At 50.3% G+C, this 144,179-nt stretch overlaps 1 pseudogene; it reads right to left on the bottom strand.

Annotated features, from left to right (window-relative positions):
- Positions 1–26,561: 26,561 nt before the first annotated feature.
- On the bottom strand, positions 26,562–90,645 carry LOC138570317 (zinc finger protein 615-like; annotated as a pseudogene).
- Positions 90,646–144,179: the final 53,534 nt, after the last annotated feature.

The raw sequence follows: 144,179 nt of genomic DNA, 5'->3' as shown, positions 1-144,179 counted from the left end.
TGGATGGCTCCTCAACGTCTTCCACCGTAGCAGGCCCCTGTGGGGGCTCACGCACCCCTTCCGCTGCAGCCGTGGGGGCATCCCCGCCGCCTTGCTCCACAGCGCCGTCTCCGCCCTCTTCTTCACTAGCCGCTGCGTACAGGGGGACAAAGAACACAAGCATCAGGGTACTGTACAATGGTACCCTAGACAGGAAGCAATAGCAGATGAGTACCACTGTCAAAGTACACTTTCATCATGTCCCTCCACAACACATGGGTCAGTCCAGGCAAAACACACACAGTAACAGGCATGGTGCATGCCATGGACATTTCCATACATGTCCAATGGACTCTTCAAACATACAATGATATGGAACTCACATGCATCATGGGTCATGCCTATCACATGCACACACTTCACCTCAGTCACATCCATCTGGCCCCATACACCTCAAACACAGCGGATACAAGGGTAACTAGGCTGCATCAGTGAATCTGTTCATTGTCACACACATGTGTCATCCATCCATGGCATTCACAAGTCACAGACACGCAGGTCAGGCACACAGACATGGCTACCATATATGTACCTGGCATCAGCACCCATCCCTCACCCCCACCCATGTCCAGGAACAGAGACTGGCATGCTCTCATGTTTAAAATCTGCATAGGGCTCCCCATGTGGCATTTAAACACATGCAACAACCATGTGGTTCACACATCACTGGTCGCACATGCATTACCATGATGTCCCTGCACACATACATGCATACATGGCCTATGTCACACATACAGGCAAGTATCAGAGAACCAGCACACCGCAACATGCCCTGTCTCACACAGCAATGCTTGGACACTTACCGCTCAACTCCAGACGGGTCTCCCTCTCAAGGATCTGGGCGTGGAGTGCTGGGCGTACGCGTTCCAGGACCCTCATCTGGATGGAACTCATGCGGCCCCGGCCCCCCTCCACGCGGCGCCGGGCCTTCACGAAGGTCCTGGACCTCAAGTCCTCCCAGCGCTTCTTGATCTTCTGGACGTCGTGGGTTGCCACCCCCTCCGCGTTGATGGCAACCACACAGTCGGCCCAGATCCTCTCCCGTCCTTCCTTGCTGGCACGGGACGATCCAAAGAGGGCATCATACTGCCCCAGGACATACTCCACCAGGACACCAACTTCGGTGGCAGTGAAGCTGGTGCCCCTCTGCCCCTCTGGCCTGGGGTTGCCACTGGTGCCAGATGTCGAAGTGCCCGACATGGCAACCCCAGAGGCAGGAGTGGGTGGGCAACTGGGTCCTGGGGCTGGGCTGTGGAGCGATGTTATCCCAGTCGGGAGTCTTCTGTTCCAGCAGGGGTGGACACAGCAACTGGACCCCTGCAGATGGCTGATGTGCAGGCACCAAATGGCAGGGCACGGTGGCAGCAGGCAGGCAGGCAGGCAGCAGCAGATGGCACGTGGGAGGCTGCTCGGGGCACTGGGGGGCAGTAATTCGGCCTTCTGGGCAGGAGCGTGGTCTTCCGCGTGTTTTCGCGTGGCCAGCTTGATACGGAGTGATTTGGCACTGTAACGCTCACCTGATTCCCACGGAGGCGCTGGTCTTGGCAGGAAGGTGTCTGTGACTCGAAAAGTGATGTGCAGGACTCGATTGGCTTCTGGGGTCAAACCTCTTTGCACTGTGTGTCGAACTCGTAGGGTGAGGTTTCTGCAGGTGAAAGAATATGGGGGTTAATGGTCTGGGTTGTTTAATGTCCCTCTCTCTCTCTCTCCCTAGCTTCTCCGTAGAGCCCCCAGGTCAACGTGCTCACCTTAGATAGGTGAATGCTGGACTCTCCATCTGCGTCTGGTGCAGGGTGCCATTGCCAGTTTCTTCACTGGTGAAACATAGGCCTCTTGGACTCAGAGGATCGTTACCGTCGTTAACTGCACGAGCGGTGAGTTTCCAGACACCTTTTTAGTCTTTATAGTCTTTAGGTACGTGGCACGTTAATATTGAACAGGACTCCGTATAATGCTTTTCCCCTTTTGTCTTGCAGGACTCTTGAGATGGAAGATGGAGTGAAGCGCCTGGAAATGCGTGAGTAAATGCAAGCGCTCCAACTGTCTTTTCCCTTGCAGCTTAGTTCGTGCTGAAGAGACGCCGGAGTATTTGCAGGCGTTCTATTGCGACGAGCGCGATGGGTGTAAGTAAATACCTGTCTAATGTCTCTTCTTTTGTCTTTCAGAAGTTGGGTTGCAGCGCCGGAGTCCGCGGAATGCCCGTAAGTAATAACAATGCTTTTGTCTTCACAGGCGGCGATGCAGCGTGAAGAAATCCGGAATTCACGGAGTGCCGGTAAGTAATAACAATGCTTTTGTCTTCACAGGCAGAGGTGCAGCGTGAGGAAATGGCCGCAGCCGATGGATCAGGTGAGTAAGCACTGCGAGTAAAGGCTGCCTTGCTAACCTGCTGTTTCTTGTCTTTGCAGGTGCTGCTGTTGACTGGATACAGGAATGGTAAGTATGATTCTTGCAGGTTCAGGATCGAAAGAAAGGATGGAACAGACTCGGTGATCGTTCTGCTGCAGATGCAGAATAACGCGAAGCACGTTTCATCTATCGGTTGTGGTTTAAATAGCCTTGGAGTGATGAGGCGTCTTCCTCCACGGCCCCGCCTAGGTAAGAAAAGAGTTCCAGTTCCAGAAGATTTCCAATGCTGTATCCAGGGAGTGGAGCTTGCCCCACCCAGGTAAGAAAGTAGTTCCTGTTCACAGAGGACTTCTAAGTGGCTGGTAAGTAAGCAGCATGGTCTGCTGCAGGTAAGTCCACCCAAGCATCTGCACACATATTATGAGCCCGGCGCTTCCAGTGCCGGGACCGATGGTTTTGATGAGCCTGGTGCCACCGGCGCCAGGACAAGGTCCAAAAGGTCCCAGTGGGGACCGGCTGGTGCCTAGGATTAGGGTTAGGGGCCTGCTTCCAAGGACGTTGGGCTGGTCCTGGCTCCTTGGAAGCAGTGATCATGACAGGCACGTGAAAATCCTGCACGTCAGCGTGAAATTCGAGGAAAGGCCCTTAGCGCGTAAGCGCGTCAGCACGCATACGCGATTCTATTGGAACAAAGGCCCTCAGCGCGTAAGCGCGTCTGTGACGTGACCCGCACGGGTGTATCCCACACAGCACGTGATGACGGAGCACACGTGGAAAGACTGCACGTCAGAGTGTCATCGCGTGTAATTGGACAAAAGTGCGCGTACACGCGATTGGCCTATGTACGTGTATTTCAGGGGTGCGCGGGCACTTACACACGCAAGTACGTCAGGGCACCTGTATCCCGGGGTGCGCGGGAATTTCCACACGCTATTGGACTGGATACTGGATTTCAGGGGTGCGCAGGTCACACGCTCGCCTACAACATGCGCTATGCATAAATTTGCGCGCTAACAAAATAACAAGCTCAGACCCAGGATGAACATACCGTTCCTAGCAGCAGTGGCCGTGGGCTACCAAAGGAGGAGGAGGAGGATAGTCATGGGCCAGAATATTCACACCCAGAACCAGCCTTTTCGGGATGCCTGATGACCAGGTGTATGGGAGGTACAGGTTTCCACCACACATAATACTGGACCTGGTGAGTGAGTGGGAGGATGACCTCACATCACCCACCCTGTGCTCCCAATCACTCAGCCCCCTGTAGAAGGTCCTCGATGTACTGCACTTCTTAGCCACTGGATCATTTCAGCGGACAAGTGCCATAGTGGGTGGGGTATCAAAGGCCACCCAGTCACGCTGCCTACACCAGGTCTTGAACATCATCACTGCACGCCCATCAGTCCGCAGGCACATATACCTGCCCAGAACACCTGCAGAAAGGCATGCTGCCGCCCTGGATTTTTACGGTGTGGCACGATTCCCCAAAGTGCTAGGTGCCATCGACTGCACCCATGTGGCTCTACGTCCCCCCAGGGCATCTGAGCACATCTATAGGAACCACAAGCACTGGCATTCCGTCAACGTGCAGGTAGTATGTAATGCCAAGGGAATCATCACCTCAGTATATGCCAACTATCCAGGGTCCACCCACGACAGCTTCATTTACCGAATGTCTACCCTAAGCCAGGACCTGGAAGCTGGGCGGCATGGTGACACATGGCTGCTTGGTGAGTATGAATGCCACTGCACATGCATGCATGTCAGATACTGAGCAAGGTCACAACCCCACTAATGATACCCATCACCTCCTCACCAGGGGACAGTGCCTACCCTCTCAGCCCCCACATGATAACGCCAATTCGGAACCCCACCACGCCACCCGATTTAAGATATAACACAGCCCACATTACAACCCGGGGCATAGTGGAGCGCACATTCGGAGTGCTAAAGTCACGCTTTCGCTCCCTTGACCGTTCTGGCGGGCAGCTGTTATACGCTCCCCCAGTAGTGTGCAGGATCATAGTGGCAGCATGTGTCCTGCACAGCGTTGCAACACGCCGGGGCCTGGCCGTGGACACGGTGGTGGCCCCACATCCCCAACCACATGCACAGCCGCTGCGCATGGGAGGCGAAAGGGCACGGGGGAGGCAGCCCGTACACAGCTAGTGGCTAATTACTTCACATAGAAATCACACCCCTGTGGAGTGCACACTGCCCTGGCACATTCCATCTGACAATCAATGATGACTCAACCTGACACTGATCCTGAATGTCTGGAGAATCAACCGTGAAAACCATATCAGCCTGAGATTGTTCACCTGGAAGTGTTACAATGTGTGCATCCCTACCCACACAGACACCACCAATGCAGTTTTGTGAAGAAACACATTCAAGCAGCTAAAATGAATACCCACTTGCAAAATGCAACAAGAGGACAGTGCCATGTCACCCAACCCATCCCCAGCACCGCCACACGACACACCGTGCCATGTCATGCTATTTGCAGGTAAACAAAGTAATCCCCACAACATGACACAAGTGTCACAATGTACAGTGTCCCTAATTGAAACTTGCAACACCTGAAATGCTCACAGTAATGCAGGACCAACAACAAACTTGAGCAGGTACTACAATTAACATGACATCGCAAATGTAATAAATTAGTAGTCTCACCACCTGGAAATACCTGCACTCCCACCACTTCCAACTGTACAGTGTTGGCGCCATGTAGAGTTGTAGGTGCACTGCTGCCAACATGGACCCCATCTCCAAACTAGAGGGCCTTGTGTAGACATGAGGAAGGGACCTGCAAATTGGGAGGTAGACACAGATGACGAGTTACACATCAATGCAACATGCAGTGTACAACACAACAGCAATATGCACTAGGAATGTATACACAGTATTGACTAGACTACCCACACATGTAGTGGGAGTCCAATGTCACCATGTACGTCAATGTCACTTGGGCACACCCTTTGCAAGCCCATGGAAACGGGAAGCAGGAGGGGTGTGTGTGACTCAAACCCAAGCATCTGAACCAAATACATGACAAGCCTGCATGTGCCCAGCCACAATGCAGCGTATGCCCACAGGAACCACGGAAGGCAACAAATTGTCCCAAAAAAATTGGGAAAAATAAAAATAAAAATGAAAATAAAAAAAATCAAAAATGGCCATTGATGGGCCCGGGGGGGTTGGGGAGGCCACCCAGGAGGTCCGAGGACAGGGTGCACACCAAAACCCACCTGTGCGGATCCTGGGGAAAAAAAAACACCTCCATGGGCTCATGGCCCACACGGCTACCCTATTGTGGGAGTATCACTGCTGTCGCTATTATCACCCTGTGCAGCTGCATACGGAGGTGGTTGCACTATGGGAGGCAGCCCACGCAAGGCCCTAGTCTGCTCCTCCATGGCTGCAAGCATGCGGGTGTGGTAGGTCTCGTTCTGGAGGATGAGTGTGCGGAGGTCCCCATGCAACAACTCATGGGATGCCCGGACCTCCGCCCTCGTTGCCTGCATCTCAGCTGAGAGCGTACGGGTGAGACGCTCCAGCTGCTGTTCTGTCCTTTGGTGTGTTGAAGCCTCAAGCTCAACAAGAGTCGTCCTGAGGTGAAGGAGCTCCTGCCTCAGGGCTTCCCTGTGGCCCTGGGACTCTATGGAGATGGCCTCCTGCAGAGTCGCCAGTGCCGCCCGCCTGTCCCTGTTGGACGCCAACATGTCCTCCCTGTGTGACTGGCAGATGGAGTCGGTTGCCTGCTGTAGTCGCTCCATCAGCCTTTCAGGGGGGACAATGGAAGTGGCCACCCTATCCATGGCCTGAGCCATCATCTCGGATGATGCTGCCTGTTGGGTTGCCATACCGTAAATGGATTGCTTCCATGCGGTATTGCCAGGTGGCGTACGGCCACCACGTCGGCGGGCACCACACCTGTCTGGGGCAAGGCGAACTGCGCCTTGCTGTGCCGGCACTGCCTGAGGCTGCAGGACTGCATTCCCCCTCTGATCTGCTGGCCCAGGAATAGGATCAGATGTCGCGGAGTGTGACCCTGCATCCGTAACCACCAAAGGCGTAGCTGCCAACACTGACATCCCCATTGAGGGTTCTGACCCTGGTGCAGGTGGGTGGGACAGAACAGAATCCCTCCCTGGAACACTCACCTGCGACGGCACGTAGGTATCATCATCCGAATCAACACCTGAGTACAGCTCGGGGGAGGTGCAGCCAGAGACACCCCTTGAGAGCACGACCTGCAGCACTTGTGGGTTCTCACCCACCACCACACCATGTCCCTCACTGGTGGTTGGTCGGCCCTCGGACCCCTCCTGGGTATGCACCATCTCCACAACCCCAGCAGTATCAGGTGCGTCTTCCCCTGCAAAGACATAAAAACAAAGAAATGGAAACAGGCATTAGCACCATGGCACACAATGAGGGCTGAGAAGCAAGAGAACCAGTACTTGATTGACACATGTCCCACATGACTAAAACCCTCCCATGCATGCACCCTCACTGCATATGAAGGGCAGGCAAATGGCACACACTGATGACACCAAGATGGAAGATGAACACATTTTCTGCATGCTGCCTGGCAGTGGCATCACACATTGGCCTGTGATTGCCCGGTGAAACACACATGCCATCACACAGATGGCATGTACCATTGCTATTGAATGAAGATGGAGAGGAGGGCAGCACCCATTCATTCAGTCCAGTTCCCGCATGTAATAGCTTTTCTAATTCAAACAGGTCAGATTTTTCACCTGGAGCTGCCAGTCCAAAATGGTCCAATTGCACAGGGACATGTGTGAACAAATGATATCCAGGTAACAAAGTCACTCCACTTTACCATAGCCATGTCAGACATGTGACTAGAGGACTGAGAAATGCCTAGTAAAAGTGGTGGAATGCAAACAATCTGCCTGAATGAACAAAGTAAAATAAGCAACAATGTTGTGGCAAGGTGACACTTCAAGGGCAACTGGCGTGCTGTTGGGCTAGATGTCTACTGTTGGCAGAAGGGATACTGCTATGGCCAAATGCAGCTGCGCAGGATGTATTGCATGAAGCACATGGCTGACCCATACGACTCAGGCGCACACACTCTCACCTGGCACACAAACAGAAGCCCTCACACACACACCATGCACATGGATGACACACACATGCATGTGCACTCACCGGACAATGCCTCGTAATCAGGCAGATCTCCCACGCCTTGGATCTGTTCCTCCGTGACGTAGGTCCCAGCGACTGACTCATGTGGAGTGAGTTCCATGTCTACTACTGGAGACCCACCTCCAGTCACTAGAGTTGCGGCATGACTTGAGGCCAGCTTACTCTTTGCCCTGCGCTTTAGGTCATTCCAGCGCTTATAGCAATCATTGGCTGTGCGCCTCACGATTCCAAGGGCACTTACGATGTCCGCAACGGTCTGCCAGTGTGCCTGGCGTTGTGCAGGTGTGGTCTTGGATCCTGCAACAATGACCATCTCGTTATCATGTCCGGACACATACTCGACAAGTGCATTCAGTTCGTCACCCGTGAAGCTGGGCTTCCTCGACGGGCCGGACTGTGTAGCCGTGTCTGGGGCATCAGTCTGTGCCGGACGAGCACTCTTCCTCTTCCGCTTGGAAGGTGGTGGTGATCCTGAGTGTCCTGCGCCGCTCTGGACACTAGGGGCAGGAGCCCTGGTGGACTCTGTATCAGGAGTGTGGGATTGCACACTCAGCATGGGAGTTGGTGCAGGCATTGGCTCAAGTGTAATGGTGTCAGGGGGAATGTCAGCAGGATGGACTAGGACCGACACTGTCCTGGCTGGGTGTGTGAGAGCTGGGGTGGATGGAGCCGCAGCTGCCCCTGCAGCCTCTCCGCCCTGCCTACTTGGGGCAGCAGATGACCTTGCTGCCCCAGATCCACGTGGCATGATGACATCAACGTGCACCAGCGCACGTGTCATAGGCCCGCTGACCTGGAAGTCAGCCATGGAGTCAGCCAGGTCTGGTGCCACAATGGGCTGGTCCAACAAGGGCTGAGCATGGATGGTGTCAGCCACATCAGCCTCAACGGGAGGGGGGGGTTATGGGTGCCCTTGACTGGTCCTCCACACATGGGGGGACAGGCTCACCCTGCAAGTAACGACCACGTCCCCTAGCGGATCCACCACGGCCACCACTTGTGGCTCTTCCACCTTTGCCACCCTTACGGAATCCTCGCCTCCCAGCCATGGCACTGATGTTAATGTGCGTATGGGAGTGGCTGTAAACTATTGTCCTGGGCAATTGGGGGTCAAAGGGGTTGGGTACCAGATGGTAATTGTACCCTAGTGCTCTAGCAAGGCTGAATGTAACCCCAGAGGAAAGATGACGGGTCACGCTACGCACAGGAGGCCCAAAAAAGGGAGATGACGTGCACGCAACCCCTCCTAGACCACATGTGCAGAAAGAAAAACCTGCACTACGCTGTGGCACCCAGTAACACAAGAATGAACGTATGCGTGTCACACGCAGCCTAGAATGACCTCTGAAGGGGTAGGCTACACACGGGGCAAGCACAGATGTTAGATACGTGCGTGACTCACCGTCTGCCAGGTAAAAGAGCGTGAAAAAGGAGCGTGTTTGGTTCAAAGAAGATTTGTACGCTGTCTGAGGAGACAGGTCTACAGTAGAAGGGAACACTGTTTGAGGGAACAGGCCCAGGTAAACCAGTAAAAGAGAAAAAAGAGAAAAAGCTGTCAGAGGTAACAGGGAGTACAAACTTGAAACGCCGTGAAGTAAATCGTGTGTGAAACGACAAGAAGGACAGAATTCACCCACTGGCTCTCCACGAAAAGCACGTACAAGGAAATGGTGTTCTACACGTACCTTTTATGCAGGCCCACACGTCCAGCGTCACTTACGCGGCGTGTACACGCTAGGGCCATTTCCACCAATTACACGCTTTGTCACTTCTGCGTGTAGGGCCTTTTCCACCAATTACACGCTTTGTCACTTCTGCGTGTAGGGCCATTTCCACCAATTACACACTTTGTCACTTCTGCGTGTAGGTCCATTTTCACCAATTACACGCTTTGTCACTGCCGCATGTACGCGCTAGGCCCATTCCCACCAATTACACGCTTTGACACTCGGACGTGTCTTTCATTTTTTTCACATGCAACATTTTCCAACGTGTGCCCAATTCAACGTGCAAGTGACTTCATAGACGCGCATACGCTGGCGACGCGTTTACGCGCTAAGGGCCTTTCCTCGAATTACACGCAGACGTGTTGGATTTTCACGTGCCAAATCACTCTGTATCAAGCTGGCCACGCGTTCACACACGGAAGACCACGCTCCTGCCCAGAAGGCCAAATTACTGCCCCCCAGAGCCCTGAGCACGCTCCCACCTGCCATCTGCTGCTGCCTGACTGCCTGCTGTCCACGTGCCCTGCCATTTGCTGCCTGCACATCAGCCAGGGGTGATGTTGCTGTGACCACCCCTGCTGGAACCGAAGACTCCCGACTGATTTTCCATCTCCCCACAGCCCAGCCCCAGGACCCAGTTGCCCACCCACTCCTGCCTCTGGGGTTGCCATGTCGTGCACTGCAACATCTGGCACCAGTGGCAACCCCCGGCCAAGGAGGCAGAGGGGCACCAGCTTCACTGCCACCGAAGTTGGTGTCCTGGTGGAGCATGTCCTGGGGCAGTATGATGCCCTCTTCGGAAGGTTGCGCGCCGACAAGGAAGGACGGACTCGGATCTGGATGGACATTGTGACTGCCATCAACGCGGAGGAGGTGGCAGTCCGCGACTACGAACGTGTCAGGAAGCGCTGGGAGGACTTCAGGTCCAGGACCCTCAACAAGGCCCGGCGCCTCCTGAAGGCAGCGGATGCTAAGGGGCACCGCGGCCACTTGTCGGAAGATCAGATGAGGGTCCTGGAATGCATATCCCCAGCGCTCCACATCCAGGTCCTTGAGAAGCAGACCCGTCTGGAGTCGAGCGGTAAGTGTACATGCAAACTGATTGTAAGCTGTGCGTGTGGTGGTGTGCCAGGAGTGTGCAGGTTGAACATGTATTTTTATGTGGCCAAGTAGGGGGGGTGTACAGGGCCGTGAGGGTGACACATGCGAGGGGTCTCATGTGTGACACATGGATGGTGCTTGTGTGTGTGGGCTTGCATGGCACAGGATGTGGAGGAATGATTGTCAGGTGTGACATGGATGTCGATCAAAACACTGTGACAGTTGGCGGAGGTGTACACATGCATGCAAGTTTGGTGTTGTGTGTGCATGTGTAGTGTACTCCCTATGTTGCATGTGATGTGTGGATGACCTTTGGCTGCTCATGCTGTTGTATGTGAATGGATGGTGCTGGCTGTTGCATTATGGTTTTGGTATGGCTCATGTGTGCAAGTTGAAATGACGTGTGTTGGGGATTGTGATGCCATGTCTGAGGTTTACCAATGCCACTCATGTATAACTGTCATGTGTGTATGAGTCCATTTTACAGTGCCCTGATGCCTGTTTTTCTTTCTCTCTGTCTGCAGCGTCAACTGATGAAGAGGGCGGAGAAGGTGCTGTGGAGCACAGCGGCAGGGGTCGCACCACCAGCCGGAGACGCAAGGGCCGGATCCCCTCCCAGGTTGTGATTTCGTCGGGGAGTGAGGAGTCCGGTGCCGCGTCCCAGGCCGCAGCTGCCGAGGGGAGGTCCAAGAGGCGGAGGTTGGAGTTGGACTCCTCGGCAGCAGAAGGGGCAGCTGGGACCCCACAGGGCCCAACGGGGGAAGATGGCACGGAGTCAGCCAGGTTGGTGGGGGGTTTGGTGGAGGAGGAGGCCGTGCAAGCGACAGTGGCGGGGTCTGGAGGTGGGGATTCAACTGGTGCTAGTGGTGCAGTGCAGGATCAGGGACAGGAGGCAGCACAGGCCGCCGCAGAGGTGCCTGTGTGCAATCCTGTCCCTGCTCCTGTCACTGCATCATCTTGCACCAGCGGGGATGCCTACCTCCAGACCCGTTCTCAGGGAGAGGATTGGCTTACGACACCTGGCCTTCCACTCCCTGCGGATGTGGCTATCCTGCACCAGGTTGTGCCTGTCCAGGGTGGGGTGGCGTTGCGTCAACGGGCCATGCGAGCTGACCTGCAGTCTTTTCATGATGAGTCTGCACGTCTTCTTGCATGGCTCGTTGACCGCATTGACCCACTGGGACAGCTCACCAGGGCTGGATTCCTCCGTTTCCTGGACCTTGTTCCGACCCCCTTCTCCACAGAACCCCCTATGCCCCAGTCGTCCTCCATGCCATCTTCCCACCCATGTGTCACCTGGGTGCCCTGTGGAGCTGCCTCCGGCCGTGCGGCCAGGCTGGTGGACAACAGATACCTGCCACAGTCGGGAGTCGGACGTCCAGCAGGGGTGGCCATGTCAACGACTGCACCCCAGCTGGAGGAGGATGTGCAGGCACCATCGGACAGGGCACATGGACAGAAGCAGCTGCAGCAGCAGGAGGCTGTAGGTGGGAGCCACGATAGCTCTGGGCCTTCAACATCGGAGGGGCAGGCATCGGCCAGAGGGCAGGAGGACCCTGGACGGGAAGTGTCTTCCGTGTGGCAGCGGTTGGGCCACGCCATAGATGCGGAGCGGCGGCAGGCAGAAGAGGCGCGGCTCACGATGGTCAGGGCGGAGAACTCCATGCGGAGGGCCCTGATGCGGGCCCAGTGCCTCGAGGCAATCCGCAGGGAGTTGGAGGTGAACATGTCGGCGTCCCTGCGGACCCTCGGGGCCATGGAACAGGACCGCCGACGAGGAGTTCGATGATGCCCTGGCCCGGAACACCACTAAGTGAGCCACTGGACTGGCCCGCCGCCATTGTATATAGTTATTTAGTGATAGGTTTCCTTTGCAGTTTATTTTTCTTTGGAGTCGACGGACACTGCTCCACCTTTTGTATATAGTTCCATTTTAGAAAGGTTTTTTGGTAGGTTTCATTTCTTCTCTTGGGATGATGGACCCTGAATACTTTGTACATAGTTGGACTTTGGATTTGGATATTTTTTTAACTATGAATATTTTTTGCCATGGAGCAATGGTTTTCTATTTCTTTTTTACCTTCATTTACTTTTCATGGACTTCAACTTTGGAAGATATTTTTTCGTATTGTCATTTATTGATTTCATTTTGAAAAGAGACAGCCTGCTTAATTTTTTAATTATTTTACTTGTGTATTTTGGTTGATTTTGATAGCCATTGCTGTTGTTTTTAATACATTATTTTTATTTTTTCATTCTTCAATGTGTGGTTTCAGCTCATTGTTTTCATGCATGTCATGATATGGGTTTTCAGGTTCCCTTGCAACCATTGTGTGTGTGTGAGACACATGTGTTGATTTACATTGTTTCCATTGGAGTAGTATCATGGGCACATGTAATACTTGGTTGTGTCTTTGGGCTGTGGTGGCTGGCCATGAGGCACATGCTTGAGGATTGTCAGGGCCTGTGGACAGGGGGACATGAGTGGGGGCCTGGTGGAGGCTGCCCCTGCACTGCTGGGGGGTGGGGGTGGTGGGAGACATGAGTGGGGGCCTGGTGGAGGCTGCCCCTGGTGGCTGGGGGGTGGGGGTGGGGGTGGTGGTAGACATGAGTGGGGGCCTGGTGGAGGGTGCCCCTGCACTGCTGGGGGGTGGGGGTGGTGGGAGACATGAGTGGGGGCCTGGTGGAGGGTGCCCCTGGTGGCTGGGGGGTGGGGGTGGTGGGAGACATGAGTGGGGGCCTGGTGGAGGCTGCCCCTGGTGGCTGGGGGGTGGGGTGGTGGTAGACATGAGTGGGGGCCTGGTGGAGGGTGCCCCTGCACTGCTGGGGGGTGGGGGTGGTGGGAGACATGAGTGGGGGCCTGGTGGAGGGTGCCCCTGGTGGCTGGGGGGTGGGGGTGGTGGGAGACATGAGTGGGGGCCTGGTGGAGGCTGCCCCTGCACTGCCGGGGGGGTGGGGGTGGTGGGAGACATGAGTGGAGGCCTGGTGGAGGCTGCCCCTGGTGGCTGGGGGGTAGGGGTGGTGGTAGACATGAGTGGGGGCCTGGTGAAGGGTGCCCCTGCACTGCTGGGGGGTGGGGGTGGTGGGAGACATGAGTGGGGGCCTGGTGGAGGGTGCCCCTGGTGGCTGGGGGGTGGGGGTGGTGGGAGACATGAGTGGGGGCCTGGTGGAGCTGCCCCTGGTGCCTGGGGGGTGGGCGTGGTGGTAGACATGAGTGGGGGCCTGGTGGAGGGTGCCCCTGCACTGCTTGGGGGTGGGGGTGGTGGGAGACATGAGTGGGGGCCTGGTGGAGGGTGCCCCTGGTGGCTGGGGGGCAGGGGTGGTGGGAGACATGAGTGGGGGCCTGGTGGAGGCTGCCCCTGCACTGCTGGGGGGTGGGGGTGGTGGGAGACATGAGTGGGGGCCTGGTGGAGGCTGCCCCTGGTGGCTGGGGGGTGGGGGTGGTGGGAGACATGAGTGGGGGCCTGGTGGAGGCTGCCCCTGCACTGCTGGGGCGTGGGGGTGGTGGGAGACATGAGTGGGGGCCTGGTGGAGGCTGCCCCTGGTGGCTGGGGGGTGGGGGTGGTGGTAGACATGAGTGGGGGCCTGGTGGAGGGTGCCCCTGCACTGCTGGGTGGTGGGGGTGGTGGGAGACATGGGTGGGGGCCTGGTGGAGGCTGCCCCTGCACTGCTGGGGGTTGGGGGTGCAGGGGGACATGAACAGGTGTGCAGGGTAGTCCCCTGTTTTGTGGGCTCCCTGCAGGGGCCGTGGAGGGTGTACAGGGATCACCTGTGAGGACCCACCCAGCCTAATCGCGTGTGTAACTTCCCACGCACCCCTGTAATACACGTACCAAGCCAAATCGCGTGTGATAATTCCCGCGCACCCCTGTAATACACGTTCCTGGCCAAATCGCATGTGAAAATTCCCGCGCACCCCTGTAATACACGTACCCAGCCGAATCGCGTGTAAAACTTCCCGTGTACCCCTGTAATACACGTACCCAGCCAAATCGCGTGTGATAATTCCCGCGTACCCCTGTGATACACGTGCCCTGGCTAATCGCGTGTTAAACTTCACGCGTACCCCTGTAATACATGTACCCTGGCCAATCGCGTGTAAAACTTCCCGCGTACCCCTGTAATACACGTACCCTGGCTAATCGCGTGTATAACTTCACGCGTACCCCTGATATGCACGTTACCCGGTTTGCGTTCCTTGTTTGGCAGCCCTGTAAACTGGTCCAGGGTTAGCGCAGCCCTTTCCGATGATTTAGCGATTTTGATGGCTTTTCCTTGCGCGAGGGCGTTCTTGGGGGCGTTACTGGCGCTGCTGCAGGGTCGCTGCGATACTCTGCGCAACGGCTGGTTTGGGAGCCTAAAATCCATGAATACGCTGTGCGCGGAAATCGGTTTTAGCGCACGTGCCTGGCGCAGACAATTGCACGCGGACACTCTGCGCCAGCCGCTTGCGACACTTTTCTGCGAAATTCTATGAATTACCCTGAAAATCTTTACAAAACATATTTCAGAGATATAGTTCATAGTTCCTCGAGATATTGTCACAGACAATGGAACGCAATTTGCATCAGAGAAGATGGTGGGATTTCTGAAAGACAACGAATAAAACATATAACAACCCCTCTTTATTGCCCACAAGCAAACAGTTTAGTAGAGAGGTTTAACTGAGTAATCAAGGACACAGTTCAGTTAAGCACAGCATCATGCTGGAGTTCGAAGAAGACATCAAAAGCATGTTATATGTGAACAGAGTCAGGAAATTCTCAGGCACTGGTAAGACTCCATTTGACATAATGAGGGGAAGGTACCACATAGATGTGAAGTATCCAGTTTAGTTGGATAGCACTGTAAGCAAGAAGAAGGAGAAAGAAAACACAAGCATTGATTATGGGGCAATGGTGGAAAATAAAATTCGAATGAAGGCTAATTATAATGAGCAGAATAGTCCTGTATATGTTAATGTGAGTGTGGGAGATCTGGTCAAAATAAGGTTACCACGTGCTGTGTGTAAATGTGATTGCAGATACTGGAAGCCTGTCGAAGTGGGGAGATGTACGAGAATGAGAGTCATGACATGTGGAGGACATTGGGGACCTTGAATTGAGCTGCTAAATTCAAAGCATCTGGATAAGCATTTTGAAGGGCACGATATACTGGGATATCACCCCATGATCTTATCGAGTGGAACACCACTGGAGAGGAGGATGACTGTGGCAGTACTGCATTGAACAGAGATATGCATTGATGTTGAAGAATAAACAAGACTTTGAAATATATTCACAATTTGTAGCCTCGTACTTCTGAATGCAAATATAATAGAAACAATGGGGCATCTATAGATTGATACATGAAATAATTGTGCCCTTAGCTTACTAATGATACAAGAAACAATGGGACATCAACCCATTTATAGATTAAATTAAAGCAGTGCCAACTACTAGCTACGGGGCCAAAGTGTGGGGCTTCTCTTTTATAGCCCAATTCAATGAAATAGAATAAATAAATAAAGTACAAACATTGTGTTGAAGGGATATAGCCCAGCAGAGGAGGATCCCAGGTGGATAACAGATCACCTAAAACATGGATTACTTGTGAAAGTCTGGAAAAGGAAAAGAACTTTATTGTTTGTTTTCCGCATCAGGCCCTCTTAGTGAAGAGACTTTGAAAGGCAAATAGACTTGGGCACCGGAGGCCCTGACACTAATGCTTGAACTGAACCCTCGTGCTAGAGAAGCCAGAGACTGTGCTGAGCTCGAGTGTACCGCCTTATCCCGGGCTGAAGACGTGGGGAAGGGCGGCCAACGGCCTGAACATCCGGACGTATCTTTCTGTGAACACTTCTTTCTTTTTCATAGCATAGTTTCCCACACTGTTTGTATTTAGAGGTAAGGATTAGCAATAGATGGATTGGTATAGGCCCTTTTATTTTGACAAGACACTATAAAGACTGCGTTATTATTATTTGATGGTCGTAGCTTTCTCCCATCTGTAGATTTAGAATTGGACAGGCATTTTTCAAACCCTTTTTCAAGTTATATAAACACCCTTGAACTGTGGTCGCTTGCGTCTGTGATACCACACCTGATTAGGTTCCAGTGAATAAACACTGGTGCAGGATGGTTTCCATGCTCTTGGAAGAGGAATTATTGGGGATTGTAATACCCAGGTAGAGGGTCCAGCCCAGAGGAGTGGAAATGCAGAACGGTTGCAATGGGCAGTAGTCATTGAAGCAGAGTTCCCATGTCGTCTTCTGGCACAGTTTTTGGCTTCTAATGTTGGGTTGTCGAGAGGAGACCCCTGGAAAGGAAGATTATGGAAGACTTGCTTGTCGAGTCACATGAGAGAGGCAGCAGACAGGGAAGAAAGTCTGGGAGGAATGTTTAGTGGTGTGGTGTCCAGATTAAAGACAGGTGCGATGGAACCAGGGTGCTTATGTCCTGGGATGCAGTTTCTTAGGTTGGTTCAGCAAGTCTCCGACACCTGGCATCGAAGGGGCGCCTGCTTCTGGGTCGAGTGATGAATGCATGGTACTGCTACCAGCTCTTTGATGAGGGGACACAGATTCTACAGGGCCCACAATGTCCACCAGAGGAGGCCCGCGTTAAAGCTCCAGGGCGTGGGCCATGGGATCTCATAGGGATCTGGTCCTAGAATCCACAGCATCTCATCCTCTTTGTTTATGCCTTGTTGCTAAGGGACCGTTCCCTAGCAACTGTTCTGCTCTTTCACTATCAATTGGGTACTGAGTCTCCTCTAGGCTCTTGAAGGTGACCGTTCATCCTTATGCCTCACAGGCATTCAGGAGACATCTCCCTCCACTCATCACCTGGTCTTCCTCAGACCCCTCATCTCCAGGTCCCCTTATGAACACCTCCTTAGCTCAGCCTCTCCACTGTAGCGCCTTCGTTCACCCTCCTCTGTTGGACTTATTACTGCCATCTCCTCCTCTGAACTTATTACCACCTCCTCCTCCTCTTTAGCTCGCCTCCTATTTCACTACCACCTCTCTGTTCACCTCTTCCCCACACCCTCCCCTGAATGTACCACCTCCTCCTCCTCTTTTCAGCACATCCTCTGCTGATGTTCCACCATCCAAGCCCTTTGTTCCTATTTTCAGAACTTCCTCCACCACTTTGTCCCTCTCCAGGTCCCATCTGCGTCTTCTGCTCCTCTATCCTTTCCTCTTTCCCATCTCCTCCACTCTCACTCCTTCACCAAACTCCAACAGCTGTGCTTTCTGAGGCCTAGTATTTATATGCAATCCTTCTATCCCCAGATGCTGGGCTTGTTCAAAGAGGATGCACATGTGGTATGAATCGGATTCATTGCATGATTGGTTTGAATCAAAGGGCTTAATTAATTCTGTTGTTTCTAATTCGTGACTGTGGGCCTCGCTTGCTGTGCAGACCAAGCCTATAGAAATAATGGTCAAAATCTTGAATTATAAGTACTTCTCACACATTTGCTGGAAAGCACAAGCTCCATGTCGGGCAAATAGAGGTCTCTGAAAGGTCTGAAATGTTAGGCGGACAACTTTGTGAAGGTTTTTCAAAAGATGCAATTTTACTAACTCAAAAGGTGGATAAACGCCTCACTATCCCCACCCTGACAAGCATTTCCCTGCTTAAAATAAACTAAAGAAAACACTCTAACAAAGGATTTCTGTACCTCTCACTTGAAAATACACCAAATCAGGCTTTCGTTTAACTGTTAGAAAAGGATAAGGAAATCCTTGTCGACAAAACATTCCACGTTTGTTTTTTTTTCTGTTCCAACAAAAAGTTCCAACTTGGATTCCAAAGATCATTCACAGTTGTTTACCAAAAAGCTTTCCTCATTCCACTTGTATCCAAGTTCTTGAGACAGCTTCTTGTGATCAACAACATGTATTTCAGTAAATATCTTGTAATACATGTCTTTGTCAGGGTATTTTGACACCACTTTTAGTTTTAAAACTACTTCACCAAAACACTTCAGGGTCTTTTTTCAACTGCATCTAAACAAATGTCTTTGTCAGGATATTTTGGCACTTCTTGTAGTTTCAGTGACACTTCAACAAAATATTTCAGTGAATCTTCAACCACTTCTTCACAAGTTTTACCCCACCACAGTACTTCCACAACATTCACCTGGTTTACCCTCATGCTAGGTTTACAACTACTACCAGTCTCTGTTCTGGTGTACTCCAATGCCAGAACAGAACCAATTGTTATTACAGTTCTTGGACCTGGTATACTCTCCTGCCAGCCAAGACATGCTACTGCAATTTCCTGTTCAGGTATACACTCCTGCCCAGACAGGTCTGGTATACTCCCACGGCAGATCAAGCAACTACTTTTTAGTACTTCAGTGATAAGTGCCGACTTTCAAAACGATTTGAACGTCTTATGCTTCACAAAAAGTGTTTTAGAATTATCTTCAGGGGACACAAGAATCACATTGGTGCTGTTTACTACAACCAAGTGTTTGCCATTTGCAAGACAGGCAAGGCTTCCTTACCCCTGAACCTCTTGCATCAGAAGGCAAGCACTTCTGCCACTCACGTTCCACCTTTGTATTATTGGCCAACTGCTGATTATAACTCTCTCTTCTTCACACTTCTTTTGCAATGTGGGTTTGAGATATTCTCTACAACTTGGACAACGTTCCTCATGCACTCTGTTATGATCAGTTATCCTCTTTTGTTTTAGGTCACCCTGGCTGTTTGTCAATTGCCTGAGTGTACATCCCTTTTGATTTTGGCAAGCATGGTTTGGGTTCCACTCTTGAGGTAATGTCCCTTTGTTTGATGGTTCAGTATGATCACTCACTATATAGCAGTCACCTCCTTCAGATGGAATCTTTAGAGTCTCTGCCTACCAACTGCTTTGGTTTATATCAGCTTGGTATAGGTCATAACCAGTACTTAGTTTTACATTAGTTCGGTATTCAATATTGTGGCTGGATGCAGGCAACGAGTAACCATAGAGCACTCCGGGGTCACAAATCAACAGTGAATTCACTGGTCGTGTGCACATCTATGTACCTTGCTTCTATCAGCTTGTCCCATTCACTTCTCCGTCACGGCCCAGCAAACTCTCCTGCATGGTGTCTCGCATCTCAGAGCGTTTGTGGTTCCCACCTTGATCTGAAGCTCTCCTGCCATCACTGACCACTTGACTTCAGGGAAAGTTACAATTAGTGTGCTTTCTGCTGCATGGCCTCTGAAGCTGAAGTCTCTCCAGCACCTCAGTGCTCACATGCCACTGTTGAATGCCTGACTCCATGGAAAATTACAATCATGTGTGCTTTACACTGCACGACCTCCGCAACTGAAATCTCAAGCCCACACGCCTCTTTCAGGACCAGCATCATCTTTTCTCGCCCCTCTGGTCCTAGCCCTTCCGGCTTGTGTACAATTTCGTCGTGGAGAGTGCAATACTCCTCCACCCACTGCAACTACTACTACCCCCTGCTGCTGCTGCTTCAGTTGCTTTGACTTCTTCCAGCTTGAACTTGATCTCAATCTAATGGCCTGCACCTGAGGGGGGCTTTTATGCCTCTCAAGTCTCCCTCGGGTGTGGGTCATTTCTATTAACAAGCTGCACTTTGCAGTCTTGTTCCTCTTCAGCCTTCTTCTTCATCCCAGTACTTCAGGGATTATGGGACTTTAAGTCCCTAACAGCAAAATTAGTTTTCACAATGATATTTTTATCTCAAAGTTCCTTTCTTCTGTTATGTATATTCCTTAAAGGAGTATCACAAGGATCAAGGATTTACATTGGTGGCCTTTGGAGACTAAGGATCAAAGGGTAATGAGACCTTTCAGGATTTACATTGGTGGCCTTTGGAGACTAAGAGCCTCATTACGACCCGTGTGGAATGGGTTAACGGGTTCCGCTAATGGATGCGGACCCGTTAACACCATTCCACACGATTAAGAGGTCCCCTCGCGGGACCCGGTAAGGAAGTCTGGTAAAACCAGGCGTCGTTACCGGGTTCCGCGAGGGGACCAGGGAGCTAACAACGGGCCGGTCGTAATCGGCCCATTGTTAGCTCCCTCTCCCATTCCCATTGAGCCCTATGGGGGCTCAAATGGGAATGGGGAAGGTCCGGGCCCGGGTTCCCTGAGGGAGGAATTACCGGGCCCTCCGAAGTCATGAATGGCCCAGTAATTCCCCATTCAGGGAACCCAGTAATGGAGCCCGGTTTGGCGACAGCCATGGAGCTAATAGCTCCATGGCTACTGCCAAACTCGTAATGAGGCCCTAAGTATCTAAGGGTAATGAGACCTTTCAGGATTTACATTGGAGGCCTTTGGAGACGAAGGATCAAAGGGTAATGAGACCTTTCAGGATTTACATTGGCGGCCTTTGGAGACTAAGGATCAAAGGGTAATGAGACCTTTCAGGATTTACATTGGCGGCCTTTAGAGACTAAGGATCAAAGGGCAATGAGACCTTTCAGGGTTTACATTGGTGGCCTTTAGAGACTAAGGGCCTCATTACACGGATGGCGGAGAACCATGGCGCTATTAGCGCCATGGTTCATGCCGGTAAAATACCGGCACCGCCTTGGTGGAAAGGGGAATTACAGCCCTATTCCAAGGTTGGCGGGCGGTTATTCCCCCTTCCACCATTGCCCTTCCCCATTCCCATTTTTGCCCCATAGGGCTCTATGGGAATGGGGAAGGCGCTAATTATGGTACCGCAAATTGCGGTACCGTAATTAGCTCCCTGGTCCCTTTGCGGGTTGGTTTTTAACGCCTGCAAAAGCAGGCGTTAAATTCCCCATCCCGCGAAGGGACCTCGTAGTAAGGCGGTAAGGATTTACCGGTACCGGTAAAATACTGGTACCGGTAAACCCTTACCGCCATCCGTGTAATGAGGCCCTTAGACATTTGGCACTTTTTTAATATTAAGTTCAATTGTGCTATTTAAAATGCAATATCATTTATAATTGTTGCTACCTGCCTTGGAGGTTTTTTATTTATTCTATAAAAGCACAGTCCTGGCTCAAGAGAAGCAGAGCATGTAGAGTGTGGGTAGCCAGTGCTGGGGCTAGACCTGGCTCGAGAAAAGCAGAGCATGTACAGAGTGTGGGTAGCCAGCAGTTGCGCGGGCATCTTTTAACAGAAGCGCAGTACTGTGAATTGAGGTCTTTGCATCGGTATGTGCACCCTTTGAGATTAGTCCTTAGTGTTGTTGAAAAAAAAACACATTTTGAAGGTAGTCACGTCACTACTCAAAACAAACAAATTACCTCTGTTCCAGGAAGCAGTTTACACCATAGTGAAACCAGAAAAAATGAGGAAATTTAACAGAAGGAGGTACTAACAACAATTGATTTTTAATGACAATACAGTGGGGATCATTACGAGTGTGGCGGTAAGGGGTTAACGGCGCCAGTAAAGGTGCCGGAGCCGTCAACCCCTTACAGCCACATTACGAGTTCTGCTCGCGGGACCCGCTAAGGCCGCCTTTTAAAACAAGGCGTCCTTAGCGGGTCCCGCGAGCAGACCAGGGTGCTAACAACGTGCCCATTATTAACGGGCCCGTTATTAGCACCCTCCCCATTCCCATTGAGCCCTATGGGGGCTCGAATGGGAATGGGGACGGGTTCCTTGAATGAGGAATTACCTGGTCCTCCAAGGTCGGAATGGCCCGGTAATTCCTCATTCAAGGAACCCGGTATCCGGTATGGGGGTAGCCATGCCGCTAATAGCAGCATGGTTACCTCCATACTCGGAATGACCCCCAGTGACATATTGGTTGAAGCTCAATATTCATTGAATCAGCATTTCAATCAGTGTATGAACCCAGGGAGGAGACATTTACATTAGACATGTCAGTTTATCCAGGATCAGTTTGATTTTGTAAACATATTTGTCCTCTATTCCTTCTTGGCATTCAGAGAGAACGGCTACGATATCATTAAACCCACAACACTTTCATTTTAGACAGAAAGGAACCATCCACATTTGCCTGAGTTTTATTGCCTCACAGCCCAGGGAATACTTCTATTCCATTTACCTTTCCTACTCTAGCCACAAAATATACCTTTTTTAAAAAGAAATACATTTCTATATCATTTAATGGAACACTTGCACCTTCTCTAGGCCACTCAAACCAAACCAGCTTCTTATAAAATAGTGCTTTAACAGTGGACATGTACCTCCATATGCAGACCCTGGACCAGGGAACTATATAATCTTAAATGCACCCCCAGAGTTGGGCAATAGTGAAATATACACGAGCGGAGCCCCAGGACAAAAGGAGAACATAGGGCTGTAGAATTTGCTGCAAAAGTGGAAACGCTGCAGCGTTCCGCAAGGACGGGATTTCAGGCGTGGTATTCGTTTCTTGGAAGCTGACTCTGGAGTGATATTGGAAATTCCAGTTTTATGGATTCCATTTCCCATGTTTTCCCTTCGACGTACATTGCCTTTTCACATGTGTTGTGCCAAGCTTAGTCTAATTAACCAAGTAAGAATGCAACTTTCTTATAGCATGGTAAAGGGCTCCAGATAATTTAAATGGGTAATATTTTAATCCCTATGCTTTGAAGTTGAAAGTAAAATTACTTTGTGGGGGTGTAAAAATGTAATTGTCATTCCCAGTAGAGGTATTTTTTGAATTAAGTAATAACATTTCTTTTCATTCTTTTTAATTCATGCTTCTTTGCACCTAGCAATTGATGTAAAATAAAATATCAATTTGTTCTTTAGTTTCTCTACAGATATGGGGCCTCATTACGAGTCCGGCGGTAGCCGTGTTGGAAAAACCGGCAGGCTGCTGCTGGATCTGGAATGAATTACCGCCTCCATGATTGCCGGAATCACCGGGGCATTACAACCCTGGTGACCCGGTAATTCCGGAGGCGTAATTCCGTTAATCCCCATTCCCACATGGGGATGGGGACAATGGAAACACTGGCACTGTAAATAACGGTGCTGGTGTTTCCATTTCCGTTTGCAGGCGGGTGGCTTTACTAACGCCAGGTCAGACCTGGCTGAAGTGACACCACACGCCTGCAGAACTCGCAGTCTGCCGGTCCGGATACAGCGGTGACGGCAGTTTTACCACCACCATTGGTTCCAGACCGGCAGGCTTGTAATGAGGCCCATGATGTTTTATTTATAACGCGCGTAATACCCGGAGGTTTCTTAGCGCGGACTGAACTTGTGGTACCCTGTGTTGTCTTGCTTCCAAGGCAAGCATGTTGCCTCTCAGCTATCCTCCAGAGACAGTAATACCTGTAAAACGCCATCCGGTGGCACTGCATGGCGGGTATTACTGCGCTGAACATATGCGCAAAGCTGAGTGGGTGAAAGCAGGAAGGCTGGCATCTATGTGTCCACTGCTTCCAGTAGCACTGCATGGCTGGTATCACTGGGCTGAGCATATCCATGGAGCAGAGGGGTGAGAGCAGGAAGGCCGGCACCTAGGTGTCCACTGCTTCCAGTGGCACTGCATGGCTGGCATCACTGGGCTGAGCATACCCATGGAGCTGAGGGTAGAGAGCAGGAAGGCCGGCACCTATGTGTCCACTGCTTCCAGTAGCACTGTATGGCTGGCATCACTGGGCTGAGCATATCCATGGAGCCGAGAGGTGAAGGAGGAAGGTCGGTACCTATGTGTCCATTGCTTCCAGTGGCACTGCATGGCTGGCATCACTGGGCTGAGCATATCCATGAAGCAGAGGGGTGAAAGCAGGAAGGCCGGCACCTATGTGCCCATTGCTTCCAGTGGCACTGCATGGCTGGTATCACTGGGCTGAGCATATCCATGGATCTGACGGGTGAGAGCAGGAAGGCCACACCTAGGTGTCCATTGCTTCCAGTTGCACTGCATGGCTGGCATCACTGGGCTGAGCATATCCATGGAGTTGAGGGATGAGAGCAGGAAGGCCAGCACCTAGGTGTCCATTGCTTCCAGTGGCACTGCATGGCTGGTATCACTGGGCTGAGCATATCCATGGAGCTGAGGGGAGAGAGCAGGAATGCTGGCACCTAGGTGTCCATTGCTTCCAGTGGCACTGCATGGCTGGCATCACTGGGCTGAGCATATCCATGGAGCTGAGGGGAGAGAGCAGGAATGCTGGCACCTAGGTGTCCATTGCTTCCAGTGGCACTGCATGGCTGGCCTCACTGGGCTGGACAGATCCATGGAGCTGAGGGTAGAGAGCAGGAAGGCCCGCACCTATGTGTCCACTGCTTCTACTTTTATAATTGAGAGTTTGGTACTCTTTGGATGGAGTATTTGCCAATTCTTGGGGAGTAAATTTGGTCAATACACCATTAATCTTTATGGTTGGTAAAGTTGCACTCTCTGCGGCACTAGTTTCTCCAAAGGTTTATGGGTTCTAACTGGACTGGGTGGGCTTTAAAACATAGCACATTAGAGAATCCAGCAAAATTAAGGAAAGGCAAACCAGAATAGATGGGTCTTCAGCAAGCACGTGAAGGTCAAACAGATAATCTTGGAGTGCATTCCAGGTACAGGGAGCTAAAACCAAACATTATACGCTACCTAGCTACCTTCTGAAACAGGAAATCTGCATTTAGAGGGCTAGAACTAAAGGTACAGGGTGGTCAAGAGTGGACGGATAAACTGCAGACAGGGGGGAATCTGTGCCATGATAGGCACCATCAGCTAAACAGAGCCCCTTCCTCCATTCTAAGAGATTACAGGAAGCCAGATTATAATGAACCAGGGTGAGGGTTCACATTTCTGAACACCTGAAAGAAGCAGCTTGGCACGTTCTGCCACCCGAAGTTAGTCACATACGCCAAGGAGCACAGAATAAAGGGCATTGCCATAGTCAAGTCTGAAAAGAATGAGTGTTATAGCAACTGACATCAGAGTATGAAGGTTAAGAAAAAGGCAGCTTCTCCAAGGCTATATGTCCCGAGGCGGCGGGCCAACCCAGTCGGTAACGACCCACTGCCCAAATTAAGGACCTGAGCAAAACCTTCAACGTTGACATCTTCAACATTGAAAAAGGACTTAACTGCACTGGGTGGAACCAGGCAGCACAGGTATGTTTTTAAAAAAAAACAATCATAAGAAAACACTCTTGGCACCTGCATTGGAAACTTGGCTGGTGCTAAGAGGTGAGTGGGTAGGAGGAGTGGGGTGGGAGGCACTGGCTATCCATACAATATAGCCCACGGTCCGAGCAGCCTGACTGGCCAGTGCCCACTGTTAGGGTACCAATGAACAATTTAATGTGGAAATAAACTTCTGCCAACCGCAGCATCAGAGACAAGTGACAGCTCACAGTCGATATTGACATGTAGACAGATTGCATGAGCACCAGGTTCAGAGGAAGGCAAGGGCAGCCTGCCAAGAGCCCAGTGCAACCCAAAGAACAAATATACAGTTTTGTCAGTCATTGAGAAACCATTAACTCGTTTACAGTTATCAACCCATTCTGAAAGTATAGTGATGTCTTTGCTGAGCTCCCAAATAAGCGTAAGAGGCTCCAAGTGTTGTGACCATAGAATCTGAAGCTCCAGGAGTAGATTAGTCAGGCCAGGAGTAGAGCATAACATGTTAAGGATGGGGGATAAGGCAGAACCCTGGGGTACGCTACCTCCTGTTAAGAATGACATGGAAGGATAGTAAGATGGAGTAGGCTGAGTCCCTAATGCAGGAATCTCCTTGACAAAGGATTTAATGGTCAATGGCATCAAAGGAAAACGAGAATTCAAAGAGAATACTAATGTTTTTGTTGCTCATCAACTTGGAATCACCCCGGTTAATAAGATCTCTGCCCTTTGCCCCGAGCTGAGCTCAGAGAAAGGTTTAGCTCTCGCGACAAAAGAACCTATCAGCCACTGAACTGGAAAGCAGAGGACGTCTCCCCTAGCCCAGTACCGTGCCAATATTACGCTCTTGCTACAATCTTTTAGATTTAGAGTACGTGGGCTTCAAACTGTATTTCCATTCCAAACTCACTGCTATAGCAGTATCAATGTACAACTCTCAAGTCTGATAGCTTACTCGCGGGTCCTGTAACTGTGCCACGTCACTTCTTGTGTCGCTCCCTAATGCACGCATAGAGAGAGGCAAAACAGAAAGACTTTTAGGAGAGAGGACAAAGTGCATAACATAAGACAGTGCTGTTGATTAGCATTTATGTACCAACGTATCCCAGAGTCAAGAACGACCAACAATGTGAAAAAGAGGTATTTTATTTACAAATATAACCCCTCATTTCATTCTTTCTAAACAAACACATTGTTCCAACATGTTTTTCATCTTCAAAAGACCCTGTATTTGTTTTGCTTATTCCATACAGAATCCAAACACATTTGTTTGGTAGGTAACAGTTCACTGCTCTGTAATTATATCAATTTACATCAATCCTCTAATCATGGGGCTTCAGTCACATTTCCAACACATAAAGGCCTGTCCAACCCAACGTGGGTTTGCCAAAAGCGCTGACCAGCCTTATCCTTCCTGCTAAGGAAAATGCCCAACACTTTGAAAGTCAAGATCAAAGTGCTCTGTTCACTAAAGCAACACAGGGCCTCATTCTGAGATTGGAGGTAGCCATGGCTCTATTTGCGCCATGGCTGCCTCTAGTACCAGGTCCGGCACACGTCTGGTTGATTGGGGACTTACCGGGACATTCCGACCTGTGTAGACCCGGTAAGTCACCATTCAAACAACCATTTCTCATTCCCATTTGAGCCCCTGTAGGGCTCAATGGGAATGGGGAAGGGGCTAATAACGGGCCCGCGAATAGCAGGACCATTATTAGTGCCCTGGTCCCTTAGCGGGGCCCGTAAAGGTCATGTGGTCACACCACACGTCCTTTACGGTTCCTCCTAAGGGACCTCGGAATTGGGCGGTAAGGGATTACCGGCACCGGTCTCCTTACCGGTGCCCAGTATCCCTTACAGCCCAACTCATAATGACCCCCACAGTCTGAAGCAAAATTGTGTAAAATGGCATCACATTTCAAGAAGGCTAATCACAATGCTTGAGCGTCTAATGTAATACCTGGTATAGGCACTGCAGCCTTTACTAAATTAAACCAAATCAATAAAGCAATTATACGCATTTCAATATATCGCAATAGTCTACGCAAAGAACAACATAACTGCAGCAGAATACCAAAGGACCAGAAGTGTTGTACGTTATTCAATCAAGCTAAAACCCATTGCATACAAGGGTTTTAAAGGTGTAGCACAGAGCCATACCCCCTGGATCCCTTGACAGGGTCCCAACAAATGCAGCCACAGCCAGCCTTTGTGTAGTGGCTGGCAGCATATTTACAGGGTCTCTAGCTTGGAAATCCCCATACCATAAAATGCTGTCACTTGTTGGGCAAACACCTGCTTCTGATTCTGACCTGTATAACTTGGAAGTCCCTCCCCTCATTTGTGCGATGTTTGTAAAGAATGGGCCTCATTACAAATTTTTCCAGCCCCTGGCAATGGGGAAATACAGGGCCATTACAACCCTGGCAGACCTTGTATTTCCCCATTTCCATGGGCCGGAAACTTTTACTCCCCATTCCCATTGAGCTGACATGCTTTGCTCGCAGGTGCCGTTCCGCCCGCCAGGAACGACCTGGCGGGTGTAAAGGCACCCTCGAGCAGAACTCGTAGTTTGCCGGTCTGGTAACTACGGTCCCGGGAAGCTTACCGGTACCATATTTACCGGACCAGCAAACTTGTAATGAGGCCCAATGAGCGCAACCTCCCTTCAGCATCTTGCTGCTTTATCACCTCTAAGGAAGTTGCTGAAAAACTTAAACGCCAAGTCAAGTACTTTACACGTCGGGGGTTGTTTCATCCTAGCTCTTAAGCAAAATGCAGTTGCTTTGAATCCACGGGCTACCAGTATAGTATGTTGATGTACTGGCCTGCTCAAATCCACATAGGGAAGTGTGGTTGCTGGCATGTATGTATTATATGATCAAGCTATTAAGCTCCCATAAATGTTTACATAAATCAATGCATGAATGGTAACAAACACTTCTCACTGTGCTTTTGACACTGCTATTAAAACTCTCTTGCTATGTAGCTACTTTGCAATACAAGACTAATACAAAAGCATAAAGCGCTTAAAGTATACTTCTGCTGGTTTGTAGCCCTACTGCTGATATTCTAAATATTGAAATACTGCAGTACAGACGGCCCTTTAAGCATGTATCACAACAGTTGCTCTTTCTTCAAGGTACTACTTTCTACTCTGTCTTGTCAAGACGACACTAGTTGGTTGTCAGCGCATACTTGAGGCAGGGACATTTAAGCAACTGAGGCAGCTGACAAAAGGGAGACACTGGCTGGAAGGATCGCGCCTCTCGGTATTGACCTAGGGACGAATGAGTTGCTGTGAATTCTGTGAATCCAACCGGGTCAAGGAGGAGGCAGAGGAGAGCAGACTGCAGGAGCCGTTCCGTTACAAGGACGCCAAGAGACGAAGAGAAGGAAAACCTTCCTGGCATATGCAGGTGCCCAAAGGTAGCCTCCAAGCCGCTTGAGCACAGAGAAAACCAAAGCAGGCAAGTGGAAGCTGCGAGGGATGTGGAAACCAGAGAGCAAGGCAGCAAACCTGGAAAGCAGGAAAGGGATGCAGAAGAGATGCTGCAGCCTTCCCACAGGAGTACCGACGCCAGCCACAGAAAGCCAGTGGTGTCTGCCCGAGGGAAGCTGGGACACCAGTGGACTTCAGCAACCCAACCAAAGGCAAATAAGAGTAAATGAAGTATACGAGAAAGAACGGGAAGCTGAATAGTTCTTAAAGAGACATAACAGAATTAATATAACATTTTGGGCCTCATTACGACCCAGGCGCTAATGGGTTAACGGTGCCGTAAAAGGCTGCAGCGCCGTTAACCTATTAGCGCCTAATTACAAGGTCCCTTTGTGGGACCTGACCTTAATGGCTGGTGTAGACCAGCCGTTAAAGTAGGGACCCGCAAAGGGACCTTGGTGCTAATCACGGTGCCGCACTTTGCGGCACCGTACTTAGCACCTTCCCCATTCCCATTGAGCCCTATGGGGCAAAAGTGGAAATGGGGAAGGGCCATGGAGGAAGGGGGAATTACCGCCCCGCCAACCTTGTAATGGGGTGGTAATTCCCCCTTTCTCCATGGCGGAGTCGGTAACTTACCGGCATGGACCATGGTGCTAATAGCACCATGGTCTTCCACCAGGGTCGTAATGAGGCCCATTGTCAAGCTTCCCAGTGTGTGTAGTGAACATATGACAAAGCCCTGGCAGGAGAGTATACCAGGCAGATTGCAGGTAGTATGGGACTTTTGCATTGAAGTTATGTCATTTCCTTTTTGAACATGTGTACACTTTGTAAGGTCAAAGACATTTCCCTTTTACCATTTCTCAGTGTCCGCATCTCATTCCTAGCTCAATACCTTAACACAGATGGTACAGTCTCCTTTCGAAATATTCCATAAGGGATGCGTTTCAAACAGCAGAGATTTCACTGATCATAATCAGCCACTATTTGGGCCTCATTATGACCCAGACGCTAAGTGTTTAACGGCACCGTAAAAGGCTGCGGCGCCGTTAAACACTTAGCGCCTAATTACGAGGTCCCTTTGCAGGACCCGATCTTAACGGCTGGTTTTATCAGCCGTTAAAGTAGGGACCCGCAAAGGGACCTTGGTGCTAATTATGGTACCGCAATTTGCCATACCGTAATTAGCGCCTTCCCCATTCCCACTGAGCCCTATGGGGCAAAAATGGGAATGGGGAAGGGCCATGGCGGCATGGGGAATTACCGCCCCACCAACCTCGGAATGGGGTGGTAATTCCCCATTCAGCCATGGCAGACTCCGGCATGGACCATGGTGCTAATAGCACCGGAGTCCTAATGAGGCCCCTTGTGTACCAAAGGAAACTAGGAACAGCTGTGGAGGCTGGTTCTTCACAGTTTTAGTCAATAGCCAAACTCTTGCCCATTGAAGAAGCACCGCCTCCTCTCTGAAGGTTGAATTGCAAAGGAGATTTCTCCACCTACATGCCCACTCTCATGGCGAATGAGATCATCCTACGTACTGAAGTACTTCCGCTATTGGGTACATTGAAATGAATACTGAAGTATATGTTAACATTGGTGCCTAATAAGGTTACTGCTCAGACTGAAGCTTTTCCACATTCAGTGCACACATGAGGTTTCCCACCTGTATTTGTTCTCTTGTGGTCAATAAGAGACCCCTTTTGAGCAAACTCTTTGGCACACTCAGTGCACTAATGAGGTTTCTCACTTGTATGTGTTTTCTGGTGGCGAATAAGATCTATCTTCCAAGCAAACCCTTTCTCACATTCAGTGCACTCGTGAGGTTTCTCACCTGTATGTGTTCTCTGGTGGTCAATAAGAGATCCCTTTCGTGCAAACCTTTTCCCACATTCAGTGCACACATGAGGTTTCTCACCTGTATGTGTTCTCTGGTGGTCTATCAGATGTCCCTTCTGAGCAAACCCTTTCCCACATTCAATGCACACATGAGGTTTCTCACCTGTATGTTTTGTCTGGTGGATAGCAAGCTCTCCTTTCCGATTAAAGCCTTTCTGACATTCAGTGCACGTGTAGGGTTTTTCACCTGTATGTGTTATCTTGTGATCAATAAGCTGTTTCTTCCAAACAAATCCTTTTCCACAATCAACACACTTAAAAGGTTTCTCACCTGTATGTGTTCTCTGGTGGTCAATAAGAGATCCCTTTTGAGAAAACCGTTTCCCACATTCCATGCACTCATGAGGTTTCTCACCTGTATGTGTTTTGTGGTGGCGACTAAGATCCCCCTTGCAAGCAAACCCTTTCCCACATTCACTGCACTCATGAGGTTTCTCACCTGTATGTGTTCTCTGGTGGATAGCAAGATTTCCCCTATCAATAAACCCTTTCCCACATTCAGTGCACGTGTAGGGTTTCTCACCTGTATGTGTTCTCTGGTGGCAATTAAGAGCTCCCTTCCGAGCAAACCCTTTCCCACATTCAGTGCACATATGAGGTTTTTCACCTGTATGTGTTCTCTGGTGGCTATCGAAATTTCCCTTCTGAATAAACCCTTTCCGACATTTAGTGCATGTGTAGGGTTTTTCACCTGTATGTGTTCTCTGGTGGATAGTAAGCTTTCTCTTATCAGCAAACCGTTTCCCACATTCAGTGCACGCATGAGGTTTCTGACCTGTATGTGCTCTCTGGTGGTTAACAAGATTTCCCTTCAGAGCAAACCCTTTCCCACAGTCAATGCACACATGCGGTTTCTCACCTGTATGTGTTCTGTGGTGACAAGTAAGTGCTCCCTTCTGAGCAAACCCTTTCCCACATTCAATGCACACATGAGGTTTCTCACCTGTATGTGTTCTCTTGTGGCGAGTAAGATCTCCCTTCTGAGCAAACTCTTTCCCACATTCAGTGCACACATGAGGTTTCTGGCCTGTATGTTCTTGCCTTTGGCAAATAAGTGTATCATGCAAATGGACATTATTCTCATGTGGACAAGAACTGTGTTCTTGAGATGGCAACATTCTCCACATTATGTGCTTGTGGAAGGTTTCTCAGCAGTTTATTTTGTAAGGTGCCTAATAAGAGGACACTACATTGAACCCTTTATCAAATTCAGTGCACAGAAGAGCGTGCTCATTTCTGGTGAGAAACAAGGTTTTTTCCTGCGGCTGAAGCTTTTAACATATTCAGTGCATGGATACTGTTTGTCATTTGAATTTACTGGGGGTTCAAAACCTTATTTAGACTAACTAGCTTTACATTCAGAATGTACCTAAAATAACATTCATATGTGTTCTCTGAGGGATATTAGGCAACACAGAGAGGCTTGTCTTGCTGCACATCAAGCACGGTTTCCATCAGTATATAAAGCACTGTTGCTTTCTTTATCAAGCACTGTTGCCATCATTATATAAGGCACTGTTGCTTTCTTTATCAAGCACTGTTGCCATCATTAGCAAACATTGTTCCCGTCATTATCAAACACTGTTGCCATCATTAGCAAACATTGTTCCCGTCATTATCAAACACTGTTGCCATCATTAGCAAACACTGTTCCCATCATTATCGAACACTGTTGCCATCATTAGCAAACACTGTTCCCATCATTATCGAACACTGTTGCCATCATTAGCAAACACTGTTGCCATCATTATACACTGTTGCCATCATTATCAAGCACTGTTGCTATTCATTATCAAGCAATGTTGTCATCATTATCAAGCACTGTTGGCATCATTATCAAGCACTGTTGGCATCATTATCAAGCAATGTTGCCATCATTAGCAAACACTGTTGCTATCATTATCAAGCACTGTTGGCATCATTATCAAGCACTGTTGTCATCATTATCAAGCACTGTTGGCATCATTATCAAGCACTGTTGCCATCATTAGCAAACACTGTTGCTATCATTATCAAGCACTGTTGGCATCATTATCAAGCACTGTTGGCATCATTATCAAGCACTGTTGCTATCATTATCAAGCACTGTTGGCATCATTATCAAGCACTGTTGGCATCATTATCAAGCACTGTTGCTATTAGTCTAATGCCGGTTTGGAGCTTTGCTCTTCAATAGTACTGAGAATGTAACAATCACTGTCGTATTTTCTGGGCCATCCGTCACCTTGAAATATAGGAAAAGCACAATATTAGTTTCAACACATTCACAATCTCAGGCATCACATGTTACAGGCAGACTGGATCGCAGTACTATTGGTGTGCATTATTTAATTACTAAGGTAGTAGCTACCAAAACTTTGAATACTAGGGTGGCATCTTTTGGGGACGAGCACCTAATAGGTGGAATCAACTTCAAAACCAGATCAACTCCAAAACACAACCCCTTCCCTTAGATCAACAGAAATCACGAGCATGCGTCAGAGAGTGCACGAATTCTATGTTTGGCAATGAGGCAAAGTGTATGGGAGACGCACCCCAACTTCTATCGTCCCATTTGACTTTCTAATTGTTTATACAAATGTAACATTGCCACATACTGAAGATAATTGGGGTACCACTTTTAATGCCCTGCATAAATACCACTGGGTGGATTTCAGGAGGGGACACACTCTTTTTTATTGTTAAGGAGTGTGTGCACGTGGTTATGTTACTTACATACCTCTTCTTTTTGTGGATTCTGATAATTGCACCAAAGGTTCAATCTCAGAAAGCCCCTGAACCCTCTGTGCTGAGACCAAGTACGCACTAAATGTTACCCCGAGAACTGCTCTCAACACATCTCTAGTATCTAGTGGGGATGGCGCCCCATCACTGCCAATACGCAACAACTTGGAAGACAAGACAACGCAGAGCAACATGGGTTTGAAACCGCTGCAGTGCTTAGAGGCTGTACTCCAGCATCAAGCACAATATACAAAGCAAGTTTAATTTATTTTTAATATGTACTACCAAAATGAAAGACTTTTTTCATAAACTGATTTCAACCACAAAAAATCCACGGCTTCCAACTGCAAAGCCATAAATGCAATACTGGTTCATTCTTGGGGGGCTTAGGGCCTCTCTGCTAGGAGAGGAGGCAAGTGGTTATTAAACCCCAGATGCGTGTCATGGCAGCAATTTGTAGGTGTCATTCTGCAACACAGACTCGTAACAGGTCCTCCTCTCCCTTTTCACCCGGTGCCTAAAGGGAAGCGGCCCTCAAGCCATGATGTAATTTCTGGAGCTTTATCAGCAGGCACCGTCCATCTCTGTGAGCAGAGAGCAATGAAAGACTTGCTTACTAGTCCGGTCCACTCCATTGTGTGACCTGTGTTTTGGTGGGTGAACAGGTTTGTGTGTTTCTGGGATTGTTGTTATTGTTAAGAGGTGCAGAAGGATTTTCAGGTGTTGCTTTTACCATATCCTGCCCAAAAGACAAACAATAACACTTGGAGAATAACCTTTTCACTTTGAAAGCACTGTAGTTGGTCATATATCCGCTTATATCCATGCAAACATCCCTTCTCCATATTGTATGATGTTAGGCAAGGCAATGCTTCATCATGCGCCATGGCACAAATTCAGGACCCACAGTTTATATTCAGTTGCCTGCGACCTCCCTTCTGACATCGCAAAGACATTCTATAATGTAGTGCTACTCCTTCTTACATGGGCATATGATACAATGCACCTGGACATGCCCCATGAACTAGCAATTACCAATGCCAACCAGACACCAAACCCCAGCCTCAGGGATACAAAGAGAGGGGTGACGGACCAGAGTAGCAACTCACAAGGCAGCCTAGGCCAAGAGGAGAGATCTTCACCAGGCAGACAAGGACCAGAGGGCGTGATGGACCGGAGTAGCAACTCACAAGGCACCCTAGGCCAAGAGGAGAGATCTTCACCAGGCAGACAAGGACCAGAGGGCGTGATGGACCGGAGTAGCAACTCACAAGGCAGCCTAGGCCAAGAGGAGAGATCTTCACCAGACAGACAAGGACCAGGGGGTGTAATGGACCAGAGTAGCAACTCACAAGGCAGCCTAGGTATATAGAAGAGCTCCTAACCAGGGAGTGAAGCACTAGAGGGGTGACAGACCAGAGTAGCAACTCACAAGGCAGCCTAGGCCAAGAGGAGCACTCCTCGGCACAGACCAGAGTGAGTGATGGACCAGAGTAGCAACTCACAAGGGAGCCTAGTTTTAGAGGAGAGTGCCTTGTCAGGGAGGCAAGGACCAGAGAGGCAAGGACCAGAGTAGCAACTCACAAGGCAGACAAGCACTAGAGGAGAGCTCCTTGCCAGGGAGGCAAGGGCCAGGGGGAGTGACGTGAGGGAGTGATGGACCAGAGGTGAAACTCACAGGGAAGCCAATGGCTAGAGGAGATATGGTGTATTCACAGTCTGGAAAGAGGTTTTCTTAAAAGGCAAGTTAGGGTTTGAAGACTTATTTGCAGAGTTTGAGGTGGTGTTCTCAGGTGTCTTGTAAGGCAAGTCAGATTGGAAATACTTGTATACCGATCATGTGAGAGTGGTTCCATTACCTTTCACAGGTGGAAAGGAGGATCTATGACGATACGCCATTAAGGCATGGGGAATGGCAGGGATATCTTCAAAATGAAAAGTGGGGATACAGTACACCCTCCCAGGTGTCTCCTCCCCATGTGATCCTCCTTCATATAGCCGCCCTCAGGGTTCGGATCAGAGAGCATCTGCCTTACCCTGGCCACATTAGAGAAGCCGCCGCCCCCCCCCCCCACCCTCCAGGAAGCAGTGATGACATTGTCAGATGCATCACATACCCTTCCCCTACAGTCTGAGCTGTCCTTCCGGGACACACAGGACTGTATATTTTTTTGGGGGTTTCTTAATCTGACCCCTATTTGGGCCACATGGGAGAGCCACTGCTTGAACTGGGGCACACTACTCCCGATAATTAATTGAGCCGGTAGGTTGGGGATTACTGCCACCGTGACCCACAGGATTTTTCCTAAAATGGCCAAGTGGACTATGGTAAAGGGGTGGGGGGTGTCTTTCGAAATTACAATGGAATCAATCATTTCCCTACCTATTATTTTCCATCAGCGTGAAGCAATTGTCATTTTATGGGACACTTTTACCCCCACAATCTCTGTGGGCCCAGGTGGTTTTTCTTTCTAGGATGACAGGAACTTTGTAGATCGTGTTGTTTCCTGTGTATAAGGAAGTAGAAGTGGCTTTCTTGTATTTTCTTGCCCTTCATGTGGGCCTTCCCAGATTTTTCTTTCCCTATAGTCATTATTTCCTCAGACTGATCATACATGATGTTTGCATAGGAAAACTCAGTTCAGTCCTTTTAGTTCTCCCTTCTGCTTACATTACTGCTCAGATGGTGAGTTGGAGTTTTACATTTTATTGGAGGAGCAATATCTCGTCGGTTGCCCCACACTTCCACAGAAGCAGCACTCCTGGTCTAGGGGATGGTATCCAGTAGGGAACCCAAATTCCTCCATTGAGGGAGCTGGTTTGTCTCCGATTTCTTCTTCTATCAAGGGAGTATCCGTATCTGAGCCTTTACCACAGGATTGTTTGGGGTTCCTTAGTTCTTGGGTCTTATACAGAGGCTTTAACGGGACTGGTGTTTCTCCGTCCTCATCACGTCTTGGTTCGGGCCCGGGATTGTGTTATACAGGGTATATAGTAAGGCCCCTTTATGTACATAGTTGTATCTTTGTTAGTAGTGGAACTCTACAGCAGCTGATGTCATCAGAGAATCTTATGATGTTGGAGAATGTTATGTTAAGAAACAGTGTCAGTTGGAAGCTGCTCAAGGATGAGGGAGGCTTCAGCCCTTTCATGTGGATCTCAATTAAGATTGTTCACTCACCTGAAGCCTGGTGTTGTGCTACCTCAATTTGGCAATGAGCTGAACTGCTGCCTGGGCTGCAGTAGTGAGAGGCAGCGTGTGTTGAACCTACGTAGAAACACTGCTGACTACAACCCGTTCAGGAACAAAGCATGAAGGAGAAAAGTGTCCGCTGTAACTGCGTCTGTGTACGTGTCCTCCAGAGGGCCATTCTTGTCCTCCAACATAGGTGAGGTGCAGGACACAGGGCACTGTGGGCTGTGCAGAAGAGTGAGTGCCTCTATGGTGTTGACTGAGACCGGCGCAGCACGTTGCCATACATGCAAGGGGGTCTGAGGGAAGGTTTGAGAGCGTGCAGGTCGAGCATGCTGGAAACCGGCAGCAGGCACCAGGGCTGAGGCACCCCCAATACACAAGTTGGCCCTGCAACCGGCGGTACTAGCGGAGTCAAGCAGTGCACAACAAGTGCTTGCATTGAGCAGTGCCGCACAAAGGGATTTAGAGAACCAGCGGCATCAACGGGCATTGAGCTGCGTGGTGTCTCGTGCACAAGACGTGAAACTGGCACTCAGTGGGGCTTTGCAGTGACCTCCGGGATTTCCTCATTGGTGCGCAATCACATGCACGCATTAGAAAAAAGGACCTGTGTGCGTTCTGATACGTGAATCAATTTTGTTTATGTAACCGTGGATACTACAGGGACAATCACGTTCGAGTGTTCAGAGTGAACTGCAACAGGCAAACAACATCCTCCTCGTCCCAGTGCCATTAGAAATTCAGCAGCTGGATTTTATAAGTACAACCTGCCAATGAAAATAAAGAGATTTACTTACATGAATGTTATCAGACAATATCAAACAGGATTAAATACCTTTTCCACCTGGTGTTTTTCTTTCTCTTAATACATGGAAATTAAAATGTGTCAGGCATCAATGAACTCAACAAGCACTTCTATCAGATGGTGAGCATACCTAACCCAGCATATTTCTTGCCTCAAGGTTGTGGCAAACCTGTCAGATGGAAATATTGGAAAGAGGATTTTTTGAAGTTCATTCTTGCAGTATATGATCTCAACTATTCCATGGAGAGGAAAGACGCTCTCCTATACCATTGTCTGGGGCATGGTGTCACGTTTCTCTCACGCCCATGTGAGAAGGACGTGGCGTCTGCCCTGGCGCATGCAGCAACGTTCCCGAGGATCTCCTTAGGGGCACTAGGCTTCCCAACGGGACCCAAACTATATGCGCCTATGGAACGCTGGCTGTCCTGCGTTTCACGCCTCTTTGGTGTATGCTTCCTACTTAGGCCACACCCCCCAAACGCTGTTGCTCCTAAACCGTTGTTACGGCGAGCAGCATTTGTTTTCTGTGTAAATTCCTTGTTTCTTGCTTATCTGGTACTCCTGACTCCCGCCTTGGATTTTGTTCTGCCTTGACGCCTCAGAGTATTATTCTGTTACGTATCTCTGACCTCAGATTGTTATCAAGGACTGCCTTCTGTACGCTGAATGTGTTCTGGTTACTGGCCCCTTTTTCAACTCCCCGACCCTTCCTGCATTTACTCTGGCTCCTCCACCTTCGATATTTAAAGCGCTTCAGCATCCCCGTCTTTCAGCTAATTGGGCTTTTGCTGCAGACGCTTTATTGGTAATGTTCTAAATATATTTTCCCTTTGCACCCCTTTGGTTCCAGACACTGCCCTTTCCTCCCTGGACGCTCTGCTGCTGAGGAAGGGAAGTGTTCCGTACTTTTTGTGCTCCTAGATTTCACTGCCCTTTCCTCCCTGGACGCTCTGCTGCATAGGAAGGGTGGTGCTTTGTTCTGTTGGAACTCATAAACACAGACTCTCTGCATGGATTTTTGCGGATTACTTTCTGTTACCCCCTAGTTGCACCCTTGTCACGCCCGGGTTAGGGATACTCCAGTCCTGCATCAGGAGCAACAGTGGTGCCTGTTTTCTTCCGGATTCCTCCCAGCCTGGGTTGCAACATTGACCCTTTCTACATTTTGTGTTCTTCACAAGTAGGTGCATCACTGGTCAAGGGATTATCATAGGTAAGCTGTAAGGGTGAATGACGTGTTTAACCATAACAGAACAACGGTATGTAATGATTGCCTTGCTTTCCTCCCTCTAGCTCTGCTGTGCATCCCGCCTTTTTGTCTGAGCCCTTGGCCTGACAGGTTTTACAATCCTGCAAGCCGTGCTCTCAGGAAGAAAGTCTATTTTCTTCATTGGCAAAGGGTCTGTTTGGTTTTCCGGACCGTCCAGAGACCAGACGGAGTATGACACATGGAGGTCAGGAAGTATTGAAGTATTGAAGAGACTACCTGAACCAACACTGGAGGAAGGAATAATTTTGAGCTCATTTGATCAGAGTATTTTAAAAATGGATAAGCATTATAAGATCAAAGAGAACAAGATTCTTGCAAGGTATAGATTTTCCACTAGGGAGCAGCGCAAAGAAGAGAGCATTGAGGAATTTCTGACAGCCTTGAGGCGCATGGCTGTTAAATGTCAGTTCAAGTTTCAGGAGGAACAACTGAGTGATCAGTTGATGCTTAAATGTGATGAAGATAAAGTATGTGAAGAGTTGTGGAAAGAAAAAGACCCAGACTTGGACACAATTGTAGAAATAGCTAAAAATGTGGAACATACAGCGACATGCATTAAGGAGTTGGTAAAGGAAAAAAAAGTGGTGCTGGATAATTCTAGAAAGGTTCTTGAACAGATTGAAACTGGTGTAGATCTGCCAGCAAGACTTCAGGAAAAGGAGAGAACGCACAACAGGGAGAAGAAAATGACTGGAGATACGGAGGAAGGGACAATGGGCCTCATTACGACCCTGGCGGAGTGGGTTTACGCCAGCGTTATTCGCGGCGGACCCGTCCGCCCTACTACGAGATTCCGTAGCGCCAAGGAGCGTTTTCCGCCTGGTTTTTCCGGGCGGAGAAATCCATGGCGCTACGGGACCTTGTCGTTAATTACGCCACCGTATTTTGAGGTGGCGTAATTAACGCCTTCCCCACTCCCATTATACCCTATGGGGCAAAAATGGGAATGGGGAAGGGTAAAATGGGGGATGGGGATTTACCGCCCCGCCAAGGTCGGAATGGGGCGGAAAATCCGCCAACCCCCATGGCGCTATCGGCAGCTTTCCGCCGTGCTCCAAGGTGCATTTTGCACCGCGATTTCCGCCAGGGTCGTAATGAGGGCCAATGGCATTGTTAGAAACAGAGGAAGGAGGAAGAGGTTTTTCAAGCCACTGAAGAAGAGACATAGCTGGTGGTCGTGGAGGATCTTGATCTTTTAGGGCCTGTTATAGATGTGGGAGGGGAGAAAATGTTGCAAGAGACAGAATGGGCAGCGCTACATGTTGAATGCAGGCGCTGTGGAAAAAGAGGACACATTTCAAAGTGCTGTAGAGTTTGGGGATGGAAATGTAGGAACTGTGGAGGATGATGTTGATGATTATGACGATGCATACGAATGGTTGAATGTGGTACAGGTGGTGGATGCCGTTCGCGAAGTTAAGATCAAGAAACCCAGAACCTAGATCGCAGTCAATGGAGTATTTATTAAGATGTTAGTTGATAGTGGTGCAGACTACACCTTGAATAGTAAAAAGTCTTCGGAGGAAAGCCTTCTGAAGTGTGTATTGAAGGAGGTGAAAGTAAAAGCAAATGCTTATGGGTAAAACCCCATAACAATAATTGGAGAGTTAGATGCTATGTTATCATTTAAAGGTAAAACCACCATTAGAAAAATATATGTAACCAATGTGTGGGCTGATCTAATGTCGTGGAGCTGTCAGGCAGCTCTTGGAATGAAACTTGATCCCAATGGTAAAGAACAGCTACACAATCGTTGTGCTGCTCAAGAGGAGCGGGCAGGAGCCTCCTCTCCCCATCGTCGGATCGGAGCTTCATTGTTGGAATCACCCTGCAATCGAGGGTGAGATATGGCGCCCACACCTCCCTTTAATTTGCTTGGCCTAATATCCCCAGTTGCACTAGATGGACGACCACTACATATTGCCAACAGTCTGCTATACGGCCTGAACCTTCTCCGACGCCTTAATGAATCCGGACGACATCAGCATACAGGTCCACCATAATCCGAAACGTGGTAATGGCCACCAGCTTATTCGTGACCTGCAGCATTTCAGAGGCCCGGGCTACTCCTCAGCCCTGATTGGGTGCCTGCATCCACTTCCAGCCCCCACCCCAGCCACCAGGTGGAAGCCGCACGCGCAAGCACAGCGCCGAAGGGCCTGTCTGTGCCTGTCTTGGCGTGTCGCGGCATTGCATTGCCCAGAACCTCTGGCCAACCAAGACTGGGTAAGGAACATTTTCAAAAACTCAGTATTTGCATGCCTGCCCATACATAAAGTCACTGAACACAGTTCAAATCATAGGAGTCTCTCACTCACGAACACCTGGCCAATAACATTAACACTTTTTAAATTTTTTATTAACATTTTTTAAAGCGCTCACACAGCCCGCAGGCATTGAGGTGCTGTTACAGGAATTGTTTTTGGTTTTTTTTAGTTGCGTAATTGATTTTTTATTTTGTCTTAGTTGCGTATTTATAACGCGCTTAAACACCCAGAGGTTTCTAAGCACGGATCCGGGGTTCGAACTTGTGTTGCTTTGTGTCGTCTTGCTTGAAAGGAGGCGTGCACGTTGCCACTGAGCTATCCTCCCGGGTACACTATGGCCCTCATTCCGAGTTTGGAGGTAGCCATGGCGCTATTTGCGCCATGGCTGCCTCCAAAACCGGGTCCGACTCCGGTTTGGTGAGATGGGGACTTACCGGTCCATTCCGACCTTGGAGGGACCGGTAAGTCCCTATTTACCAAACCATTCCCCATTCCCATTTGAGCCCCCATAGGGCTCAATGGGAATGGGGAGGGCGCAAATAACGGCCCGGCGCATGCCAAGGCCGTTATTTGCGCCCTGGTCCCCTAACAGGAACCGTAAGGTACGTTTGGTCCGACCAAACGTACCTTACAGGCCCCGTTGGGGGACCTCGGAATAGGGCACAAAGGGATTACCGGCACTGGTGTCCTTACCCGTGCCCGGTATCCCTTTGCGCCCGGGTCGGAATGAGGCCCCATGTACCTATTCTCACTGACATTGTAATCCTATCGGCTTCACAGCTATATTAGTAAACTACTTAAGTCTGTCTCATGTTTGCAATGAAGTGCGCCACTCTGTACCTCTACTGCCGCCCATTCCAGCACCCAGTGACCTCTATCATTACCTTTCTGGATGTCCAGATCACTGCGGCACTGTCTATGGTATAACTCCAAGCTCAACTTACGTTCACCTGCCAACCGCATTATAAACCTATGTCAGACCAGCCTACAAGTCCCTATTGAAGGTAACCATTGTGCTTACTGCATTTTACCGCTCCTATTAGCATTAACTATATGTATCTCGCTAGACTTGCCCACGTTACCTATTGTATTACAAACCAATGCCTGCCTAACAACTGCATCTTTGAATGTGACCTTGTTATTTTCTGTGATTACTGTTTCCGTTAATTGCACATATATATCTGCTAGACGAGCCTACGCTGCCTATTGTGCTACAAATTAATGTGAGACTAGCCTATTGATCCTATTGATGGTGACCAGTGTGATTAACTGCCTTACTAGCCTTAAACAATTGTATTTCCTATTTGCTCTTTTGAATGTGATTACTATATTTATTATTATTACGGTTCCCATGAGCTGAACAGACGTATTTACTAGACTAAACCACACTGCCTATTACGCCTCAAATTAATGTCAGACTAGTCTACTAGTCTCATTGAAGGTGACTATTGTGTGCACTGCAATCCGCTGCTCCTATTAGCCTTAATCATTTGTATCTGCTAAATTAACCTTTACAAATCAATGCATGCCTGCCTAGCCAACTGCGCCGCTGAATGCGACCATGTGAAGGCGACCATGTTACTTATTGTGATTACTGCTCCCATTAGTTGAACCTATGCATCTGCTAGACTAGCCTACACTGCCTATTGTGCTACAAATTAATGTTAGACTAGACTATTGATCCTATTGAAGACTTCTTGTCAAGCCAAGCCTGCATCCTCCCTGTGCTATTTTTTGGGCCACAGATAACCTGCACTAGTACTAACCAGCTAGTAGCCCCATATGATTCTCTTCGAGCTAGTCTTTGATGTACTACTGAGTCTCCCTTTATTGGGACATTGGGCCTCATTACGACCCTGGCGCTAAGGGGTTAACGGCGCCGTAAAAGGCTGCGGCGCCGTTAACCCATTAGCGCCTTACTACGAGGTCCCTTTGCGGGACCCGACCTGAACGACTGGTCTAGACCAGCCGTTAAAGGAGGGACCCGCAAAGGGACCTTGGTGCTAAATACGGTACCGCAATTTGCGGTACCGTACTTAGCGACTTCCCCAGTTCCATTGAGCCCTATGGGGCAAAAATGGGAATGGGGAATGGGGAAGGGCCAATGTTCAATGGGGAATTACCACCCCGCCAACCTTGGAATGGGGTGGTAATTCCCCATTGAACATTGGCAGACTCGTTACGATACCGGCACCAGTATCGTAATGAGGGCCATTATCTATCAGTAGTGCCGCCTGCCCACCTACTCACCAAGAAAATGTTCTATCACAAGACCAAACGGACACCCTTCCTCCCTCTTCTACAAGTAACCTTGCTTTCTAACTCTATCAAACCGACCCCATTCCCACCTAAATTAATTCCTAACTGGGAAAATAGCCAAACAAAACTAAACAGTTCTAACAGCCTCTCTACTCTCACCCCCTTAGAATGGATTGAGCGGTTCACTACCAAGCCCACTCCTAATCAACCCTGCTGTGGCATCCACATAAATGAAAGACTTGCCTCTAGGTTCACCATTGCGACACGACTAGTCAACCTTTATCAAGACAAGTCCACGCAGAGCCGACCAAGCCCTACTACCTCTGGCGCTCCTCCTAAAAAATTGAAACTAAAGCGAGACAAACCGCTGACATCCTCAGCCCAACCTAACGCACCCTATCCACCAGCCCTGACAAGGCCTGGGTTCATCAAAGGCACACTTATTAACGAAAGATCTGTAGTTGCACAGCCAACCGACATAGCCGATTTAATGAAAGACAATGGGCATCATTACGACTGTTGTGGTAAGGCAACAACGGCGCAGTAGTGCTACCGGCACCGTTGTTGCCATGCAGCAACATTACGAGTTTGCTCACGGGTGCCGCCCTGGCCGCCTGGTCAGACCAGGCGTGCAGAGCGGCACCCGCGAGCAGACCAGGATGGTAGCAACGGTACCGTTTTAAATGGTACCGCTGCTACCATCCTCCCCATTCCCATTGAGCCCTATGGGGGCTCAAATGGGAATAGGGACGTACCGGCTCCGGGTCCCGCGAAAGGGAATTACCGGGCCCTCCAAGGTTGGAATGGCCCGGTAAGTCCCCTTTTGGGGGACCCAGAGCCGTACCCGAGTTTAGGGGTAGCCATGCCCTTTTAAGGGCATGGCTACCTCCAAACTCGTAATGAGGCCCAATGACCTTGACTTCCTAGCAGTGCCGGAGACCTGGCTCCATGCCGCCACAGGGCCATCTCTCATGCTAGCCATTCCAGACTCTTACACCATCACCCGAGTAGACAGAGAAAATGTCAAAGGCGGAGGGGTTGCCTTCATAGCTCGCACTAACCTGGCACTCAGACCATCAACCACCCTCTCACCTAAATCATGTGAACTGCTCACAGTCAAAATAACAACCTCCCATTCCAGTACCCTCACTAGCCACCTCATATACCGACCTCCCGGCCCCCCAGGAGACTTTGAGGAGGACATTATCACACTGCGTTCTGATAACACTAAACAAACGTCACAAATCTCAATACTTGGTGACTTTAACTTGGGCCTATCTGACCCGAACGACCAGGCTGCTAAATCCTTAGAAGAATCTTTAAATGAACTGAACTTCACACAGAGAATCAACCAACCTACCCACATGAAAGGACGAACACTGGATTGGTTGGCAAACTACAACTGCCCTATGGTAATTACCGCCATAGAACCACAATCTTGGACTGACCATTCCTTCATCGCTTTTACCATTAACGATAATCGGCCAGCCCCGAAAACCAGGCCTATTGCGCCTCTTCTACTTACTAGAAACAAGCACAACATTACAGCTGAAAAATTAGCCCCTCTACTGATCCCAATACTAAACGCCATTAAATCTGAAGATCCTGAGAAACTAATAAACCCCTTCAATAATACTATGACAATGGCCCTTGACACTATTGCCCCTCAGAAACTACGTAAGAGTAAACCTAAAGATCACCTTAATACCTGGTATACCCCACAACTGAAAGCCTTGAGGGCTGAAAAAATAAAATATGAGACCTGATGGAAAAACTTACAAAAACATAGTCACAGAAATCTCTGCACGTTACAAAGCAGTGATCATCAAAACTAAACAAGAAACATACAATGACAGGATCCAAAATGCCAGTTCCAGCATTAAGGAACTATTTTAAATCCTAAGGGAATTAGAATCACCCATAGCCCCGGATGCCTCTCACCCTAAAGACAAAGCCTGGTGCACAGGCATACAAAACGCCCTGGCCAATAAAATGACCACACTCCAAAAGAAAGTCGCCTTTAAAAGACTCCATATCAATGGTGCAGAACCTAGACACTACTACCCTCTCCAATACTTTACCAGTATTCAAATGTGCTCAAGTTACTACGACTGAGGTCACTAAAATCACCATCAACTCTCTGAAACCTTCATGCTGACAAGGTGACACTTTCCCTGCTCAAATTATAAAAGATGCAGTGAGAGATCTCACTCCTTTTATCACTAGATTAATAAATGCCTCTTTTAAATATTGCCAGGTTCCTACCAACCTAAAAGACGCATGGGTACTACCCTTGCTCAAAAAAGCTTTGCTCGCCCCTACCATCCCAACTAACTATAGGCCAATAACCACTGTCCCCTTCCTCCTCAAAATCATCGATAAGGCAGTCGACCTCCACATTCAGTCCTACCTAGAGATCAACAATCTCTTAGGGCTCAGACAATCTGGATTTAGACCCCTTCATGGGACCGAAACAGCCCTTCTAGACTTGAAAACGCAAATAGTCTTAATAAAAGACAACAGACAATGTGCATTACTTCTGCTATTAGACCTCTCCGCTGCCTTTGATTTGGTCGATCACAATATAGAGGCCGATTCATGGAATAAATGTGCGCCGAAAATTCCGGCGCAGAGGGGCCTATACGTGCGCTGCGCCGAATAATAGCGAAAAGCGCAGGGAAACCAGCGCACGTCGATTCATGGAAGTCCGTGCGTAAGAAAAGCATAGGACGTGTGCTGAAAAAGTGCGCGGCGCACGCCGGCGCACAGGTCAACCAACGGCGTGCGCCACGGCCACTGCGCTATCACTCCGAGCGCAGCGCACAGCTCTAAAGTAGGCGGAACACAGGGCGGGACACTCGGAATGGGGAATAAAATGGGGCACAACACTCGGAATGGGGAAGAATGTGGGCGGCACGGGGAAGTACAGGAGGCAAGTGCACGGAACGCCCACACGCTCTCCGGCAACACGTATTCATGGATTCGAACAGGGCAAAACAGCGCTCGATCAAACCAGCGCACAGGCCCAAAAACGTACGCCACAAGTAAGCAGGCGGTAGCGTCCCGACGCACTCAACGAAAGTGCGCCAAAACCTGCGCCAACAAATACCACCCACATACAGCAATGGGCCATACCGTGACCCCAAAGGACTAATGATGTGCAAAGGTGTACGCCATTTACACGGACACCCACTGTTCAAAAATTCGCGCGTGTGTGTACAACGGGTTGCGCGAGAAGTCACTCGCGCGATTGCCCTGGCCACGTCGATACCAGGGGTGCGTGTGAAGTTCCACACGCGAAAAGCCAGGGTACGTCATTTACAGGGGTGCGCGGGAAGTTTCACACGCGAAAAGCTAGGCTACGGGAATTCCAGGGGTGCGCGTGAAATCCTACACGCGAAAAACTAGGGTACGTCATTTACAGGGGTGCGCGGGAAGTTTCACACGCGAAAAGCTAGGCTACGGGAATTCCAGGGGTGCGCGTGAAATCCTACACGCGAAAAACTAGGGTACGTCATTTACAGGGGTGCGCGGGAAGTTTCACACGCGAAAAGCTAGGCTACGGGAATTCCAGGGGTGCGCGTGAAATCCTACACGCGAAAAACTAGGGTACGTCATTTACAGGGGTGCGCGGGAAGTTTCACACGCGAAAAGCTAGGCTACGGGAATTCCAGGGGTGCGCGTGAAATCCTACACGCGAAAAACTAGGGTACGTCATTTACAGGGGTGCGCGGGAAGTCCCACACGCGATTACAGCAGGGTACGTGTATTTCAGGGGTGCGCGGGAAGTTCCACACGCGAATAGCCTGGCCGCATGTATTTCAGGGGTGCGCGGGAAGTTCCACACGCGAATAGCCTGGGCGCGCGTATTTCAGGGGTGCGCGGGAATTTCCACACGCGAATAGGCTGGGCGCGTGTATTACAGGGGTGCGCGGGAAGTCCCACACGCGATTACAGCAGGGTACGTGTATTTCAGGGGTGCGTGGGAATTTCCACACGCGAATAGCCTGGGCGCGTGTATTTCAGGGGTGCGCGGGAATTATCACACGCGATTTGGCTTGGTACGTGTATTACAGGGGTGCGCGCGAAGTCCCACACGCGATTACAGCAGGGTACGTGTATTTCAGGGGTGCGCGGGAAGTTCCACACGCGAATAGCCTGGCCGCATGTATTTCAGGGGTGCGCGGGAAGTTCCACACGCGAATAGGCTGGGCGCGTGTATTTCAGGGGTGCGCGGGAAGTTCCACACGCGAATAGCCTGGGCGCGTGTATTTCAGGGGTGCGCGGGAAGTTCCACACGCGAATAGCCTGGGCGCGTGTATTTCAGGGGTGCGCGGGAATTTCCACACGCGAATAGGCTGGGCGCGTGTATTTCAGGGGTGCGCGGGAATTTCCACACGCGAATAGGCTGGGCGCGTGTATTTCAGGGGTGCGCGGGAAGTTCCACACGCGAATAGCCTGGGCGCGTGTATTTCAGGGGTGCGCGGGAAGTTCCACACGCGAATAGCCTGGGCGCGTGTATTTCAGGGGTGCGCGGGAATTTCCACACGCGAATAGGCTGGGCGCGTGTATTTCAGGGGTGCGCGGGAATTATCACACGCGATTTGGCTTGGTACGTGTATTACAGGGGTGCGTGCGAAGTTACACACGCGATTAGGCTGGGTGGGTCCTGTCACCCTCGACGGCCCCTGCAGGCAGCCCACAAAACAGGGGAACCCTCCACCAGGCCCCCATTCATGTCTCCCACCACCCCCACCCCCCCAGTCACCAGGGGCACCCTCCACCAGGCCCCCAACCATGTCTCCCACCACCCCCACCCCCCCAGTCACCAGGGGCACCCTCCACCAGGCCCCCAACCATGTCTCCCACCACCCCCACCCCCCACCATCCAGGGGCACCCTCCACCAGGCCCCCACTCATGTCTCCCACCACCCCCACCCCCCACCATCCAGGGGCAACCTCCACCAGGCCCCCACTCATGTCACCCACCACCCCCACCCCCCCAGTCACCAGGGGCACCCTCCACCAGGCCCCCACTCATGTCACCCACCACCCCCACCCCCCCAGTCACCAGGGGCACCCTCCACCAGGCCCCCACTCATGTCTCCCACCACCCCCACCCCCCAGCAGTGCAGGGGCAGCCTCCACCAGGCCCACACTCATGTCTCCCACCACCCCCACCCCCCCAGTCACCAGGGGCACCCTCCACCAGGCCCCCAACCATGTCTCCCACCACCCCCACCCCCCACCATCCAGGGGCACCCTCCACCAGGCCCCCACTCATGTCTCCCACCACCCCCACCCCCCCAGTCACCAGGGGCACCCTCCACCAGGCCCCCACTCATGTCACCCACCACCCCCACCCCCCAGCAGTGCAGGGGCAGCCTCCACCAGGCCCCCAACCATGTCTCCCACCACCCCCACCCCCCAGCAGTGCAGGGGCAGCCTCCACCAGGCCCACACTCATGTCTCCCACCACCCCCACCCCCCCAGTCACCAGGGGCACCCTCCACCAGGCCCCCAACCATGTCTCCCACCACCCCCACCCCCCCAGTCACCAGGGGCACCCTCCACCAGGCCCCCACTCATGTCACCCACCACCCCCACCCCCCCAGTCACCAGGGGCACCCTCCACCAGGCCCCCACTCATGTCTCCCACCACCCCCACCCCCCAGCAGTGCAGGGGCACCCTCCACCAGGCCCCCACTCATGTCCCCCATCACCCCCACCCCCCCGCCACCAGGGGCACCCTCCACCAGGCCCACACTCATGTCTCCCACCACCCCCACCCCCCCAGTCACCAGGGGCACCCTCCACCAGGCCCCCACTCATGTCTCCCACCACCCCCACCCCCCAGCAGTGCAGGGGCAGGCTCCACCAGGCCCCCACCCATGCCTCCCACCACCCCCACCCCCCCACCACCAGGGGCACCCTCCACCAGGCCCCCACTCATGTCTCCCACCACCCCCACCCCCCACCATCCAGGGGCACCCTCCACCAGGCCCCCACTCATGTCACCCACCACCCCCACCCCACCAGTAACCAGGGGCACCCTCCACCAGGCCCCCACTCATGTCTCCCACCACCCCCACCCCCCCAGTCACCAGGGGCACCCTCCACCAGGCCCCCACTCATGTCACCCACCACCCCCACCCCCCCAGTCACCAGGGGCAGCCTCCACCAGGCCCCCAACCATGTCTCCCACCACCCCCACCCCCCAGCAGTGCAGGGGCAGCCTCCACCAGGCCCCCAACCATGTCTCCCACCACCCCCACCCCCCAGCAGTGCAGGGGCAGCCTCCACCAGGCCCACACTCATGTCTCCCACCACCCCCACCCCCCCAGTCACCAGGGGCACCCTCCACCAGGCCCCCAACCATGTCTCCCACCACCCCCACCCCCCCAGTCACCAGGGGCACCCTCCACCAGGCCCCCACTCATGTCACCCACCACCCCCACCCCCCCAGTCACCAGGGGCACCCTCCACCAGGCCCCCACTCATGTCTCCCACCACCCCCCAGCAGTGCAGGGGCACCCTCCACCAGGCCCCCACTCATGTCCCCTATCACCCCCACCCCCCCGCCACCAGGGGCACCCTCCACCAGGCCCCCACTCATGTCTCCCACCACCCCCACCCCCCCAGTCACCAGGGGCACCCTCCACCAGGCCCCCAACCATGTCTCCCACCACCCCCACCCCCCCAGTCACCAGGGGCACCCTCCACCAGGCCCCCACTCATGTCACCCACCACCCCCACCCCCCCAGTCACCAGGGGCACCCTCCACCAGGCCCCCAACCATGTCTCCCACCACCCCCACCCCCCACCATCCAGGGGCACCCTCCACCAGGCCCCCACCCATGCCTCCCACCACCCCCACCCCCCCGCCACCAGGGGCACCCTCCACCAGGCCCCCACTCATGTCACCCACCACCCCCACCCCCCCGCCACCAGGGGCACCCTCCACCAGGCCCCCACCCATGCCTCCCACCACCCCCAGCCCCCACCATCTAGGGGCACCCTCCACCAGGCCCCCACTCATGTCACCCACCACCCCCACCCCCCCAGTCACCAGGGGCACCCTCCACCAGGCCCCCACTCATGTCTCCCACCACCCCCACCCCCCAGCAGTGCAGGGGCAGCCTCCACCAGGCCCACACTCATGTCTCCCACCACCCCCACCCCCCCAGTCACCAGGGGCACCCTCCACCAGGCCCCCACCCATGCCTCCCACCACCCCCACCCCCCCGCCACCAGGGGCACCCTCCACCAGGCCCCCACTCATGTCTCCCACCACCCCCACCCCCCAGCACTGTGGGGAACCTGCCAGCAGGCCCCCACACATGTCCCCAGGTCCTGACGATACACAATCATGGCAGTAATGGCCAGCATACCCAGCACAAACACCCAGGCAAGGATTGCATCCACCCACATAGTGAATGCAATCACATGACACAACCCCAATGCCAAGTATGCAAAAGAACACATGTCCGTCACACACACATACACAATGGGTGCAAGTGAATGTCAAAACCCATATCATGACATGTAACAAACCAATGAGAAAATAACACAAGTGTAAGAAAATATAAAAAATGTATTAAATACCAAAAATAAGTGAACTTTTCAAACATACAACGATGTGGCTAAGTAAATAAATGGTCCATGTCCGAGAACAAAAGTGATAAACAAAAAAACAAAGGAAAAAAAAATTAAAATGAATTTGTCCAAAGCAATATCATGTAATAGGTAATTAATGAAAAACCATTACGTCATGGTGAAAACAATAAGAAATTAAAAAAATGTATCTCCCAAAAAAACAAACTATATACAGGAATGTTCCAGGGTCCATGAGCCCAACACCAAAAATGAAACCTACCACTAACTAATGAAAAATATATGTACAAAAAAGTGGCCATTGTCCGAGCGGTCCAAAAAAATAAAAATAAATAAAGGAAACCTAGCACTAACTAACTAAATAACTATATACAAAGGCAGCGGGCAAGTCCTGCGGCTCACTTGGTGATGTTGCTGGCCAGGGCATCGTCGAACTCCATGTCGATGTCCTGGAGGCGGGACTCTGTCCTGGCCCCGAGGTCTCGCAGGGACAACCCCATGTCCACCTCAAACTCCCTGCGAGCTTCCTCGAGGCACTCAGCCCGCCTCAATGCCCGACGCATGGAGAACTCCGCCCTGACCATGACGAGCCGCTCCTCTTCCGCCCGCTGCCGCTCCGCACCTACCCGCTGGCCAAACTCCTCCCACACGGAACACACCACCATCCCAGGGTTGCCCTGCCCTCCGGCCGATGCCTGCCCCTCGGATCTTGATGGCCCCGAGCCATGATGCCTCCCACGTCGAGCCCGCTGCTGCCTCCGACGCCACTGCCTCTGCCAGCACGACGGCATCCAGGCTGATGGAAACCACCGACGCCGTCGTGCACGTGCCCTGCCCGATGATGCCGTCACACCTTCCATCTGCTGGGGTCCACTTGCTGTGTTGTCCACCCCTGCTGGACCTCCGACTCCCAACTGTGGCAGGGATGGGATCCCCACCGAGCTGGCTGCATTGGTCGGGGCAGGTCCACAGGGGGCCCTGGTGGCATCTGGGCCGGAAGACGGCAAGGAGAACGACCGGTGGATAGCCTGCACAGAGGAGGAGAGGGCCGTCAGATTGGCCAACACATGCAGGAAACCCCCGAACATGGCCGATCCCAATTGGGCCACGTCGGCACGGTGCACTTCGTGATGACGTGCGTGCTCCTCCCGGGAAGCACGCACGTCATCACGAATCACAGCCGTGCGCATCGCGACCCCAATCAGGACCTTCTCCACGCGGCCAGGGGTTACCACGTCCGCAGGTGGAGGGGAGTCAGGTGACATGGACATCCCCTCTACCTGCGGACGGGCCTGGGACGGGGCATCCCTGCTGGTGCATGGTGGTGCACTCACAGGGTCAGGGACAGTGACATGCACAGGCCCCTCCACGGTGACCTGTGCTGCCTCCTGCCCCTGGCCCTGGACTGCACCACTTGCACCAGCAGGGATGCTCCCACCAGGCCCCATGTGTGCACCAGTGTCGGCCTCCTCCTCCTCCGTGCAAACCACCAACCTGGATGGCTCCTCACCGTCTCCCGCCGTAGCAGGCCCCTGTGGGGGCTCACCCACCCCTTCCGCTGCAGCCGTGGGGGCATCCCCGCCGCCTTGCTCCACAGCGCCGTCTCCGCCCTCTTCTTCACTAGCCGCTGCGTAGAGGGAGACAAAGGACACAAGCATCAGGCTACTGTACAATGGTCCCCTAGACAGGAAGCAATAGCAGATGAGCACCACTGTCAAAGTACACTTCCATCATGTCCCTCCACAACACATGGGTCAGTCCAGGCAAAACACACACAGTAACAGGCATGGTGCATGCCATGGACATTTCCATGCATGTCCAATGGACTCTAGAAACATTCAATGATATGTAACTCACATGCATCATGGCTCATGCATATCACATGCACACACTTCACCTCAGTCACATCCATCTGGCCCCAAACACACCGAACACAGGCGAAACAAGGGTAAGTTGGGTGCGTCACTGAATCTGTGCATTGTCACACACATGTGTCATGCATCCATGGCATGCACAAGTCACAGACACGCAGGTCAGGCACACAGACATGGCTACCATATATGTACCTGGCATCAGCACCCATCCTTCACCCCCATCCATGTCCAGGTACAGAGACTGGCATGCTCTCATGTCCAAAATCTGCATAGGGCTCCCCATGCCGCATTTCAACACATGCAACAACCATGTGGGTCACACATCACTGGTCGCACATGCATTACCATGATGTCCCTGCACACATACATGCATACATGGCCCATGGCACACATACAGGCAAGTATCATAGAACCAGCACACCGCAAGTAATGCTTGGACACATACCGCTCAACTCCAGACGGGCCTCCCTCTCAAGGACCTGGGCGTGGAGCGCTGGGCGTACGCGTTCCAGGACCCTCTTCTGGATGGAACTCATGCGGCCCCGGCCCCCCTCCACGAGGCGCCGGGCCTTCACAAGGGTCCTGGACCTCAAGTCCTCCCAGCGCTTCTTGATCTTCTGGACGTTGCGGGTTGCCACCCCCTCCGCGTTGATGGCAACCACACAGTCGGCCCAGATCCTCTCCCGTCCTTCCTTGCTGGCGCGGGACGATCCAAAGAGGGCATCATACTGCCCCAGGACATGCTCCACCAGGACACCAACTTCGGTGGCAGTGAAGCTGGTGCCCCTCTGCCCCTCTGGCCTGGGGTTGCCACTGGTGCCAGATGTGGAAGTGCCCGACATGGCAACCCCAGAGGCAGGTGTGGGTGGGCAACTGGGTCCTGGGGCTGGGCTGTGGAGCGATGTAATCCCAGTTGGGAGTCTTCAGTTCCAGCAGGGGTGGACACAGCAACTGGACCCCTGCAGATGGCTGATGTGCAGGCACCAAATGGCAGGGCACGGTGGCAGCAGGCAGGCAGGCAGCAGCAGATAGCACGTGGGAGGCTGCTCGGGGCACTGGGGGGCAGTAACTCGGCCTTCTGGGCAGGAGCGTGGTGTTCCGTGTGTTTTCGGGTGGCCAGCTTGATACGGTGTGATTTGGCACGTGAAAATCCTGCACGTCAGCGTGAAATCCGAGGAAAGGCCCTTAGCGCGTAAGCGCGTCAGCACGCATACGCGATTCTATTGGACCAGAGTCCCTCAGCGCGTAAGCGCGTCTGACGTGACCCGCACGGGCGTTCCCCACTCAGCACGTGATGATGGAACACACGTGGAAATACTGCACGTCAGAGTGTCATCGCGTGATTGGCCTATGTACGTGTATTTCATTGCGTGTAATTGGACAAAAGTGCGCGTACACGCGATTGGCCTATGTACGTGTATTTAATGGGTGCGCGGCCACTTACACACGCAAGTACGTCAGCGAACCTGTATCCCGTGGTGCGTGTGAATTTCCACACGCTATTGGACTGGGAACTGGATTCCAGGGGTGCGCGGGTCACACGCTGTATCCCGTGGTGCGTGTGAATTTCCACACGCTATTGGACTGGGAACTGGATTCCAGGGGTGCGCGGGTCACACGCTGTATCCCGTGGTGCGTGTGAATTTCCACACGCTATTGGACTGGGAACTGGATTCCAGGGGTGCGCGGGTCACACGCTGTATCCCGTGGTGCGTGTGAATTTCCACACGCTATTGGACTGGGAACTGGATTCCAGGGGTGCGCGGGTCACACGCTCGCCTAGAACACGCGCAAAGCATAAAATTGCGGACTTTAACAATAACAAGCTCAGACGCCAGGATGAACATACCGTTCCTAGCAGCAGTGGCAGTGGGCTACCAAAGGAGGAGGAGGAGCATAGTCAGGGCCAGAATATTCACACCCAGAACCAGCCTTTTCGGGATGCCTGATGACCAGGTGTATGGGAGGTACAGGTTTCCACCACACATCATACTGGACCTGGTGACTGAGTGGGAGGATGACCTCACATCACCCACCCTGTGCTCCCAAGCACTCAGCCCCCTGGAGAAGGTCCTCAATGTACTGCACTTCTTAGCCACTGGATCATTTCAGCGGACAAGTGCCATAGTGGGTAGGGTGTCACAGGCCACCCAGTCACGCTGCCTACACCAGGTCTTGAACATCATGACTGCACGCCCATCAGTCCGCAGGCACATATACCTGCCCAGAACACCTGCAGAAAGGCATGCTGCCGCCCTGGATTTTTACGGAGTGGCACGATTCCCCAAAGTGCTAGGTGCCATCGACTGCACCCATGTGGCTCTACGTCCCCCCAGGGCATCAGAGCACATCTATAGGAACCGCAAGCACTGGCATTCCATCAATGTGCAGGTAGTATGTAATGCCAAGGGAATCATCACCTCAGTATATGCCAACTATCCCGGGTCCACCCACGACAGCTTCATTTACCGAATGTCCACCCTATGCCGGGACATAGATGCTGGGCGGCATGGCGATACATGGCTGCTTGGTGAGTATGTATGCCACTGCACATGCATGCATGCTGGATACTGAGCAAGGTCACAACCCCACCAATGATACCAATCACCACCTCCACAGGGGACAGTGCCTACCCTCTCAGCCCCCACATGATGACGCCAATTCGGAACCCCACCACGCCACCCCAGGTAAGATATAACACAGCCCACATTACAACCAGGGGCATAGTGGAGCGCACATTCGGAGTGCTAAAGTCACGCTTTCGCTCCCTTGACCGTTCTGGCGGGCAGCTGTTATACGCTCCCCCAGTAGTGTGCAGGATCATAGTGGCAGCATGTGTCCTGCACAACGTTGCAACACGCCGGGGCCTGGCCGTGGACATGGTGGTGGCCCCACATCCCCAACCACATGCACAGCCGCTGCGCATGGGAGGGGAAAGGGCACCGGGGGAGGCAGCCCGTACACAGCTAGTGGCTAATTACTTCACATAGAAATCACACCCCTGTGGAGTGCACACTGCCCTGGCACATTCCATCTGACAATCAATGATGACTCAACCTGACACTGATCCTGAATGTCTGGAGAATGAACCGGGAATACCATGTCAGCCTGAGATTGTTCACCTGGAAGTGTCACAATGTGTGCATCCCTACCCACACAGACACCACCAATGCAGTTTTGTGAAGTTACACATTGAAGCAGCTAAAATGAATACCCACTTGCAAAATGCAACAAGAGGACAGTGCCATGTCAGCCAACCCAACCCCAGCACCGCCACACGACACACCGTGCCATGTCATGCTAATTGCAGGTAAACAAAGTAATCCCCACAACATGACATCAGTCTCACTATGTACAGTGGCACTATTAGAAACCTGCAACACCTGAAATGCTCACAGCAATGCCGGACCAACAACATACTTGAGCACGTAGTACCATTAACATGACATCACAAATGTTACATATTAGTAGTCTCACCACCTGGAAATGCCTGCACTCCCACCACTACCAACTGTGCAGTGTTGTCGCCATGTAGAGTTGTAGGTGCACTGCTGCCAACATGGTCCCCATCTCCAGACTAGAGGTCCTTGTGTGGACATGAGGAAGGGACCTGCAAATTGGGAGGTAGACACAGAAGAAGAGTTACACATCAATGCAACATGCAGTGTACAACACAACAGCAATATGCACTATGAATGTTTGCACAGTATTGACTACAGACTGGCCACACAGCTCATGGGAGTCCAACGTCACTGTGTAATTCACTGTCACTTGGGCACACCCTTTGCAAGCCCATGGAAACGGGAAGCAGGAGGGGTGTGTGTGACTCAAACCCAAGCATCTGAACCAAATACATTACAAGCCTGCATGTGCCCAGCCACAATGCAGCGTATGCCCACAGGAACCACGGAAGCCAACAGATCGAAGCCAACAGATCGAAGCCAACAGATCGAAGCCAACAGATTGTCCCAAAAAATTGGGAATAAAAGAAATCAAAATAAAAATAAAAATAAGAAACAATCAAAAATGGCCATTGATGGGCCCGGGGGGGTTGGGGAGGCCACCCAGGCGGTCCGAGGACAGGATGCACACCAGAACCCACCTGCGTGGATCCTGGGAAGATAAAACACCTCCATGGGCTCATGGCCCACACGGCTACCCTATTGTGGGAGTATCACTGCTGTCGTTATTATCACCCTGTGCAGCTGCATCCGGAGGTGGTTGCACTATGGGAGGCAGCCCACGCAAGGCCCTAGTCTGCTCCTCCATGGCTGCAAGCATGCGGGTGTGGTAGGTCTGGTTCTGGAGGATGAGTGTGCGGAGGTCCCCATGCAACAACTCACGGGATGCCCGGACCTCCGCCCTCGTTGCCTGCATCTCAGCTGAGAGCGTACGGGTGAGACGCTCCAGCTGCTGTTCTGTCCTTTGGTGTGTTGAAGCCTCAAGCTCAACAAGAGTCGTCCTGAGGTGAAGGAGCTCCTGCCTCAGGGCTTCCCTGTGGCCCTGGGACTCAATGGAGATGGCCTCCTGCAGAGTCGCCAGTGCCGCCCGCCTGTCCCTGTTGGACCCCAACATGTCCTCCCTGTGTGACTGGCAGATGGAGTCGGTTGCCTGCTCTAGTCGCTCCATCAGCCTTTCTGGGGGGACAATGGAAGTGGCCACCCTATCCATGGCCTGAGCCATCATCTCGGATGATGCAGCCTGTTGGGTAGCCATACCGTAAATGGATTGCTCCCATGCGGTATTGCCGGGTGGCGTACGGCCACCACGTCGGCGGGCACCACACCTGTCTGGGGCAAGGCGAACTGCGCCTTGCTGTGCCGGCACTGCCTGAGGCTGCAGGACTGCATTCCCCCTCTGATCTGCTGGCCCAGGAACAGGATCAGATGTCGCGGAGTGTGACCCTGCATCCGTAACCACCGAAGGCGTAGCTGCCAACACTGACATCCCCATGGAGGGTACTGACCCTGGTGCAGGTGGGTGAGACAGAACAGAATCCCTCCCTGGAACACTCACCTGCGACGGCACGTAGGTCTCATCCGAATCAACACCTGAGTACAGCTCGGGGGAGGTGCAGCCAGAGACACCCCTTGAGAGCACGACCTGCAGCACTTGTGGGTTCTCCCCCACCACCACACCACGTCCCTCACTGGTGGTTGGTCGGCCCTGGGACACCTCCTGGGTCTGCACCATCTCCACAACCCCAGCAGTATCAGGTGCGTCTTCCTCTGCAAAGACATGAAAACAAAGAAATGGAAACAGGCATTAGCACCATGGCACACATTGAGGGCTGAGAAGCAAGAGAACCAGTACTTGATTGACACATGTCCCACATGACTAAAACCCTCCCATGCATGCACCCTCACTGCGTATGAAGTGCAGGCAAATGGCACACACTGATGACACCAAGATGGAAGATGAACAAATTTTCTGCATGCTGCCTGGCAGTGGCATCACACATTGGCCTGTGATTGGCAGGTGAAACACACATACCATCACACAGATGGCATGTACCATTGCTATTGAGTGAAGATGGAGAGGAGGGCAGCACATATTCATTCAGTCCAGTTCCCGCATGTAATAGCTTTTCTAATTCTGACAGGTCAGATTTTTCACCTGGAGCTGCCAGTCTGAAATGGTCAAATTGCACAGGGACATGTGTGTACAAATGATATCCAGGTAACAAAGTCACTCCACTTTACCATACCCATGTCAGACATGTGACTAGTGGACAGCGACATGCCTAGTGAAAGTGGTGGAATGCAAACAAACTGACTGAATGAACAGTGAAAAAGAAGCAAATATGTTGTGTCAAGGTGACACTTCAAGGGCAACTGGCGTGCAGTTGTGCTAGATGTCTACTGTTGGCAGAAGGGATACTGCTATGGCCAAATGCAGCTGCGCAGGAAGGATTGCATGAAGCACATGGCTGACCCATACGACTCAGGCGCACACACTCTCACCTGGCACCCGAACAGAAGCCCTCACACACACACCATGCACATGGATGACACACACATGCATGTGCACTCACCGGACAATGCCTCGTAATCAGCCAGATCTCCCACGCCTTGGATCTGTTCCTCCGTGACGTAGGTCCCAGCGACTGACTCATGTGGAGTGAGTTCCATGTCTACTACTGGAGACCCACCTCCAGTCACTAGAGTTGCGGCATGACTTGAGGCCAGCTTACTCTTTGCCCTGCGCTTTAGGTCATTCCAGCGCTTATAGCAATCATTGGCTGTGCGCCTCACGATTCCAAGGGCACTTACGATGTCCGCAACGGTCTGCCAGTGTGCCTGGCGTTGTGCAGGTGTGGTCTTGGATCCTGCAACAATGACCATCTCGTTGTCATGTCCGGACACATACTCGACAAGTGCATTCAGTTCGTCATCCGTGAAGCTGGGCTTCCTGGACGGGCCGGACTGTGTAGCCGTGTCTGGGACATCAGCCAGTGCGGGACGAGCACTCTTCCTCTTCCGCTTGGAAGGTGGTGGTGATCCTGAGTGTCCTGCGCCGCTCTGGACACTAGGGGCAGGAGCCCTGGTGGACTCTGTATCAGGAGTGTGGGATTGCACACTCAGCATGGGAGTTGGTGCAGGCATTGGCTCTAGTGTGATGGTGTCAGGGGGAATGTCAGCAGCATGGACTAGGACCGACACTGTCCTGGCTGGGTGTGTGAGGGCTGGGGTGGATGGAGCCGCAGCTGCCCCTGCAGCCTCTCCGCCCTGCCTCCTTGGTGCAGCAGATGACCTTGCTGCCCCAGATCCACGTGGCATGATGGCATCAACGTGCACCAGCGCACGTGTCGTAGCCCTGCTGACCTGGAAGTCAGCCATGGAGTCAGCCAGGTCTGGTGCCACAATGGGCTGGTCCAACAAGGGCTGAGCATGGATGGTGTCAGCCACTTCAGCCTCAACGGGAGGGGGGGAGGGGGGGAGGAGGGGGGGGGATGATGGGTGCCCTTGACTGGTCCTCCACACATGGGGGGACAGGCTCACCCTGCAAGTTACGACCACGTCCCCTACCGGATCCACCACGGCCACCACTTGTGGCTCTTCCACCTTTGCCACCCTTACGGAATCCTCGCCTCCCAGCCATGGCACTGATATTAATGTGCGTATGGGAGTGGCTGTAGACAATTGTCCTGGGCAATTGGGGGTCAAAGGGGTTGGGTACCAGATGGTAATTGTACCCTAGTGCTCTAGCACGGCTGATTGTAACCCCTGGGGAAAGATGACGGGTCACGCAACGCACAGGAGGCCCAAAAAAGGGAGATGACGTGCACGCAACCCCTCCTAGACCACGTGTGCAGAAAGAAAAACCTGCACTACGCTGTGGCACCCAGTAACACAAGAATGAACGTATGCATGTCACACGCAGCCTAGAATGACCTCTGAAGGGGTAGGCTACACACGGGGCAAGCACAGAAGTTGGATACGTGCGTGACTCACCGTCTGCCAGGTAAAAGAGCGTGAAAAATGAGCGCGTTTGGCTGGCTAAACCCCCGCCAAAAGAAGATGTGTACGCTGTCTGAGAAGACAGGACAACAGTAGAAGGGGACACTGTTTGAGGGAACAGGCCCAGGTAAACCAGTAAAAGAGAAAAAAGAGAAAAAGCTGTCAGAGGTAACAGGGAATACGAACTGGAAACGCTGTGAAGTAAATCGCGTGTGAAACGACAAGAAGTACAGAATTCACCCACTCGCTCTCCACGAAAAGCACGTACAAGGAAATGGTGTTCTACATGTACCTTATATACAGGCCCACACGTACAGCGTCACTTACGCGGCGTGTACGTTCACCAATCACACGCTTTGTCACTCCTGCGTGTAGATCCATTTTCACCAATCACACGCTTTGTCACTTCTGCGTGTAGATCCATTTTCACCAATCACACGCTTTGTCACTTCTACGTGTAGATCCATTTTCACCAATCACACGCTTTGACACTGGGACGTGTCACGCAACAATTTCCTGCACGTGCAGGTGACTATAGGCGCGCATATGCTGTTGACGGGTTTACGCGCTAAGGGCCTTTGCTGACGTGTGGGATTTCACTCCCTATCAGGCTGTCCACGCGTTCACACACGAGAGACCACGCTCCTGGCCAGGAGGCCAAATTACTGCCCCCCAGAGCCCTGAGCATGCTCCCACCTGCCATCTGCTGCTGCCTGACTGCCTGCTGGCCACGTGCCCCACAGTGCTGGTGGGTGGGGGTGTTGGGAGACATGGGTGGGGGCCTGGTGGAGGGTGCCCCTGCACTGGTGGGGGTGGTGGGAGACATGGGTGGGGGCCTGGTGGAGGGTGCCCCTGGTGGCAGGGGGGTGGGGGTGGTGGGAGACATGGGTGGGGGCCTGGTGGAGAGTGCCCCTGGTGGCGGGAGGGTGGGGGTGGTGGGAGACATGGGTGGGGGCCTGGTGGAGGCTGCCCCTGCACTGCTGGGGTTGGGGGTGGTGGGAGGCATGGGTGGGGGCCTGGTGGAGGCTGCCCCTGCACTGCTGGGGGTTGGGGGTGGTGGGAGGCATGGGTGGGGGCCTGGTGGAGGCTGCCCCTGGTGGCGGGAGGGTGGGGGTGGTGGGAGACATGAGTGGGGGCCTGGTGGAGGGTGCCCCTGGATGGTGGGGGTTGGGGGTGGTGGGAGGCATGGGTGGGGGCCTGGTGGAGGCTGCCCCTGGTGGCGGGGGGGTGGGGGTGGTGGGAGACATGAGTGGGGGCCTGGTGGAGGGTGCCCCTGGATGGTGGGGGCTGGGGGTGGTGGGAGACATGAGTGGGGGCCTGGTGGAGGCTGCCCCTGGTGGCGGGGGGGGTGGGGGTGGTGGGAGACATGGGTGGGGGCCTGGTGGAGAGTGCCCCTGGTGGCGGGGGGGTGGGGGTGGTGGGAGACATGGGTGGGGGCCTGGTGGAGGCTGCCCCTGCACTGCTGGGGGTTGGGGGTGGTGGGAGGCATGGGTGGGGGCCTGGTGGAGGCTGCCCCTGCACTGCTGGGGGTTGGGGGTGGTGGGAGGCATGGGTGGGGGCCTGGTGGAGGCTGCCCCTGGTGGCGGGAGGGTGGGGGTGGTGGGAGACATGGGTGGGGGCCTGGTGGAGAGTGCCCCTGGTGGCGGGGGGGTGGGGGTGGTGGGAGACATGGGTGGGGGCCTGGTGGAGGCTGCCCCTGCACTGCTGGGGGTTGGGGGTGGTGGGAGGCATGGGTGGGGGCCTGGTGGAGGCTGCCCCTGGTGGCGGGGGGGTGGGGGTGGTGGGAGACATGGGTGGGGGCCTGGTGGAGGCTGCCCCTGCACTGCTGGGGGTTGGGGGTGGTGGGAGGCATGGGTGGGGGCCTGGTGGAGGCTGCCCCTGGTGGCGGGGGGGTGGGGGTGGTGGGAGACATGGGTGGGGGCCTGGTGGAGGCTGCCCCTGGTGGCGGGGGGGTGGGGGTGGTGGGAGACATGGGTGGGGGCGTGGTGGAGGCTGCCCCTGCACTGCTGGGGGTTGGGGGTGGTGGGAGGCATGGGTGGGGGCCTGGTGGAGGCTGCCCCTGCACTGCTGGGGGTTGGGGGTGGTGGGAGGCATGGGTGGGGGCCTGGTGGAGGCTGCCCCTGGTGGCGGGAGGGTGGGGGTGGTGGGAGACATGGGTGGGGGCCTGGTGGAGGCTGCCCCTGGTGGCGGGGGGGTGGGGGTGGTGGGAGACATGGGTGGGGGCCTGGTGGAGGCTGCCCGTGCACTGCTGGGGGTTGGGGGTGGTGGGAGACATGGGTGGGGGCCTGGTGGAGAGTGCCCCTGGTGGCGGGGGGGTGGGGGTGGTGGGAGACATGGGTGGGGGCCTGGTGGAGGCTGCCCCTGCACTGCTGGGGGTTGGGGGTGGTGGGAGACATGGGTGGGGGCCTGGTGGAGGCTGCCCCTGCACTGCTGGGGGTTGGGGGTGGTGGGAGGCATGGGTGGGGGCCTGGTGGAGGCTGCCCCTGGTGGCGGGAGGGTGGGGGTGGTGGGAGACATGGGTGGGGGCCTGGTGGAGAGTGCCCCTGGTGGCGGGGGGGTGGGGGTGGTGGGAGACATGGGTGGGGGCCTGGTGGAGGCTGCCCCTGCACTGCTGGGGGTTGGGGGTGGTGGGAGGCATGGGTGGGGGCCTGGTGGAGGCTGCCCCTGGTGGCGGGGGTGGTGGGAGACATGGGTGGGGGCCTGGTGGAGGCTGCCCCTGCACTGCTGGGGGTTGGGGGTGGTGGGAGGCATGGGTGGGGGCCTGGTGGAGAGTGCCCCTGGTGGCGGGGGGGTGGGGGTGGTGGGAGACATGGGTGGGGGCCTGGTGGAGGCTGCCCCTGCACTGCTGGGGGTTGGGGGTGGTGGGAGGCATGGGTGGGGGCCTGGTGGAGGCTGCCCCTGGTGGCGGGGGTGGTGGGAGACATGGGTGGGGGCCTGGTGGAGGCTGCCCCTGCACTGCTGGGGGTTGGGGGTGGTGGGAGGCATGGGTGGGGGCCTGGTGGAGGCTGCCCCTGGTGGCGGGGGGGGTGGGGGTGGTGGGAGACATGGGTGGGGGCCTGGTGGAGGCTGCCCCTGGTGGCGGGGGGGTGGGGGTGGTGGGAGACATGGGTGGGGGCGTGGTGGAGGCTGCCCCTGCACTGCTGGGGGTTGGGGGTGGTGGGAGGCATGGGTGGGGGCCTGGTGGAGGCTGCCCCTGCACTGCTGGGGGTTGGGGGTGGTGGGAGGCATGGGTGGGGGCCTGGTGGAGGGTGCCCCTGGATGGTGGGGGCTGGGGGTGGTGGGAGACATGAGTGGGGGCCTGGTGGAGGCTGCCCCTGGTGGCGGGGGGGGGTGGGGGTGGTGGGAGACATGGGTGGGGGCCTGGTGGAGAGTGCCCCTGGTGGCGGGGGGGTGGGGGTGGTGGGAGACATGGGTGGGGGCCTGGTGGAGGCTGCCCCTGCACTGCTGGGGGTTGGGGGTGGTGGGAGGCATGGGTGGGGGCCTGGTGGAGGCTGCCCCTGCACTGCTGGGGGTTGGGGGTGGTGGGAGGCATGGGTGGGGGCCTGGTGGAGGCTGCCCCTGGTGGCGGGAGGGTGGGGGTGGTGGGAGACATGGGTGGGGGCCTGGTGGAGAGTGCCCCTGGTGGCGGGGGGGTGGGGGTGGTGGGAGACATGGGTGGGGGCCTGGTGGAGGCTGCCCCTGCACTGCTGGGGGTTGGGGGTGGTGGGAGGCATGGGTGGGGGCCTGGTGGAGGCTGCCCCTGGTGGCGGGGGGGTGGGGGTGGTGGGAGACATGGGTGGGGGCCTGGTGGAGGCTGCCCCTGCACTGCTGGGGGTTGGGGGTGGTGGGAGGCATGGGTGGGGGCCTGGTGGAGGCTGCCCCTGGTGGCGGGGGGGTGGGGGTGGTGGGAGACATGGGTGGGGGCCTGGTGGAGGCTGCCCCTGGTGGCGGGGGGGTGGGGGTGGTGGGAGACATGGGTGGGGGCGTGGTGGAGGCTGCCCCTGCACTGCTGGGGGTTGGGGGTGGTGGGAGGCATGGGTGGGGGCCTGGTGGAGGCTGCCCCTGCACTGCTGGGGGTTGGGGGTGGTGGGAGGCATGGGTGGGGGCCTGGTGGAGGCTGCCCCTGGTGGCGGGAGGGTGGGGGTGGTGGGAGACATGGGTGGGGGCCTGGTGGAGGCTGCCCCTGGTGGCGGGGGGGTGGGGGTGGTGGGAGACATGGGTGGGGGCCTGGTGGAGGCTGCCCGTGCACTGCTGGGGGTTGGGGGTGGTGGGAGACATGGGTGGGGGCCTGGTGGAGAGTGCCCCTGGTGGCGGGGGGGTGGGGGTGGTGGGAGACATGGGTGGGGGCCTGGTGGAGGCTGCCCCTGCACTGCTGGGGGTTGGGGGTGGTGGGAGACATGGGTGGGGGCCTGGTGGAGGCTGCCCCTGCACTGCTGGGGGTTGGGGGTGGTGGGAGGCATGGGTGGGGGCCTGGTGGAGGCTGCCCCTGGTGGCGGGAGGGTGGGGGTGGTGGGAGACATGGGTGGGGGCCTGGTGGAGAGTGCCCCTGGTGGCGGGGGGGTGGGGGTGGTGGGAGACATGGGTGGGGGCCTGGTGGAGGCTGCCCCTGCACTGCTGGGGGTTGGGGGTGGTGGGAGGTGTAGGGGAGGAATGGCCACGAGGCCCTCCTCACCTACAGCTCCCTCCCCAGGTGAGGACCATGGCTCGGTGGGAGCACCCTCATGCCACCCGGGCCCAGGTGGAGGGGGGTTCACCCGCCGACGACATTGCCCACACGCACCCTGTCTTTGCATTTACCGAAACTTAAGTTAGGCCTAGACGCCATCGTGCACAGCAAACATGGTGTGAGTTCAGCACACTGTAACGAGGCCCCCACCTTTGGAGGGCCTTTCATGCATCTCTGCCGCCTCAGCAGCCCTGGCAGATCCGCTGCGAGCGCGTTCCCATGAGAAAGTCGGAGATGAGCTAAACCCGAGATGCCAACACGGCAACATTATATTAGTAACAATGTGATATTGCACCCCGTATGACCCAGACCGCAAGGCCGGGGCAACGGGGAAAAAAGCTGAAGCATCACTATCTGAAGAAGGTAGAAAATAGTTCAAGTATTGGTGTTAATGAACTACCTCTGTTTAAAATGTGAACGAACCATAAAAATGTAACGTTATATGATATCCCTCCAGGTCTGGACTAATGCTGCTATAACCACGGAGAAAGATGTTGACCAAACGTGTAACCTCTATCTGTAAAAGTGTTTTTCAATAGTATGTAGAAACTTGAACTCATATATGTTTTCTGAATCACCCAAAGCGGCGAGCATCAATCTCTGTAGGCCATAACCTAGATATCCCTCGTATAACGTCTAATGTACATACAATACGCACACAATGTAGTGAACATAATGTTAGGTAATGAAAAGGTACTGGAACCGACTGTATTAAAGAAATGTGTAACGAAAATGAAATATATATATATGTATATGTGTGTCTGAATAACGTTAAAATGAGGCAGAACAGTATAAAACTTCTGCATTCACTGATCAGCAACGCACGAGGAAAATACCTTTGTGAGTATATGCAAGGTCATTCCCTCTCCCACCCCACCAAGCCTGCCAGATAAAAAAGCTAAGACTTGTGCTGCGCTCCCTCACCTCCCCCAACCAAGCTGGCGTTACTTCAGAGAGTCAGAGGCCCCGGCGCCGCAACCAAGGCCACAGCCCGCCACCTGTGTTATTTACAGCACGGTAATAAACCCACGGATGAACCCACTGATCTACCAGCACCCTCTCATAAATCCCCACGAACCCCCCCAAGAATCCTGACCCCGTGTAAGGACGACCCCCATCATTGGGACAAGACACAGAGACCCATCTATATAATAACTTCTAACGCAGCAGACAGACATGTATCACTCGGCCCAGGTCCCAGAGCCCCGTCCCGCGACCTAAAATACCGGTCAATAAGACTCAGGTAAATCTCACCCCAACCAACAACCACCAGACCTCTCACGAGGTGCATTCCTCATGTGTTGCGTTTATTTTATAAGATAAGCTACGGAACAATTTATTAGTGAACGTAAATGTCATTTTCTGAATAACTGCAGTGTGCATGGCCTAGGGCAACTAAGACAGGAAAGGTATTCATCATTGTCACAGGCTGCCCCAGCGCACCAACACCGCACGGATGACCTCAAGCCGGCCTGCCAGGCCCAACCCAACCCACGAGGCTGACCAGTGACGTCGTCTTGCCAAGACCAACCATGCTGCAGCAACACCTATAGTTAGTCGACGATACCCAATCCCAATTAACTTGTGCCCCCTATAGTGTTTAGGTGTTGATGACGTTTTCTGTATTAGAAATACGCCTGTCTTTGCTATTGTCAGACAGAGCGCTCTCGTAGGTTGCAGAGTTCTTTGCATGCCTTATCCTTGGATAAACTCCCACTTACGCTCACCCGCACTCTGTCTTGGTCTTATTCCCACTACGGGAGAGTCCCTTATTGTCTCTCATTGCGGGGAGGATCGTGCTGAATTGGGGGCGCTTCCTTTCAGTGGTGACCCCGATAGCGTGATATCTCCAAACTATTTTTCCTAACTCCTTCTTAAACGACCCCCTTGTGGCACGAGAATCTCCGGTCGAGAAGGGATACGCACGGTGAGCCGTCTCCGGGAGGCCGCCCGCCAACGGCGACCGGCACAATAAGAAGTGCGCACTCAATGAGAAAGGGTACGGGATCCCGATTGGAAAAAAATCCCCTTTGAGTGCCGCTCGCCGGAGCCAGGGGCTGACCGTTGAGTTACCGGTGACGCCGCCTGGACGGACCCAGTTTCGGAGAGTATCGGTTCAAGACGGGCACGTGAGTACCGAGTGCGAGTGATCGTCAAGGGGAAAAGAAAGGGAATTGGGAATAACAGAACGGGGACAGGTAGAGGAGAAGAATATCGGGGGTCTACTACAGACGGGTCTTGAAATTTTCTTTATTCTTTCTTTTGCATATGGCCATTAGGAGTAAGAAATAAGTGACGTGGTAGAAGTGACGGAAACCTAGCTCCGAGAGGGGGTGGAAGGCGGCGCCGCATAGTACTATCTAAATTAGTACTGGGAATATATGAAGAAGTGAGAAATAAGTTATTGGTGTCTAGCAAAAGGAGACACCGGGAATATTTTTTAGTGATTGTGCTCTCTCTCTCTCTATTTCTTTTTTTTTCCATTTCCACGGGGTAGGGGGTGAAAATGAGAAGGGTATGAAGTAGTTAGAACATCTTAAAAAGTGGGGACTCAGTAGTGGCACGTACAGACGTGAACACAGTAACCTTAGTAGGGAAACAGGGACAGCTGGCTAGGGAGGAAAGGGAGGAGAAAGACAAAGAGTGTGAGTGGAAAGCATTGTGAAGGGTGCGCGCACCGTACGAGTGTTAGAGACGAACAGGTGGCCGTGAGGTGGTGCCAAAGAGTGTGGACATAACCAGTACTAGATCGATTGCCAGTGAAATCACATAAGTGTGCCTGAGAATGAGAAAGAGATGAGATATGGTGAGTGAGAAGAGATTTGTGCACTGAATTACAGTGGGTGACAATTTTGAGAGGTCCGCTCTTGTCTGTGCCATAAAGGTATACGTACGCATATTTACACCTATTTAAAAGTTACGAAGGCGAACGCGGTAGCGCTGACGATTTAGAGGATGGGGGCTGAAACTCCCTTGTCACACATTTGTAAGAGCTTGCCGGGATATGCTGAACGCATAAATAAATATCATGATCAATGGTTAACAGAATTGAAAGGGGAGGGGTTGCCCCAGATTTGGCCAGAAGGAGGGTCTTTTGACAAAAGCGTTCTCGATATGGTATGTACCTGTATTCGCCTCAAGTATAAGGGGAAAAAATGGCAGACTAGGAAGGAGATATTAGATCTCTGGAGATTGTTTGAGGAAGTACCCCCACCCAAAGCCCCAGCACCAAATATTGATTTACCCTCCACCACAGACAATCCACTAATGATCCCGCGAGAGGAAAAGGAACAGTTAAGTACAGAACAGCCTGCGGAAGTGGTTATGTTGTACCCAATATTACCTAAACCAGCCCCTGCAACAGGATATAGCGACCCGATTTATGTGCCTCCCCCTTCAACCAGCACGCCACAAAGACCAACTGCACCCCCACCATACGAAAACACTAGAGAGCACACCCAGGGAGGCACACAGAGAGTGGACATAGAGAAGTTAACGAGTGACTTAGAGTCGAGGCTTACAGTGGCACGAGATGAGCTCTCAAGAATAAAAGACATATGTGAACGCACAGCGTGCGCCCCCACACAATCTGGACGCACGTCTAGAGCGTCGAGCGAAAGTAGACAAATTGAGGAAGGATGGAAAAAGGGGGAAATACTGTTCAGAATTGAGGAAGAACCGACCAGGATAATAGAAGTAGGGACAGCAGAAGGAAGCATTGGTGATGTCTCGAGAGAGAGAGGGATCAGAGAGGATTTGTTATGTGATGTCAGAGGAGGGGGGGATGAGAGTGATAGATTGAGCATGGCAGTAGGCGGAGAAGGCGAGGAGCTAGATGGGGCATGTTCACTGGGGACTATAGAGGATGAATGGATAGGACGACTAAGAAATAGGGTGGGGAAGATGGCGTCATTAGAGTCAGCAGTGACCAAGGAAAAGGAAGCTGCAACGGCAAAAGGGAAATTACAACTACCATTACTCCACAGGGGAGGTGGGAGGCCGAACTATATACCGTGGGCTCAGATGGACAAGGCTAACTTAATGAAATTACTACCACAGCTGTCAGGAGGGGCAAGCAAGTGGATATATGCATTTGAAAAACATACCGCGGGTATACCGCTGGCAGTAGGCGATGTGAAAAGCCTACTAGTGTCCTCAGTAGGGGATCAGGCAGACAGAGTGTGGGCTAAAGCGGGTTTTCCAGCTGTAACTTTGGAGTGTGATCGCCATGATGGGGCTTCTTTTAACACCGTGCGAGCAAGGGTGTGGGACGCACTGCGGGAAACTTTCCCAGATACCCCTGATCTGCAGTCAGTAATGCAATGTACCATGAATGATGGGGAGGACGCTATGGATTACATTCTCCGGGTGCAGGAGATGTGGAGAGCGGAAACGGGTACGCCCTGGCACCAATCCACGTCTCTATTTTACTTCATCATTAAAAGAGGGCTCCCAAAGGAAGTGCAAAAGGCACTAGATAAAATAGCAGGTGTTGAGGCAAAAGGCTGGCCGGAGATCCAAAGCATAATAGTACACCATTGTAAAAGGATCAAAGAAAGAGAGAGGGAAATAGCACAGAAAAGGTTGGCGGACGAGGCGAAGTTGGTGCAATCAAAATTGGTGAAGGTCGCAGCAGCGGTAGCGGGACTCCCACTCATACGGGAGGGAGAGGAAGGAGAGGAGGGGCAAATAGCAATACAAGGAAGAATAGCAGCGAATTGGGCAGGACAAGGGCAACGACAGTGGACAGAGCAGGAGCAGAACGGAGGTCCAACGTGGCAAGAGTGGGCCCCAAGAGGAGGAAGAGGTGGGTACAGGGGGCGAAGAGGAGGACAAGGGTATGGAGGAATGGGAGGAAATGGGTGGCAGGGTCCCAGAGGTCCACAGGGGAGCTGTTGGAATTGTGGGAGATGGGGGCATTACTCAAGGGAATGTAGGAGCAGACAAAACAACGGTTTCCAAGAGATAGAACAGTACGGACACCCCCATCCAGGAAGCCCCTACGGCCTCCCCATGGGACAATACCAGCAACCAGACAATGTAGTACAAAGGAGTAACGCACAACTACACGGACATCAATACCGAACACAAACCAGCCCACAGAATAATGACAATGTGCACTACACGCCTGGTAATACTTTCGCCACAGGAGCTAATGGGGCACCAGCCCCCGCACCTTACAGTGGAGTGTCAGTAGTTTCGGGGAATATTTTCGATCAAGGGGGGGCAATGAGACACCCCGCATAGGACAGCCCACAGAGAGCACTTGCGTGTCCAGTACTGTCTACGACCCACAATGCATCAGAGGAACCATTGATAGGAGCGCAGATAGGAGACAAGCAATTCATATTCATGGTGGATTCGGGAGCGGAGAAATCATGCATTAGAGAGGGCCGGTTCCCGTTATCTAATAGAACGTTAGAGACGCAGGGGTTCTCTGGGGCTGTAATTGAAGTTCCTTACACAGAGGTATTGGATGTGACAGTGGGGGGTAAAACAGTGAAAGCACCCTTACTGTACTATGAAAACTCTCCCATCAACTTACTGGGGAGAGATCTCTTGAGCAAACTAAACATGACCATATCATTCACAGGGAGCGGCATCGTATGTTCAACGCCAGGCATATGCCCCCTCCGTATATTAGCAGTAATACACGGCCACACAACAATAAAAGAGATCAGAGGGGTACCAAGAAATGAGGAGATGCTTGTTGAAGGCATGAGAACATTGGCTCTCATAGTACCAGAACTAAAAAGGGTGGAGTGGAGAATACCAGCAGAATTCCTTTTTCGTCCCATAGCAAGCCCTGACACTGCTCTTGGGGAAGTACTATCATTGGATTTGCATGCAATACATGTATCAGCAAACAGAATATGCGTGATTGGTATTGACATGGAAGGGTGTGAGTGGCGGACAGTATTGTGTACAAATGCAAATATCCCCCTGAGAGAGCTCTCGGACGAGGAGCTATTTTCTGACACTGAGGGAGATGGTGAAGTAGTGATGGAACTGGCAATGCCCTGCGACATCGTAGTTACAGCCAGACAAACTAAAGTTGAACTAATGGCGGTAGTAGGAGCACCGCATACATTTTTTGATGAAGACATGAGTTCAGTACCCGCTAACTTATGGACTAATGGCCCCCACGATGTAGGGTTGCTACATGAAGTTCAGCCTGTGGTGATAAAAGTAAAACAAGGAGCAATACTGCCCCGGGTGAAACAATATCCACTGTCGCGAGAAGCAGAAGAAGGGATCAGAGAGACAATAGAAGCACTGCTAGCACAGGGTATAATAGTGCCCTCAAACTCCCCATGCAACACATGCATTTACCCAATCAAAAAAGCGAAGGGGGGTTCATGGAGGATGATACAAGATTTACGCCCATTGAACGATGTGGTAATGAAGGAGTTCCCTTTAGTCCCGAACCCGGCGACAATACTGTGCAACATTCCAAAAATAGCATCACACTTCACAGTAATTGACTTAAAAAATGCATTCTTTTCGATTCCCTTGGCAGAAGAGAGCAGGTACTTGACAGCATTTACATTGGGAGGAAGGAGGTTCGAACACTGCAGACTACCACAAGGATATTGCGAAAGCCCAAGCATATTTAACAGGGTACTACATGAAGATCTGGGGAATTTGTCTGTAGAAAGCACAGTGATTCAGTACGTTGATGATTTATTGGTTTGTGCACAGGCTGAGGAAGAATGCAGACAGGACTCGATAACACTATTGACATTATTGGCAAATAAGGGGTACAAGGTGGACAAGGGGAAGTTACAATACTGTCTGACGGAGGTCCTATACTTGGGTCAGTTGATATCAAAGGATGGCAAGCGAATTATACCAGACAGGGCACAGGCGATTAGAACAATTGGGGAGCCCAAAACAGTAAAAGAGATGCAGAAATTTCTGGGTATGTGTAACTATTGCCGAGCATGGATATTGGACTATGCAGCGTACACAAGGCCCTTGCTACAGGCACTGAAAGAAGCACAACAGGAACACAAACACATAGAATGGACAGAGGTGATGAACACAGCATTTAACTCACTAAAAGAGCTGATATCAAGCGCTCCAGTACTAGCAAACCCAGATTATGGGCGCGAATTCTTCTTATTTTCACACTGCAAAGGAACATTGATGACAGCAGTACTGACACAGAAAACATCTTTAGGGCACAAACCACTCGCTTACTATAGCGGCACCCTAGACGCAGTAATGCAAGGTCATTTCGCGTGCGAGCAATCCCTAGCTGCAGCCGCGTTCGCAATTGAAAAAAGTGCCACGATAGTAATGGGCTGCCCGGTGACACTGTTCGTGGAACACTCACTTTTTGCAATATTAGAGCGAACAAAGAGCACATTGACAACACAACGCGCCACAGCATATGAGATAATACTGTCCAGCGCTAACATCCATATAGTAAGATGTAAAACAGTGAACCCAGCCACATTCATCACAGAGGCATGCACCATAGAGGACATGCAAAACCACAACTGCGCCACGTACATAGGTGACGAAAGTAAGGATCAAGTGATTTTTGAAAATGCCCTGACCGAGGGTGAGGTGTATTTTGTGGACGGGTCAGCATCAATAGACATGGAGACAGGAGAAAAGCATGTGGGTATGGCAGTGGTACGATTAGAGGAAGATGAATATGAGATACTAGTACAACACCGCCTCCCATCACACTATTCAGCGCAAGCAGCAGAACTAATAGCGCTAATAGAAGCATTGCATGCCGCCAAGGGGTGCGCAGTGACCATATATACAGACTCAGCATACATGACAACAACAGTTCACGGTGGGTTGGCCCGGTGGGGGCGGAGAGGGTTCCGACGAGCAGACGGAACGCCAGTCCAGCATGCAGAATTATTGAAAGAACTGATTGAGGCCCTGCAAGACCCCACGGCAGTGGCCATCGTAAAATGTCAAGCTCATACCACCAATACAGATTTTGTATCTTTGGGGAACGCGGCAGCAGACGCCGCTGCCAAAGCAGCTTCATATCTACAAAAAGGTGAAATAGGAGAGTACATGTTGCACCACACAGCAAGCCAAGAAGTCCCCACAGGATACAACATGATGTCCACACAGGAGATAATAGAGCTGCAAGAGGGAGCTAGTGCAGAGGAAAAATTGCTGTGGACTAAGAGAGGATGCAGCAAATCACCGACTGATTTATTGTGGCGACAAGAGAGTTCAGGAAAAGTGGTAATGCCAATCACGCTGTTAGAAATAGCATTTCAACAACTACACTTTCCTGCACACAACACAAAGAAACACATAATGGCAGAGATACAAGAAGATTGGTTTACACCTTGCCTCCAGGAACATGTCACAAGGTTAGCTCTAGAATGCACGACATGTCAAATTTACAACTCAGGTATGACATTGCGTACACTAAGGGGTACGATACCAAAACCAAGTGGCCCATTCAGAGAGCTCCACATTGATTATGTAGACATGGGAGAAAGGTGTAACGGGGCTCGATACATGATTGTGGTTGTATGTCCATTTTCGAGGTGGGTGGAGGCAGGCCCTTGTGCCCGCCCTGACGCGAAGGGCGCCGCGAAGTTCCTAGTGCGGGAAGTGTTTCCGCGCTGGGGAATTTGCGACGTTATTCGCTCAGATAACGGGACGCATTTTGTTAATGAACTCTTTAAAGAAGTGACTACATTATTGGGAATAAAGCACAAATTATGTTCGATTTATCATCCTCAAAGTAATGGCGTCGTAGAAAAGATAAACGGCCTGTTAAAAAGCAGATTATCAAAACTTTGTTTTTCCCTTAAAAAGACTTGGATGTACTGCCTGCCTTTGGCCTTGTTTGAGCTACGAAACCAGCCAAGTAAGGATCACCATTTGTCCCCGCACGAGATCGTCACGGGAAGAAGAATGCACACAGCGCATTCGCCTCTCCGTGAGCGTTCTGATGCACACAGAAGCGCAGCCATATTGGGGGAGGAGTTCACAGAATACCTGCGAAAATTGACAAGGGCAGCGCGCGTAATTTCAAAGCAACTAGCCCCCCCCTCGACAAGAGAGGAGGGGAACGCGACTGAACCAAACGGTTTGCCTGAAAACCCACTACAGCTAATGCCTGGGGACCTTATATATGTTAGAAGTTTTGTGCGGAGGTGGAACGCACCACGCTTCCATGGCCCCTATGAGGTAGTGTTTTGCACGCCTACAGCAGTAAAGGTTAAGGGCCTGCGATATTGGGTGCATTTGACAGATGTACGTAAAGCTTACAGCGCTGCGGAGAGTGAGGTGCAGGATGAGGCACAGGCAACAGCGGACGATGAAGTTGTGCGGAATGAATGATTTGAATTTCGTGTGCTTCATGAGATGAACAGTGAACACAATTAGCGCGCAACAAATGTCCTGGACTAAAACATGTACACATGTATATGTAAATTTTCTTTTTACAATTTTTGAAAGTTTTGCGTGGGGTTCTTTTTTTTTTCCCCTTCCTGTACTATTTAAGATGTTTTTTATTATTGTTGTTTTTAGAAATGTCATGTTTTTTTTTATTATTTATATATATATATAGTAAGTTACAAATAATATTGACTGAAAGCTACCTTGTCTGTCAACAAACCCCCTTCCTCACCCAACCCTATATTTTATCACCGAAACGTTACAATGTGGAAATGCTTACATGTTTGTATTTAATGAACTTTTGTGTCTCAAACAGGATTTATCATGGCATCGAATGGGCAGCCTGCAACTAATAGATATGTTAGATTTAGAGAAATGTTAGTGGCTAGATTAACATATTCATTTGAATGTGGTTTATCAATGTGTGCTATCGTGTTCTTCATCTCAATGTTTTGTCTGGTGTTACACTGGATTATAGCGTTCATCTCTACCGAGATGAACGAGGGGGGAGGGGGGAACAACACCACCCTTGCTCCTGGAACGAAAACAATTCCGACTGTAGGTATCAAAGAAGGTGATTTCTTGATCTGGGATGGAGCACACTTTGTGTGGGGATACTATACTACACCACCCACTGCTGTCCTCTCACAATGGAGAACCAAAAATGTAGATAATGACACAATGTCCCAACCTGGAACATACAACAACCACACGATCCCTCCCGCCCCAATTTCAAACAACGATCTCTTGTTTATTAATGAGGATGGAAAAGTGATTATGATGGCAGAACACACGCCCCTATATGAAGAATTAGAAAAGGGGGGTGGGAGGGAGGAAGGGGGGCCTGGTTCTTCACCTCCTATAACGAGAAGGTACAGAAGAAGGGAGAAAAGTAGGCGGAGAAGAGAGACTGGTGGAAAAGGGTATGATGAGTATTATGGGCTAGGGTTAGACAAAATGGAAGACCCACGACACCCTCACCAAGCAAATAAATGGTATGCAGATATGAGCACAACAGCTAAACAAACAACCAATGAGAGCTGTTATGTCTGCTCACTTATCCCCCATGCATCAGGCACACCTAAAGTATTGTTGCCACGAGAATTGCCCATTGTGGATGCCCAATGTCTCCTTCATCTCACGCTGTGTAGAATAAAGAACACTTTCCAAGCACACGATGTCTCTTTCAGAATGGTACAGAACAACAAAACGTGCTATTCGCAAGCGTCTGGAGTGATCTGCCTTAAAGAACCTTTCTTTGCAATACAAGGGACACTGTTTTCCGAAAACAAATGGAAAGACGAAGAAGTGCTGTGCAAGGCAGAAGCGCTGAAAGGTGTCCAACCGGACAAGTTGCGGTGGATGGAAAGAACGTGCTTGCCAATATGGAAAGAACACATCCTTAAACTAACATGGGTAACAGCGATGGAGAAACCCTTCAAGCTACAAAGTGAAATACAAAACGAACTATGTTTCAAGGGAGAAGGAAAAATGGCAATGGGAACGAACACGAACTGTAACAAAACTCTCACCATCCCGGATATGAAAAAAGGGACAGCAGCATTAATGGACACCTACTGGGTATGCGGAAACCAGGCGTACCTGCACCTTCCCCAATCATGGAGTGGTAGCTGCTCAATGGCCACCTTGCACTCGACACTAATGGTGATTCCAGAAAGCCATATTGACAGAAGTAACATGATGAAAGGAGGCTTGAACCAGAATGCAGCTTCTCCAACTACACAAGCGCACCTTTATGTCCTGTCCTCCGGGGGGAAGGAAGAAAAGCTCTCAAGAAACAAGCGAGCCTCGAACTACATATCACAAGCATCATCTGATTTATTGGCACAGATCCCAGACAAGTATCGCCTGTTCAGCTCCGTGGAAACATTCTTTGCTTCACTAGTGTCCAGTGTCCAAGCAAGAGCAAATGCAAAATGGCTCCAGATCACACGGTGGGAACTGATCCAGTTGGCCAATGACACTGAAGAAGGGTTCAACATAATAAAGGTGGAACTACGAGCTCTGCGACTAATGACCATGCAGAACAGGTATGTTCTAGACCTGTTGACAGCTATCGATGGAGGTGTTTGCCGAAAAATAGGAAGTGCGTGCTGCACGTTCGTACCTTCTGAAGACGCAGAAAATGGGTCCCTGTCCCACGTTATTGAAGCAGTACATAACCTGGGCGAGAAGATGAAAATGGAAGGTGGAGCTGAGGATAGCTCGTGGTTCGACAATATCTTCTCCTGGGTTCCCTCATGGCTTGGAGTGACAATGAAGTTCCTGATACCAATAGTGGTGATCATCCTTGTGATGTTCTGCCTGTGCCAGGTGGGCCTCCGATGTTGTGCTAATGCAGTCCCTAACGGTGCAATGATGATGGTTACAATGGGCAACTCCGGTGGTACAATTAAAGCAACACAAGAAGTACACGTGCAGACAGGAACAGACAACACCCCCAGGTACCAGTTAGTGCCTATGTGCCGTGACAAGTACATAGTAGATAAGCTATGGCACACCACGATTAAAGAACCACGAGACGTAGAACTGGAATGGTATGAGGAGGTCTGGGTAGATCTGGAAGAGACCGGCGACTGTATATATTTGACATGTACACCAGACGAGTATGCTAGGAGAGGTGAGAGCTTAAGGGGGGTGTGCAGAGCATGGATGCCTATAAAAGGAACCCCTGCATGGGATGGTGCAGTGTTAGAAGAACAAGAATGTAGAAGATTAGAAGAGCTAAAGAAATTCGTTACTTTAAGTAACGAAAGGGGGGAAATGTAGGGGAGGAATGGCCACGAGGCCCTCCTCACCTACAGCTCCCTCCCCAGGTGAGGACCATGGCTCGGTGGGAGCACCCTCATGCCACCCGGGCCCAGGTGGAGGGGGGTTCACCCGCCGACGACATTGCCCACACGCACCCTGTCTTTGCATTTACCGAAACTTAAGTTAGGCCTAGACGCCATCGTGCACAGCAAACATGGTGTGAGTTCAGCACACTGTAACGAGGCCCCCACCTTTGGAGGGCCTTTCATGCATCTCTGCCGCCTCAGCAGCCCTGGCAGATCCGCTGCGAGCGCGTTCCCATGAGAAAGTCGGAGATGAGCTAAACCCGAGATGCCAACACGGCAACATTATATTAGTAACAATGTGATATTGCACCCCGTATGACCCAGACCGCAAGGCCGGGGCAACGGGGAAAAAAGCTGAAGCATCACTATCTGAAGAAGGTAGAAAATAGTTCAAGTATTGGTGTTAATGAACTACCTCTGTTTAAAATGTGAACGAACCATAAAAATGTAACGTTATATGATATCCCTCCAGGTCTGGACTAATGCTGCTATAACCACGGAGAAAGATGTTGACCAAACGTGTAACCTCTATCTGTAAAAGTGTTTTTCAATAGTATGTAGAAACTTGAACTCATATATGTTTTCTGAATCACCCAAAGCGGCGAGCATCAATCTCTGTAGGCCATAACCTAGATATCCCTCGTATAACGTCTAATGTACATACAATACGCACACAATGTAGTGAACATAATGTTAGGTAATGAAAAGGTACTGGAACCGACTGTATTAAAGAAATGTGTAACGAAAATGAAATATATATATATGTATATGTGTGTCTGAATAACGTTAAAATGAGGCAGAACAGTATAAAACTTCTGCATTCACTGATCAGCAACGCACGAGGAAAATACCTTTGTGAGTATATGCAAGGTCATTCCCTCTCCCACCCCACCAAGCCTGCCAGATAAAAAAGCTAAGACTTGTGCTGCGCTCCCTCACCTCCCCCAACCAAGCTGGCGTTACTTCAGAGAGTCAGAGGCCCCGGCGCCGCAACCAAGGCCACAGCCCGCCACCTGTGTTATTTACAGCACGGTAATAAACCCACGGATGAACCCACTGATCTACCAGCACCCTCTCATAAATCCCCACGAACCCCCCCAAGAATCCTGACCCCGTGTAAGGACGACCCCCATCATTGGGACAAGACACAGAGACCCATCTATATAATAACTTCTAACGCAGCAGACAGACATGTATCACTCGGCCCAGGTCCCAGAGCCCCGTCCCGCGACCTAAAATACCGGTCAATAAGACTCAGGTAAATCTCACCCCAACCAACAACCACCAGACCTCTCACGAGGTGCATTCCTCATGTGTTGCGTTTATTTTATAAGATAAGCTACGGAACAATTTATTAGTGAACGTAAATGTCATTTTCTGAATAACTGCAGTGTGCATGGCCTAGGGCAACTAAGACAGGAAAGGTATTCATCATTGTCACAGGCTGCCCCAGCGCACCAACACCGCACGGATGACCTCAAGCCGGCCTGCCAGGCCCAACCCAACCCACGAGGCTGACCAGTGACGTCGTCTTGCCAAGACCAACCATGCTGCAGCAACACCTATAGTTAGTCGACGATACCCAATCCCAATTAACTTGTGCCCCCTATAGTGTTTAGGTGTTGATGACGTTTTCTGTATTAGAAATACGCCTGTCTTTGCTATTGTCAGACAGAGCGCTCTCGTAGGTTGCAGAGTTCTTTGCATGCCTTATCCTTGGATAAACTCCCACTTACGCTCACCCGCACTCTGTCTTGGTCTTATTCCCACTACGGGAGAGTCCCTTATTGTCTCTCATTGCGGGGAGGATCGTGCTGAATTGGGGGCGCTTCCTTTCAGAGGCATGGGTGGGGGCCTGGTGGAGGCTGCCCCTGGTGGCGGGGGTGGTGGGAGACATGGGTGGGGGCCTGGTGGAGGCTGCCCCTGCACTGCTGGGGGTTGGGGGTGGTGGGAGGCATGGGTGGGGGCCTGGTGGAGAGTGCCCCTGGTGGCGGGGGGGTGGGGGTGGTGGGAGACATGGGTGGGGGCCTGGTGGAGGCTGCCCCTGCACTGCTGGGGGTTGGGGGTGGTGGGAGGCATGGGTGGGGGCCTGGTGGAGGCTGCCCCTGGTGGCGGGGGTGGTGGGAGACATGGGTGGGGGCCTGGTGGAGGCTGCCCCTGCACTGCTGGGGGTTGGGGGTGGTGGGAGGCATGGGTGGGGGCCTGGTGGAGGCTGCCCCTGGTGGCGGGGGGGTGGGGGTGGTGGGAGACATGGGTGGGGGCCTGGTGGAGGCTGCCCCTGGTGGCGGGGGGGTGGGGGTGGTGGGAGACATGGGTGGGGGCGTGGTGGAGGCTGCCCCTGCACTGCTGGGAGTTGGGGGTGGTGGGAGGCATGGGTGGGGGCCTGGTGGAGGCTGCCCCTGCACTGCTGGGGGTTGGGGGTGGTGGGAGGCATGGGTGGGGGCCTGGTGGAGGCTGCCCCTGGTGGCGGGAGGGTGGGGGTGGTGGGAGACATGGGTGGGGGCCTGGTGGAGGCTGCCCCTGGTGGCGGGGGGGTGGGGGTGGTGGGAGACATGGGTGGGGGCCTGGTGGAGGCTGCCCGTGCACTGCTGGGGGTTGGGGGTGGTGGGAGACATGGGTGGGGGCCTGGTGGAGGGTGCCCCTGGTGGCGGGGGGGTGGGGGTGGTGGGAGAAATGGGTGGGGGCCTGGTGGAGGCTGCCCCTGCACTGCTGGGGGTTGGGGGTGGTGGGAGGCATGGGTGGGGGCCTGGTGGAGGCTGCCCCTGCACTGCTGGGGGTTGGGGGTGGTGGGAGGCATGGGTGGGGGCCTGGTGGAGGCTGCCCCTGGTGGCGGGGGGGTGGGGGTGGTGGGAGACATGGGTGGGGGCCTGGTGGAGGCTGCCCCTGCACTGCTGGGGGTTGGGGGTGGTGGGAGGCATGGGTGGGGGCCTGGTGGAGGCTGCCCCTGCACTGCTGGGGGTTGGGGGTGGTGGGAGGCATGGGTGGGGGCCTGGTGGAGGCTGCCCCTGCACTGCTGGGGGGTGGGGGTGCAGGGGGACATGAGCAGGTGTGCAGGGTAGTCCCCTGTTTTGTAGGCTGCCTGCAGGGGCCGTGGAGGGTGTACAGGGAACACCTGTGAGGACCCACCCAGCCTAATCGCGTGTGACTTCCCACGCACCCCTGTAATACACGTACCCAGCCAAATCGCGTGTGATGATTCCCACGCACCCCTGTAATACACGTACCCAGCCAAATCGCGTGTGATAATTCCTGCGCACCCCTGTAATACACGTACCCTGGCTAATCACGTGTTAAACTTCCCGCATACCCCTGTAATACACGTACCCTGGCCAATCGCGTGTTAAACTTCCCGCGTACCCCTGTAATACACGTACCCTGGCTAATCGCGTGTTAAACTTCCCGCGTACCCCTGTAATACACGTACCCTGGCTAATCGCATGTTAAACTTCCCGCATACCCCTGTAATACACGTACCCTGGCTAATCGCGTGTTAAACTTACCGCATACCCCTGTAATACACGTACCCTGGCTAATCGCGTGTTATACTTCCCGCGTACCCCTGTAATACACGTACCCTGGCTAATCGCGTGTATAACTTCACGCGTACCCCTGATATGCACGTTACCCGCTTTGCGTTCCTTGTTTGGCAGCCCTGTAAACTGGTCCAGGGTTAGCGCAGCCCTTTGCGATGATTTAGCGATTTTGATGGCTTTTCCTTGCGCGAGGGCGTTCTTGGGGGCGTTACTGGCGCTGCTGCAGGGTCGCTGCGATACTCTGCGCCACGGCTGGTTTGGGAGCCTAAAATCCATGAATACGCTGTGCGCCGGATTCGGTTTTGGCGCACGCGGCTGGCGCAGACTATCGCACGCGCACGCTGTGCGCCAGCCGCGTGCGCTACTTGTGCGCTGAATTCTATGAATTACCCTGATAGTGTGTGAACATCTATTATCAGCAGCTAACACTTCCCCGGAGGCCACAACTTGGATTAAATCCTTCTTAAATAACAGAACGATGAGAGTATTCTCTCCGTCAGGTGCAGCCGACCCCATCCCTATCACCTGCGATGTGCCGCAAGGATCCTGCGTTTCCCCTCCATTATCTAATGTGTTTACCAAACCTTTATCAAATATATTGAACCGTCTCGGTGTCATCTACACCAACTTTGCAGACACCCAGATACTGATCCCACGTTCTGGTAACTACGACGCTGACAACGACAGACTAAATCAAATCTACCTCGTCATTCAGGCATGGATGACCACCCATAGCCTGTGCCTGAATGACGATAAGACTGAAATTCTTATACTAGGAGGCCCTATTTACCTCAATAAACGTATTCCTAAATACATCTCACTCAACATAGACGGGAACTTGATCACCACGGCTAAGGAAACTAAAACCTTAGGCTTCCATCTCGATTCTGCCCTGAAGTTCAAGAAACAAGCTAACCCCACTGCCACAGCTACCGCCTATACGTGCAAACGTATCCATGCATGTAAAAACTGTCTCTCCACCAATAGCTGCATGATCTTGGCTCGAGCACTAATCTTGTCCAAACTTGATTACTGCAATGCCCTCTATGCAGGCGCAAATAAACATGTACTAAACAAACTCCAAACCTTGCAAAATAATGCACTAAGAACCACCTTGAGTATCCCAAGAAAAGTCCACATTTCCGAAACAAGAAGAAGCCACAAATGGCTTTCCATAAAGGATAGAATTTTCTTTAAACTTGTCTCCATCTCCCACAACGCTGCCCCTAAATACTTAATTGACAAAATTGTCCCTAAAACTTCATCTAGACCTACGGGATCAGCCAACTCCTACTGCATTATTGCGCCTTGTTACAACCTAAAAAGAGCTGGAGGTACCAGCTTCCCAATGCAAGCAGATTTAGTCTGAAATGCCCTCCCTCTTAACCCATGCTCTGACTGTAACCTCCATAGCTTCAGGACCAATACCAAATAATGGCTCCTCACTAAGGACACTGCACTCACTGCTTGAGTCTATAATTTAGACTCCACTGCCCCTATACCTACACTTGGTCACCCGCAACTAATACTATTAGGCATACTCCCTTCACTGACAAATGTAATGATGTACACTTATTCTGCGTCAGCTACCTTGATTCTATTGTTATTTCTCTGCTCTTAATTCATTGCATTTCAATTGCTCTTAATTCACTGCAATCTGTATCAATACTGTCTCATATGTATGTATGTATACTAAGCTGTCTTAAAAAGCACCCAAATACCTCATGATGTAGCACGCTGTATAAACAATAAACAAACAAACAAACAATGAAAGTAATTTGATGATGATGGACTCCATTGAATGGGTGACAACAGAGTGCAAGGTATTAGATGAAAAGGAGGTGGCAAAATTGTCTCCCAATGTCTTTAAGCCTGGTGTTGGCTGTTAAAAAGGATTAATTAAAAAAATCATATTTGAAAATAATGCTGTTCCTTTTGGTCCCAAACTTAGACTGGTTCGACTAGCATGTTAAAAGATGTGGAATTAGAAATTGAAAGAATGCTCAAAGAGGGCATCATTTAGAGATCAGAAGCCTCTGAATGGGTATGTCCGATTGTGATGGTTAAGAAACCAAATGTATCAATAAGGTTGTGAATAGATTTCAGGTAAGTCAACAAAAAAATGGTTACGGACAGATTCCCATTACCTATGATCCATTAAATTATTACGTATTCAAGAGGTTCCAAAGTGTATTCATTATTATATCTCAAATCTGCCTATCATCAGATTGGAATGCCTCATGCTTATGACATGCATAGCTTCTTCGAGCATGTAAGTTTATTCAAATGTGTCAGTTTATCAACATCTACCTGGCCATTTAGCCAATTTGATCTCTACCTTCTCTCCTAACTTCCTGCTTCCAGTGTTATGAGGATGACCGGCAGCTCTCCTTCAAGCTTCCCTTCTCTACCTCCTCCTTCAACTAATCCAGAATAGGACTGGGAGACTTATCCTTGGCTTCAAGCCCAGGGACCACATCTCTCCAGCCCTAAACTCTCTCAACTGGATCCTGGTGACCGCAAGGATCAAATTCAAGTCCATTTGCATCATCCACAGGGCTGTCTGGGGCCTAGGACCTCATTACATCCAGCTTTCCCTCTCTAAATAACTCCCGGCCAAAGTCCTTCGGTCCCCTGGCTCCAACTCTCTGCAGGTCAAAGGTTTCTCCAAGCAGAGAGTGGGTGGTAGATCCTTTTCCTCTGCTGGCTCCTCCCTCTGGAATGGCCTCCCTCAGACTTGAGCCGGATCCTCTCAAGTTCTGGAAACCTCTCAAGACTTTCCTTTTCTCCTCTTCCTTCCCTCTCCCGTGCTAAGTCTCCCTTTGCCGCTGCGTCTGCGGCCTGGTGCCTTCAGAGTAATACAGGTGCCAGACCACCCCCTACCAGGGCCCCAGCATCCTTTGCCAGCATTTTGCCCTTGGTCTCCCTTTCCCTGACTAGCCCAACTGGGTCCTCCCTGTACACCGCACTCATCCTCCCTTTCCCCTTTCCCCTGGCACTTGCCACCTAGGCCTGCCCAGCACTTGTCCACACCCTTCCCTGGGAGCACCCCCACTCCTGCACTTCTTCCTCTGCCCCTACCCTCTTGCACTTACCACCTTGTCAAGCACTTGCATGGTAGGATTGTCACAAGGCCAATATAAATATTTTTTGTTGCTCTACTTTCGTTATTCCCATGTCCTCACACCCACCCTCTTGTCTTGTTGCGCTTGGAAACACTTGTGTAAAGGTGCCATACAAATGTCCTATAACAAAAATAAAAGGTATCAACTTATCTACCCAAAAAAATTCCTTAATCCCTTCAAATGTCAAAAGGTCAAGATTATCACTCTCTTTCAGGTGATGCCCCTACAGCCACTACATTATCCTTGCCCTGCACATGTTCTACCACAAATTCCAAACCCTGTAAACTTGTAATCCATTTGGAAATTCTCCTTGATATTCCGTCTAAACCTTTTCTGTTAACAATAGCCACCAAGGGCTTGTGGTTGGTTGAAACAGTAAAATCTCTACCATACAAATATGCCTTAAATGTTGTTATCGCCCACAACACCACTGGGCCTCTTGTTCAATCACTGAGTAGCGTCTTTCCACCTCCTCGAGTGCCCTAGAGGCATATGCTATGGTATGTAATCCATTCTATCTTCTTGCATTAGCACACACCACCAGACTGAGGCATCTGTGTAGCATCTATTAGCGCCATAGCTACCCCCTTACCGCATACCGGGTCCGGGTTCCCTGAATGGGGAATTACCGGGCCATTCCAACCTTGGAGGACCCGGTATTTCCCCATTCAGGGAACCCATCCCCATTCCCATTCGAGCCCCCATGCTGGTCCTTTAGCGGCTCCCACTAAGGGCGCCTGGTAAAACTAGCCGCCCTTAGCGGGACCCGCTAAAAGACCTCGTAATGCGGCGGTAAGGGGTTAACGGCACCAGCACCTTTACTGGCACCATTAACACCTTACCGCCAACCTTGTAATGACCCCCACAGTGTCTTTGGTGCCCTGGCAGTCGAATAGGTGGATGCTCTTGCCTTCACTCGACGGGACACCTTGAGGATGGACCCCCTTTGCAAGAAGGAATCGCTGGGATGTTGATGTCAAGAGAGAAAAGGAAGCAAGCAGCATCGGAAAGGCACCACTTGCAGTCTTCACGTTGGTCATCGTTGGCCGGTCGTTACTCTGGCTGTGGATGTGCCACAAAGGAAAACCTTGCTGTGGACCCTGGCAAGGCTTGGCTGAAGAAGTTAAGATCCTTGGGGACCTTGGATGCTTTTCAGTGACAATAAGTGCAGTGGCAGAAGTAGGTGTCGGGTTTCAAGATTAAGCAGTTTACCGACTTTCAGTTCTTCGGTGCTGCAGCCATAGCATGGATATCTGGATGGTTTCCGGTGACCTGGACTCGATCACTGGACTCGACTGAGGACCCTTAAGAAGTCTAGACCCTCAGGACACATTCTTTGGATTTGGTGGTGGGAAACCGGCTGCCGGATACCCCCCTGCACAAAGCAAACATGGATCTTCTCCGGAGGGAAAAGTGGTCAGAACCCTTAAAGGATTCTTTCATCAGGTGCCTCTTCTTCTGGGCAAAACGTCGCAAACTGGCTTTCATCGGACACAAACACTCCTCGGTACCCTAGGCGACACAAATGGATCTCTTCGGATCAAGATGTCCAATAACTTCTCTTCTGGACTCACAAAGATCCCTTCTCCGGACGGCAGAAACTCAGATCTGGCTTCCAGGGTTCTTTGGAAGAAGAGCAGCAGGTGCACGCTGGTCCCTTGTAGCTTGGTAAGAGTTCAGCTATCCAAGTCCTCTCTGGAATCCGACTTTGGGTCAGCTCAGCAGTCTTCGGATTCCTGGACGAAATGCAGCTGCAGACTCCTTCCTCCAACTGCACCCAGGATTCAAACTTCAGGTTTCAGCTTCAGCTCCAGAACACATTTTGAGTGAAGGGGTCTCTAGTTATACACTCAGGCTGAGCGAGGCTTGGTCAGCCAATCATTCACAAGTGCATGCATGCAGGCAACCAATCAGGCTCACAGGCATTCAGGCCTTCACTCAAATCCAGACGCCCATAACACAGAATGTGGATTGGAGTAAGCACCCAGTCTTTCAGAGCACTACACTGCATTCACTTCAGTTTCAGTCGGGGCTGGCCCAGGCATTGTTTCACACAACCAAAACCAGACACTCACAACACAGAATGTGATTTGCCTTCATACAGGTCCCACCCCAAGGGTGTACCCACAACAAGCAGCCCCTGGGAAGGCTCCAGCCAGTCTGGCAGGAGGCCGCCCCAGAGCCATACATGGTCTTTCCAGCCAACAGCCATTCACGGGAAGGGAACAGGGCCAGGGCGTCTCAGGACTTTGAGAAGCAAGGGGTAAGGCAATGGAAACCATGAGGCCACCAGTGGCCATCTTGCCTTTGTTTAGTAATCCATTGATTCCTATTGCAGGGCCTGGGTATCCCAGAAATGGAGGATACCTAGAGGCACTGTGAAGTCAGCATGTAGCTGACAACAGCCCATACTCTGCTCTGTGGGCAACACATATGTGCGCAACAACATACCCAAGGAGGACAGGGTTGTACCCCTACCCAGGGGTGCCCTAGGAGTAACCATTGCTACTTTTCATTTGTGGATATATAAGTAAGTGCCTCTGATGAAATCGAAGTGGGGTGGGAGGTGGCCGATTTCATGGACAGACAGCCCCCGTGCCTGCTGTGCTCCATTTGTCTTAATTGTCATAGTAAGCATTTGTTTTTTTAAAGGGCTATATGTGCCAGGGCCATGTTTTTTCCAATAAGCCCCCAGCAAGATTGGTGGCATCACAAAAAAACCAAGCATAGACTGGCACTACCAATAAAGCACATTTGGGCTGTTTGCACATGAATTAAACATGACATGGTAATAAGAATTGTGCCCCTGTACCTGAGTCCATCATACACGGGATAGTGCTTTCCTCACTATCCAAATAGTTTTCATAATGTTTTCCAAAATTAAACGAGGCAGTTCTAGTGCATTTCTTCTGTTTAAGTATAAACTTCACTTCTTAGCCCACATGCAGGGTGTGGGAGCCAGCACTCCTTTCCTGGGCTAAGTGGACTCATACACCCACTATATGATCTGTTAAGACTTCATGGCCATGGGTTCAAATCCGTCGGGTCCGCTCCACCCTTCATCCTTCCTAGGCCGATAAAATAAGTAGCATTGAGTTGGCTAATGGACATCAAATTCTGCTGCTAGAGACATCATGGTCACAGTGAAGGTATACCTTTTACGTCTGCTACCACCATAGACATGAGGGTAATCATGTCACACGTGGCTCCACTGCTGTTTAGTATGATGTCCTCGCTCGGGGGCGGGATTGATCATGATAAACATGATGGTAGATTGGTGCAGCCTGAAGAACATGATGGTAGATTGGTGCAGCCGGGAGGAGATGAAGCCTGCAGGGCACTCTGCTCATTTTGTGACAGTGAACAAGCACAATCTTCCCCCATCTTTAGGACTTGGATCACCTTGTGTGGCTTAGGCGCCTGGCGCAGGTGGCTTCCTTTTATGTTGGGGGACAAGTTCTCTGGTTGTGTGCGAGTTTGTGTACAGCAGTACTCCTGGAGGGTACTCCAGGGCCAGAGTCACACACTTTGGGCCTCATTACGACCCTGGCACTAAGTGTTTAACGGTGCCGTAAAAGGCTGCGGTGCCGTTAAACACTTAGCGCCTTACTACGAGGTCCCTTTGCGGGACCCGACCTTAACGGCTGGTCTACACCAGCCATTAAAGTAGGGACCCGCAAGGGGACCTTGGTGCTAAGTACGGTACCGCAATTTGCGGTACTGTACTTGGCGCCTTCCCCATTCCCATAGAGCCCTATGGGGCGAAAATGGCAATGGGGAAGGGCCATGGTTCAATGGGGAATTACCGCCCGCCAATCTTGGAATGGGCAGGTAATTCCCCATTGAACCATGGCGGACCCGTTACAACACCGGCACCAATAATGGTGCTAATAGCGCCATGGTTTAGCGCCAGTGTTGTAATGAGGGCCTTTGTCTCTGTGAAGAGAACCAGCTACCTCCGCCTCCATGTCTGTGGCAGGTAAGCACTGCAGAAGCAGCCCTGCATTTGTTTTCATGATGAACCCAAATGTCTGCAACACCAGCCCAAGCCCCAAACATACACAAGAGGAAGTGGATTTTACAATTGATTTATATTCTGTTGGGAGAATTGATTGAATATCAGGGATCGAAATTAAAGGATACAATGTAGCTACCCTTCTAGCCTAAAACAGCCTGGTTAACTTGACATCACAAGCTCCCAGGAACTACACTTGGGTGCCAATGTCAACTGGTGCCTAACATGATCACTTGTGACAGTAATGTTTGGAAATCTGTATAAAGGAGCCTCACAGCAAATAGAAGAAAATCAAAACATAACAGGTCATTTACGGGACAAAACAATTTGCTTCTGATGTCGAAGTTGGCACACTAGCGCCACAATTCGTGGTACCTCTACTGCGTGATGCAACGCAACTGATGAGTATTTATTGATGTCTTGTTGCAATTAACTTTGGGCCCCACTGAAAAATGTTACAAGAAAAATTGCTAATCATTTAGGTTGGATTGCTAATTAAAAATATTTTCATTAGCAATTTAGACTAATCAATTTTAAAAAACTAATTTATGCCTTGGAACTGTATATATTTCCCATTGTAGATTTACTGAGCACAAAGTGAGTTATTGTGATTGTGTAAATAACCTTGAACCTTAATTATTTAAAGACTGTGGGCCTCATTACGAATGAGGCAGAACGGGTTAACGGGCTCCGCCAAAGGAGGCAGACCGATTAAACCCGTACGGCTCATTACAAGCTCCCCAAGTAACGCCAGGTCAAACCAGGCATCCTTACCGGGTCCTGCGAGAGGAAGAGGGAGCAAACAACGGGCCGCTCGTAATCACCCGTTGTTTGCTCCCTCTCCCATTCCCATTGAGCTCTATGGGGAAGGTCCGGGCCCGGGTTCCTGGAGGGAGGAATTACTGGGCCCTCCGAACTCGGAATGGCCCGGTAATTCCCCATTCAGGGAACCCAGACCCGATTTTGGCGGCAGCCATGCTACCGCCAAAGTCGTAATGAGGCCCTGTGTTTTAACTAATACAGTGTGTGTACATTCCTTTGTGGGGGCTTGGGGACTACACTGTACTTAAGAACCAGCCTGCATCACCTCCTGAGAAGCTAGGCCTTGATTGCTCGACTACGTTACCAATAATAGAGGATCTTGGCTGGGGTTCTCTGTGCCTCTCCTCTACCATGTAGAGAGCGGAAGTACAGATCTCCCTCCAGTCTTTACACCCACTATGCCTTAGCTGCCAAAATTAGAAGTCTGTACAATGTATTCAGCTCTCTACTACTTCAAAAAATGCCCCACTCCTGATATTGCCACATAGGTAAATGTTAATATTAACCAATTCATATACTGGGCATCACAGTGTATTTGTCTACTACCTTACGCATGGCAACATGATTTTAATGTAACTTTCCATGATAACTTTGCGTACTAAAGACTAATTCTGTGATATCACTGATGTCACTATTTAGGCCAATAAGGGGGCCCTCACATTGTTTGAAGCCCAGGGCCCCGAAACTCATAGGGCTGGCCTTGGATTCTTGGGGACAAAATATCAAGCTATGGGTTGTGATGGAGAAGGGTTTGGAAGGTACATATTCTGGTGGTCAATATATCAAGCTATGGGTAATAATGGGGAGACGCGAGAGAGGGCACAAAGATTCTTGGGGTCAACATATCAAGGTATGGTTGGTGATGAGATCGGTGTGAAGGTGGCGGGGCAGAATTTTGTCATGTGATAAGGGGTCAGGGAATAGCGGGGAGGGAGAGGGCAGAGATTCTTGGAGCTCTACCTTTCTTTTGATTGGGTGTAAAGGCAAATTTGTAATTTGTCTGCACAGGGCCCCTAAAATAAATTGAATATATTCAAAATATACCTTTTTATGGATAAATGTGCTTTAAAATGCACCAGTTTACCTGCATCCATACTCTCTGTTGGAGTTGGGATTGCTTGTTATGCTTCTTTGCTCGGTGCGACATGGGGCCCACTAATTTTCCAGGGCCACTTTTTGCTCCAAGGGCACTCACAGGGCACAATGGGGGTGGGGTGACTGTACAGAAAGGGGTGGGAGGGCGAGAGTGCACAGGCAGGAGACAGAAGCACAGAGAGGCAGACGTACATCACAGCAGGTATTTACCTTTGCAGTCTGTGCTCCAGGCCTTTTGCTGAACACGAGGACACGCCAATAAAGTGCTCAGGTCTGGAGAAAGCAAACATCACATGATTAATACATGCACAATAAGAATTACTTACTTACATGACATCCAGAGAAAATATATAGGGCCTCATCACGAGTTGGGCGGTTACGCCGGCGCTATTACCGCTGGCGCTATTAGCCCTACCGCCAAACCCTGCGGCACTATTAGCGCCGGATCACGGGTTTGGCGGAACGGTTAGTGCCCATTCCCCATCGGACCCATACAGGATTTCATCATTCCCCATTGGGCCCAATGGGGAAAATTTGCGCTATTACCGCCGGCGGATTTCCTGCCGGTGGTAATAGCGCCAAAAATCAGCAAATTTGCAGCAGATTTCCCCCCACCAGCACCATCACAACCAGCCCCCACCCCCCATCATAAACCACCCCCATCACATGGGCAGGGGAAGGGGTTAATGGAAGGTTTATGATGGAAAAGCAGAGACATTTCTCCATAAAGAGACTTCACTGACCCGGGAAAGGGTGGCATTACCCGCCTGCAGTAACTGATGCTACAACGGCTGCTTCATCGCCAGCGCTGCATTCCCAGCATTGAGGTGAGAATGAGCGAGAGACAGGGAGGGGTAACAGAGCACCGCCCCCACCATCATAACCTACCCCCACCCCCAGCCCCTCCATCATAATCCACCCCAGCATCAGCCCCACCTCTACCCCCACCATCATAGCTCGCCCCTCACCCCCACCATCATAACCCAACCCCACCCCCACCATCATAGCCCGCCCCTACCAGCACCATCGTAACCCGCCCCCACCATCATAGCCCACCCCCACCCTCAGCCACACCCCCACCATCATAACCCACCCGCCCCCACCATCATAACTCACCCACCCTCACCATCATAACCCGCCCCCACTATCATAACCCACCCACCCCCACCATCATAATCCGCCCCCACTATCATAACCCACCCACCCCCACCATCATAACCCACCCACCCCACCATCATAACCCACCCCCACCATCATAACCCACCCACCCTCACCATCATAACCCACCCAGACCCCCACCACCATAACCCACCCACCCCCACCATCATAGCCCACCCACCCCACCATCATAACCCACCCTCACCATCATAACCCACCCACCCTACCATCATAACCCACCCTCACCATCATAACCCACCCAGACCCCCACCAACATAACCCACCCCCATCATAACCCACCCACCCCCACCATCATAACCCACCCTCACCATCATCACCCACCCACCCCCACCATCATAACCCACCCACCCCCACCATCATAACCCGCCCACCCCCACAAACATAACCCACCCACCCCCCCATCATAACCCACCCTCACCATCATAACCTACCCCCACCATCATAACCCACCCACCCCCACCAACATAACCCACCCACCCCCACCATCATAACCCACCCCCACCATCATAACCCACCCACCCCCACCATAATAACCCGCCCACCCCCACCAACATAACCCACCCACCCCCCCATCATAACCCACCCCCACCATCATAACCCACCCACCCCACCATCATAATCCACCCACCACACCATCATAACCCACCCACCCCCACCAACATAACCCACCCACCCCCCCATCATAACCCACCCCCACCATCATAACCCACCCACCCCCACCATCATAACCCACCCACCCCCACCGTCATAACCCACCCCCACCATCATAACCCACCCACCCCACCATCATCATAATCCACCCACCCCCACCATCATAACCCGCCCAGACCCTCACCATCATAACCCACCCTCACCATCATCACCATCATAACCCACCCTCACCATCATAACCCACCCTCACCATCATAACCCACCCCCACCATCATAACCCACCCACACCATCATCACCCACCCTCACCATCATAACCCACCCACACCATCATAACCCACCCTCACCATCATAACCCACCCACACCATCATAACCCACCCTCACCATCATAACCCACCCACACCATCATCACCCACCCACCCCCACCATCATAACCCACCCACCCCCACCATCATAACCCACCCACACCATCATCACCCACCCACCCCCACCATCATAACCCACCCACCCCCACCATCATAACCCACCCTCACCATCATAACCCACCCTCACCATCATAACCCACCCTCACCATCATAACCCACCCACACCATCATCACCCACCCACCCCCACCATCATAACCCACCCTCACCATCATAACCCACCCACCCTCACCATCATAACCCACCCTCACCATCATAACCCACCCTCACCATCATAATCCACCCGCCCCCACCATCATAACCCACCCACCCCCACCATCATAATCCACCCGCCCCCACCATCATAACCCACCCACCCCCACCATCATAACCCACCCTCACCATCATAACCCACCCTCACCATCATAACCCACCCGCCCCCACCATCATAACCCACCCACCCCCACCATCATAATCCACCCGCCCCCACCATCATAACCCACCCACACCATCATAACCCACCCCCACCATCATAACCCACCCACCCCCACCATCATCACCCACCCACCCCCACCATCATAACCCACCCACCCCCACCATCATAACCCACCCTCACCATCATAACCCACCCACACCATCATAACCCACCCACACCATCATCACCCACCCACCCCCACCATCATAACCCACCCACCCCCACCATCATAACCCACCCACCCCCACCATCATAACCCACCCTCACCATCATAACCCACCCACACCATCATAAACCCACCCTCACCATCATAACCCACCCACACCATCATCACCCACCCACCCCCACCATCATAACCCACCCTCACCATCATAACCCACCCACCCTCACCATCATAACCCGCCCACCCCCACCATCATAACCCACCCCCACCATCACCCACCCTCACCATCATCACCCACCCACCCCCACCATCATAACCCACCCACCCTCACCATCATCACCCACCCACCCTCACCATCATAACCCACCCCCACCATCATAACCCACCCGCCCCCACCATCATAACCCACCCTCACCATCATCACCCACCCCCACCATCATAACCCACCCGCCCCCACCATCATAACCCACCCTCACCATCATCACCCACCCACCCCCACCATCATAACCCACCCACCCCCACCATCATAACCCACCCCCACCATCATAACCCACCCACACCATCATCACCCACCCACCCTCACCATCATAACCCACCCCCACCATCATAACCCACCCGCCCCCACCATCATAACCCACCCTCACCATCATCACCCACCCCCACCATCATAACCCACCCGCCCCCACCATCATAACCCACCCGCCCCCACCATCATAACCCACCCTCACCATCATCACCCACCCACCCCCACCATCATAACCCACCCACCCCCACCATCATAACCCGCCCCCGCCATCATAACCCACCCCCACCATCATAACCCACCCACCCCCACCATCATAACCCGCCCCCGCCATCATAACCCACCCACCCCCACCATCATAACCCACCCCCACCATCATAACCCACCCACCCCCACCATCATAACCCACCCCACCATCATAACCCACCCTCACCATCATCACCCACCCACCCTCACCATCATAACCCACCCCCACCATCATAACCCACCCGCCCCCACCATCATAACCCACCCTCACCATCATCACCCACCCCCACCATCATAACCCACCCGCCCCCACCATCATAACCCACCCTCACCATCATCACCCACCCACCCCCACCATCATAACCCACCCACCCCCACCATCATAACCCACCCCCACCATCATCACCCACCCACCCTCACCATCATAACCCACCCCCACCATCATAACCCACCCGCCCCCACCATCATAACCCACCCTCACCATCATCACCCACCCCCACCATCATAACCCACCCGCCCCCACCATCATAACCCACCCACCCCCACCATCATAACCCACCCACCCCCACCATCATAACCCGCCCCCGCCATCATAACCCACCCACCCCCACCATCATAACCCGCCCCCGCCATCATGACCCACCCCCACCATCATAACCCACCCACCCCCACCATCATAACCCGCCCCCGCCATCATAACCCACCCACCCCCACCATCATAACCCACCCACCCCCACCATCATAACCCGCCCCCGCCATCATAACCCACCCCCACCATCATAACCCACCCACCCCCACCATCATAACCCGCCCCCGCCATCATAACCCACCCACCCCCACCATCATAACCCGCCCCCGCCATCATAACCCACCCGCCCCCACCATCATAACCCACCCACCCCCACCATCATAACCCGCCCCCGCCATCATAACCCACCCACCCCCACCATCATAACCCACCCACCCCCACCATCATAACCCACCCCCACCATCATAACCCACCCACCCCCACCATCATAACCCACCCACCCCCACCATAATAGCCCACCCCCACCCTTAGCCCCGCCCCATGACGTGGGCAGGGAAGGGGTTAATGGAAGGTGTATGACTCTCCCTGGAAAGGCTGGCATTACCCGCCTGCAGTAACTGATGCTATAATGGCTGCTTCATCGCCTGCGCTGCATTCCCAGCATTGAGGTGTGAATGAAGGAGAGACGGGGGGGGGCTGGAGGGCGTCACAGAGCCCCGCCCCCGAAGATCCAGCGCCCAGAAGCCCGCGGAGCTGCCGATGACCCCTGGACTAACGCCTCAGCAGCAGAACAGAGCATGCGCACTGAGGGAGCACGTTACAGTACAGGGCATGCGCGGTGACAGATCACTTCACAGAGCATGCGCAGTGCTGAGAGAGATTACGAAAGAGCAAATGGGAAGAGGAAGAACGCGCGGGTGTAAAACGGATTGTCTGAGCATGCGCATTGCTGAGATACGTCACAGCACGGTCAGTGCCCTGGAGGATAATCAGAGCATGCGTAGTAGCAAAAGATCGATTATTGAAGCATGCGCACTGCAGAGACACTAATCACACATGCGCAACGCGGAGAACAAAATCGCAATATAGCGAGAGAATGACGCGCAGGACTGAGACGGCCTCATCCGAGCATGCGCATTAAACACATCTATTATGCGAGCCTCATAGAGTGACCAACGATACCCCAGATGCCATCTTCAGCAAATGACCTAATGTGCGCCGCGCACAGCACCACTGCTCTGAGCATGCGCAGAAGGGGGTGACCCCAGACGCATATGGATCCAGAGAGCATGCGCAGGACGGGATACTGAGTGAATCACGTATCGTGCCTACGCACATATCTCCTGAGCATGCGCATTGATACTCTGCTAGGGTAATCCAGGAAAAGTGCATAGCAAGGGCAAGCCAAGGAGAGACATTGATAGAATAATAGCACAGTTATCATTTGAACTCTATCCACTTTTTTCATTAAAGTTTCCTGTATGTATTTTGATGTTTTGTATTGGTACAGATCCTAGATATTCAGCCACTTTTTCTACTGCTTTAGAAATTTAGGGCCTCATTACACGGATGGCGGTAAGGATTTACCGGTACCGGTAAACCCTTACCGCCTTACTACGAGGTCCCTTTGCGGGTTGGGGAATTTAACGCCTGCTTTTTGCAGGCGTTAAAAACCAACCCGCAAAGGGACCCAGGGAGCTAATTACGGTACCGCAATTTGCAGTACCGTGATTAGCACCTTCCCCATTCCCATTATGCCCTATGGGGCAAAAATGGGAATGGGGAAGGGCAATGGTGGAAGGGGGAATTACCGCCCCACCAACCTTGGAATGGGGTGGTAATTCCCCTTTCTGCCAAGGCGGTGCCGATATTTTACCAGCATGGACCAAGGTGCTAATAGCACCATGGTTCTCCGCCATCCGTGTAATGAGGCCCTTAATCTGATAGAATTACATTTTCTGTTTAGCTCTTTGCACCTGGGAGAGAGAATTCACCACAGAAAGTGGGAACAATTAATGTTCCTGTGACATTGGGCCTCATTACACGGATGGCAGTAGCCATGGAGCTATAAGCTCCATGGCTGCCGCCAAACCCTTACCAACCCCGCCATGGTGAATGGCGGAATTACCGCCACATTCGAAAGTGTGTGGGGCGGTAATTCCCCATTCACCATGGCACTTCCCCATTCCCATTTGACCCCCCATAGGGCTCAATGGGAATGGGGAAGGAGCAAATAACAGTACTGCTATTAGTGGTACCGTTATTTGCTCTGAAGTCCCTCAGTGGGTCCCTTCCTTAATATGTGTGTTGTGGAGTTCCCCGTGCCTCGGGGAACCGTCATGCACGCATACACCCATGCACACGCACACCGCACAGGAAGACACGGGACGCGCTAGTGATCTGTACGCGTCCCGGCGCGAACTGCCGCACGGGCGCGGTTTATTACAACTGCGCATGCGTGGCCGAGAACGAGGCCCACGCATGCGCGATAGTGGCGCTGGGACGTCACATCCCTTCTTTTTTTTAACAACAGAACAAAAACAAAACTTTGGTGTATGGAACCCTTATAGTGGAACAGAACAGTAACAAAACCATAATAACCGGCGGCCACAAGTGTAATTCACCCCTCGCTCAGTCCCCTGAGTCCATGACATAGTCTTTCAGATGAGCCGGAGGTCTCCGGCTCCCACGCACAGGATATCTCGATGTGACCGTAGGCAAAAGGCGGTCCGCCTCTGGTGCGGGTCCAGGATCCGATGAGGGGACGCCCTCCTGGGCCTCCGATGTTCCTTCCTGGCCCGAAGGGTCATTCAAGACCTGAGGTTCCGCCGGGACATCCACTTTCTTGAAAAAGGATCGATTGCGGGTAACGGTACCCCGTTCACTGGCTGCGGTCACCATCGTGCCCTTCACATGAGTCACTGTCCATGGGCGTGGTTCAAACGGTAAGGACAACTTTCCTTCCGGATGTCTATTCTTTACTAGTACGGAGTCTCCAATTCTCACTTCCTTTTCTTGTAATCCTCTGCGTTCACTCTCCTTCCGGTTGCGCACCGCTCGGTCTTCACAAACTTTATCATTGTCTATGACCCCCGGCCTCCTGTCCTCCATTTCTGGTAACATCCCCCTCGGGCACCGCCCGAAGAGCGCCTCAGCTGGGGCAACCCCTGTGGATTGATGGGGAGTTGAGCGATACACTCGAAGAAACTCCACAACTCTTTGGACAAGATCCTCACCTCTGGTGGCCGAGATCCGCATTACCTTGTTGAGCGTTCTCATCATCCTTTCGGCTTCGCCATTGGCTCACGGCCATAGCGGGGAGACTCTTCTGTGTTTTATCCCCCTTTCTCGTAGATACTGCGCAAACTGGCTGCCAGTGAACGGTGGCCCATTGTCTGAGCAGATGATCTCCGGGAATCCATGCGCTACGAACATTTTGTCCAACGCCGCCGTGGTGAACTCAGTCGCGGTCGACTCAACCACCTCTACTTCCGGGTACCGTGACCATTGATCGACGGCCACCAAAAAGTACCGTCCCCGACCTGTCGACCCAAAGTCCACATGGACCGTACCCCACGGCTTCTCACTGCGCTCCATCGAGCTAATGGGTGGCGATTTGTCACCCGGTGTCGCCGCCTGGCAGACCAGACATCTCTTCACAAAGCTTTCAACTCGCGCCTCTAGATCGGGAAACCAGACTTTTGGCCTTAACCTGGCCTTCGTCTTGACGACACCCTGGTGTCCAATGTGTGCCAGCTCCAGCACCCGCATCCTTAGCTCCCTCGGGATGACGATCTGCTGGCCCCTGAGAAGCAGTCCATCCTCGGAAATCGACAACTCATCTCTCACCCTCCAGAGCGCTTGTAAGTCCGTCTGTGCTTCCTCCTGGCGCCTTGAGTTGTTCCGTAACACTTCTCTCCAGTCCCCGCTCCTCACTGCTGCCTTGATGATGCCGAAGACTTCATCATTGGCGGACTCCGTCGCTACGGTGAGCCTCGATAGCGCCATGGGAAGCGCACCTTCTACCACTTGACATAGCAGACCCTTACAGTCCACTTCCCTGTTTTCCACTTCTGCGTTCTCTTTGTTAGGGTGACGCGACAAATAGTCTGCAGGGTTGTTGGTCCCCGGCCTGTATACAAGCTTTACCCCATATTCCATTAAGGCCAGCATCCACCTCTCGATTCGGGGCGGCGGCTTCGATGATGCGCCCGCCAGTATCGGCAGCAACGGCTTGTGGTCGGTGACCACCACAACCGGCTTGCCCAAAATGTACAGGCGGAAGTGCCGACAGCCCCATAGTATGGCCAGTGCTTCGCTTTCTATCTGTGAGTATCTCATCTCTGTACTAGAAAGTGCTTTGCTGGCATAGGCAATGGGTCTCATCTCGCCGCGCTCATCCGGTTGCAGCAACACTGCACCTACACCAACGGGGCTGGCATCTACTACCACTTCTGACTCCACGGCCGGGTTGAAGTACGCCATGGTGTCTGCATCTGACAGAGCATTCTTGAGGGCCTGAAATGCCTCTTGTTCTCGGGACTCCCATTTCCACACCGCGTCATTTCTTGTCAGAGCCCTGAGAGGCTCCGCCATCGAAGCTAGTCCCCTAATAAAACGCCCACAATAAGCCACCATCCCCAAGAAGCTCCTTACCTCCGTGGGGGATTGTGGTGCCGCTGCCTCCTTTATGTCTCTGACCTTTGCCGGGTCTGGTGACACTCCTGCAGCCTGAAAGATGAAGCCGAAGAACCCTATCCGGTCTTTAAAAAAATAGCATTTTTGGCGATGTAAAGTGAGACCCAGTTCTTTCAAACTCCTTAGAGTGCCTTCCAACCTTCTCAGGTGTTCCGCCTCAGAGTCCGCGAACACTAAGATGTCATCACTCATGTTTATAACGCCTTGAAGGCCGGCTAGTGCCCCCCTAATAGTGTTCTGGAAAACTTCAGCCGCCGACGAGATGCCAAAACTCAGGCGCTTAAATTGGTAGAGGCCTTCGTGTGTTGTGAAGGTTGTAATAAATCTGGAGTCCGGGTGGAGTTCCAATTGGTGATAGCCGGCCCGTAGATCCAGCTTTGAGAACACACGTGCCCCTTGAAGTTCCCCCACAATGTCATCCAGTGTTGGCGTTAAATGTCTCTCCCTCTTAATCGCGGCATTGGGAAGGCGCATATCAACGCAGATCCTTACCGCTCCTGGCTGCTTAGGTTTGGGAGCGACCACTATAGGTGAAACCCAGGGTGTGGGTCCCTCCACCCTTTCAATAATATCCATGCTGATGAGCGACCTCAGCTCTCCCTCAACCTTCTCCCTGAGATGAAACGGGATCCTCCTATGCTTGAGGGCAACTGGTCTGATGGTGTCGTCAATGTGTAGCCTTATCGGGGGCGCCTTCAACTTCCCGACCCCTTCAAAGATGCCCGCATACTTGTCGAGCAAGCTCACAATGTCCACTTGATAGACCTCCAATGCAAAATGCACCAAGTCGAGGGCTTCTGACGCGGCACAGCTGAGCAACGAATGGGGACTCACGTCCGTGACAAAGAATCGCGCTCTAATGATTCGGTCTCCCTTGGCGACTGGCGTGGTAAACACCCCTTTGATAGGCAGTGGGGCATCCCCTCCAAAGGTGAATATCTTTGCTGTCGAACAGTCTAGTGGGAGAGGACCTGGCAACCTCTGATAATGGTCCTCGGCCAACACACATACTGAGGCGCCTGTATCAATCAAGACCTGTGTCGGCACACCTTGAATGGCCACCATGCATTTGGGCTGTCTCTTCTTTCTAGCCCTAGAGGCCAGGTTTGAGATGAAGAATACCTCTTCCTCGTCCTCCTCCTCCTCTTCGGCCAGCTGCAGCCGCTGTATTTCTTGTTCAAGTGCCGCAATGCTCCTTTGCCTTCTGGGTCCACTACTACTACTCCTTGCTGGGCCTCTCGGCACTGAAATGGGAGCTGGAGCACGACACATCCGGGCGTAGTGCCCCGGCTTGCCGCACCGGCCGCACGACCTCGACACGGCTGGGCATTCTTCTGCGTGGGGTAGGTCGTACCTGCAGGATGAACATATCCACCCCGACTCAGGAGGAAGACGAGTCTCTTGCCTTCTTTGCCCCCACTGTCCTTTATTCCGGGTCGTTTACTTATGGCGAATGCATCTTCGGACGTGCCTGGATGCCTTGCAGCATCCATTTTGGCTCCTCTCACCTCCGCCAGCTCATATATTCTGCCACTGTCCAGGATTTGCAGCAGAGTCCACCCCGGTTCCCTTAGCACTTGCCTTCTTAACTTTCCGGAGTTACAGCCTTGGATGATTTGGTTCCGTATCATTAACTCATCATTGTCCCACCGACACATGGTGGCCATCAACCTCAACCTGGCGCAGAACTGATCAAGGGATTCTCCTTCTCTCTGCTTCTCGCCACAAAACAGAAACCTCTCGTAGTCAACATTTGAGAGAGGAATGAAATGGTTCTCCAGCGCAGTCTTGACAGTGCTGTACGTCACCACCTGTAGGTTGCATGATTCGAAAATCCGTAAGACGTCCAGCCCCGCAGAGTATAGCAGCGTGGCCCTCTTCGCATTATCATCGGTGATGCCAGTTGCTGTAAAGTACATCTCGAGTTTCTTAATCCACAGCAGCCACCTAGGCCCCAATTTGGATGGGGGACCAGACACATCAAACTCTTGCATTGGTAGCAGAGACCCTTGTTGTGGCATCACTGTACCTGTCGCAGTTCCTTCCTCCCCATCGCTGTCCGCCATGATTTCAGGCCGCAAAGGCACCTCCTGGTGTTGTAGATGCCGCAAACCTTACTTGGGGCTCTCTTGGGTTGTTGAAGCTGCTGCCAGACGGTTGCCCACTGTGTCTTGTCTTGGGTTCCTTTCCTGGAAGCGTCAGTCGTCCAGGGAAAAGAAGAGTCGTCCCCGGGTTCTGGGGGACAACCAAAGGTCCAAAAATTGAATGTATTATCTGTGCAGCGGCGCACGAGCACCTATTCAGGCCGCTACCGCTGCACAAGCATCACGGGATCATTCGCGTCGGGTCCGTGTCTCGCTACGACACGTAGCACTGCCGATTTTTTTTTTTTCCTCGCCTGCCGTGCGTTCGTGCCAACGTTGCCGTGGCGATCGTTCCCCTCGTCGCCAGTTGTTGTGGAGTTCCCCGTGCCTCAGTGAACCGTCATGCACGCATACACCCATGCACACGCACACCGCACAGGAAGACACGGGACGCGCTGGTGATCTGTACGCGTCCCGGCGCGAACTGCCGCACGGGCGCGGTTTATTGCAACTGCGCATGCGTGGCCGAGAACGAGGCCCATGCATGCGCGATAGTGGCGCTGGGACGTCACATCGTGGTCTGAGCACACGTTAAGGACGGGACCCGCAGAGGGACCTCGTAGTAGGGCGGTAGGGGATTTACCGGCACCGATGCCCTTACCGATGCCGGTAATCCCCTACCGCCATCCGTGTAATGAGGCCCATTGTATTGGGGTTAGATTTTTTTAGGCATCAGAAAGTAAAATATAGCAAATATTTCAATTTGTCTCCCATCTAAATTTGGACGGTGGCATGTCTACCCTTTTATAGTGCATCTGCACAGCAGGCCTGTCAGTCAGCAGCTGCGGGTGCAATGCAATAGGACTCTTATTTAGGGTGTCTCACAGATTAGCTGCCACTTGCCAGCCACTTTTATTCCGATTCATGGGAAATGTATGTATATGACCACCTCCCCGACCAGGGAGGGTGACATATAGATACATTTCCCGTGAACAGTACCATACACTTTCTGTAACTAGTGCCCTGATACCCCTGGGTCTTGGCGCTATCAACAAATGTAATAAATAAATATGTGGGAGTCGGAAGGATAGGAGCGTGTCAGCTGGAAGCCGTGTCTATAAGCCCTCTAGCAGGTGTGAGACACCTAAGGGTATTCTCATTGCTCCACTGGGAACCTCTTTGCAGGTGGCCAGGGAAAGGCCATTGCTTTAGGATCCTGACCCTGGGGGCGGAGACGCGAGAGAGGATCACCTGAGTGGAGGTCCTTGGGGATTGGGAGTGGGGAGCCCTTGGGCGAGACATGGTATCCCCCTTTCCCTGTTGACGACCAACCTAACCCCTCCCTAATATTTATGGGCTATTATAAGCCAACTCCCTTAATTTCCCCATGTTACATTTGGCAGTACTGAGAAGAGGAAGAGGAGACTCAGGGTAATGCACACTATACCAAATTACCACTTTAGTGCTGGGATGAGGAAGATATCTGCAAAGTGTAGTGAAGGTCAGGCATGCCGTCTTAATCATGGTCAGGCACACCAAATTGGTAGTCTACACCTGCAGCCTATCGACAGGTAGCAGATATATAAAAAGAGACAAAATGTGCAATACAGGGAGAAACAGGGAGGCCTGTGGGAAGCTGGTGCATCACCGGCATCCCAGGGTGAGTACCACCTAACAGCATAGCTCTCAACTCACCCGCCTTTGGCGGGTGTCACCCGCCTTCAAAGCAGACGAAACACCCGCCAAGTCCCTCATACGCCCATTCACTTCAATGGGCCTCTAACCCGCCAAAAAGAAAATCGGGTGTTTTCACCCGCCTAGGTGACAAAAAAGGTTGGGAGCTATGCCTAACAGGGACAGGGTGTGCTTCCATGTAAGGATAGTATTAGTGTGACAACAGATTGACTCTGAAGTGAATTATGCAATACAACAAATATGGTCTCCATACCCATTAGTGTGTGCTAACAGCTCTTTGATTTAGATGGGTGGAGTTTAAAACCAGAGAGGTCTCCTTAAATAAGTTCTAGTCCCTGACTGTGAATTTGGTAATTTCCTGTGGGATGGAAACCAGCAGAGGACCCGTTTTGGGAAGAAGCAGCCATGGTGGGACCTGTGGAGGAGCCAGAACACCGGCGAGAAGCCAAGAAAGCCAGTTAAGCCCAAGACGAGTGGGGCTTTTAGGCTCTTGCAGGAGCCCCATTGTTATGCTTTTTAGAACTAGTGAAATGTTGCCGGATACAAATATGGAACAATTGCAAAGACTGACTAACTTAGTCAGAAGCAGCACAGAGTTGCAGCGATAAAAGTCACCCAAATGATCTCAACCACTACCTCCTTCGTAAAGTAAACAAGAAGGGGAGGAGCCAAACTCATAGAGAAACCATCTTGGGGAGGAAAAACCTAGTTGGCAAGTTCAGCCGGTCTTGATGTCAGACAATATGTGTGTAACGGTGAAGACCTCTAAGCTTTTCCTGGAGTGAAAGCAGCGCGGAATTCAGTGCAAGCTGCCTATCAATGCCGCGTTATGTGAGAGAAAGAAAGAGTGAAACAGGTAAGATACGGCAAGCAGTAGCGAGTGTTCAGAACTCAAGGAAACTGTACGTACTGGTTAAAGCTAGAGTAATAGCTTGTGCAAGCGGGGTAAGCAGGGTTCACAGATGCATTCTGTGTTGGGTCTGAAGTAAAATCAAAGAGCGGACAGAGTCAGATAGAACAAGATGTGTTTGTCGATTGATAGGTACATACTTACGAACATCTGAAAGGAGAGTAGAGATGCACTGAAGAGTCCCTGTTGACTGCTTAAAACATTTTCTGTCACTGACACCACCAGGAACAGGAATTTGTTTTGCTAGGGAACACGTACGGTTAGTGACTGGTTTATGCAATATACCATCTGATCGGATGTTAATGTAATGATTGCAGATTCATGGTTACTTATGCCATCGGCGCCCAGACACGATTAAGTTTGTTTGGTGCGTGTTTATAAATTAATCAAATCAAATCAAATCAAATCTGAAGCACAACACAAGGCTAGAGCCGTACATGGCACAACGGGCACCATCTTGGGTAGGGAAATGAAAGTACCATTTATGTTCCGCCACCTGTGCCAAGCAGAGGGCTGGTGGAACCAAGGTGTGACAGTATGCCCCCCCCCCTCCAAGTGAAGAATGACCTGGTTTGCAGGGATAGAGCCTATGAAACCAGCGAACCAGCCTCAGAGCAAGGACAGAAGCGGCAGGTTCCCAACTCCGGTCGGCAGGGGAGTACCCCATTCAATCCACCAAGTATTGAAGGCGACCATGTCGGTAGCATGGGTCACAGATGACGGACACCTTGTACTCGGGACCTGACACTGTGTCCACTGGAGTGGGACGAGAAGCAGCGTTCCGGCAGAATCGATCAGAAACATCTGGTTTCAATTGGGACACATGAACACGGATGAATCCGGGACCACGAGGGTGGAAGCTGTAGTGCCTAAGCCTCTGGACCCTTGGCAGCCAGAACCTTAAATGAACCAAACTACCTGGGTGACAATTTAGAGGGAACCAAATATCGAGGCAAAAATGGGAGGCATGCCAGACCATATGGCCCACCACGATAACAGGAGCCAGTGTTTGGTGTCTATCAGCGGATCACTTGAACAGGTCCTTTGCTTCATTCAGAGCAATGCCAGTTATCTCATATGTGAGGAAAAAAGGGGTGTTGCATGTAAAGAAACCTTGTTTATAGGGCTTGTGTGTGTAGAAAGTTGGAAAGACTACACTAGGTGCAGCCAACTGCTATTTAAGGACTCCCCGGCCCGTGCTGCCTGCTGGTGATTGATGGCGTGACACGGGCCAGAGGAAGCAGAGTGCTGCAGATGGAGAATGTGGAGATTCTACATATGCGCACCAGGGCTGACGGTGATTCCTTTCAGTCACAGGCCCGGTGGTGAAACTTTGCAGCTTGGCTTCATGAGTGGAGCTGTTCACGGCAGGAAGCCGTTCAATGCAGTTTATTCCCTGCCTGGGGTGGTGCTGGTGAACCCCCCACAGTCTTTAGATAAGTGCTCACATTGAATGTCCTTTGTGTTAGTGATTCCGCATTCTCAGGCGGAGCCATTGAGAACGCTTGCTAACGTTTCTTATGAACATTGCACAATTGTGTGGAGTATTTGAGAAACGCACATATTGGGTTGTTCAGTAATTCCAAACACACGTGTGAAGGCAACACAGGTGTTTTCAGGACTGAGATGAATTTGGGGAGTATGGACGTCAGGGGCTAGGCACATCATGAAGTAATGCTATGTTGTCCGTAGCTGCATTTTGTCTCCTGTTTCATGTTGAATCATTAATCATGTTCAAATGGGTGTTGCATATGTTCAGTAAGTTCAGATATCATGAAAGTAGCGTAGAAGCACACGTTTGTGGGGAATTACTAAACAAGAAGTACTGCCTCCATGATTAAGAGTATACAAGGGTCCAGTGGGATGTTCCATTCATGTGTTATATTCCAGTCATACTTATGTGCTTGTGTTTGTGGCTTCTTGAGGGAAGTACAATGCAGGGTGGTGAGTTGGTATTCTAATTTAGAAGGATACTGACAATAGGTAGAGTGAGGCAAGCCTGGTATAGTTTTGTTCGTGTTTGTAATTACTCCAATTCCCCTTTTCTGGTTACCCTAAACACCCGGTCCCTATCCATAACTCCTCCCTAATCCTCTTCCCCCCTTAGGTTGCCTCGGGGCACCTGTGTTCATACAATCAGGAGCCTCAGTCAACCAAGGTGAGAGGGGTCACTACATTTGGCTTCTGTGGCTAGGAAAGAGTTTTGTATACGTCAGGGGTGTGACATCATGAACCCGCTGGATGCCAGAAATCAAGGCGTCCACATCCGGAATGCAAGTGGAAGATGGAGTTAAGTTGTAAAACAGGAGGTATGATAACCATGGGTACATGAAAAAAGGTATGGGATCCTAGGGCAGAATGCCTCATGTTGTTGTAGGCGAATTCGGCCAAAGACAACAGCTCCACCCGGTTGTACTGAGCGGTGGAAACAAAAACAATGCAACTACCCCTTCAAAGTCTGATGTAGACGTTCTGTCTGAACATTGGTTTGAGTATGAGGCCCTCTCAGTCTGAAGAATAGAGCAGACCTGTTGACAATAGTGTGATGTGTACTGGGGACCGCGATCAGAAACAATGACATCAGGCAAACCATGATGGGAAAAAATGGAATCAATGAAAATCCCTGCCATCTGAGGCGTAGATGGAAACTAAGGTAAGCATGAAAGTGAGCCAACTTTGTGAAGTAATCCATAGCTCTCAACCATTTTTGTTTTACAGGCGGATGAAATCACCCGATTTTGTTTTTGGCGGGTGAGACGCCCATTGGAATGAATGGGCGTGCAGGAGGCTTGGCGGGTGAGTCTGCCCTTTACAAGGCAGGTGACACCCACCAAAAGCGTGTGAGTTGGGAGCTATGAGTAATCTATGGTTATCAGGATTTCAGTAGCACCCTCTGAAGAGGGCAAATCCACCAAGACATCCATGGAAATGATCTGCTACGGTCTGTTGAGTATCAACATTTTCACCAGATGCTTCAGAGGAGCTTTCTTTTGAGTCTTGGCCGGTAAACAAGTGGAACATGATGAGATGTAGGACCATACATCCTGTCCCATCATGGGCCACCAGAAATGTCTCTGTAAAAGATCCTGGGTTCCAGCAACAACCCGAGGACTGGCTGCAGTCGAGTCATGGCACATACGCAGGGCATTATGGTGAAGAGTTGGAGTGGGTCGAAAGAGCTGAGCACCATGGAAGAAGTATGCCTCATCCTGGAGCAGACCATGAACAATGGCCATCGAGCAGCATAAAGCCATAGGGCCTCATTACACGGAATGCGGTAAGGGTTTACCGGTACCGGTAAGGGCACCGGTACCGGTAAACCCTTACCGCCTTTCTGCGAGGTCCCTTTGCGGGACATGACCTTAGCGGCTGGTCTAGACTAGCCGTTAAAGTAGGGGCCCGCAAAGGGACCTTGGTGCCAATTACAGTACTGCAATTTGCGGTACTGTAATTAGCTCCTTCCCCATTCCCATTGAGCCCTATGGGGGCAAAAATGGGAATGGGGAAATGCCTTGTTCTAAGGAAAATACACCTATCCGTACCATTCGCAACCAAGATGGAACTGTTCTTAGAACACACCAGCAGTCCAAGATGTCCGTAAATCAACAGAATGGGGGCATCCTAAGGACATTCTACCTCTCCGTACTGTTCACAACCAAGATGAAACTGTTCTTAGAACACACCAGGTGTCCGGGATGTCCGTAAATGAACAAAATGGGAGTGTCCTAAGGACACTATACCTGTCCTTACCATCCGCAGCCAAGATGGAACTGTCCGTAGAACAGGCATGGTGTCCGGCATGTCCGTAGTCAAACAAAATGGAGGTGTCCTAAGGACACTGTACCTGGCCGTACAGTCAGCAGAACATCTACGCACATGCGCACCACACCCGTAAGTCTTGCAAACATTGCACCTGTCCATAACTGTCGGTCTCACTTGTGTTGCACTTTTAATTAGTTTCATGACCCGAACACTGTCCGTAGAACACCTGCGCGCTTGCACACAACCGTTCCTGTGCATTTGGTGTCATGTGGGCACCCATTTCCTTTGCAGATGTGTTCACAACGTCATCATGTGACCGCACGTACGCTGAGCGTGTGTCCTAATTTGTGCACATTGTCCGCTTCCGCAACATTTCAAAAGAACTTATGCAGACATTCCAAATTATTTTACAATACAAAATCACCATTTCACATGCCCCATACTGAAAGGGGCCCCTAGTCGACCCTGACGTCTATGGAAACAAGGCGAGTCACCACACACGATAGAGACCCCAGACATGAGGTTGTATTCCCAAAGCTAGGGTTTTATTGCAAAGCAAAAGTCTCAGTTGGCCAACTCGGTCTCACGCCCCGCAACGTGTATCTCTAGACCTCGAGGGACGCAAGAGAGCGAATTACGTACATCAGTTACATATATACAAAATGCATATCAAACAATCAGCTATAACATGTTTAAAACCCTCCTTTATTGGGTTTCTTTGAACTTGGTGTGATGATGGACATCTCCGACCACTATGACACCTTCAAACATCTATTCTAGTAACAATTTGCAATTTGTGAGTGTGAAGGCATCTTTCGGTTATTGAATAGAACACGGCGCTTCTGTTCTTGGAAGCGAACTACATACGCAGGGAAGTTGCATTCCGCACCTTGCTATCTATCAGGTGCTATTCGCGTCCTGGGAGCCGACATGCTCTAGCGGGCTCAGCAAAGGGGGGGGGGGCGTAAGAAAAGCATAATTCAAGCCTTTAGCAGTATTATTCTAACATATTCTACCATGTAACGAGACTGGCTGGCAGCTGTGAAATGATTAAATGCCCTGCAGCTCTGCTTCAAGGCTACATTCGGGAGGGAGCCGGGCATTCTTCCTGGCGCTGCCTACGTTTGTGTTTCAACAAACTCTTGTTATCCTCACGGCCCTGCGGCCTTGTCCTTTTCACATACAGACAACAATGTTTCACAGTCGAGCAGTGTAAGCGGAAAATATACTGCAAAGCAATAGGAACAGAAAGCAATGAGCAATGGTTAGAAAACAAAATGGCGATTCTTGTTACATCAAAATGGTTCATTGGCAAACGCGAAAACCTATATTTTGTCATAGCGTGCATGAGACGGTTGGCCCACGGCCACCAAAATGCGTTTGCGGTCTCAAAGTAGAGGTATCTGTATTTTTAAACTGACAATACAATGGCCCTAGCTTTCAACATGTTGTTTGGAACTTTTTCAACGCTTTTGAGTGATCGATATGGTCACAAGGCACACCCCTCCACCCTATAAAAGGCCACACCCCCAAGCTCATCTTCATTTTACTTCTGGCGATTGTAGATTGAGTTTTGCTGCCTTTAGTGCTGTAGGTGAGATTATCTCACCAACCCTAGTGGCATCCATGGCTGCTGTTGCTACATCAGCCTCAACACCACCCCCAAACCCTCCACCGCCACCACCTCTCAAGGACCTGCAGAGGGAAATACGTGTGAGGATGTAGAGAGCAAGGAAGAAGAGGATGAAGAGAATGAGGTGGAGGAACTCCCTACTACCAGCACTCACCAGGAGTCGTGGGTGTGGCAGTTGTTTACCGTTTTTGGTAACGTACCAAAAGCACGTGAAAACCTGGTCACCTGTAAACAGTGCAACTTGGTGCTGAGTCATGCGAGACCTGGTGCGTACAGCTTTGGTACGACAACCATGAAGCGACACCTAACTTCGTTCCACGGTGCGGACATTCGCAAGGTGATACCATGTAAAGAACATAGTAGGTTGAGTTCCTCCGCAGCATCCTCCGTGTCCGATCCTCTCACCACAAGAGACACTCCTGTTGGAGAGCGCATTCCTCCAGCTGCCTCACAGGCCATTCGCAATGCTGTTGACCCTTACCCTTTGATGGTCACAATATTGTGTATGTACTGCGATGCAGTACTCTGCAGGAGGGAGAGTCTTTGAAGTGCTTTCGAGACTATGGTCACGGAGCACCAGAAGAACTGCTACCTACCTAAATAAGGCCCACCCTACATCTTTCTCTCTCCACCTGCCCTTTCTTATCCCCGTGGTTGGTGTCCCTTCCTTACCCTCCTTTCCCCTCCTCTCCTAGTGTGTCGTGTGTAAAAAATCAAAAAAATATAAAACAACAAAAGAGCTGCCTTTCTCAGTTTAAAAATGGAACTATCAAGTAAAAGGTGTAGGCCCCCGCGCATTTTTCAAAAAGTCTGCGGACAGTCCTAGGACGCTCAAAACTTTAGGGTGCAACCGTAGCAAAACCAATGCACTTTTCTCTGGGAGTAAGTGGTGGCTCTGAAAAGAGCCTTTTGGTGGTGTTTTGTGTGTTTGAAAAACTTGGAATCATCAAAATGTAATGCAAAATAGGTGACTATGGGCCTCATTACACGGATGGCGGAGAACCATGGCGCTATTAGCGCCATGGTTCATGCCGGTAAAATACCGGCACCGCCTTGGTGGAAAGGGGAATTACCGCCCCATTCCAAGGTTGGCGGGGCGGTAATTCCCCCTTCCACCATTGCCCTTCCCCATTCCCATTTTTGCCCCATAGGGCTCTATGGGAATGGGGAAGGCGCTAATTACGGTACCGCAAATTGCGGTACCGTAATTAGCTCCCTGGGTCCCTTTGCGGGTTGGTTTTTAACACCTGCATAAAGCAGGCGTTAAATCCCCCAGCCCGCAAAGGGACCTCGTAGTAAGGTGGTAAGGATTTACCGGTACCAGTATTTTACCGGTACCGGTAAATCCTTACCGCCATCCATGTAATGAGGCCCTATGAATCCAAAAAAGCTTGCAATGCATTTTGTACATTTCGAAGAAAAATCTGATTGCCAGCATATGTAAGATGGACTCCATCTCTGCAAAAAATGAATGTGCTACGAAACAAAATATTTTCATTGTGGAAAGAGGACATGCCAACATCTCTTAGAAAGGCACAAACAGCATTATTGACATTGCGCCTCACTTTCTCCATTTGTGGACCAAATAAAGCAGAATGCAGCCACATTTGTCTTTGTGCAATACGAGAAAAAATTACTTGGCAATTTGGAAACATGTCCATGACCTTCTCAAGTCCTTCCTTCATTGCAAATTGCAAAGAAATTCCAGAGACATGCCCTAAACTGTTTCCTCCACAATGAATGATAATTATATCAGGATGACGCCCTGTCTGTAAAGTAGCACAGAGAGGTACCAAGTCCAGCCACTTCATTCCACGCACTCCATACCAGTGCACTTCCACATGAGGGAATCCAAGATCTGCAGATATACCGCAACATTCTGATTGCACCTTCAACCAATGTATCCATGAGTCTCCCAAAATCCAGATAATCCGTTTTCGAGCACACACAGCCATAACGGTCTGTTCTCCTCTCAGGAAAAAGACGTTCTCACTAAATCTCTCAGTTCAGAACACACCCACTGAACTTTACTGACCAATCCCTAGCTTCGCTCATTCTCATTTGCATACCTCTCCACCCCAGAATCCCCATATGTAACATGCAATGCCTGCAGACTACCGCCATGGCCGCGCACATGTAGAGGATCTGAGCATGACGACTGTACATTTAAATAGTAGTCCCCTTTTCTCCTTTAAGGTGGGCTCTGAAAAGAGCTGTTTTTTTTGTTTTTATTGCAGATGCCTGACAGACACCTGTTATTTTGTATTTATTTGTTTTTTTTTTTCTTCTTAGTTTACTCCTACAATCAGCACATAACCTTCTCCAAAGCAAGCCTTACATTCCGAAAGAATATGGCATTTCCCAAAACAGATAAAGAAACACCATCTGCTTCAAAATAAGCCGCATTACTGGAAACAATGTTCTTGTGGCTGCAGAAAAACATTCCAGCTCTTAACCTGAAAGCACACATGCCGCGATTGATGGCACACCTATAAAACTTTGATCAGGACAAAAAACAGAACTGTTGTCCCATTTTGCTCTAGGGAGTAGGCCAGAAATAATTACTTTCGCAGTTGGAAATATGTTAATGACTGCTTGAACCAACTGTTCCAAATCTCCCAACAAAGTAGGTGAACTCATGTAGCCCAAATGGCAAGCACCATAGTGCAAAACTACCACATGGGGACTGGTCATCCTACGCATATCTCTGCAAACTTGGAGAATTGCTGCTACATTGCAATCAGTCATCAGCGCTCCACACCACCTCCACTCTTCTGACATCGAAATTGTTTGCCACATGCCTACATTCTGAATAGTGCTGTGAACCATGGACAAAAATACCTCCGAGCACCAACACCCTGACTGTCTCCACCTCTGCCATCTTCACTACACACACTCTCTTTCTACACAAATCAACAATGTCAACATCTGATTGGCTGATGCCTACAGTCCCCATTCCATGCTGGATTTGCTGTAAAACCATGTATGTGGCACACCCTACCCGTGGACAAGCGCAGTGTTCGTGCGGCACATAACTCTTAGCTAGTCCTTCTACCCTTTACACATCACTCACGAATCCATTCCCTCATTGGACACAGCTAAGCAGTCACACAACCATCCACCAATCACATCCAAGACCTCTACATCTAACTCCGTCATCAGAGTTCCGCACTTCAAATGTACTGTTGATCACTCTGAATGCAAGTTGCATATCATCTCTACCAGAGTTTGTAGAAAACGTTGAAACAAAACAGCTAATACAGTCATTTAGCGAAACAAAGGAAGCTTCAACTACAGAAACTTTGCGGCCTCTATTAAAATGTGGCACAAAACAGAAAATGCTTTACAAGAATTCGGCTACCACTACTGCTAGCAATGCTCCTATAAATCCTGATATACTAGCATGAAAACATAGTAAAAAAAAGTATTTTTGCAACAATGTTCTGCCACAGAATCCTTCAGAATCTAATAAGAAGGGGAGCGAAATCATCCTCAACCCTAAATACTTACCGTAGAAAATTAATCCTACAAGCTCTCGTAGACAGTGCAATCCTTCTCAAAAGGAAGTAATTTATTTTAGAGTTAAATAGGATGAAACCACTAACAAAACTAAGTACTAAACTACAAAAGAAACTTCTCAATAAACGGAATGTCAACAAAAATAACTTCTTAAATATGTGTGGAGGTGAATGGAATCACACAACTACCACAGAACCCTATTTTAATGAAGAAGCATACAAACAAAATCAAACAAACACAATTGCCATCCATAGCAGTGGACGAGGATATGAAAAAATCAATAATACCATCATGGAACAAGAAACACTGCTTACAAAAGTATCCCCGGAAAACTCAGAATTACCTCTCCATTCGACTGAACCAGACCGTCCAGCATACAAATGGTCATGCACGTCAATGTGTAACATTCCTAACAAATCTTTCGAATCTTTACGCCAGTTCCTCAATCAGTATGTGAAAGGTAAAGACAAAATGAAAATGAAAGTGCTGCAAAATATGGATACCTGTCCACTGTGCAAATACACAGGACTACAAGGACATTCATTAGCCTGCATTTCAGGACTTATTAGCAAAAGCACCTTCCATGATATCAAAATGATATCAACACATCATTCAAATGTAAGAAATCTAGTGTATAAACTGTAATATGCTAAAAGTCCAGCTTTAGAACTTGCCAATTTAAATAACACTCTTCTGCATGGTACACCCAAATACCTACAAGAAGAAATCAACCGTATCCAGAGAAAATATTTTGGAAGTGAAAGCCACTTACAAAATGCAATAGTTTTAGAACAGACTAGCAGCAATTCTGTACATAGCAACCTTCTATTACACACATTCAAAAAATAAATACTAAAATTTAAAAGTACATTGGCTGAAGTACCAAACCATGTGTGTGTGTGTTGCCGCAGAACTTTTTACAAAAGTAACACAAAAACTATAGACGTAACATACAAAATAGAAGACAATGAAGATTCTAAAGGGTTTGAATTAGCTCACTACCTTTTAGCAGAAAACAAATACGAAATAAGTCAACCCCTTATATGTTGCAGTTATTGCACTACAAAACTTGACAATAACCAAACTCCTTCACGTGCTATCACACATAATTTGGAATTATTCCCACTACCAAAACCCCTGCAACAACTCAATTTGTATGAGAGCATCATAATTCAAACAGTACACCCATGTCAAGCAATAATACACCTTCAACCAAAAACAGCAAAATTACCTCCCTCTGAATTGGTGAAAGACATTTGTGGCAAAGTAGTTTATTTGCCATTAGATCTGACAGAAAATGTGCACACTCTAGGAGTGCAACGTCCAATAGAGCATTCTTTAATTGGCTTAGTAAATGGTGTACCAAAAAAAGACGAAAGAATTTGGCAACAACTCGTGGATTTACATAAAGTTAGAGAAGACTTGCAATATCTAAAAGACAATAACGAATACTGCAAGGAAATAAATATTGAAGAAAGCTTAAGGGAAACAACTGAAATAATTCAAGAGTCATCAGAAACTGGTCAATTTGAACTTCTGCATCCTGCTGTAGTATCCACTCTTTTGGACCATTATACAATTCATCCATTGCACTTTAATGAGAGCATAGACAATGCACTAGGAACTTACCTAATGCGACAAACCAAAGGGTCACCAATGAGCATATGGGAAAAACGTATAGAAGCACATGCTTTTCCACTGCTATTTCCTACTGGCAAAGGAGGAAGATACGATGATAGACCCACTCAGATAACAGCATCAGAATTAGACAAAAAGTGGAATACATATTCCACCTACTCTTTGAAAGTGAACTAGCAACCCTATGTTATGGAGTTGCACACACATTGAAATCAGGATCACACTTTCAAAATATGTCAGCTACGCAATTAATACAAAAAGTGCAAGAAAAAGATGAGGTTTTACAATCAAGCATAACAAATCTGTTTGTAAACATGCGTGGTACGAAAGAATACTGGTTCCAACAGCACAGAGATGTACGTTGTATGATCAGAAACCTTGGACCACCCACTTGGTTTGTTACATTAAGTGGTGCAGAATATGCATGGGAAGATTTACATGATTTCCTACGCATATCAAACAACAACAAAGCCAACATAGATATACTAACACTTGGAGAACTTTGCTCTCTAGATCCTGTTAATGTTTCAAGATATTTCCACCATTGTTTCATTGCTATGTTACACTGTATTTGTAATAAAACTGTTCCTCCCCTCGGAGAAGTGCAACACTTCTTTTGGAGAAAAGAATACCAAGCCAGAGGAGCACCACATATCCACATGCTTTTATGGATTAAAGGTGCACCTAAATTTGGTCAGGACAGTGATGCCACTGTTTTGCAGTTCATCCAAAAATATGTCACTTGTGAAATCCCTTCACAAAGGACACATAGGGCCTCATTACAACCCAGGTGTTAAGGGGTTAACGGCACCGTAAATGGTGTCGGCGCCGTTAAACCCTTAATGCCTGATTACGAGGTCCCTTTGCGGGTTGCACTTTAACGCCTGCTTTTAGCAGGCGTTAAAAAACCAACCCGCAAAGGGACCTAGGAGCTAATTACGGCACCGTGATTTATGGTGACGTAATTAGCGCCTTCCCCATTCCCATTGAGCCCTATGGGCTGAAAATGGGACTGGGGAAGGGCCATGGCGGCATGGGGAATTACCGCCCCGCCAACCTCGGAATGGGGTGGTAATTCCGTAAGTTATAATTCGGTAAGTTACCGGCATGGACCATGGTTCTGTTAGCACCATGGTCCAACGCCTGGGTCGTAATGAGGCCCATAGTGACCTTCATGGACAGATTGTACAATTTCAAAGACACAAATGTGGCAAATATTGTTGTCACAAATACAAAAGCAAAGGGAAATACTACACCAAATGCCGCTTTGGTTTCCCTAAATCAGTTACAGAAACAGGTGAAGTGAACAACTTCATGTCTTCAGTTCAACATAGTGTTAAAGGTAAATCACCTAAGAACATGTATTACATAAAAAGAACAGAAGAATCAAAATATATCAATGATTACAATGCAATCATTGCCCTCTTATGGAATGCAAACATAGATGTGCAGTACATTGGAGACAATTCCACTGCAGTTGCACGATATGTTACAGCCTACTTAACAAAAGCAGAAAAAATAGAGCGTCAAGACCTCTGCAATGACCTATCGTCAGACAAAACACTATCTCAGAAATTGCACAGCCTAGGCATAAAAATGCTCTCTCCTAGAGAATGTGGCACCTATGAAGCTGCACATTGTTTAACCGGTACTGTTTGTATGGAAAATCTGAAAATATAGTATGGCTAAGTCTTGGTCCTGCTAAATCTAGAAAAAGAGTTCTCAAATCATATGAGGACATAGAAACAATTGCCAAAAATGATCCCAACAGCCAAGACATTTTAAAAAACAATTCACTAGACACATACTACCCGAACAGGAGTACCACTTTGGAAACCATGGTCCTCATTACAAGGTGGGCGAAAAGGGATACCGGGCACCGTTAAGGACATCGGTGACGGTAATCCCTTTGTGCCCTATTCCAAGGTCCCTTAGCTGATCCCTTACTTAACGCCTGGTTTTAGCTGCCTACAACATAGGCGGTGTCACTTTACACCGATTACTACTCCTTCCAGTAGAGCATCAGAATAAATTAGACTACTACAAACTTTCTGCAGAAGCTGCAATGGAACTACGCAGAGTATTAAAACAAATTAAAATGCTACTAATAGATGAAGTGAGCATGGTCTCCAACCTAATGTTGGCTTTGATTCACCTCAGATTGCAAGAAGTACTTAAAACAAACTACGAGGAACTCTTTGCAGGGAAACACATTATCGTTTTTGGAGATCTTCTACAATTGACACCAGTGAACGGTGAACCTATTTTTAAAACCTTAGGACACAAACTCTTCCATACAACTGTTGGCAGCATAGGAAATGTGAACCTTTGGCAACATTTCCAATACAGAGAATTAACAGAAAATATGCGTCAATCTGCAGACCTCACTTACGCCAACATTTTAAAAAGTATTAGAAATGGTGTACTATCACAAGAAGCACAAGCAATATTTAAAAACCGGCACATCCATGCACTTCATGGCGATAATACATGTGCTACTGATGTTATGGAACAATTAATGCACACAAATGTCAATTGTATGGCCTTAATTCCAACTCTTGCAAGCTGTTTCAAATTCAATTAAACAATGTTAAAAAAAGAAATGCAACCAATTATTGAAATTTGCTCCACAGACAAACTGGACGTCCATGGTATGACACTACCCATGTGTCAGCAAGCCACAACAAGACTAAATACCTTAGAAAATTCAATCTCCAACACAGCTGGGTTGGAAAAAATATTAAAATTATCCTTAAATTGTAGAGTAATGCTTAAACGTAACCTTGACGTGGAGCAAGGACTAATTAATGTGGCACTGGGTACAGTTGTTGGCTTTCAATTATACCCACGTGACAACAACATTCAATGGGCCTCATTACGACCCAGGCGGTAAGTTACCGCCTGGGCCGTGACTTTACCACCATGGCGTAAACTACGTTTACGCCATGGTGGTTGGCGGATTTACCGCCCCATTCCAACCTTGGCGGGGCGGTAAATCCCCATTTTCCCATTTTCCCTTCCCCATTCCCATTTTGCCCCATAGGACATAATGGGAGTGGGGAAGGCGTTAATTACGCCACCGTAAATTACGGTGGCGTAATTAACTCCATGGTCCCTTAGCGCCATGGATTTTAACACCTGGTGTTAAAACCTCCATGGCGCTAAGGGACCTCGTACTCAGGCGGTAAGGGTCTGCGCTGTTTACGCCGCCGTAAAACCCTTACCGCCTGAGTTGTAATGAGGCCCAGTTTGTCAATATTCTCTTTGACAAACTTTCAGAAGTAAAAAGGATAGGGCGCTCAACTGCTCGATTCCTTCTCTTCAAAGACATGTATGTACGTAGAGAACAATTTTCTCTAACTCTAGCATATGCAGTCACCATTCATAAATTTCAAGGTCTTACCCTAGACAAAGCATTGATAGATATAGGAAACACAGTCTTTAAAGAAGGCATGAGCTACGTAGCACTATCACGCTTACGTACACTTGACGGTCTATTTCTAATCAACCTTTATGCAAGTAAAGTGAACGCTGATATTCCTTGCATTTTAGAATACAATAGACTGCGTTCACTGTACACCCCCCATCTGAAATCATACCCTGTTCCAGAAAAAGGAAAACGTTATAAAAGAAAACTAATTCAAACAGAAATGCAACAGGATCTCACTGCAAATCCTTCAAAGAAAACAAAAGAAGCTAATACTTCATAAATTACCACAAGCAAAGAAGAACCTATTAGTGAAAGTAAATCAGGTACTTCTTCAAAGAAGGAACAGAAACTCCGAAAAAATCACTCTGACACAGAACTATCTGGTCCATTCAAATTTTCAAATGAAACTGGTGTAAGTTGCTACGCAAATGTAGCAATGAATGGCCTTTGGCCATGCACCCAAGACTCTAGGTCCTGGCCACAACCACCACAGCATATCACACCCATTGTGGCTTGTAACTTCACTACGTATAAATTTGGTCTTGGGTGCATGCACCCAAGTCTCTAGGCCCTCCCCACAACCACCTGATCGATGTTCGATACTACGGGTGTATCTATAGCTGTGATATGCTGCGGTGGTTGTGGCCAGGGCCTAGAGTCTTGGGTGTATGGCCATAGATATTTGAATGTATGGGTGTGCAGTATATAAAACCCAGGGTGGCTTATAACTCCAGTGCTTATAACTTTGTTCTTGGGTGCATGACCTTGAGTCATGCACCCAAGACTCTAGGTCCTCACCACAACCACCTGATCGATATGCGATACTACGGGTGTATCTATTGCTGTGATATGCTGCGGTGGCTGTGGCCAGGGCCTAGAGTCTTGGGAGTATGGCCTACGGCCATGTACCCAAGACTCTATGCCCTGGCCACAACCACTGCAGCATATCACACCCATGATGGCTTATAAATCATTAGCACCCCCATAGGATGAAACATTTTAATTGCAGCATATCCTCAATTTGCACCCAGGACTCTAGGCCCTGCCCACACCTACCAGATAGATATTCAATTGTATGGGTGTGATGTATGAATGTGATATGCTGCGGTGGTTGTGGGCAGGGCCTAGAGTCTTGGGTGTATGGCCTACGGCCTGCAGCCATGCACCCAAAACTCTACGTCCTGCCCACAACCACCGCACTATATAAAACCCATGGTGCCTTATAACTGCAGTTCTTATAACTTTGTTCTTGGATGCATGGCCTTTGGCCATGCACCCAAGACTCTAGGCCCTCCCCACAACCACCTGATCGATATGCGATACTACGGGTGTATCGATTGCTGTGATATGCTGTGGTGGTTGTGGCCAGGGCCTAGAGTCTTGGGAGTATGGCCTATGGCCTACGGCCATGCACCCAAGACTCTAGGCCCTGGCCACAACCACTGCAGTATATCACACCCATGGCGGCTTATAAGTCAGTACCACACCCATACAAACAAAATGTTAACTAAGGTACTGAATTTTAATATTCGCTAACACCACGCATGTCCTGTTGAACAGTTTCAAGTTGCCTGTGCACAGCACGGACGGAAGTACTATCCTTATGAAACCCCTCATTTTCAGAAATTACAAACATCCCGGACAGGGCGGGCATGGCGAATACATCATTAGCACCTGCCGCCTAAACAAATACAGTATTTCACCCATCTCTTACTCTCTGAACCTCCCCAAGCACTCTGACACACCAAAACACTTTCCGAAACAGCATTTCGCCTCTGGTCACCGCCGTGTTGTCGGCGGATCCAAGATGTCGGGTGCATCCAAACAATCTGATACACATTGCGCCTCACTCCAGCCAATCGGCGGACACGTCGCGTGTCCGCGGTCATGACGCGAGCCCCTTAGCCAATCCGTATCTTGTCCGCGGAGCGAACAGGGAAGTGTGACTGCAGAGCGGACATAGATATCACTAATTTTTTGAGACATACTTTTTGGTCCTTTTAAAGAAAACTACTGGACGGATTGGCACCAAACTTATAATTCACTCTATGGGAAAAAAGATGTTTTGGGACCCTGTGATATTCCACACGTGTTGTGTTAAAAAAAACGAGATCTTAGCCAATAAGTAGTTTGTTTGGACTAAAGTAGAGTCAAATTATTTTATTGTTCATAAATATGGGGGGGGGGAAACTGTTTCTTTAGGTAACTTAGAAAAAAAAGGATACGTCTTCTTCAGCTTTCCCGGAATTTCAGGACATAACTCGTCAGCGTGGTATCAAGCTTGTTGCAAACAGGTAAGTCCTTAGGGTAAGACTGTTCCTTTAAATTATGCTCTCTCTCTCTCTTTTGACTCTTTTGTCGTATTTCTTCTCAATGAATAGTTCTAGTTCTTCACTTGCTTGATATTTGGTTCCCAGCTGTCTTTACTGTCTTTAAAGTATATTTGGTACTTCACTTGTCTTTACCTTTCTTTCTTCTCTTAATCTTTCTTAATACAGAAATCTAACCTTTCTACTCTTTTCTACTATGACCAAGAAAATGTTCAGGTTTTAAGGTGTTTGGTCGCTCTTATCCTCATCATCTAGATGTTGTTGTTTATTTCTACACTTTCTTCTTAGTTAACAGTATATCTGGGACCACCTCTTTGGCTTGGCACTCCTCCTGTCAAGTCTTTCACTCCGTTAGTATTACTTCTCACTTCTACCTTTCTCTAAAAACGTCTCTCTCTGGCTGTGCTCTCAGCCTTTCTCTCCACAGGTGCTAAATTCAAACTATCTCATTCAGGCACGTACCACCACTCCGCCGGGGCCCACTCAGCCTCTCTATTTCGCCTCTAGGTGGTGTTGGAAGGAAATACTTTACTGTTCTCTGCGGCGCGGCAGCTGGTTCATTTCCCTTCTTACGTCCGACGACTGCCAATGGTTCTATCTGCCTTTCCTGAGATCGCGTTTTCCCTTTTTACAGCACACCTCGTTCTTACGTCGGATGTCGTCTCCGTTCTCGGGTTTCACTCGCTCACCTCGATAACAGCCTCCGTACTAGTCAGGTGTGTATCTCGCTCCCCTTCGGTACTCACGACAACGGTCGCCTTCTCCTCAGCACCTCTTGGAGCGTAACGGTACTGTTTGCTTCGTTCCTTTCATCAGCTTCACCCGACTGCTAATATTAACTCTTTTAAACACGAACTTCAGTGTTAACGGATGTGCAACGGCACAACAACAGCCCAACAGCGGCCTTCGTTTCTCAGCTGCTCAGTATGCCCAGCTGTAACCGTTGGGTTCCCCCTCCTCGTCATCACCCTTCGTTTCCTAGGAAACCAAAAACATCGACCTCGTTAGAGGAAAGTACATACACGAACAACTTCCTGGTTCCATCTGAGATTTGCTATCGTGCTCCCCTATCATACAGTAAATGTATGATTTACATGTAATAATCAACCCAGCATTGTCACACCCCCTCTACTAAGCCCTTACGCTCGGGAAGGGTTTCTGCTCGAGACAGGTAATCCGCTTGGGTTAATAACTTCCCAGGTTTATGTATGGTTTTAAAAGAGAAGGGCTGGAGAGAAAGAAACCACCTAAGTATTCTCTGATTTGAATCTTTGTTGCGAGCCAGCCAAACTAACGGAGCATGGTCGGTCACTAAGGTGAATTCTCGCCCCAACAGATAATATCTTAAAGCATCAATGGCCCATTTTACTGCCAAACATTCCTTCTCTATTGTTGGATAACTCAGTTCGTGGGGTAGTAATTTCCGACTGATGAATAGTATTGGTCTCTCCTCCTCTCCTTGATTCTGGAATAGCACTGCTCCTATACCTGTACCTGAGACATCCGTGTGAAGGTAAAATGGAGCGCTAAAGTCAGGGCAGTGTAACACGGCCCTATCGGTTAACGCCTCTTTTAGAGATTCGAAGGCCTGCAATGTTTCTGTAGTCTTCCAAATTTTCTTCACTGATGAACTCTTTCTTAACAGATCTGTTAATGGAGCCGCTAATGTGGAAAAATGTGGTATAAATCTTCTGTAATATCCGACGAATCCCAAAAAAGCTCTTACTTGCTTTGGTGTTTCTGGGAACTTTAACTGTCTGACTGCCTTGATCTTTTCCTCCTGGGGTCTGATGATCCCTTGTCCGACATAGTACCCCAAATACTTCGTATGAAAGGTTGCCACATGAGTTTTCTTGGGATTTATATGTAATCCTGCCTCTTCCAAGGTTTCCAGTATTTTACCAATATGTTGTAGGTGTTCTGTCCAGGTATTGCTATAGACTATGATGTCATCAAGGTATGCGCCTATATACTGTTCATGACCCTTTATAACATGGTTCATTAGCCGCTGAAAGGTTGCAGGCGCCCCATGTAACCCAAAGGGCAGCACGGTAAACTGATACAAACCAGTAGGTGTGGCAAACGCTGTCTTCTCCTTATCTGAGAGTCGCAAGGGAATCTGCCAGTAACCTTTAGTTAAGTCAATGGTGGTCAAAAATCTTGCCTTCCCTAAATTATTCAGTAGATCCTCGATTCTTGGCATGGGGTACGCGTCGAACTTAGAAACTTCGTTCAGCTTCCGGAAATCCATGCAGAACCTTACACTTCCATCCGGTTTCGGCACCAGGACCACGGGAGAACACCATTCACTGTGTGATGGTTCTATAATTCCCAACTCCAACATCTCCTGTACCTCTTGGTTGAAGGCCTTGATTTTTGATTCAGGAATCCGATAGGGTCGTAGTCTTACAGTTGTTCCAGGTTTAGTGACTATACGATGGTCAGTCAAGTGGGTTTTCCCTGGTAAGGAGGAGAATATATGTGAGAACTTTTGTAACAACTTTGACAACTCACTCAGTTGGAGAGGCGTCAAATTTGAGTTGATGTTTAAGCCTTCTAGACCTGATTTCTCCTGTAACTGTGGAAAATGTTCTTCTGAAGTTGTACTTAGGCTTATCATAGCCACAGTTCGGTCTGGCGGTACCCACTTTTTAAGTAAATTGACATGGTACGTTTGAAAAGGAACTTTACTGCCTGTCTGTTTTACTCTGTATGTTAATGGACCCAATACTTCTTGAATCTCATACGGGCCTTTCCAGGTAGCTAACATTTTATTGTCCGATGTAGGAACCAGAACTAACACTTGATCTCCTTTCTTGAAAGTTCGTAACTGAGCTTTCTGATTGTAGTATCTTTCTTGTCTTATTTGAGCTTCGAGGAGATTATTCCGAGCAACACTGTGTAGTTTTTCCACTCTTTCTCGTAGCTGAGAGGCATACTCTGTTAAGGTTACTTCATGATCTGGTTGCTCCTCCCAATTTTCTTTTAGAATATCTAACAGAGTACGAACGGGTCGTCCAAACAATAGTTCAAAGGGCGAAAATCCTGTTGACGACTGAGGAGTGTTCCGGAGGGTCATTAAGATCCATGGTAAGATTCTATCCCAATCTTTATTCTCTGGGGAAGTTGTTTTCTTCAACATTTGCTTGATGGTTTGATTATAGCGTTCTACTAACCCATCGGTTTGGGGGTGGTATACAGCTGTTTTTAGATGTTCTATTTTTAACATTTCACAAACCTGTTGGAGAACTTTGGACATGAAATTTGACCCACGGTCAGTGACAATCTCTCTGGGTATCCCAACTCGTCCAATAAACGGTATTAGAACGTCACAAATCTGTTGTGTATTGGTTGCTTTTAATGGGAAGGCCTCTGGATATCTAGTGGCATAGTCTACCACTACCAGAATGTACTTGTGACCCCTCCTGGTTGGCTCCAAGGGCCCAACCATATCAATTCCTATTCTGCTAAACGGTTCCAAGACTAGAGGCATAGGCTGGAGGGGTGCTTTTCTTACGTTGGCTCGGTTCTTTAACTGACAGTCCTCACATGATTGACAGAATTGCACCACTTGTTGGTATATTCCTGGCCAGTAGAACCTGTCTAGAATCTTTTTAGTTGTCTTCTCGGTTCCCAAGTGACCTTCACCTACTTGAAGGTGAGCAATTTCTAATACAGTCTTATAGTATTTCTTGGGTATCAGTAATTGTCTCAGATCTTCTCCACTCCTGGACTTGCTTATTCTGTAGTATAATCCATTCTCTTTTACGAAGCGTGGTCCCTGTCCTGTCGTCTGTTCTAAGGCACGTTCTCTGGCATATTGTAGCAAGGGATCTAATTCTTGAGCCGACCTAAAGCTATCTCCGCCTTCCTCCAACCTCCAATCGACTGCTACCGGGAAAACGTTTTTAGCTCTCCATTCTTTCTTCAATGCTCGCTTGAACTTTCTACTTTTCCGTGTTTTAGGGATCGGGCTTTGTATTTCTTCTCTATGAAAAGGGGCCGTTTCTAACCAGCTCTTCTCAATTTTATGAACTATTTCAGAGAATTTTGGTATGTCTGACCCAATTAGAAGTGGTTTAGGTAAACGGGGTAAGACTGCTGCTGTCACTCCCATTGTCTCCCCGACTATCTTAATTTGTACTTCCTTCGAGGGATAAACCCTTACATGCCCATGGACGCATCGGATAGGAATTTCCCTTGGAGAATCATAATCTTCACCTACCAGTTCCGATGTCACTGCCGTCTGTAGGCTTCCGGAGTCTATCAATGCCGTAGTGGGTTTTCCATCCACCTCTGCCTCACATGTATATAGGTATTGCGACGGTCTCCCCGACATTTGTTCAGGGATCTCAATTTCTTTAGGGGATTCGAAAATTCCCACATCCATTGGTTCAGCTTTTGGTTTCTTCGGACAAAACCTCGCGAGATGGCCCCAATCGCCACAGTCGAAACATTGCGGACCTCTCGTCGCCGGTGACGTTTGTCGGTAATTCATAGGACCCTCACTGTTGGGTCGGGAACGTATGTTTTCCCCTTCTGTCTTCCTTAACATTGAATGTGGCCATCTAGACTGATTTGTCGACTTGTTCAACAAGAGAGGTGGTTTATAACTCATAGAATAGTTCAACAGCTTGCCTTGTCCAGCTTTCTGATAAGCTGATGCTACTTCGATAGCCTCGCTCAGAGACAGTTTGGGATGTTGTTTGACCCATCTCTGTATGGGCCCAGGGAGAGCTTCGATGAATTGTTCCAAAATGACCTTTTCTGTTATCTCTGCAGGGTTGGACGTACTAGGTTGTAACCATTTCTCCGCCAACTCCTTTACTCTATAAAATAGCTGCCTCGGTGTCTCTTCTCCCTTCAATTTGACTTCTCTAAACTTGACTCGGTATGTTTCCTCGTCATGTCCCATTCTCTCCAACACTACCTTCTTCATGTCCCCATAGTTGGTATCGCCTGCCGGGTTTGCAGCCTGATATGCACATTGCATTTCACCGGTCATCAATGGTGCGATGTAATGACACCATCTCTCGGCGGGCCACTGTGCATTCCGAGCGACTCTTTCGAAATTCACGAAAAAGTGTCCTGGGTCCTCGCCGGCTGAATACTTTTGTAACACCGAGGTAGGTACCTGAGGATTATTCCGTACATTCGTCACTTCAAGTAATTGAGCCTGCTGCATTTGTAACGCCTGTTGAAAGGCTAACCTGTCAGCTTGAGCTTGCTGTGACTGCATTTGCAACGCTTGTTGTAGAAGTTGTTGTCCTTCGCTCAGGGTCTTAATGAGGTCCTCCATGGCGTTCTCACTATCCCACTTCTGACACCAAACTGTGATATTCCACACGTGTTGTGTTAAAAAAAACGAGATCTTAGCCAATAAGTAGTTTGTTTGGACTAAAGTAGAGTCCAATTATTTTATTGTTCATAAATATGGGGGGGGGGGAACTGTTTCTTTAGGTAACTTAGAAAAAAAAGGATACGTCTTCTTCAGCTTTCCCGGAATTTCAGGACATAACTCGTCAGCGTGGTATCAAGCTTGTTGCAAACAGGTAAGTCCTTAGGGTAAGACTGTTCCTTTAAATTATGCTCTCTCTCTTTTGACTCTTTTGTCGTATTTCTTCTCAATGAATAGTTCTAGTTCTTCACTTGCTTGATATTTGGTTCCCAGCTGTCTTTACTGTCTTTAAAGTATATTTGGTACTTCACTTGTCTTTACCTTTCTTTCTTCTCTTAATCTTTCTTAATACAGAAATCTAACCTTTCTACTCTTTTCTACTATGACCAAGAAAATGTTCAGGTTTTAAGGTGTTTGGTCGCTCTTATCCTCATCATCTAGATGTTGTTGTTTATTTCTACACTTTCTTCTTAGTTAACAGTATATCTGGGACCACCTCTTTGGCTTGGCACTCCTCCTGTCAAGTCTTTCACTCCGTTAGTATTACTTCTCACTTCTACCTTTCTCTAAAAACGTCTCTCTCTGGCTGTGCTCTCAGCCTTTCTCTCCACAGGTGCTAAATTCAAACTATCTCATTCAGGCACGTACCACCACTCCGCCGGGGCCCACTCAGCCTCTCTATTTCGCCTCTAGGTAGTGTTGGAAGGAAATACTTTACTGTTCTCTGCGGCGCGGCAGCTGGTTCATTTCCCTTCTTACGTCCGACGACTGCCAATGGTTCTATCTGCCTTTCCTGAGATCGCGTTTTCCCTTTTTACAGCACACCTCGTTCTTACGTCGGATGTCGTCTCCGTTCTCGGGTTTCACTCGCTCACCTCGATAACAGCCTCCGTACTAGTCAGGTGTGTATCTCGCTCCCCTTCGGTACTCACGACAACGGTCGCCTTCTCCTCAGCACCTCTTGGAGCGTAACGGCACTGTTTGCTTCGTTCCTTTCATCAGCTTCACCCGACTGCTAATATTAACTCTTTTAAACACGAACTTCAGTGTTAACGGATGTGCAACGGCACAACAACAGCCCAACAGCGGCCTTCGTTTCTCAGCTGCTCAGTATGCCCAGCTGTAACCGTTGGGTTCCCCCTCCTCGTCATCACCCTTCGTTTCCTAGGAAACCAAAAACATCGACCTCGTTAGAGGAAAGTACATACACGAACAACTTCCTGGTTCCATCTGAGATTTGCTATCGTGCTCCCCTATCATACAGTAAATGTATGATTTACATGTAATAATCAACCCAGCATTGTCACAGACCCCCCCTAAAAATTCCCCCCCCCGGACCAAACATCACCAAACTTTGCACAACTATTCAGAGTGGCCCATATAAAGTTTGGTGAGGATTCGTCCAGGGGGAGCGAAGTTATAAGTCGCCCAAAAAGTGCTCTTCCTATGGAAGCAGCAACTTAACCATAACTTCACAGCCACTAGCGTGGCTGTGTAATAATAAAGCTTTGTAATACATAATTCATATGGGCACATTTACGCTAGTGTTCTACTCTCCTTAAAAGGGACATAGCATGGAGGCAACGAGATTCTTAAGTTAAGAAGTTATCGCATGCAGGTAATTGGGGATGAATTTCGGGGTCATTGAAGCTTTCCCCAATGTCTTTCTAGTGTTTTTGCCATGTGTGGGGATGAGCAAGTTCCCTGGGTTCTTTCCAGGTGAAAGGAAGGAAAGGAATCCAAAACCTGGTCAAGGAAAAAACAATCCAAAAGGTCAAATAATCACAGCACATCTTTGCAAGGGAAAAGAAGGTTTGTTACTTGCAAAAGGATCTCAGATAGTCCCGTGGGACCAAACTGACACCAAGTTCGACTTTTTGCCATGGGTTACAGCTTTTTATTGGCTGATAAACCTTAATTAACAATACTATCTTGATAATGAAAATGCAAAAGAAGGTCTGGGAGTCCCTCTTCCGGCACAAACACATCCCATTGACCTGTTCTTGGGTGGATGGCCCCCGGAACAGTCTCAACCACGCTTTAGCTGACTGCGCTTTTCACAGAGTATTTTCCATATGCATATCAGTCTTTGTCCAACCCAAAGTACAGCACCGAAATGCTAGGCAAATCTCATCTGAACAAGAGTACCAAGAGCAACCCCAGCCACGTGTACTGGCCTAGTCAGGCTTAATCAGTGAGGTAGAGCGGTGCCTCTCTGAGCACAGTGAGCAAGGGGTCCACGTCTGGATTACCCTGGTAACTTTGGGTGAGACCCCAAGTACCTCAAAATAAGCAAAAGAAGGTCTGGGAGTCCCTCTACTAGCACAAACACAGCCCATTGACCTGTTCTTGTGGGATGGCCTCCGGGAGAGTCTCAGCCATGCTTTAGCACACTGTGCTTTTCACAGAGGAGACGTTTCCATATGCATATCAATCTTTGTCCCACCTAATGGCAGCCCAGCACCAAAATGCTACGCAAATCTCCTGTGAACAAGAGTACCAACAGCAACCCCAGACACATGCTTCGGCCTACTCAGGTTTCATCAGTCAGGTGGAGCTGTGCCAGTGAGGGGAACGTCGATTTCCTTTCCCTGTTTCCCTGTGAAAATGATGTGGCTACATCGCATGGGGGAAGAGTATGTGAAAACCAGAGGGTGTCTCACCCGCTAGTCCACAGGGATCTCTCTCTCAGGTGGCCAGGGCATGGCATCGGCTTTGGATCCAGACCCTGGGGGTGGGCCAGTGCGGGAGGATCACCTGGTTGAAGGGACTTTGGGGAGTGGGGTGTGAGGCAGCCGATGGTGAGACACGGTATCCCCCCCCTTTTTTGTTCATCTACGCCATTCCTATCTTTTCAGATACTCCGAGGTCCCAACTCCCCCCTCTTTTTACACAAACACTGGGCCAAGGAAGTGGGTGACTGAGAATAACAAGACTAACTCTCATACATCGTACTGGACACATCCCATTATTCAGGTCAGGCGAAGTCAGGCACTTGACTTTAAGTGCATACAGCGAATACCAATTAGGTCTCCTCACACGGATAAAAGGCAACATATAAAGACACACTCTGAGCAAGGCGGAACACGAGTACAAGCAGAACTTCCAGGACGAAGGCAAACCTACTGGAGCAGAGCGACAGACCAAGGGACGAGAGCTGCGGGTCGAACACCCCAAGAGTTCCCTACTGGAGGTCGTTGCCTCTGACACGCCACAAAAGACATGTTGAGAAGGGCAGATCCCACAAGTGAAAACTGCATTGTGTATCAAGGATGCCAGCGACCCTCCCGGGTGAATGGCAGAGTTGGGTAGGCGAGGACAAGCCTGTGGTACTAACCTTGACTCGTGAATTTGAAATTGCAAAACCCAGAAAAAGACGCACACAGCCTATGAGTTGGCAGGTGACCTGAGAGACCGGTGTGTGTTAAAGTTTGAAATAGAAACATTATATCACAAGTGAAGGCTGCACGCATGTGGATGAGACACAAAGAAAGGCAAACCTGTGAGTGAATTTTGATGTAAAGGACAGCTGTGAAATCAGCGATACTAAGGAATGTAATGGTCCAGTTAAAGGAAGTAGCCCACTCGAAAGTCTCCATGAAAGGTACTTTGTTTAAAGCAAGAAAGCGAAAGAACAGCAAAGGTGAAATAAAGAAGATTAATTCCTAGAGAAGGGAAGAAAGAAAGTTAAACCGTGAACTTTGAGTCGAAGTGGTGCTGGGGTGGTCTGTAAAGAAAGCCACTCACATTCGAAAGTCTTCAACATCAGAAAGTGGTCTGAGGCTGAATGAGGGAGACCTTAAGTATAATAGGCTTGGGGAAGGGAGCCCCCTTGCTAGTTTGTGTTAAACTTTATTTTGAGATGTCTGACAGAAGGGGATCTTTTTGAACGTTTATGTTGAAACATTATTTTGGAATTCAGGAAAGACTTTAATGTGGAAGGACAGGCAGGCCTTGATCCGTGGTTTTGAACTGTGTATTTGTTGTCTGGTGTGAGTATTCCACCAAAGGCAGTTGGAAACCATGTAGCCAGGGTGGTGGGAGCCAGAGGGCTTTTTCACTGCTCCTACCTTGTCCTGTCAACTTGTCTACCTGTTTGATGTCACTTAATAAATATCAAGTACTGCCTTACCTCAGTTGTCTTGAAGAACTTCTTAACATAACAGTTTTGTGTTGGAAGCAGAGCCAGAGTGTGTCATCCTGTCTACAGGGACTGCCTTACTCCGCGAGGTCTAATGTGGGGAGGAGAGCTGGTTCAACAAAATCCAACCAATCAACAAATCAGCCTCACACAGCACTCTTCTGTGCCCCCTGACCATTTGAACCAAATGCTGCCCCTGTTCCCTCCTAAAAAACAATTGCTTCCATCAAACTCACTCCTACTCTGACGATATCATTCCAGCTGCCATAATTAAACCATTGAACCATTGATGGGCCTGGTGCTCAATGCACTCCTCTGCATAATTAATGTCTCCCTCACAGAAGGGACATTCCCAGACACCCTCTTGACTGGTCTCATACAACCTCTTTTTTAAAAAAACAACCCTAGAACCAGATGACTTGGCCAAAAAAGTAGTCGCTACACAAATACTCTTATGAATTGAACAACTACACCTCAACGACTATCAATAGGGATTCCGCCCCAAGTGTAGCATTGAGACAGCCTCCAAATAATGGATAAGAGCGACTCACACACCCTCAAATTGAACATCATCAACCACCACATTCCCCTCTCCCTCCTCACTGACAAGATGGGATTCTCTGGCACTGTCTTGAATTGGTTTACCTCCAACCTTTCAGGCAGACACCAGGCCGTCCAGATGAATACTTTGAATTCTAACAGACTCACACTCTCTTGTGGAGTCCCCTAAGGCTACATCCTCCTGCCAATCCTTTTTAACATTTACATAAAGCCTCTGGGAACTCTCCTCAAAGATCCCAAAATTGCCATCCATTAATACATGGTGATACTCAGTTGTACATTAGAGTAAAAAGCCCACAGGATATCGATTACCTAGCAATTGACCAATCCTGGATATGAACGACCTACCACAAACTTAACCCAGTTAAGACAACATTTGTCCTCATCTGCCTCCTGCTATACAACAAATTGTCCAACGGTGGCTCAATGATAAGCACCTAGAAGCCTGACATGGCTCATTGAAGGGGGCAGAGGGTTCACATATTGCCATCCACAACATACACTCATTTGATGTGTACAGCTACTGAGGAGATCCACAGGGTGTTCAATTCCCTTCATAGAAAGCTATATGCTAATATCAATTTGGTATCTGGTGATGTTATATCATACTTGTCCAGTATCTCCTTGTAGTCCCAGACCATGGCAGGATTTGTTTAATTAAATACCTCGGTAACTGTGCATTGGAGCCCTTTCAGCCTCCAGGATTAACAAGTCTGATGGACTGTCACAACTGGAACGTTGTTTCCATAGACTAGGGAACCAAACCCTACCATCCCAATAAACCCTAGAGCTCCTGGATGAATTACACTCTAGTGTTCCTCTGGCAAGAAGAAAGCGGGAGAGCAAACATAGGAATGTCTGGAGCAGGCTCTTCACAAGATCGCTATGAAGCACCAATGAACACACGTTCTCTGTCGGCATAAATCAGCACGGGCCAACAGCGAAGAAGATGTAGCTAGAGGACTTGCCTGGTAGAGGGCTTATGGACACCCTCCTACCCCTCCTTCTCCCACATATAACAAATAGTATTAAAAAAACCTGGAGCTCCAATGAAAAGCTGCTCGAGATATAGAATATTCACAGGGGTAGGGGGTAGACGTTCCAGGAAGAAGCATTTAGTAAGTATTCATTCAGATAACGTAGGACTGTGCGAGCAAAGAGGGCAAAAGCAGGGAGCCATGGAAGACATTGCATGTAGGACTGGGAGACTCGCTGGATTGGTGCAGTAGAGCAGCACAGGATGTGCTTAGGGGGAGCTGTGGGCTGTTTGCATCTGAATTTGGGAAAGAGAGCCATTGCGGAGGGAAACCACAGAAAAGTGGAATACTGCAGCGATGAGAAACATAACTGTTGTATAAAGATCAGACCTTCTGTAGAGTTGTAACCTTGGCTTTAATTGCAAGAACTGGTGGCAACATGTATACAATAATTTACAAGACACGTTTAACTTAACTGCTTTATATTGTCCTAGTCTCTGGGGCTTTATTGCAGTCTCTGTGTGCTTGGGTACGTTTCTGGCTCCAAATGCAGTGGAAACGCCACAAGCTGCTTTTCCTCTGTAGCTCTGAAGCCCTCTCGAATGTGGCTACTACTTCCTGCAGCTTCCACACTTCACATATCAAGTCCCTCAAGAACTCGGCATTGCAGAGTCTCGCAAGTAATCCTACATACTTCCATTTGATAACAAAGACAAATGTTTTATTCCATAATATTGGGCCTCATTACAAATCAGGCGGTCCGGAAATAACGGAGGCGGTAAACCCACCGCCACCCTTGTTTCCGGACCGCCTGATCCCGACTCCTGCAGACGGGAGGTGATGTTCCCGCCAGGTCTGATCTGGCGGGTTTAACACCGCCTGCCCGCCTGCAGGCGGACGAGGAAACACCGGCAGCATTACGAGATGCTGCCGGTGTTTCCATGATCCCCATTCCCATCGAGTCCCATAGGACTCAATGGAAATGGGGATTAACACCATTCCGCCTCTGTGATTCCCCGAAAACCGGGGTTGTAATGCCCCGGTAATTCCGGGAATCACGGAGGCCTAATGATAATACGAGTCCGGCAGTACCGAGGCGGTTTTACCACCTCGGTTACCGCCAGACTCGTCATGAGGCCCATAGCCTTTATACTTCACAGGTCTTCTGTGCGCTCTCCTCGGCCAAGCCTCCTTCTCGCACTCACCAACCGGCATGTGGATTGCTTTTTATGTCACATCCGTCATCTCGTTCTTGGTCCTACTTCCTTGAGCAGTGACCTCTGTGCCACAGACTCCTGTTCTACAGCTGTCTCCTGGTTCTCGAATGCTTGACTCCTCTTGTGTTCTCTCAGTTGGCTGATGCCTCTCAAACATTGCCACACATTCCATATTCCATGTGCGGCCGTCTTGGGTGCGGACATGGTTGGTCCCTCTGTGTACCAATTTGATAGTTTGACTGACCTGGATCCCGTCACTTGATCTTGAGCGATAGGCACATTTTGATCCAGTCGCCCTCTTACTTCACGACTTTGGGTCGCTCTCCACACATCATTCCATTTCTTCATTTGGGCCTTGCTTTTCTTTATCCTCCAAAACACATGTTCCATATTCACCCATTCGTCTTCCCTTACACTAGCCAACCATGGAGGTACCAGCATGGATGCTGCTCTTCTCCTCCTCAGCATGTGGAGTTGGGGGTCAAGCGTTGAGCTGCTACAGCTTCTGTGACCATTTTCAGTGGATCCATTCCAGATGTTATTGCTAACTATATTGCTCACTTGATGAACCGGTTTGCTCTTTACACCAGCCCATTGGCCTGGGGGTGGTACAGCGATGCTTTTATTTGTCTTATGTTGTGCTTTTCATGAAAGTCTCTATTTCTCGTTAGACTAATTGGACTCAGGGCCGGTCTTAGCCCAGATTTCACCCCAGGCGAAAAGCATCCTTGGCGCCCTAACCCCAAAAATGACAACAAAAATTGCATGTTACAAATGCTGTGAATATGGCACTCAAATGACTAGATATAAATGCAATAGAAAATGCATACCTTAGGTCATAGGTCACAGTCCTAGAATGTTACCTGCATTATGTTTTCATAAAGTAACTTTTCTTGACTTTGCCCTTTAAAACGGAAGCCCGGCATCAGATAGAATCAGAGACTGGCCAATATCATTTTCAATTGATAAAACAGCCAGCTTTGTCAGGCTTTCATTGTTCATTGTTGATGGGAGGTATGTTTTAATGAGCTTCTATTTGGCAAAGCTGCACTCACCACTTTCAGCTGTGATGGGCAATATGTAGGCATGGATTTGTCGTGTTGCACTTTTTTGATTCATTTCTATAAAACAGAGTATTCTTAAAATCAAGACGCAACCACATATTTCTACCAATTAAACATGAGCATAGATGTGCTTAAGTGTCGAAGTTACATAATGGTCTCAAATGCCAGTTTCCCCACAAAGTGCTTGATCCTGGACTCATGATATGATCTGCCAACATTAGAAGAGCCTAGAAGTTATTCAGTTCATGCTGTACCATACATGGCAACATTATCCATTCTATTAGGGAGATGCAAGTCCAGTCCTGCTTTTAACTTTGCAATCTGGGACTTGTAGTCCTGGAATTATAATGGGGAAAACCAGGACTTCAAGTCCCAGAATGCGAAGTTAAACCAGGACTGGACTAGCATCTGTTGAATGGAATAGATATGTAGGCATGTATGGTGTATGACATTAAAAAAAAAGGCTTAGGGCCTCATTACACAGATGGCGGAGAACCATGGCGCTATTAGCGTCATGGTTCATGCCGGTAAAATACTGGCACCGCCTTGGCGGAAAGGGGAATTACCGCCCCATTCCAAGGTTGGCGGGGCAGTAATTCCCCCTTCCACCATTGCCCTTCCCCATTCCCATTTTTGCCCCATAGGGCATAATGGGAATGGGGAAGGCGCTAATTACGGTACCTCAATTTGCGGTACCGTAATTAGCTCCCTGGGTTCCTTTGCGGGTTGCTTTTTAACGCCTGCAAAAAGCAGGCGTTAAATTCCCCAACCCGCAAAGGGACCTCGTAGTAAGGCGGTAAGGATTTACCGGTACCAGTAAAATACCGGTACCAGTAAATCCTTACCGCCATCCGTGTAATGAGGCCCTTAATCATGGTATTGTGTTTCATGTATAGGTCAGTGGCCCGAGTTGTTGCTGGAAGGTGGGGGGGCTGAAGGGGCTATATAGCTCGGTTTTTTGGTTGTAACCCCAGATAGAAGCTCAGGGGCTACATCAAAAGGCTAGCTAGCCCAGAGTCTCGACAATCCGAACATTAGCATAGTCCCAGTTCTTTTCCAGACCTAGCAACACCCCTTGTCAGGGCAATTTATAAATGCACATCAAAAGGTTATGTGGTTCTTAGTATACTGATGACATCTTGCATGCAATGTGACTGACTTCCTCTGTTGCTTCTAGTATGAAAGAATTAGCTCACTCATTGGCCCTCATTACGACCCTGGCGGAGTGGGTTTACGCCAGCGGTATTCACGGCGGACCCGTCCGCCCTACTACGAGTTCCCGTAGCGCCATGGAACGTTTTCCGCCTGGTTTTTCCGGGCGGAGAAATCCATGGCGCTACGGGACCTTGATGTTAATTACGCCACCGTATTTTACGGTGGCGCAATTAACGCCTTCCCCACTCCCATTATACCCTATGGGGCAAAAATGGGAATGGGGAAGGGAAAAATGGGGATTGGGGATTTACCGCCCCGCCAAGGTCGGCATGGGGCGGAAAATCTGCCAACCTCCATGGCGCTATCGGCAGCTTTCCGCCGTGCTCCGCGGTGCATTTAGCACCGCGATTTCCGCCAGGGTCGTAATGAGGGCCATTGTAAGATAGTTTTCTGTGATGTCAATACATATGCAAAATAGGGCAACCTGAATGTCCTTTGCCGCACAGCACTTGACAATACCTAGAACCACCCCTGTATATTTCAGTGAAGATTGACATCATTTGTTATCCTTAAACTAATAGTAACAGCCAAGAAATGTTTAAAAGCCACATTTAATTCCATTCCATGTACTGCAAACTATCAGAAACTGAAACCACTGCACTTTCATTGTGTTCTTTTGATAAGTGTATAACAGGACACTGACCATAAAGAAGGGTCATTAGTTAGTGTGGGTTTTTATATTACAAGTAGGATAAAGTGTCAATGAGGTATCACCACGCTCCCAGCAAAGGTGACAGACCATAGACCCTGGTTGTGCGTGATGGGTGGCAATGTTTTATTTCCGTAGGACTGAAATTCCACAATGCACCAAACAGTAATTTTGGACCCTCCTGTTTTTTCAGGTTAAAAGTAGCAAACATTTTATGCAGTTTGGCATGACACAAGGTACAAATGCATTTTTTTAAATGCTAAAAGCAGTTGTGAGATTTTCATTTCCAATGTACAAAACGTCCTGTGAGCAAAATGTCTTTTCGGTGCTTGGTGAAGGTCCTCTTCAACCACCGCCCCTTCCCATATAATTACACAGGCTCTTCCTGGCTGTGGTTTATACAAAGAAAGCAGAGTACCGTTAATATGTATGCTGTCCTCGTAAATATTAACAAAGGGTGTTGGTGCTGGGGGCATGGCAGAGCACTGCCTCCAAAAACATTTCACAAGCTGGAAGCCTTTCTCTTATCTACATGTAAAAAGCCTAAACATATATATGCGTTGATATTTTGCTTTATAATAACTAGGGCTGGCTGGGAAACGTGCAGAGTTTAATGCTGAGCCAAGGTTTACATACAGTTAAACCCTTTGAAGGAGACGTGGCCTAGCCTTACATTACTGACCTACTGTGCATCTAGGCACTCTATATCTCAGCGCCCCCACTTGATCAACATGTGTGATCTGGGCAACATCACATCAGACTTCAAGAGGGGCAGCAGAGAGACTCGGAGAGGGGCAGCTCATTGGCTCAGAGGGACATTGTGCTGGCATAAAAAAGCCCTTATCAGTCTCAGAAAGGGGCTGCTTGCAGTTTCTTAAAGGGACAGCATGCAGGCTCACAAAGGCAATGGGCCTCATTACGACCCTGGCGGTACGGGGTAAACGGCGCCGTAAAAGGTGCCGGCGCCGTTTACCCCGTACCGCCTCATTACGAGGTCCCCTCGCGGGACCCAGGAAGTAACGCCTGGTCAAACCAGGCGTGCTTATCGGGTCTCGCGAGGGGAAGAGGGGGCAAACAACGGGCTAACTCGTAATGGCCCGTTGTTTGCTCCCTCGCCCATTCCCATTCAGCCCTATGGGGGCTGAAAAATGAATGGGGAAGGACCGGGTCCGGGTCCTTGGAGGGAGGAATTACCGGGCCTTCCCAAATAGGAATGGCTGGGTAATTCCTCATTCTGAGGACCCGGATTCGATTTCGGCGGCAGCCATGCCGCCAATAGCGGCATGGCTACCGCCGAGGTCGTAATGAGGCCCAATGGCATTACTTCATATATTAAATTATAACTCAGAGCTGATTTACTGAGAGCAGAGCCTCTTGAGTGGCCGGCCTGATATCATCTTCGTGCTCGATAGTTCAGATGCATGTGGTGGGTGGGCTTCGCAGTGGCTTGCCTGCTGCCTGGTCCTCGTTGATCTTCTGGAGCCCCACCTGAACTCTACACTGCGCATGTTCTGAGGCCTCGGGAGGTAAAGGCGGTCAGGCCAGGCCTGGGAACTGCCTGAGAAGCAACAAATGTTTCTTTTAAGATAAAATCAATGGGCCTCATTACGACCCTGGCGGAGGACCATGGTGCAATTTGCACCATGGTCCATGGCGCAGAGCTGCCAACTCCGCCATGGGGGTTGGCGGACTCACCGCCCCATTCCGACCTTGGCGGGGCGGTTAGTCCCCAATCCCCATTTACCCTTCCCCATTCCCATTTTTGCCCCATAGGGTATAATGGGAGTGGGGAAGGCGTTAATTACGCCACCGTAGATTACGGTGGCGTAATTAACAAGAGGTCCCGTAGCGCCATGGATTTTTCCGCCCGGAAAATCCGGGCGTAAAAATCACCATGGCGCTACGGAAAGTTTTAATCTGGCGGAGAGGTACGCCATGCATTACGCTGGCGTAAACCCCTCTCCGCCAGGGTCGTAATGAGGCCCAATGTCTGGGGCCTGCAGAGATCAGGATCCGCATCACTGCTGACAGATGCAGCAGCACCTTGACTGGCCTTTTGTGCTACTGGTCACTGCTACAGTGCTCAGAGTGCGAGATTTCATACCTCTATTTTTGTACAATTACAAATAAATGATGCATGATTGGAGTCGTTCTGGCGCCCCTCACCAGCTGGCACCACAGGCAGCTGCCTGCACTGCCTGATGCAAAGACCGGCCCTGCATGGGCCTCATTACGAGGAGTGCGGTACAGGGTTAACGGCGCCGGTAGAGCTGTGGGCACCATTAACCCTCTGCCACCTCATTACGAGGTCTGCTCGCAGGTCCCGCAAGCAGACCAGGATGCTAACAACAGGCCCGTCATTAATGGGCCCGTTGTTAGCATCTTCCCCCTTTCCATTGAGCCATATGGGGGCTCAAATGGGAATGGGGATGTACCGGGTCCGGGTTCCTGGAATGAGGGAATACCGGGCCCTCCAAGGTCAGAATGTCCAAGTATTTCCCCATTTCAGGAACCCGGACCCAGTCCCCGGTATGGGGGTAGCCATGCCGCTAAAAGCGGCATGGCTACCTCCATACTCGTAATGAGGCCCAATGTCCTTGGGTAGCCCTTCCCTCTAGAATACCGATGGCAGTGTTCTATGAAGGTTGATGTGGTGATATTTGGTACAAATTCGTCTTCCACCCACTTTGATAAATAGTCGACCATGACCACTCCATAGCGATGTTCAGGGGACATCGCTTCCTGGCCACCGATAAAGTCTAGCACTACCTTGTGCCACACTCCTTCAGGAACTTCAGTGGGTATGAGTGCCACCTGTCTCGTCTTTAACCCCTTATTGCTGTTTAAGCAGTCGTGACATCTGTCAATCATTGTGCGAATGTCCTCATCCATGTATGGCCACCAGTAGGCCTCCCTAACTCGACGACGCATCATGGTGTTCCCTAAATGCCCTGAGTGGACCCTACACAGGATGACTTTCCTCATGCCCACTGGCGGAATCACCTGATCGCCCTTGATGATCAGTCCTTCCGCTTCAAATATTTCTTCTGTTACTTTCCTATAAGGCCTCATGCCTTCTGGAATGGCCCTTTCCTCCGGCCACCGTCTCCTGACCCATTCCTTGAGCCTCACCATTGTGAGGTCTTTGCATGCTTCCTCGTTCCAATGGCCTTAGCTCATTTCCAGGAATTCAGCACTCTTCAAATCCCGAATGGACGCTACAACGCATTCATCCTCTAAGAACGTGGTGGCCCTCTCTCTGTTTCCTGGTAGCCTGGACAGGCAGTGAGCTTGGGGATCCTTCCATCTTGCTATTTGCAATGTGTCAAATGTGTACTCCTGGAGCTTTGCAGCAATGCGCGCTAGTCGAGGCGTTGCGGTTTTCGTATCTCTGGGGCTTAGCATGTGGATCATTATGATCTGTGACTAATTTGAATTTGGTGTCCCAGATGTAGTTTTGAAGTATTGAACAACCCACGCGCAGGCCTGACATCGCCTTCACCATCGAGTAGTTTCTTGGATAATGCCTTGGATGCAAATGCCACTGAGTGTTCTGTATATCCCCTCTTCTGGGTCAGCATGGCTCCCAACATGGCTCCCAACAGGTAGGCACTGTCGTCGGTGGTGATAATCGTGTCCCACTTGGGATTAAAAGGTTGTAAGCGCAGGGCTTTCACTATCCTTTCTTTTATGGCCTCGATCGCTTCGTTCTGCACGTGGGACCATGTAAACTCAGCTCCTTTTTTGAGCAGATCTCTTAGTGGTGTGGTCTCCTCCGAGAAATTGGGAATAAACTTAGCGTAACATTCAGCAACCCCTAAAAAGGATCTTAAACTCGTCTTGGTTGACAGGTTCCGGGGCTTTTACAACGGCATGCAAAAGGTTTTGCTTGGGACTGATCATTTGACAGGATATGTTGCATCCTAGGTATTCCACTTCCTTGGCCATCATCACACACTTATCATACCTCAGCTTCACACCTGCATCTTGCACCTTGTTGAGGACTTTTCTTAGTATACTGTAATGCGTATGATCGTCTTTAGCATAAACTATCATCTTGAACATATCAGATGTTTACCACGTCCCGCAGCAACACATCAATCATCCGTTGGAATGCAGAGGCCGCTAATGATAGGCCAAACAGCATCCTGGTGAACTGATAGGTGCAGAACACAGTTAGGGGCCTGGATCCCTTATTCAAATGTATCTGGTGATAGGCATCCCTCATGTGCAGCTTGGAAAACATGCACACTCCCGCCAGGGACTCCTTCCCCTGACAATGAATGTGGCGCACAATAAAAACACTTTTTATCTTTGTTAAACCCTGAGTAGGCCCACAACTCGTCTCGCACCCACCTTTTACAAACACCCTGGGCCTTATTACGACCCTGGCGGGACGGAGTGAACGGTGCCGTAAAAGGTGCCGGCGCCGTTCACTCCATACCGCCGCATTACGAGTTCCCCTCGCGGGACACGGTAAGCACGCCTGGGAAAACCAGGCATGCTTACCGGGTCCCGCGAGGGGAAGAGGGAGCAAACAACAGCCCATCTCGTAATGGCCCGTTGTTTGCTCCCTCTCCCATTCCCATTCAGCCCTATGGGGGCTGAAATGGGAATGGGGAAGGACCGTGTCCGGGTCCTTGGAGGGAGGAATTACCGGGCCTTCCAAACTCGGAATGGCCCGGTAAGTCCTCATTCCGAGGACCCGGACCCCGACACGATTTCGGTGGCAGCCATGCTGCCAATAGCAGCATGGTTACCGCCGAACTCGTAATGAGGGCCCATGTGTCACAATGGACTAGGGGCCTCATTACACGGTAGGCGGTGGACCAAGGTGCTATTAGCACCTTGGTCCATGCCGGTAAAATACCGGCACCGCCTTGGCGGAAAGGGGATTTACCTCCCCATTCCAAGGTTTGAGGGGCGGTAAATCCCCTTTCCGCCATTGCCCTTCCCCATTCCCATTTCTGCCCCATAGGGCTCTATGGAAATGGGGAAGGCGCTAATTACGGCACCGCAATTTTGCGGTGCCGTAATTAGCTCTGAGGTCCCTTAGCGGGTTGGATATTAACGCCTGCAAGAAGCAGGCGTTAAATCCTCCAACCCGCAAAGGGACCTCGTAGTACGGCGGTAAGGGTTAACGGTCACCGTTGCCATTAACGGTGACCGTTAACCCTTACCGCCGTCCGTGTAATGAGGCCCTAGGAACGAGGCCGGTGTGTATCAATAAGATATTTATTAGTTTATTATTTAATGGAAAAGGAAAATATTCAAAATACAATTTTACAGCAGCCACCAATGTTGGGGCAACATAAATGCAATGATTCCTACAGACCCATGGGTTCAAAATCCTACACAGTTCACATGGATCTTTAATGACAAAACAGGAAAAACGGTTTTAAAGCAACTGACAGCACCAAGGTTAAGCACTCCCCCTACAAAACTCACCCCCAAACATCAGCTAACTGAATTCCCTATGAATGGAAGGCAGTGGCAAGGAGTAAGGATAACGAAAGAAAAATCGGATTTGGAATACAGCCCACCACCCCAGGATGGGAAGTCGGATTTGGATGATTACTCACACAGCAGCTCACAACTGCGGTCAGACTGTTAGAAAGGAAATTTGTGTTGCTACACTTGAGGAGATAGGGAAGCTTAGCGACTACTAATCAGCACACCAGGGCAACGTGAAAATATGGTAGGAAAATCGATAGTTGGGAAGAAGCAAATGCAAAAGAAAAAAACACACAGCAAAATGGAAATTCGTTTTACATGGGATTTGTACTAATACGTAGCTAAAGAAAGGGATGAGCTGTCAAAATCGAAATTGGTTTTAAGGACAAGGACAGAGGAGCTTAACACATAGGATTCTAACAGAAAGGGATTGCTCTCAATGGGACTGTGGTTTGGGTTTTTCAATGGGACAGATGCAAATTAATAATTTGTAGGAATGCACACAATAATCAGACAAATTCGGTGTTTAGTGACAAAGAGACTAAGGGCCTCATTACACGGTAGGTGGTAAGGGTTTACCGGTACCGGTAAGGGCACCGGTACCAGTAAACCCTTACCACCTTACTACGAGGTCCCTTTGCGGGACCCGACCTTAACGGCTAGTGTAGACCAGCCGTTAAAGTTGGGACCTGCAAAGGGACCTTGGTGCTAATTACGGTACCACAATTTGCAGTACCGTAATTAGCTCCTTCCCCATTCCCATTGAGCCTTATGGGGCAAAAAATGGGAATGGGGAAGGGCCATGGAGAAAGGGGGAATTACCACCCGCCAACCTTGGAATGGGGTGGTAATTCCCTTTTTCTCCATGGTGGTACCGGTATGGTACCGGTGGCAACCATGGTGCTAATAGTACCATGGTTTACCGCATTCTGTGTAATGAGGCCCTAACTCTGTTAAGGCTATACTTTAATGACTATAGTTATTAAAGAAAGACACTAGGCAAAAGGGGGTTAATTTCAAGTTTTAACCAATTTACACAGTGAATTTCTTTATAGGGGAATTAATTGATTTACTTCAAAATGATGCTAAGGATTTATACAGACAACTAAGAGATTTTTCAAAGGAATGCGCTAATACAGGCTAATACAGATTCTTCTATGGAAAGGTAAATGAATTATACTGGCAATTTGGGACTTTCAATAGGATTTTCTATGGCATTTATGTTACAAAAGAGAGGGGTATGCAATTTGGGACTGGGGTTATTTGCTACTTACAAAGTAAGCCTTGATTTGGGATTCTGGAAAGTCAGCTGGATCTCAGGACCCTCTGGACAGCTAGGCAAGGGTCTGGTCTCTGCCCCCCTTGGATGGGATCAGCTGCCTCCTCTCCGTCCTCTTTCTCCTGTCTCCCTGTATTCTTGTGTGTCGTCCAGTACAGCCCCCCCTATATTGCCCCAATTGACAATCTTGGGAAAGTACTCTAGAATTACTCCTACCCTGGGATAGGACAGATTCCATTCTTCTCCCCGCCCCCTGGCATCATTGGTTCAAGGGGAAGGAGCATCATCGGTCTGTTTGGCATTTATGAATGTTCTTTGTTCTCTTGGCCAACTTCTTAGCAAAACTGAGTTATGTATCATAACTACGAATTTATAGTAGACACCACCATAAGAAATAGATTGGTGGTTTCAGGGGGTAATGGGGAATTCGACAAGCCGATCGCCGACTCTGTGCAAGGTAGCTTGGCCCCTTGGCACCTTTTGGTAATTTTCAAAAAATGTATAATAGTTATCACTCTGCAAATGATTAAGCATGTTCACAATGTACATCTCCATCTTTCCACCAATTGTCATATTTGTCACATTTGTCCCATTTAAAAATCAGCCCAAAACGAGTCTTGACTGGCCATTTCAGTTCACAAAGTCCTAGAAACATGCACTTAGTCTAAAAAATGGTGCCTGAAATCACAAGGAAAAACATCATAAAAAAACATTATTTCTTATTCTGATTTGGAGGATCTGTCACATATGGAAGGGTGGTGCTTCAACCCCCATAGCCAAATGTCTCCCCCTGCCCCAGCTTGAAACAAATGACATTTATTGTACCCTTTGAAGTTTTGTCAATTTGTCCTTGGGAGTGGGTGCCAAAGGAACTTGTACCTCTTGGTCAAGCCCTAGCCCCACTTGCTTTCTTTGGGCCTCATTACACGGTAGGCGGTAAACCATGGCGCTATTAGCGCCATGGTTCATGCCGGTAATTTACTGGTACCGCCTTGGAGGAAAGGGGAATTACCACCCTATTCCAAGGTTGAAAAGGCGGTAATTCCTCCTTCCTCCATTGCCCTTCCCCATTCCCATTTTTGTCCCATAGGGCATAATGGGAATGGGGAAGGTGCTAATTACTGTACCACAAATTGCGGTACCGTAATTAGCACCCTGGTCCCTTTGCGGGTTGGATTTTTAATGCCTGCAAAAAGCAGTCGTTAAAATCCCCAGCCCGCAAAGGGACCTCGTAGTAAGGCGGTAAGGATTTACCAGTAAAATACCGGTACCGGTAAACCCTTACGCCTACCGTGTAATGAGGCCCTTTGTCTTTTCTGTCAGTTCTGCCTTCTAGTCTGGCAGAGCAGAGGATCATCACACCCTCCGCCACATCACATGTCAATGCGGAATGGTTCACTTATTAATGCGACTTCCAGTGGGAGACCAGGCTTTCAATTGAGCCCAAAACTGGTTTTACTTGTATTCTCAGTCTCCAGGTGATTGAAGTCTTGTGGGGGAGAACATACAGTACGTGTGTAGCCAACCCCCCACCCACACTGACATTTCTGTGCAAGCAAAAGCTACGTCTCACATTGGCTTTCAAATGTCATTTTTCCTTATATACTTTCACACGTGTGCAAGCCGTATTTCATTTAATGTTTGAAATGCGGTTCTGTAGGTCATGGGATTTTCTTTTAGTTTGACCTTTTGAATGGGTTTGCAATTACTGTTGTTCATGGACACGTATGAATACCAAACAGGGTTCTTTGATGTGACATGAAATAAAAAGGAGAAAGCAAGCTGTTTTTCCCATTTGCAGTGTTTTGACCGCCGCAGTTTACATGAAAGTGAAAACAAAAGCTGTGTTGGGTTGCATTTTGGTGAAAACATTGCCCCTTATGTGAATTAACAGTCATACAAGGCCGTTTTCTTGATGGAGTGCATACTTTTTGACATTCAGATGGAATAAAGTAGACGCAGAGCCATTCTTTAGTGCAATGCATACTTCTATTTATGCAGATGAAAGATAAGCAAACGCTCAGATGAAATACAGCAAACGCAGGGCCATTTCTTCAATGCAGTGCATAACTTCTTGTTATGCAGATGAAAGATATGCAAACACAGGGTCGTTTTGCCACACATGTGCCAGGAAACATAGCACAGCCGTTTCTGGAGGCAAAGTTTAATGTAGTTTTTCAGGTGACGGGGACATCTGTTAGGGCCTGTAAATGCACCCCACAGATATCCCCCCCTACTCTTCCATGACTTTTTGTTGGGGAAGAGTAGGGCAGAGTGGGGTTTCCTTCGGTGGGATTCTCCTTCATCAGGGAGCGGCACTCCAGGATCCCCTTCCGTCTCTGGGTTGGAGAGTATTGCGCAGCACCCTCTTTCCTTCATTCCCTTCCAGGTCCCCGGGGCGTTCCTCTCCAGGCTGAAATGTAAGGATGTTAATTCTCTAATAGAAAATAGAAAAAAACAAGTTTTAGTACTTTTTACTGACATTGGGCCTCATTACACGGATGTCGGAGAACCATGGCGCTATTAGCGTCATGGTTCATGCCGGTAAAATACCGGCACCACCTTGGC

Source organism: Ambystoma mexicanum, chromosome 2q (assembly GCF_040938575.1).
Source record: "Ambystoma mexicanum isolate Mex_15411 chromosome 2q, UKY_AmexF1_1, whole genome shotgun sequence".
Classification (NCBI taxonomy): Eukaryota; Metazoa; Chordata; class Amphibia; order Caudata; family Ambystomatidae; genus Ambystoma; species Ambystoma mexicanum.
This window is presented reverse-complemented; position numbering and strand designations above follow the sequence as displayed.